Source organism: Ostrea edulis, chromosome 7, assembly GCF_947568905.1.
Source record: "Ostrea edulis chromosome 7, xbOstEdul1.1, whole genome shotgun sequence".
In the NCBI taxonomy this organism is placed as follows: domain Eukaryota; kingdom Metazoa; phylum Mollusca; class Bivalvia; order Ostreida; family Ostreidae; genus Ostrea; species Ostrea edulis.
Window position 1 is genome coordinate 47,728,887 of NC_079170.1, and position 144,179 is coordinate 47,873,065.

General features: G+C 33.2%; 7 protein-coding genes across 11 annotated transcripts in view; all 7 read right to left on the reverse strand.

Annotated features, from left to right (window-relative positions):
- LOC125649576 (uncharacterized) overlaps positions 1-13,717 on the reverse strand; it is a 16,717-nt gene extending 3,000 nt beyond the window's left edge. For 2 of the 5 annotated variants that reach the window (XM_056144591.1, XM_056144590.1), the window contains exons 1-7: positions 13,660-13,717; positions 13,376-13,510; positions 9,413-9,508; positions 8,230-8,367; positions 4,496-4,528; positions 2,108-2,140; positions 1,278-1,337 (exon numbers count right to left, since the gene is read on the reverse strand). In XM_056144591.1, coding sequence (XP_056000566.1) covers positions 1,278-1,337; positions 2,108-2,140; positions 4,496-4,528; positions 8,230-8,367; positions 9,413-9,491 — 343 coding nt within the window. In that variant the 5' untranslated portion in view covers positions 9,492-9,508; positions 13,376-13,510; positions 13,660-13,717. Of the gene's footprint in view, positions 2,141-4,495; positions 4,529-8,229; positions 8,368-9,412; positions 9,509-13,375; positions 13,511-13,659 lie in introns of all 5 variants that reach the window. The other 3 variants (XM_056144592.1, XR_008797049.1, XR_008797050.1) reach the window with 3 other exon arrangements.
- A 9,889-nt stretch (positions 13,718-23,606) lies between these two features.
- Positions 23,607-31,112, reverse strand: LOC125649619 (multiple epidermal growth factor-like domains protein 10). The gene is made up of 5 exons (XM_048877282.2): positions 31,012-31,112; positions 30,868-30,923; positions 28,521-28,658; positions 26,768-26,797; positions 23,607-24,629 (listed from the first exon to the last, which is right to left on the reverse strand). Exons 1-5 carry the CDS (start codon positions 31,083-31,085, stop codon positions 24,319-24,321), a joined length of 609 nt encoding a protein of 202 aa, XP_048733239.2. The 5' UTR covers positions 31,086-31,112; the 3' UTR covers positions 23,607-24,318.
- Positions 31,113-37,553: 6,441 nt separating this feature from the next.
- Positions 37,554-62,400, reverse strand: LOC125649598 (uncharacterized). The gene is made up of 5 exons (XM_056145728.1): positions 62,236-62,400; positions 61,468-61,625; positions 54,417-54,481; positions 54,206-54,340; positions 37,554-39,859 (listed from the first exon to the last, which is right to left on the reverse strand). The coding sequence occupies exons 1-5, from the start codon at positions 62,398-62,400 to the stop codon at positions 39,384-39,386; spliced, it is 999 nt and encodes a 332-aa protein (XP_056001703.1). The 3' UTR covers positions 37,554-39,383.
- An 11,195-nt stretch (positions 62,401-73,595) lies between these two features.
- Positions 73,596-81,173, reverse strand: LOC130048199 (uncharacterized). The gene is made up of 4 exons (XM_056144595.1): positions 81,048-81,173; positions 80,365-80,429; positions 77,557-77,688; positions 73,596-74,403 (listed from the first exon to the last, which is right to left on the reverse strand). Exons 1-4 carry the CDS (start codon positions 81,128-81,130, stop codon positions 73,769-73,771), a joined length of 915 nt encoding a protein of 304 aa, XP_056000570.1. The 5' UTR covers positions 81,131-81,173; the 3' UTR covers positions 73,596-73,768.
- A 12,620-nt stretch (positions 81,174-93,793) lies between these two features.
- LOC125649562 (uncharacterized) lies at positions 93,794-102,313 on the reverse strand. The gene is made up of 4 exons (XM_056145729.1): positions 102,222-102,313; positions 98,017-98,081; positions 97,618-97,749; positions 93,794-94,432 (listed from the first exon to the last, which is right to left on the reverse strand). The coding sequence occupies exons 1-4, from the start codon at positions 102,311-102,313 to the stop codon at positions 94,158-94,160; spliced, it is 564 nt and encodes a 187-aa protein (XP_056001704.1). The 3' UTR covers positions 93,794-94,157.
- A 19,247-nt stretch (positions 102,314-121,560) lies between these two features.
- Positions 121,561-131,119, reverse strand: LOC125656126 (uncharacterized). The gene is made up of 4 exons (XM_056145730.1): positions 131,107-131,119; positions 129,581-129,712; positions 127,838-127,921; positions 121,561-122,452 (listed from the first exon to the last, which is right to left on the reverse strand). Exons 1-4 carry the CDS (start codon positions 131,117-131,119, stop codon positions 121,749-121,751), a joined length of 933 nt encoding a protein of 310 aa, XP_056001705.1. The 3' UTR covers positions 121,561-121,748.
- Positions 131,120-142,179: 11,060 nt separating this feature from the next.
- The window catches only part of LOC125660398 (uncharacterized), a 2,676-nt gene continuing 676 nt past the window's right edge, over positions 142,180-144,179 (reverse strand). Inside the window, exons 3-4 of the mRNA XM_056144596.1 lie at positions 143,851-143,982; positions 142,180-142,845 (exon numbers count right to left, since the gene is read on the reverse strand). Coding sequence (XP_056000571.1) covers positions 142,211-142,845; positions 143,851-143,982 — 767 coding nt within the window. The 3' untranslated portion in view covers positions 142,180-142,210. The remainder of the gene's footprint in view (positions 142,846-143,850; positions 143,983-144,179) is intronic.

Here is a 144,179-nt window from a genome sequence, read left to right on the forward strand (position 1 = left end):
GTGTAAACGACCATTTTCACTCTGAGGGTCTGCCAAAACAGCACTAGGTTTATGTCATAAATCTTCGCTATACGCCTATTTTACAAAAAGAAATTCAACGGATCAAAGATTAAAATAAGAGCACTGGTTGTAATGATAAACCAGAAGTAAGCATTTTTAATTATTTTTAGTTAATAAATTCAATATATAATAATAGATCAGGAATACGAATTACCATCAGAAAACAAAGTATCGAAAGGATGTAAATTGAATACACGAAAACAACCAAATAAAAGTGTTACATATCAAAGTCTTTGACGTGTATTTTACAACATGAGCTGTATCTAACGATTCATTTTCCCAACAATAATCTTTAGACGACATCCAATCATCAATATTGCAATGCAATCTTTATGGGCCTGTCAATTTCTTTGTTACCACCAAATGTAGGATTCTGTGCCAAAGTACTATTATAGCATTGTGTATGAGTATAAGAAAAACATTTATAGCTTTGATATTGTTAAAAACTACTTGAAAAAGAATTTTATGCATATATGTACATGTAGGTACATAGCAGTGTCAGCTAAACCCAACATACTTATAGTTTTAAAAAGTGATAAAACAGAATGATAAAACGCCTAGAGTTCGTTTGATTATTTTAGGATTCTGTGATATTGTATACAAGAACTTTCTACCAACAATGTTAGCAGGTGTATTAAAGAACATGATAGAGCCACTCTGTATGGTCACTTTCGAAACCAGAACTGTGATATTAACCGCATTTATGCAAATCAATCATCGATCTCTGATAAATAATTGATTTTTACTTGAATTGTAAATGCCGTTATGATCTGGATTTCAACAACCGAAAAGATTGGGCGAAAAAGTTCGTTAAAAGTAAGGGTTGTGTTAAAGTGTGAAAAATGAAGATTAACCATTTTTACTCAATTTTATAAAGTAATTTGACAAGTATTAAATGGTTATTTGGGATTTTAAAAAAACATGACGTTTTAGAGCCCAGTTTCAAGGAACATATTTTTCTAACCTTGATTAAATGAGTTGAAATTAAGAACAATTGATTAATTAACACTGGTATTAAAGTCAATAATCAATTACGAATGGATTCTATTTTGCATTAAAAACTCATTAACAAAATTGCGAGGCTTTTTGAAACATACGAGCTGAAAATGTAGGCGGTAATCCAGAGATAGCGTGCGTAGTTCTTTTAATCACCTCCTTTTTCCAAACAAACGTATCCAACATAAGAGGAGGTCGTCCTTACAATGAAAAATAGTTACCTTCAATTAACTGGTACTGACTCATCACACCATCGAAATTCCTCCGCATAGTTTGAGCAGCTTGAACATCACAAAATGTCTTCGTAATGAAAAATGGTCGTTCCATCAATTAGATGGATGGTTTTCAGCGTAATTTTATCTCTTTCTTAGAGCATTTGAATATCCATCACCAGTACACAAAAAGCATTAGAGAGAATATCACGAAGAAGTGTGTGAAATACAAAATGAGAAGAACGATTAAAATGAAATCACCTATACATACCTATTTTTCGAAAAATGCAAGCCGCGATGAAATAAAATGGATTTGCCCTGATCGAGTTTCATGCTTCATAGAACAATCATATATTACATAGAACTTTTTAATCTTCGTGTTTTGCGCATCTTTCTACCGTTTTCTGCAGTTTTCCTAAATGATTATCCCTCATGGAATTCAGTTAGAGGGGATAGACAGAAAGAGCGATTTTTTGTCAAATTATCATCCAACCATGGACATTACATTTTATTATATACCCATCAATAATCCGTATTTTGATACCATAGGTTTCCGGATCACTACACTGATTCCAGATAATGTCTCTCTGAAACTGATGATGTCACAATGCATCAATACACAGTTTTTGTGGAAAATGATCGACTGCGTCACAAACAAAACTATGTACACAAATATTAGATAAAATAAGGGGAAAAACGTCTCCCCTCATACTGCACCTAAACATTTACGAATGTCGAACATCATCACGACAAATTGCCGAAACAGAAATTTTATATTAAAAGAGACATATACGATGGATTTGAAGAACTATAGACAGGCATGGTAAATGTATTCTCACTTTCATTGACATCTGTTGACTGCGATGTGGACACTGAAATGAAAACAACGGCTTTAGTTGTTAAGTACGTGGAGTCTTTGTTCTGTTACAATAATTTATTTCCGTCAATCGAAATCATAGGCTTAAACTTCAAACAGAGATTTTGCTATTTGATATATTTTCTTCAGATATATAACTGATCTAATAGCTCAAGCGATTATGTTGTTAGAAAACAGAAGATTCCATAATCATTATTTGTTTTTATATTCTATTTAGTAAATCATTTTCTTTACTTTTAGCAGTATATCTTGCTATCTCCAAGCATATAATGTCATGGACTTGTTGCTTTTACTCCTTTTGTTACCATTCTTATTTTCTTTTTATTATTACTCTTCTTTAGTGAGAAATTTGTCCGCGCTATTTTATAAAATTCCCTCAACAGATCCATTTCAAACTTTGTGGGCTCATAGAGAGTTCTAAGGAGGGGTGCAATCAACTTTCAAACTTTTCGAAATAGCTGCCAGAAAGTAAAAACAAAATCAAGTTGTTGGATTTCAAACAAATTCTATTTCTAGGGTAAATTGATGACACTGAATCAATTTCCAAGATAGATAATTTAAACTATTTTTAAAATGGCCGACATATACCGAACAAATGTTGAAACTCCTGCATCATCAAATTGTTTGTCAGTAGCCTGCCTCGATTTAAAAACTGAATACACGCAGAACAACTCTTGTGTATTGACTCAGTTGAAATATATAAACAACATATGTTATATAATATGGCATCAAGGTAGGGGTAAGCAGCCAAGAAATTCACAAGTAAAATGAAAAAGACAAACTTTTTCAGAAAAGCCGCCAACACTCTCACTCACTATTTAGGTGTTATCCATCACAATTTTGCAACAATCAGCCAGTGTATTTCTAAACCATAACGCTTGAACCGAGTATTTTTCAATTTGTATTGATGTTGCTCTCCTAACGTTACAGTGATTAAGATGACGTATAAAATACAAATAAACAGGTTCTGCAGAGAACTTATCAAGATTTTGAGGTAGCGTACGCATAAAAAAATTGTCAGTATTCCTAAATTTTTACGATGGATACTGCTTGAGCAATGCATTATTTTACACTGGCAATATATCTAAACTCAATAAATATGAAATTATAATGATGTATCCTTAAAGGGAATGGTTAACATTTTGTTTGAAAATATATTTCAATTTTGATGTAATTATTCTAATGTTGATAACAAAAGTTGGACATTCTGAATGCAAGGATAAGATGAATATTTATATGTATACATGTATGTGTTATGTAAACAAATATTCGAGTATTTTTATGGTTACAAACAAACCAGTAAATTATTTTGTGTAATTTAAAGCATCGTAACTTTGTACGATAACTTTTGAATGACACATTTTACTATGTAATAATTGAAATGTGATATATATATATATTTCTGGATTTTAACATCCATCCTCAGGTGAATACAAATTAATAATCTTATTAATTATTAATTTATATTCACCTGAGGATGGATGCTAAAATCCAGAAAGCGCTAGTGATTTAAATATATTTTGGAACTGTATATTTCCCGGCTATTTTATTGAATTATATATATTATATGTACATATAATAAACATATATCGATATCCATTTATTTTGAAAACTTATAATGAAACTCATTAATTTTTCTTTACAAAACAAATAATAAATCTCTATAATGAGCTTCTATAATCACATTTATAATCATATCTAGTCTTGATATTTTGTGAAACCTTTTCAACACATTAGACAATATATTTTGATCATTACACACGAAAAATAAAATTTGGGGGAGGGGGTCGTGAATCTGCAAACAAAGAATGTTTCAAAAATCTACAGTTCTGCAGCTAAAAGAAAACATAATGGCATAGACTCAGGATTCCAGATGTAATTTTTTTTCAATATGTTAATTTGCTTGCTGAATAATTATTTGCTTTGGACCTATTCTATTGCGTTGTATCAGGAATGAATTGGATATGATTTTTATATGATAATACATTTCTTTCCATATTTCACGTTTCATTCTATACGTCTTTTCATATACTGTAATAGATGTACGATTTCCAATGATGTTGTGACTATGATTGCCCATCACTTATCTAAAATGAATACCTATCTATCACTGATATTGGTTCTGCATGATACTAAGCTAGATATTCAGACCTTCTTAATTTAGAATTTGTCATCAGGTAATCTTGTTAACAAGTAATCATTATCTTGGCAACAAACCATTCGGTTCTTTCTTCGGTTCTGTCTCCATGGTTTCCAAACATTTTGGGATCCCAAAAATGTGTATATTGCAAATGAAATTACCGTTTTCGATATATCTAGAAATGATGCGTATATGTTAAATCATCCTCACCTTCATTTATATATACTGTCTGCAATGTTGATGCTGAAATAAAAAAAAAGCATTGTTAACTTACATGTTTGTGCTTTTGATTGGTATACTTATCGACAGGGATGCTTACTCCTCCCAGGCACCTGATCCCACCTCTGGCATATCCAAGGGTCCGTGTTTGTCTAACTCTGTATTTTGTATTCCTTAAAGGATTTATTATAATACTCACTGTTTGATGTCTTCACCTAATTACATTATTTGTTAAAACTTGAATTACTTTAGAAAACAAGCTACTACTTTTTACAAATACTTAGTAATTAATAATAGTTATGCAATTGGACAAGTAATTCGGACTAACTTTTTAATGAAAAGTATTCTTTATGTTTATACCATTTCGTGGTTATTGAAAGAAATATTTCAGCATCTTTATTGCAACGTGAGAGAAAAAGGATAATGACTTTTTCATGTCAATGTAACAATGGGTCCAATCTGGAATTTTACAAACTATTAAAACAATATGCTAAAAATACCAAATATACTGATAAACTTACAAATTAACCCCCCCCCCCCCCTTAATGTCCTTTGTGTAAGTGAATAACAGCAATTATCTTTTCATTCCTGAGAAATGTTCTCAATGTAAATAATATAGAGTATTGTTATTTTGCATTGATTTATTTGCTTCGGGTGTGGAAACAGGACTTTGTTGTGTATTGACATAGCTAAATTTCATTTTATTGCTAAGATATGCATACTTTCTTTACCTCAATATCTTCGTTTATTGATATGATGAGGTCAAAAGAGTTTGAGTATAATCACAGTTCATTATCTTCACTTATGATTGATTTTCATTCATCTTTCAAGTGCAAATGTATTCAAAAGTATATGTACACAAAAGAAAACGCTATTTACTTGAAATGTAGACTCAGTAGCATCACCGACGTTGTCATATCAACATCTAACTAATTAATTGATTGAATATTGTTTAACTTCCCTCTCGAGAATATTTCACTCATATGGAGATGTCACCATTGCCGGTGAAGTGCTGCAAAATTTCGGCCTTTGAGCAGTGAGGGATTATCGTGTCACACATGTTGGACACAGGACCTCGGTTTTTGGGGTCTCATACGAAGGACTGTCCTATTTAGTCGCCTCTTACGACAAGTAAGGGGTACTGAGGACCCATTCTAACCCGGATCCCCAAGGGATACAAATACGTTGATGTTACAAGGAAAATCATCATTTCATCAAATTATATGGTCGTTAGAACGATCCAATTCATGAATATAACATGACTTTAAGTCGAATTATGTCTGATGTGCTTCATAATATTTTATTGAATTTAAAAATGTTCTTGTACCTATTATTCACAAATTGTTTAATCGCATTTTTTCATCAGGTTTCTTCCCTCAAATATCGTCAAAGTCGGTCATTGTTCCAATACTAAAGAAGGGGATGTATTAGACCCAAATAATTATAGAGGTATTAGCTTAGTTAGTTGTTTCTGTAAATTATTTACTTCTAGTTTGAACCAGAGATTATTGTTATGGTCAAATTCCAATGATGTTATTACCGATGCGCTGTTTGGTTTTCAGACAAAGCGGGGCACAGCTGAGGCTATATTTAGCCTGAGTTCAATTATTGATATGACATTATGTAAGAAAAAAAGTTGTACTGTTGTTTTATAGATTTTAAAAAGGCGTTCGATTCAATTGAAAGAATTCAATTATGGAAAAAAACTTAGCACTGTTGACATAAAGGGGAAACTACTCGGTATGATTCGTGTGATGTATGAAAATATGAAGTCTTGTGTCAGATCAGCAGGAATGTTGTCTGGGTTTTCAAAAATGATATCGGTTTATTACAGGGGGAAGTATTGTCACCCATACTTTTTTCATTATATGTTAATGATTTTGAGATCGAATTCTTAACAAAAGGGATGATCCCTGTACAAATACAAACATTAAATCTGTTTGTCTTGATGTATGCAGACGACATGGTTATTTTTTTCCGAAAGTGCTAATGATTTGCAGAGCATGCTGGATACACTTTTTACCTTACCACAAAGTGGGATCTTTCACTGAATGTAGAAAAAACAAAAATAGTTATTTTCAGAAATGGGAGTAAAATTAGCAGTGATGAAAGGTGGCATCTGAATGGGGAGCCTATAGAAATTGTTGATAAATTCACATACCTGGGTGTTTTAATGAATTACAATGGAAAGTTTAGCACCTCACAAAAGCAATTGGCCAGCCAGGGCAGAAAAGCAATGTTTTCCTTGAAATCTAAAGTCATCCAAATGTATTTAAACACAGAAACAATGTTATCCTTATTTGATACATATGTTGCAAGTATACTTAATTACAGTTGTGAAGTTTGGGGTAGCCATAGTGCAAAAGATGTTGAAAAAGTGCACTTGGAATATTTGAAGTCTGTACTGGGTGTCAAGAAAAATACAAATAATGCTATGGTGTATATAGAAACAGGCAGACTGCCCATGAACATTGTATGCTGGTTTAGAATTTTTAAATTTTGGTTTAAATTATTACAAAGGGAAAATTGTATTTTGAAAACATGTTACAAAAGTTTACGTGAAGAAGCAGACAAGGGTGGCAATCGTGTGCTTAATTGGGCTATTCATATAAAAAACAAACTATTTGATATAGGTTTGGGTCATATTTGGTGTAATCAAGAATATAATGGCGTATATTGTAATACTTATTTCCCAATAATTAAGCAGAGAATTTCTGATATTTTTGTGCAGAGTATTGTTGAACAAATCAACTCCTCACCAAGATGTAAAATTTATATGTACATTTATGACTATTTTTCATTCCAATTTTACTTGATGAAGGCTATACCACATGTTTATAAAAAAAACATATTAGTAGAATTAGAATGTCTTCGCATAATCTTGCCATTGAGAGTGGACGTCATTTTAATGTAGCAAGAAATAACCGCTATTGTAAACTTTGTAATTTAGATATTGAGGATGAATTTCATTTCATTTTAAAATGCCCTTACTTTATTGAATTACGCAGGAAATATATCAAGAAGTATTATTGGAAAAACCCATCTGTTTTTAAACTTATACAATTATTAAGTGTAAACAATTTCAAAGAGTTGTGTAATTTGGGGAAATATCTTTACTGTGCCTTTAATTTACGTAATGATTTACTTATGTAGCATTCTCTGTCTATAAATTCACATCAGTATTGTGTAACATACCATATAATGTCATGCCATGCAATACTATACGATTGTTAACTTGTTTATTATTTTTGTAAACATGTATGTCATAAGACGTATGTCCTCAGCAATAAAGAATAATAATCTGTTAGACTGTTCTTAACTTACCAATTTGCTAAGAATCACGCCGTTTATTTCATCAAGATATACATGTAGGGTTCACGGCGGATGTGACCCTTTTACAGAGGATGCTTACTCCTCATCTGATGTCTAGGGCTCCGTGTTCACCATACACTTAATTTTTACAGGATAAGATTGATCACCATTCATTATATTTATTGTTTCGGGTATTTGTGTACTCAGTAAACAGCAATTATGTCTCGACATTGTAAATCGAAAATAGCTGACAGTAAGGTACAGTGATCAATCTCAAAAGTCCCATGAAGAAGAAACGTTTGAAAGTAGACAAACACTGACTCCTAAAGACATTGGGTAGCAGGACTGTGCGTGGAAAAGAGAATATCAGTCTTTCTATTTTTTGGACAATAAAACACTAAATTGGCATTTACCTTCAGAATTCGTACATCCGACTTCATGATTACATTCTTCAGGTGAACAATCACACGTCCCACCACAAGATACCCCATATGTCTTTTCAGGACATGGTTTAGAGCAACCCTCTTCATAATAACCTGGGGGACACGCTACTTAAAATGAACAAAATGGTTATTATTACAAGGAGCGAGTTGTTATTGTATACCAAACTATTCTCGATTTACGGATACATCATGTTTTACAACATTTTTTTTTACTGTTATTTAGGTTCGCTTTGGTGATAAAGTAAAGGGCGTATTCAAATAAAAACTTCCATGTACAAAGCGCGGACTTCCTTCGATGTTGTAATCTTGTAAATTTCTGGTCTAGTATTATGTAAATGCATTATATTTGCATGTGTACGGAATGGGCTCAAATCAATGTACTGCACAAACGAGAGTTGTGAAAGAAAAATCGTATGATCGATATCCAGATGTGCTGTATACCCCACCCCCACCCCAAATCCAGTTGCGTCCGAGTTAAGATCACCCATGCAAAATAAATTTAATCTTAAATCGAAAAATTAAGAATGTGATGTTCTATCCAGTTTAAATTCCAATGAGTTTATCGTACGCAATACACCCTGATAGCTCATTTGACGTTTGAATTCTTTTTGACGCGAGATTCGGTAGCGCATTTTCACCGATCAAGTTCATTATAAGAGTACATTTTAGCATTGGGTTAAATAGTACGGGAAAAGTTTAGTATGGTATGAATGTGGAAAGCAATAAATATGAATACTTTATTAAACTAAGATATGTAGCATTTTATTCAGGTTTATATTTCTGAATAGTTTTTCTTTGGTTTCACATACTTTTTCTGCTGTATCTTTGTAGGAATTTTAAATTCAAAATAAAAGTAAAATTGGATGAATATCTAATGTTTTGGTACAATTCGCATGTGTTCCCTTTTTTGGGCATAATGGTATTCATGTACTCAGTCATTCCCATTTTAAAATTTTATAAACACAACGTTAAACATAGAAAAGAAGAGGAAACTATTTTAATCAAAAAATCAAAAGATTAAAACCAGTTTGACATAATCTAATATTAATTGTTATTTTATGCGTATGTGTGTATTTTATAGCATACGTTCACTAATTAATTTTGTTTTATCTACATATTGTAATTTCGAAATTAACAGCTGAAAATAACTTACGTTTGACAGAAGGTATGCAATCCATTCCATTGTAAATATATATTATAATTATGAGTTTGTGGTACATATTCGGCATCATGTTCTGTTGGAACCATGCTATAAGTGTGTAAACAGCATATGGAAGTATCTATATATAATCGATATATATATATATATATATATATATATATATATATATATATATATATATGCTAAGGTAATGTTGGTTACTAAGAACAAAAATAGTTGCCGTGTTCAACTTTATCAGCAAAAAATACCAAATGAGAAACGTCCATTCAGATATTTCAATGAGCTTTCATCTTTTAAGAAAATTCTGTCGATTGGACATACAGTGTATAACTCGAATTAAAGACACCACAAACACTGGATATTTCATTGAACATAGATTTTAACACAAAACTAACAACTCAACGGTATGACAATCGGGATGATTTCAGCTTTTCCATTGACTAGTTCCTATATTTGTGCAGCAATATTCCATTACCACCTCATATAGTGTGTTTATGTCTCTGTACTAATTGGATACACAAGATAATATTATGCGTATCATGAGTTTTTTAATAATGACGTGCTACTGACAAAGAAGTTAATTTTACGGGATTTAAATAATGTCGTTTAAATTAAGCATTTCGTAGATTCTGTTGTCGTTATAACAATATAATTTTAAATGCCATCTGACGTGTTTGTTAGGGTGTTCTCTCCATATTTACTTTTAGCTGCCCTATTCGATCTTTTAATGTTTTCGGAATACGGCTACAATTCCATAGGATCTCCATAATGATGCAAAATAATTTTATAAATGAAAGGTGAATAACCGATAATAAGCTCAATGTATTAGTCCCAAATGTTGTTTATACCAAACGGAGTACCAACTTTGTTCTCGGACATTCTCGGACATGTCTAATAAAGGTTTTTTTTATTAAATATCATGTACAGCATGCAAAATTAAACAATGGTCTGCTTCGCCATGTTTGTTATCGCGAGATCTCGAAGTTGGATCTACTGGAAAATCTCAACATTGACAACCAGCGCGAATATGTAGTTGCTCAAGCCATTTCGAGAAAGGAAGGAAGATCATATGATTGCAGGAAGAATTTACACTCTGCTCTTTGTTCTTTTTTTCAACTTGATATTAAATTTAAACCCTGTCAAATACCGACGAAATAGCTTTCTCCTCCGTATTCGTCCATTGATGTACATGTAAATACTACCTTATATGGCACATGCATACAACTTGACAATCGGAAGTTTCAGTGAATTTCAGTACACCAAACAAGGCGCACACATATGAATCGAGAAATTGGTATATATCAAAATTGTTGAAAACGGTAGAATAGAGTCTCATAAAGTCAGCAAATGGTTAGAATGATCCGAAATGTTTACAGGAGTGAATCACCATTACGGAGATCCTAAACAGCTGTAGTCCTCTCCCTAAAAATCGGAGAGGACTACATTATTGCAGCTAACCTACTTTCACTTCGGATTACTATTTTTACCTGAATACGATATAGGGCACACCGTACACAGTATGCGTAACTTGATGTTGTCTGTGTACATACTGCATATATAGCTTACGTGTAGTGCCACGTGCACATACACGAGCTCTTTACTATTTAGATGAAAGGTGAAGATAACGAACAGTGATCAATCGCATAACTCCAATAAGAAATACAAAATAAAGATTTGGACAAACACAAATCTATGGATATACCAGAGGTAGAATCAGGTACCTAGGAGGAGTAAGCATCCCCTGTCGAGCGGTCACACCCGCCGTGAGCCCTATAACTTGATCAGGTAAACGTCATGTCTTTTTTAATGTAAAAATGCTGATCAAAATGGGATAGGTCTCTTTGAACATTTGATTTCATTGGTGACCTAATTACTAGTTTGAAATTATATATATCACATTATTTATGGGCTTCATTATTGACATCCGTGCATGGTTTGGTAGAAGAGCGCATTGCAATAAGAAAACGGGGAAGCATTTGAGCATGGTTGTTAAATAAAACAGTTCAAAAATATGTTCTTGATCGCCTTAATGTTCATACGAAAGATTATAACTCGTATGAATGTGAAGCGTTTGAATTATATATCATACTGTTCACTGGAAGGTTAAATAATTATGTCAACTATTTGTCAGAGAATCATGCCGACTAGTCATGTCCTAATTTTCATAACAAGGACCTAGGTATCTTGCCATTGAGGAGCAGTATCGTCATTTACCTACTTCCACTTGTCAACATAATTTTGAATTAGAGAACAGATCTGACAAATCGATAAATATATGGAGATAATCATGTTGGCTATAGATTCCGAATTATGACATCAGATTCGGCACTCTCGGTGAATAACTCTGGAAATTATTTCAACAACATGAGAAGATTAACGTTTATGCCTTATTGGATATATTACACTCGATACTGCCCCTTTAAATAATTACTACTACAAAATACTACAATTAGCTGTAGTTAAATATGTTATTTTAAGTTTTAATGTTAATGCTAGTTTTGTTGAATCATACACATATAAAGGCATTTTGTTTAGGTAAAAAGTAGCAAATAACCACCAACTCTTTATCAAGAAAATGATTTTATAAACGTTTCTGCGATAAGTAATATTCATCCCGCCAACATTCTTGCCTTTCGAATCATTGAGCATTAAAAAGTTCCCGTACAAGCATCTTCTCATCTATTTGAAATTATATGAAATGTTTTTCAGTTTTGAATAATTTATTCTTACAAAATTTTCTGTTGAATAATTTTATATTGAAAACATTGTTATAAGTTCCCTTTAATTGCATAATTGCTTCTTCGCTATCATTCGCTATATGAGGCCGACTTGTTGTATTTTATCAGGATAATGGGCTCACGGCGGGTGTGGCCGGTCAACAGGGGATGCTTACTCCTCCTAGGCACCTGATCCCACCTCTGGTGTGTCCAGGGGTCCGTGTTTGCCCAACTATCTATTTTGTATTGCTTGTAGGAGTTATGAGATTGATCACTGTTTGTTATCTTCACCTTGCATGCTATCTGTTTTGAATCTTTACAAAACTTTTGATTATCTCAGGAAAAAGAACCATGATATCACTTTGCCATTAAAAACATATTCTTGATTGGAAGTCTAGTTGAGTGAGATTTTAACTTTATATCCTGATTTTGACTACGGATTAATATGTTTACTTGATGAAGATATGGATTTTGCATTGCAGCTGATTTAGTTTTGTATTGTACCAATACCTACAGTAAAACAGTACCTCACTTTCTGAGGTCATGGTAAAAATACTCATTTAATACCCGGTCGCCTATTGCCCGAATGTCACTTAATAAGAAGTTTATGTTTAATTGAACAACAGATGGAGGCTATTAGGCCATTCAGCATGTTTAAGGTTTAAATTGTCAATGATTATGAAGCGTCAAAAAAAAAAACTATGCTGTGTCACTATTTCTTGTATATTCGTTCCTTTCAGTTATGTGTAGGTACAGGAAATATCTTGAATGCAACGCAGATTCAAGGGACACACTGCAATTTACCACCGAGATTTTTATAACTATTGTATTGAGGAGGTTTTAATATTGGTGTATTTTAAGCTTTAGAAGAATATTTCCCTGACTTTATCAAGTAACAAACAAAGGCTACTTGGCAAGTCATATTAACTAAGGAACATCGATTCAATGTCATCGAATCTCATCTAGAGGAATGGTAGATGTTGATCAACAACGGCTGTGACTAGTCAGAAAGAGATCCAACTTCTCTTAGGCACCTGCTTCCACCCCATCTATGTGCCTGCGTCCTTGTTTGCTCAGTTTCTTCATTTATCAATATGAGATTGATCACTGTTCGTCATCATTCATAGATGCAATTTGTAAAAGTGGTGTGTAGCTAAACCCACTATCATCGTAGTAAACTGTATAAGAAAGATTCAAAGATTTATCATCAACCAAGACATTATTAAATACTTTGTACCTGATGAAATTGAACATCCATCCTTTGGGTCACATTCCTCTGGTGAACAGTGACATTTTTTAGAACACAATGAACCATAAGTCTTCTCATCACATATTCTGGAACAATTTCACCCAAAGTACCCAGGAAGACATTCTACTCAAAATGTAAGCGATGTTAATGACATTATATATGAAGATGTAATTAACAATTCGCTATTTTAGAAAACAAAATGAAATAGTATTTTCTGATGTTTGAACATTTCATCGTAGGTTAAAGGTTAAGTTAAGGGAAATTAGTATTACCGTGGCATGCGTTCCCAACTTTGTACTCATTATATCGGTATTCATTTGAGGCATTTCTAGAAAAAAAACCAAACATTATAAATGTTCATCAACAGATGTCAAAATCGCATCTTACAAACTAAAACTTATGTTGTATCAACAGTAAAAAAAATCGGTGATCATGGTGGTACACGACATAGGGATAACAAGCTGATGAGTGTCCATGTAATCCGATCAAATAGACATCCAAATAAAGTACATAAATGAAAACGCAATACGGAAGTCGATTTTCGATTTACAAGGGAGAACGTTCGTCCTGAACTCCAATTACTTGAATCATAGCAATTATTTTCCTTTTTGATTTTAAGTTCTCTACACATACATTCCAATGATATGTTTGAAAAAATTAGTAATATATTGTGATGCGATTATATATATATATATATATATATATATATGTGTGTGTGTGTGTGTGTGTGTGTGTGTGTGTGTGTGTGTGTATGTGTGTGTTTTGTTATCAAGACATGTGCCCGAATGTCTTGAACATTGTAGGGGCACTTTGAAATATGATAAACTAATAAAATCGAAATAAAAAATGTTAAGTTCTTTATCAAACATTATCTTCTTTTGAAAATGGTTCTCCATATACAAACCTTGTGGTAGCTCAATGGTAGAGCATTCGCTTCGTAATCGGTAGGTCGTGATTTCGACTCCCGCTCGTGGCGTGACCGCTTCAAACCTAAGACGTAAACATTTGCATTCATTGCTCCTTCGCCAAACAATCGACTATTAGAAGTAAGAATCACGGGTCTATTTAGTCATAAAAACGAGAACTCGTGTCGCGACATGAGTTGGTACGTTAAAAAACCCTCACTTCCTACTCTCCTGACCCTTAAGCATAGGTCTAAATGTGTGGTACTTCACCAACAGCTGGTGAAGTCTCCACATGGGTGAAAAATTGTTCATGGGCATAAAGACAATAAACGAACAACCAATATTCATACTGGGAAAATTGAATTGCTTCAAATGCAAAAATCAAATAAGAAAAATGTTCATCAAGTTTACTCGAAGTTTACCTGGGCCCTAACATTAATAGAATTTGTATCATTACATATCGTTTTTAAGTAATAGACCCAATCGACCGAAAATTGTAAAACTGTCTGCACTTTCAGTTTTCACATCCATTTTTACCGATGCTACTAATTAATGAAAAGTACTTTATTATCATGGAACGTCAAATACCTATTTCATATGGTTTGTGTGATAAGAAACAAAAGACGTGTATAACTTTTAAAAAAAAACGTTATTAGCAGGATTTATTTACATCTTATTGAAAGTAGACATTAAAAGCAAACTGACAACTTAACTGTATGACAAACCGGATGATTTCAGTTTCTCCATCGTCAACTTCCTATATTGATGTAGCAATATTTCATTATCATTTACATATGGTGTTTATATCTCTCAACTGATTCGATACGCAAGAGCGTGTTCTGTGTATAGTAAATTCTAAAATCGAGGCACGCTATTGACAAACAAGTTAATGGTACAGGGGTTTCAACAGTCTGAATTAAAGTCAGCATTTCGCAAATTCTTTGGTTGTTATAACGATCTAGTTCATCAATAAACCTACCATTGGGTCAAATGCTGTTTCAAGTGTTTCAAACATGTACCAATTGTTAGGCTGTTCTTGGCACATATTTTGACTACTGATAACTCCGCCCATGTACATGGAAGGTGAAGATAACAAACAGTGGTCAATCTCATAACTCCTATAAACAATATAACGTTTGGTAAACACGGACCCCTGAATATACCAGAGATGAGATCAGGTGCCTAGGATGAGTCCCTATGGACCGGTCACACCCGCCGTGAGCCCTACATCTTGATCAGGTAAACGGAGTCAAAATCAGTGTGCCAAGAATATACTATATTACATTAGTAATCAATCCATTCAATTCAATATGGTCGTTATATTCTCATTTCAATCGTTTTGGTCGAATTAAAAAACAGGTCAAAATGACATGTTTACAACTTTCAGTCACCACCTAAAGTGCCCCTTCTTTGCGTGGCTACATATATCTAGCTAAGTTTATTTCCTGTGATGTTTGAGATTGAGATTGAGAGAGAGAGAGAGAGAGAGAGAGAGAGAGAGAGAGAGAGAGAGATGATTGATATAATCATTTCAATACATAAAAGTGTAGTTTCCTTGTAACATGTACATGACATTTAAGTGCAATAAGATCAAACTGTCAAAGCCTTATTGTTAAATCAGAATGACTATATGCAAAAAGGTTGGAGTAGTCATGGACTATATGTTTATGGAATCACTTGTCATTAATGAAAGGTGAAAATAACGAGCAGTGATGACCTATAAGCAATACAAAATGGAACGTTGGGCGAACACGAACTTATTGATATAACAGATATGGGATCAAGTGCCTAAGGGAAAGTATTACCTGTCGACCTGTCACACCCGCCGTGAGCCTTATATATTGATCAAGTAAACGGAGTTATCCTTAGTCAAAATCAGTGTGCCGAGAACAGTCTAACAATCCATATAAAACAAGTCAGACAGCATTTGACCAAATGATAGATTGTATTGGCGAACTGGATTGTTATGAAGACAATAGAAGTTGCGAAATGATCACTTTAAACGAGGCTGTTGAAACCCATGTGAGGTGAAGATAACGAACAGTGATCAATTTCCTTTCTGATCAATCTCACCACAAGTTATTTCGTAGTAGTCTGCGTCTATTTAAAAACTGATCATATTCAGAACGAGCCCGTGCGTACCAAATCAATTGAGATATATAAACACCATATGTAGGTGATATTTACAATTGTTATACACACCTTTTAAATGAATCTAACGTAGGTTGCGGTTTTAAAAACCTTTTGTCATTCGAAAACCCCATTTGAAAATTTGACAGAGGTATCTCGTCAATGTATACAACACTATGTGAAATGTTTTATTTTTATAATGTCGTTTCTCCAAGCTCAAATAACATTCTGTTGGCTTCTCCCCTTCTTCAATCCACTTTATTTCTGCTCTTACAAATATACCTTTATTAACTCCTTCTCGTATATCTTCTATTTTTTCGTTTTGATTGTTCCAATATTTCTATATTTTCAGTTGAGCTGTCATTATTTCTTGCAATTCCTAATAGAGATATTTCATCTTATATTTTTACTTGCACATCCTTTTAATTTTTCTTCTTCTTGAACAGTAGCTTATTGTAACACCTCTTATACTTAACAACATTTATGAGATTGGTTACTGTTCGTTATCTTCTTCTTTCATAGATAACATCACACGAATGAGTGGAAAACAATTACAAATTGACAATTAGTGTATAATGTGGTTAATTAGAATAACTATTGCAATATCACTGACTCTCCTTCCGATTGTATCTATCTCAAATTTACTGAAACTTCTTAAAACGTTTTAGAAGCAATATTTGATTTACACCACTTCTGGCATATGTTCTGGCACAATACGTTTGAAGTTTCTTTATCACACATGTTAATATGTTCATGAGAAGCAAAAACGAGGGCTTGCTAGAACACAGCAGCTAGGAGAATCGCTGTCTTCCATCAAAGAGGGGAGCAATGTCGACGATCTGCTGTCATATTTCGATTCCAAAGCAAAGGAGGTTCTGGGCAGTATACCACCCCTTCTTACCATTACCATCAAAGGCGACTCCCTAAAACCGTGGTACAATGACTCAATCTATGAAGTCATACAACGGAAAAGACAGTTGGGGCGTAAAGTCATGTGCTCAGGCCTGGAGGTGCATAGACAGATGCTTGCGGAGCAGACCCGAGCTGTGGTACATATGATCAACACCTCCAAGTCTGGCTATTATCAGGAAAAGCTCATCACAGCGGACAGTAAAGAGACGTTTAGAGTTATTAGCAGTCAGGTGAATTATAATGCAGGGACTCCCTTACCACCGGCTACCAGTGACCACACCCTTGCCGACGATTTTGTGCAGTTTTTCTACAGCAAAGTTGAAAAGATCAGACAGGGTATCGATGCCTCAGATCTCGATGACAATAAAGCTTCTCCAGACCTGGACAGACCAGAGCCTCATCTCGGTTCCTTAAAGATCTAGACGCAGGAAGAAGTGGACAAGGTCATCATGAGCTGTACTAATAAGACCCGCTCACTGGATGTCATCCCCACTTCGCTCTTGAAGAACAGCACTCTTCTCTATGTGGTGCTACCGACCATTACTGAGCTTGTGAATACATCACTTTCAACCGGGATCTTTCCAAATGAGCTGAAACGTGCACTTCTTACACCACGTCTAAAAAAGAATGGACTTGATATAAGAACTTTTAGTAACTATAGACCAGTATCAAATACCTCATTCATCAGCTAGGTCATCGAGCGTGTTGTTGCACAGCAGCTTCATAGCCATCTCACCAGGAATGGTATACATGATGATCTCCAGTCAGCTTATGAGACCGGTACCAGCACTGAGACAGCCATCCTGCAAATAAAAGCAGACATAGAAGCAGTACTGGATGAAGGTGACGCTATGCTCCTTGTCCTTCTTGACGTAAGTGCGGCATTTGATACCATCGATCATACCCTCTTGCTGGAGAGACCACGTGAGGAAGCTGGATTAACGGACCCCTCACTCCGTTGGGTACAGTCTTATTTGAGTGGCCGCATCCAGGCGGTGAAGATCAACACCAGTGTGTTCTCAGACGTACCACTGTCCACCGGAGCGCCCGAGGGTCTGTTCTCGGCCCCTTCTGTTCCTGGTGTACCTTCTCCCACTCAGGAGAATTATCAACCGATATGCCATAAACTGTCATGGGTTAGCAGATAACACTCAGCTTTACAGCCGTTTGAGTGTAAAAAAAAACCCACTGCCATGCGGACCTATCAAGTCAACATTATGGAGTAATGCATAGCGAGTGTCTGAACATGGATGACTTTGTACAAACTTAAACTAAATGATGAGAAAACTGAGATAATGGTGGTTGCTAGTGCCCACCACCAGTGCCGTGTGAAAGATATCCGTCTGAAGATTGGTGAGGCAATATTGACATTTAAGTCTACTGTTAAAAACCTCTGTGCTGTCATCAATTGAAATACAAGTCAGCTCCGTGGTAAGAAGACGTACGTCAACATCAGGGGGATATCCAAGGTGAAACACCAACGCACACAGGAAGCGTGTGCGAAGGTCATCAATGCAACAGTCATACCCCACCTTGATTATCACAATACCCTCCATGGCATGACCGATCGCCCCATGCACCGAGTACAAGTTGCTCAGAACAACGCTTCACGTTGTCTCACAAGAACATGCTACACACAACATATTTCGCCGGTACTTCAACAACTACATGTACACTGGCTGCCTGTAAAGCAACGTAATGTGTTTAAACACCAGACACCAACTAACGTACTACCATTTTGTAAAGAACTGTCGTCCTTGAATTATAAGGCAAAACATATTTTCGAAAGTTTGTGCTTTTGTTTTTCTCCATAACTTTGAAAATCCATTTGTTTAAAACACGTTTACAGCGCCATTTTTCTGTAAAGAAATTGACTGTTGTAAATTGTTAGTTGTCATAGCACTAATTTACCCTACAGAGTTCGATTGAACTTTTCTATATTAACCTAATTTTCATAGTACTTATGTACAGAGGTTTCAACAGTCTCGTTTAAAGTCAACATTGTGCAAATTTTACGATCGTTATGATGATCTAATTTGCCTATACAACCTATCATTGGGTCAAATGCTGTCTGTTTTTTACCAACTGTTGGGTCGTTCTCGGCACACTCATTTTGGTTTGTTTACATGCAGGAGTCCGACAAATATTCACCACAGCATATGTGAATGCGCTCAGTATTTTTTCTCATACACAATTTCATTCCCTGAATTTGACTGATACACAAACTAAGTAAGAGATAAATATTCGGGGAGTAAGTAAATATTTTGGACTTATTATCATATCACGTTGTTCCAATGGTCTTGTGTGTCATATCCAGGATATTACTTGCAAATATGACATTTTTTATGTTTCCACTTCTGTAAAGCATTGATTTGAATAGTAATTTGTATTTCCTACATTTATATTCTTAAACATAAGCCGCTTTCAATACTCTTTATCGTTTTCCTAATTGACTGTGGGTCTACTCAGACCCACTTAGGCATTCAAAGTTCCACTAAATACACTTTATACACTGAAGAGCCCTGATATCGAAATCGGAGTATTAGCATGAAACACGTCAGACTGCAGTCGATTCATTGATAGTATGTATTTGCATATTAAATCGTTATAGCGGTCATAGAAATGCTGATTCTAAACGACACTGTTTAAACCACTATAACATCAAATGATTTGTCAGTACCCTGCCTCGATTTTGTTAGTAATTATACACAGGGGAACATATGTATTTGCGCATCAAGTCAGTTGAAAGACATAGACACTATATATGCAAGTGATAATAGAATATTGCTACACAAATATGGAAAGTTGACGATATAAAGTCTCAAAAATCGATGTCCTGTCGTGGGTTTGAGTGTCAAGTAGTAAACAAATTTAAAGTTAAACAAGATAAGAAAAGCTTGGATATTCATTTGAAATTTGATCCTGGTGGTTCTCAAAACATATAAAGCTTTTGTTTACTTATTATAATGTAAAGTCTTACACTGTGATAAGTCCAATTAATATTACGAATATTTGATCAAAACTACTTTCGAATAAGCATCATCATCATATCGAAATCATTATTTCAATTTCCATTACTATATTTGGATGTTTTTATTGAAGATAACTGTTAATGGAAAATTAATAACTATTTTTTTGCCAGACTGGATGACTTCAGCTTTTCCATCATCAACTTCCCATAATATGTAGCAAGCTGTCATTATCGCCAGCGCATCGTGTTTATGTTTCTCAACTGATTCGACGCAAGAGAGGGTTCTGCGTATGATCAGTTTTAAATCAAGGCAATCTACTTACAAAGAAGATGTTACATAAGTAACAAACGGCATCGTTTTAATTCAGTATTTCACCAATCCCATGGTCGGTATAGTGATATCAGAGAACAATACATTCTGTTGTAATAATGAATGTTGTCTGAAGTGTCTCACATCAATTGTTAGGCCGTTTTATGCATATTGACTTTGACTCCGGATTACTCGGTTTACCTGGTCGATCAATATAAAGTCCCTGGTCAACAGAATACATACTCCGACGAGAACCATCATCTCATCTCTGTCGTATTCAAGGACCTGTGTTTGCCCTACTCTTAACTTTGCATTCTTTGTTGGATCTACGAGATTACTCACTGTTTGGCTCTTTATATTCATTTCTCATTATAAGATTATTATTTTCACTATGTCGTCCAATATTTAGGAATGAACGTTACTAATTGTACAGTGAATGCAAGACCTTGGTAAGGTGAAGATATAAATTTCTACTTTTCCATTCCTAAAATGAAAATGCAAATTACAAAAAACATGTTCAAAGACACAAAGGTTCTTAAAATATTATGACTATTCGGATTTTTTCAGGTTTTCAGTTCTAAAGTTTCCAGCAAACATATTCAAGTCTGTAGTGAAAGTTGAATATAACAAACAATGATCAATCTCGCAACTCTCACAAGCAATACAAAATAGAGAGCTGGGCAAACACGGTCCCTGGACACACCAGAGGTGGGATCAGGTGCCTAGGGGAAGTAACATTTTATGACATGATATTTGCCTCAAAATTCCCCATTAGTTATGTTCCCTTGGGCTTTAAAAGGTGTGTAAACGTTGTAGTAATAAGGACCGCTATTTCTCAGATTGTCGTGGATTAACATGATTGCAGTGGGTGATACAGAAGAGTAATTTCATTCAATTCTCTAAAAACATTAAGAAAACGCATGCACTGCATTTGGCATTCAATCAGGAATCAATGCTATATGAAAAATACTACCAGATATTCCACCTTATAACTCAATGGAGTAACATGAACATAACTGCACATAGAAAATATTTGTAATTTTGCGCTTTATAATAATAAAAATATAATGAAACAGTATTTACTTCTTTGAGTGACATTGATTTTCTGAAATAAAGGGGTAAAAAATAACTTCATTTTCTTTAGTCATGATATTTGCCTCAAAATATCTCATTATTCACGATATGGTCAAGAATGTAATAAATTTGATAAGAATCGTACATTACATATGTCAATTTATTCTTAAACATCGATTAGTCTAAATGTCATGTCTTCCAGATTGTAATATCTTTTTCAAAAGGAATTTCTTCAGCGTCAGACCCCTGTGTGTAGAGACAAACATTAGTCAGTTCAAAAGTTACCTGTTCCTTAAGGGAGCTCACTGCATTAAGAATTAAACTCTTATTGACTCTACATCACAAGATACGATTCAATTGTTTTTGTGAAATTATTCGTATCGACCGATTTGTCAGTAAATCATCGTAGGTCTGTGGTAAAAGCATCGGAGTTGTGAATGGCAGATCCAGAGTTCAAATCCACCAGTCTTTTGTTCAAACATACTGATTTTTATTTGAAATAATGTTTTTGATCCAAAATTACATATTTTTTGTCTTTTCTACATACATACTTATCATATGCATGTATTATCATATCGTTTATAATTAAATCAGTTGTGCTGATCTGAGAAACTATTTCAAAGTGCAGTAAACCACACTCCGGTAAACAATTATTGATATATTGAGCATCAACATGACTGACAGTTCTGAAATTGACCCAGACTAATAATTGTTTTTCTACACAAGTTACCTATAAATGTAACAAGTCCAACAACCTGCTGAAGCTGGTACAACTATGCGTAGTTGTGTCGATTTAAGTGAGATTTGGATATGGCGATGCCCTCAGAGTGATTGAAACACCCCTAGACGTGTTTTAGCGGCCATTTCTAGAATTTTTGTGTGTGAGAGAGAACGATATATCATGTTTATTTACGCTGAATTTGGGTGCAAGACTCTAACCGAAAAGTAGAGGAAAGGTGGTAGAAAATTATGAATATTAGAAAAAATAGCAGAATATTTAAGTGAATCTGCAATACAAGTAAACATAACTAAAGTTTTAAACCGCATTGATGTTTAGGAGTTGTAATATGGTTATGTGTCGGAGAGGGGGGGGGGTATTTAGATAAGCATATAGTGTTCAATAGAAATAACTTTAATTGTTTTGTTTTTTTAAGTTAAAAATATTATGACATGATTGAACTATATGACATTAAAGTTGAATTAATCAATTAAATTATTTCTGGTTTTAACCTTTCAACCTTTGTTTTGATACTTTATTTTATTCTGTTTGGGTGTTAACGTGTCGACCTGTCAACCCTTTTCAATATATGAACTTTTTTCATAATGCATTTATTTCATGTGAAAAGGTACATCATAGGTTCGTTATAAAAAGGGAACTATTTCTTATACATCTTGCGATTCAGAAGACGTAGAACAGTTAGAAGGAACTACGTATCCGGATATTCTAGGGTATAGTGATAAGTAGTTCTGACTTATCATTTTCACACGATAAATTAATGCGCAATATCCATTCAGTGATTGGCTTACAAAAAACAGCGATTATATAACTTAAGTTATAGAACTTTGTGTTGTGCTAGTGTTCCGCCCTCATGAGGAGGTTGGTGTTTTGTCGTTTAGTGGGAAAATCAGTTCTTTGCGAGGGGTCTCAGTTACATTTGAGATTTTCACTAATTTGTTAACACAAGTATCGCATGGCTTTTTAGAAAAGAAAACTTAAAAAGTATTGACTGAAAATACATGAATAGCATAAATTTGGTGTGCATAATAGTATGATTCATAAAAACAAAAATGCTTAAATATTATGAAGTACTGTTTTCCCAAATTGTACAGAAATCACCTAACACCTTTCATAATTCAACATATCTTTTATGCCACTGTCTATGTGTTTATTTTCCGTTTAAAACAAGAACAAGTAAGTTGTGTTATATTGCATTTATTACATACATCAATGACACAATGAACACACCTCACATAACTGCTATACATTATATCCCTCTGTCAGTTTAGTTGAATGACAATACAAGGTTACATTATCTTACACTTCAGTTTTACTTAATCCCATCAAACCATCACAGATTCATGATTACTTCATAAGATTATAGACGAAAAGTAATGTTGGTAAAAATAAAACTACAGAGATTTAAAGTATAAACTATAGACACCATCGCGTTTATTAATCAATTAAGGCTGCAATATTCAGTTCGAGGTGTATGTTCGAAGGGAAGAGCTAGTATCTCTTAAATTCCAACAAAGGTATCTATATTTGAAAAGTAAACCTCCCAACAAAACACCAAACCCCATCGAATCTGACATCAACCGAAAACATCTTTTTTTCTAAATACGTGTATAGGGAAATGCAAACGCTAAGTCTTCCCACCGAAACAACAAAACCCATCAAAACTGACATGAACGGAAAACATCTCTTTCTAAATATAGAGATGCAAAAGTGGAATAAGTGGATGTATGTTTCCTTCCTTATTTGTGCATATGACATGTCCTACCATCACAGCTAAATAAATACACACAGTTTGGATGTTCTGTTCTTTTGGGGTTATGTCTCGTGAAACCCATCATCACAAATGTCAACTCTCAAAACTAATTTCATTAACCCTCAGTTTTGTCTTCTCTTCTACGCCTTTCCATTATTACTATTGGCAGAGAACTTTATTATTCCCTCATTTTCAATTACAACTGAATTTACTTCATTTATTTCTGCATAAACACATTCAGTAGTAGTGCTGCTTTGTGGAAATGAGTATGACAAACAAGCGTATCGATATTTTCTGAACTCGTAAATTATAAGGTACACAAGCACGCTGCATATAATGGAAGCAACTAATACAATGATTGTCCTCGTGTTGACTTGATGACTCGTGAATTTGAAAGGTGGACAATCATGATCATCCACTTCTGTTTCATCAGTTGTGTGGTTTGTCCCTTCTAAAACAAACTCCAGAAAATCAAAACAAAATATTATGTGTAACAGTAGAAAAAAAAAGTTGCCTGAACACCTATTTCAAATTTCAAATTGTTATAAGCAAAAATACAACATGGTGTTACCAGTTTTCACGGAATGCTTACTACTAGGCACCTGTCCCCTGCCTCCTCCCTTCCTCTGGTGTTTCCAAGGTTCGTGTTTGCCCTATTCTCAATTTCGAATTTCTTGATAGGATTTGAGATTCACCACAGGTCGTTATCTCACTTATTTCAAGGGTTTTAGTAAAGTGTAGTATGATGATCCTATATTTCTGTAGCAATTTTCAATTTTCACCTGCATCATGATGTTTATGTTTCTAAACGGATCCACTAATCAAGAGCATGATCTAGGTATGATCAGTTTTTAAATCTAGACAGACTATTGACAAATAAATTGATGTTACAGGGAAATCAAAAGTCAGCATTTCACAAATCACATGGTCATTATACCGATGCAATTTGACAATGCGGCATGTCATTAAGTTTGATGCTGTCTGTCGTTTTTCATGTCGATTTTTGTTCATTTCTTTACACACTTATTGTTAATACGAATTTCTCCGTTTCCCAGATCATATTGTCGAATTCGAGGCGGGTGATGCTTCATCGTCTTGGGGACTTGGTCTCACCTCTGGTGTATCCAGGGTTTCGTGTTTGCCATACTTTTAATTGTGTTCTCTATGGAAAATGGGAGGCTGATCACTGTTCGTAACTTTCATTTTTTATCGACTTGCATGCGTTGATGTCTGGGAGGATATAATCGATGTTTAACAATGATGTTATATGATGAAAAAGTTAATATAAAGAATACAAATAAAAGAATAGGGCAAACACGGATCCCTTGGACAAACCGGAGATGGGATCAGGTGCTTAGTTGTCTGTGTTTGATATACCAGATTTTAATATATTTTTTTTTCTAGACGCTATGATGGAGTTTGTCATCATGCGGGATTGGTCACTGTTCGTTGTCTTTACCTTTTGTCACGTATTACATAATGGTTCAATATGGAATGTCAAGTGAAAATATTAACCTACCTGCACAAAAAAACTTACCTGTATATTACCTTTACTATTTTTATGGTCTATAAACATTTTGAAAGAATGATTGCCGCATTTGGAACTAACAATGCATTCGAATATTCGCTATTCTTTCAAACGGTCTCTACATATTTATCTACATATTTCATTCATTCTATTTGAATGAATATAAATTTGAGTACGTCAATCAATTCGTGGAAGAATTTATAATGATATGGGCATATAATTCCTTAAATGAATATTTTCATATCTAAGTGTTAATTCGTCTGCTTAATGAGTATTTAGTTTGAAATTAAAAATTAATTGGGCACATTTTATAAAATGACAAGGTTTTTTCCTTATTGCACAGACCCGTCCATACTTTTTGATGTGGAAATAGGTATTATGTTATCCATTCATATACTGGATTTCCAATGTTATTGTGACTATGATTACCCAGAATATGGATATTTTAACTGTTCTGATTTTGCGAATAACTTATCTCGAAAGATTATTCATCTCTTGCTGAGGTTGTTTCTGCACGATACTAAGACTGGGGGGGGGGGGGGGGGTGTAGTTTTCTATCAATGAGGAATCGATAGCATGACAAAAATCTGGTTTTATTTGGTTTCTAAACATTTTGCGTATATGCAGTATCACAACAAAAAATATATTTCAGCTAAAAGTGCTGTTTATTATAACTAAATGATGTAAATATATTAAATATGCCGTTTGTTCAGTTGATGGTTTTTAATCTAGTATTGTAGAAATTTTTTTTTTATACTGGAATTACTTCAGATGGGATTCTATCAATTATTACAATTCCGTTAGATGTCTGAGTGGACCAGTAACTCAGATTGACTCTTTCTTTTAAAGGGAAGTATCATGTGTGTTTATATCATTTCTAGTAGCTCCATATGTATAGGAAAACAAGTTCTAGCAAAAGTCCTCTCGGATGACAGAAAATGGGGTTGTGAGTTAATATAGCAATGCGTCATCAGTGATACATTAATGTTACCAAAGACTGCAATACATGTAACCTCATTTCAATGCCCTCGATGTTGAGAGGTTATCAATAACATTCTTACCTTCAATTACAGTTGTGTGCAATGTCGATACTGGAATACAAAGATTTTTGGTTAGTTTGTACATGCGTGGATTTCTTTTTCTTCTGTCATATTAGATTATATTTGCGGATAGAATTCATATGCTTGAACTGGAATTCAAAGCAAATATAGAATAGAACTGCATCCTCAAGAGATTGATATAAAATTGATATTGCACCCCTTCTCTGATAATTATGGTTGTTATATTTCACCCCTTTAAATTCCCGTTAATCATCGACCTTTGTCATGAACAAATTGGCATGCGTCTTACATTTCCAATTTCTGAGTATGGAATAATATTTTGACATTTTCATAGCTTTGAATGTAAACAACTGGCAAAAAGTGTCAGAATGGAAAAGCGAATAAGTTATACCAAGTTATTAGATCAGCAATTTGATATATAAGGATTTTTAAGATGTCTGTACATCACTGCAAATCGAATCATAACATTGTGAATTATATGTATATGTTCCTTTCAGGTACATATGTTTTTAGTGAGGGATATGCAAAGAAATTGACTGAAACCATGAAGATATTTCATATTCCTCAATCGCCCGATCGGTTTGGGTGATCAAAGGGACGAAAATCAATTGGTGCAATCTTGCATCTTTACTTGCATTTTAATAATGTCATGAAAGGTGAATAAAACGAACAGTGATCAATCTCATAACTTCTACAAGCAATGCAAAATAGAGAGTTGTGCAAACATGGACCCCTGGACATACCAGAAGTGGGGTCAGGTGCGTAGGAGGCGTAAGCATTCCATGTCGACCCGTCACACCCGCCGTGAGCCCTATATATTGAGCAGGAAAATGGAATTATCCGTGTGCTAAGAACGGCCTAACAATTGGTATGAAACAAGTCAGAAATCATTTGATCCAATGATAGGTTGTATTGGCAAGCTAGTATGTTATAACGATCACAGAATTTGCAAATTGCTTACTTTAAACGGTACTGCTGGAACCCATGTATCATCAACGTGTTTGTTAGTAGCCTGACTCAATTTAAAAACTGAGCACACGCAGAACAAGCTGTTGTGTATGTTTTCAGTTGAGAGATATAAACACCATATCTCATATAATATAAAATCGGGATGGCGTAAACGGCCAAGAAAATCAGAAGAAAAATAAAAAAGTCAAACTTTTTCATAAAGACACCCACACCCTCACTGATTGTACTTGCCTGGTTCGGTATATTGTATGTTTTTACTGCGTATGTAATCATATACAACTGATTCCTCTCCCATGAATGAACACTACATTTTTATATAAAGTACACGAATAATGACTGTGAAATACTTCTACTGAGTGTGATAGGATACATGTAACTTTTCATATTTCAATATCTGCTCAGCGATTTTTTTGTTAGCTGCCGCATTAAAATAAAGATATTTTATGAACAGAATATCTCGATTTTCTGCTGTCAATAATACCATCTTTCCCCCTGTTCCCCTACGTACGTGTTTCTATGCAACTCTTATCAATCGCATCATTTGTGTTGTATTTATAGCAATAATATTTTTTTCAAACTGTACATATACAGATATCTAGATATAGTTTAATTAAACCTAAAGAGTAATGTTATTTTCCTACAATTAAATGAGCTGTTTATAAACTTCACAATGTATATCGTAAATAAAAGTAGGACGGATATATACGTAACCATTTATTATTAAATGCAAAGTAGAATATCACTCTTTTTATTTTAGGACGATAACAGTTCATAAATTCTATACCTTGAAATGTTGTACATCCCACTACATGATTGCATGCTTCAGGTAAACAATCACATTTTCCACCACACTCTTTCCCATACGACCTGACAGGACAGAGTTCAGAGCAATCATCTCCAAAATAGCCAGAGGGACAAGATTCTTTAAATGAATAAATTAGTGTACTGGTATATTTACGAGGAGCTAAACATGTAATTTGCAGTGTATACCAAACCATTCTCTTTTCACACATGTATCATGCTTTCGAAAGGTCTTTTTGTGATTTGTATCGTACGTTTGGCATTATTCTAGTCATGTTGTGTCGAATTTCAAAAGGACGTATTTAAGTAAAATTATACATATAGAAAAACCTGAACACCTTCGAGATTTTGATCGTCTGGAACAGCATAATGTAAATGTATTATATGTGGCGTGTTTGGAGAATGTTCATTTATTTTACTATTTTAGCTTGCATTTGATTTGGCCTGATTGTAACCATACATAAGCTAAAATACACACATAACAATACATATTTTAAGTTTGCGATTTAACGCAACATGATTGCCACCACAGGCGCTAAAAAGATTACGTATGTTATGAGATTGATCACTGTTCCTTATCTTCACCTTTCATAGATGTGTATGCGGTTACAAAAATGCTAAAATGTACATTTCCTTTTCATAAGTACTCTTGAGTTTTTCCCCTTTAAATGTACGTTTTCAGCATCACAACTATTTTTGTGCTATATATCCTAATTTTAAAATAAGCCGCCAGTGAGTTTGAAAACCTTTGGGCTTGAACACACTTTCATTGAGTGGCATATCCTTTTGAAAGAGTATTTTTCAACTTGTATCAATATTTTCCTTACGTCAATGTTTTTAAGATGATGTATAAAATACAAATGAACAGGTTCTGAGGAGAAAATACCAAGGTTGTGTGGTAGCGTACGCATACAAGAAATTATCAATACATGTTTTTTAAGGACGGAATACTGTTTAAATATTTTAGATACGATGTTGCTTAAACGTATATACCCATACACAACAGATTAGATGTACGCGAACAATGCATTCATTATTTTACAGTGGCAATATATCTAAAAGTAATAGATATGAAATCATAATGATGTATCCTTAAAGGGAATGGTTCAATTTTTATTGTTTTAAAATATTTTTCAATTCAAATTTTTACATTTTTTTTAAATATATTTTTTTTTCAATTTTGATGTTAATCATTAGAAATATGATTAATTTAATGTTGAGAACAAAGGTTTGGATCTTCTGAATGCAAGAATAAAAGCAATATTTTAATCTTCACTATATGTTTTGTGAACAAATACTCAAGTATTTTTATGTTCACAAAAAAATCAGTAAATTTTGTGTATTATTTGGAAGCATCCTAAATTTGTGAAAGGCGACGATAACGAACAGTGATCAATCTCATAACTCCTATCAGCAATAAAAAATCGATAGTTCGGCAAACACGGACCCCTGGACACACCAGAGGTGGGATCAGGTTCCTAAGAGGGATAAGCATTCCTTGTTGACCAGTCACACCCGTCGTGAGCCCTATATCCTGATCAGGTAAACGGAATTTTCCGTAGTCAAAATCAGTGCCCCAAAAACGGCCTAAAATGGGATGGAACACGTCATACAGCATTTGACACAATGCTATTTTGTATTTACGAACTAGAGCGTTATAACAACCATATAATTTGCGAAATGCTGACTTTAATCAAGATTTTTTGAAACCCCTGTACCATCAACTTGGATGTCAGTAGCTTGCCTCGATTTAAAAATTGACTATACGGAAAACAAGCTCTTGCATATCGAATACGTTGAGAGATATAAACACCATGAACAGGTGATAATGGAATATTGCTACATAAATATGGGAAGTTGAGGATAGAAACTGAAATCATCCTGTTTGTCATACAGTATAGTTGTTAATTTGACGTTAATGTCTACTTTCAATAAGATATCTAAGTATGAAGCAGACGTACACGGCTCTATTGTGTCTTTTATTTGGAGTTTACTTAAGATATATCGAATCGACATATGAATGAAAGTTGTTATTGTGAATAGACAAAACGTTGTAGATATATCTAAATGTCAAATTGAAGGCCACAGCAAGATAATTTTTCTTCTCACGTTCATACGAATATAAGAACAGGTCAGTACAGAAACTTTTAATTGACACATGTTACCATATAATATTTGAAATCTGATATATATATATATATATATATATATATATATATATATATATATATATATAAATTTAAATTGATGTCCATTTATTTTGAAAACTTCATAAACAATTATGTCAAACGTTATCACAATGGGCAGTAGTATATTAAATGACAAATTACCAATACATGTATTTCCAGATCTCTTAGAACCCGCTGGGCATTTCGTCAATGAATTCCTGAAAGTGAAGTATACGTGTATATCGTATGTGTAACGCATTCAAGATAGGATCTAATTGCAAAAGTATTCTAGTGAAAATAACTTACGTCTGAGCGAAATTATAAATTCCATTATAAATATAGGTTAGAATTAAGAGTTGTTTGTACATGTACGGTATCATGTTTTGTAACTGAACTAGTTGACAATTGTGCACCCACACGGAAATATTTCTATATTTTCGACAATCTAAATTCTGATACAAAGTAACTTGTATTTCTACTTGCACTACATGTGATTTTCTAGTCAGTCTCAAAGGGGGATCATATTTTAACTAACACCTGTGTAGATGTTTCAGCAGGTATTGTTGATTCTGGTGATGCCCCTTAATGGTTTGTTATACATTTTACTTAAAAATTTACCTTATAACATTCAATAAATGATATATTCGACACAACTGCATTACAGTGTTAAGTTATTTTTCTCTGCTTGGACGGATTCTTCTCATAGGAGGCATAAAGTAAATTGTCCTTTTCAGGTTTATAAAAACAAAATCAAAGTATATTAGTATTTTGTTCTTTATAACTTTTGTAACAATACTAGAGTTTATCCCCAACAGGTTTTGTAATTACCACTACAGAATGCAAAACCGTAACACATTAGGATGCATGATATTCGTATCAAAATAATACTTGGTTTACAATTGTTAGAAATGTTAGTGAAAGATTAAACAGTTGTCAAATCATCATATTGTCTAGTGGTATCTTAATCTCGATAATCAGGATTTAGGTACACGTATTTTGCAAATGAGGCGCACATACATGTATGACCTTTACTGTCTTCCTCTTGTCGGTATGATTTTCCCTTAAAGCACCGATCTGAGAAGTCTACAAAGAAATAATAAGTCAACATAATCATTGGGTCAAATAGTTACGAATTTCAATATCAAATTTTGAACTTCCAGGGAAGAAATCTGGAGATTGATTCGATAACGCATGAGTATTAAATTCACGGTGCGATGAATTACACTAAATGTTTTTATTGATAATCTCATCAAAGTATCATAATTGACTCTGGTCAATTATGCTAATTAACTTAAGAGTTAATGTTGCTGTCATTTTCTTTAAGTATGTTCGAGGCAGGCTACTGACAAACACGTTGATATTATAGGGGTCTCTATAGTCTCGTTTAAAATTAGCATTTCGCAAATTATATGGTCGTTATAATGATCTAGTTTGCCACTCAAAGGAAATATTGATAATAAATTTACAATAAAATCGGCATATTGGGAGAATCTGATTTCACGTGGCCCAATGAAAAACTTTGCTAAATCCAAATTAGTGTCATCAATTATAAAAATTGTTTAATTTATTCGATCAACCAATCTGATCCCCGATGTAGATTCTGGTTTTCTTTAACTTTAAATTTGCGTCTCTCTTTCGTCTTTTTCTGGCACAATTCGTTTCAATTCTCGTATGTTTACAGATATTACACTAGCACAGTTCCTTGTGTCTGCTTTTTCCACACTGGTGACCTCTGAAGTCAATGCATATTGAAGATCAAAAACAGAATTGATTGATTGATATTGTTTAACGTTACTCTCGGTAATCTTTCGCTCATGCATTGACGTCACCATGGCTGATGGAGGGGTGTACTATTTAGTCCTATGCTCGGCGCTGGTGTCATTAAGCAGGGAGGAATCTTTATCGTGCCACACCTGCTATAACACCGGACCTCCGTTTTGCGGTCTCATCGGAAGGACCGCCCCATTTAGTCGCCTCGTACGACAAGCAACTGGTCCTGAAACAGGAATTATTGTCAGGGAGACAGTAATTCCTCAATCGACTTTTTCTTCTGATTTGACGAGTCTGTTACTTCAGATTCACTCTGAATTAATGCGAATGTATCTATGTATACACAATCACAAAAATGTTAGTCTATTTGTTCTTTGATTTTTTCAATATATCACCGTCAGTTATATCTTACTTTAGCTCCTAATACCAAGTAGCTTGACAAAAGAATTTTCACCAAATATGCATATCAAATTTGACATGGCAATCGGAATCTTGAAGGGGTTGAATTTGTCTAATTATAACACACTACTTTGATTATTACTTTTAGCAAAATTACACATAAGAAGTACGTTAGGGTTTAACAAGATGCACCACATGTATTCACTGCTAGTCTGTTCAACTGGACAAATGTTGTAAGATGAACATGTAAGATGTTTAGCCTACTCTTAATTGTGTATTCTTTTTTTAGATTTATGAAATTGATCACTGTTCGTTATTTCCACTTTTTGTGATTTTGTTTAGTCGTGGTGATCTATATGTAAGGAGTGTTAGACGTGTTTGTAATTGAAAGCTTCGGATTCAATAGCAGAAGCATAGTTGTAGGAAATATAGACTATTAACATGGACTTGAAATATGACGGAATACAAGATTGGACATCCTAATGAGAAAGAATGTTGCTTATATTGCTAAGTCGGTAAATATCATTTGATGGTACAGAGCGCATGATTCCGAAGACTTATCATATGTTATCCTCTGTGGCTAAAGAAGTCTGTGATGGGCAACATCCATAATCACATAATCCTTTATCTGTAGTCCCGTGTTTATAACTTGAAAGGGAACAGAATATAATTCTCTGCGATCTGTTATAGACTTTCCTTTTTGTCTAAGTAAAGCAAAAATTATTTGAGGAAGAGTGTGTATATTTTGAGAGGTTTCGTATAAAGGGTTTAATTCCTTGTCCAGTGATCTATGCTTTGTCTAGGAAAGAGGGTACTTTAAATGTGACTGTTAGAATGATGACATTTTCACCAGAATCCTTGCACTAATAGACAAGATGGAATGATACAGGAAATCAAAATGCTGATATGGACGTTTACTACCTCCATTCATGATTTGAAATATATACTCCAGTATTCTTTTACTTATTGATCTCTTAGCTTCCCGACAAAAATCAGTACATATTTTAAAAGCAATTGTTACTCTTCAATGCATTATTATTTAGCTCAACTTCCTGTTTCAAAACATGATCCTGTTTCTCGAAAAACAATGTCCTCTATATTATAATAGTAGACGTTTCCTCTTCGTATAGTAATTCCCCCTGTTGGTCACGTAGCAACGTTGATGGAATATTATCACATTTCTGAACGGATGCGCTAAAAATATCGAATGTCCTTTTGACTTATAAAAGTATTTTCCTAAAACCATTGGATATAACTTTAACACAAGGAGATATCAGATACTTCCTTATAGTCCATTCTATTTGTGGTACACTCCATATTCATTCAGCAATATTTGTCATTTTTATCTATTGTGTAGGGTGTTCTACATGTATCTAAAGCTCTTTGCAAAAATGTTCTGAGCAAAACATTACACTTTATTGAATGCATTTCATTTTACAGGAACTCAGAAAATATCTCTGTGTGTAATGCTACATTGTAGTGCCTTAGACGAAGAACGGTATTGTTAAATCAATGGTTTAGATTTACCAAAATTAGGGCTTGAGCACCACTGAAGAGACATTATCTATCGAAATGCGCATCTGGTGCATCAAAATTGGTACCGTATAAGTTTTATATTGATAGCATATGATTTCAAAGGTGACCTTCACTTCATTTTTTTATGACGGAGGTTATTTCAAATCCTGGTGAATATGCGGTACACATCACATTGAAATTTATTTTCTGTTTAGGAATTAGGTAATATGCATATGTGCATTACATCTATCATAGATATGAACATGTGATATATTGATTAATGCTATAACTTTCAAAGCTAAGCAAGGAAATGACATTATGACATTGATTATTGAACATGGAATTATTTTCTCCATAATCAATGAGTTCATATATTCCTTAGATTTGATGATCGTATATTTTTCGTTCAATGCTTATATAAAAGATACCGCATGTTTTATTTTGCCTACACATTTAACCAAATGTTGATATATTAACAATGATAATCACGTATGTGATAAAAGCATGCACTCACATTTACGATTATATGTAGATAATTTAGACAAAATACATTCGAAATCAACTATAATAGAAATAACTTTAAAATTAGCTTTTTAGCAAAATACAAAAGACGTTTTTGAAAATATATAGGATGAACAAAATAAATCACTCATAAAAATCAATAAAACTTCACGAGACAAATCATAAAATTTGAAAATAAAGAACAGTGATCAATCTCATAACTCCTATAAGCAATACAAAATAGAGAGTTGGGCAAACACGTGCCCCAGGATACACCAGAGGTGGGATCAGGTGCCTGGGAGGAGTAAGCATCCCCTGTAAACGTTGATAAAAATCGTATATAAAAAGTATGTTTTCAATTGTTTTAAAACAAATGCACACCAGAAGACCGTTCCATAACTGAGCTGCAAAAAAGAAAGAAAAAAAACTGCAACAAAACTAATTTGTCTTTCATGATACGTTCTGGTAAATAAAGTAGCAACTGTCCACTGTATTGTGGGGTTTTGATTGTTTTATGAGAATTGGTCAGTTTCTGTAGATAATCCAATGAAGAATATGCATGCAATGTTCAGCTGGTTTGACCTGTCGACAGGAAATTTTCACTCCTCCATCTGATACTACCTCTGGTGAGTATGTGTTTGCCCAACTCTTAATTTTGTATTCCTTATAGGAGTTGCGGTTGATCGCTGTTCGTTATGTTCACCTTTTCGTAGACTGGAATTTGGAAGCCAGTTAAAGGCATTGAGCATTCGAGAGGTGTGATATCTTTTTTTTTATTTGATTTGGAAATCGTGAGTTGGCTGCGATATTTTTGGATTCATTGCATTTCGTCTGAGGAAATTTAATTAATGCCAAAACAAAAAGAAAACAAATAATGTTTTCTAGTCTTGAAGTTTCCAAGGAGTTCATGAATTTCTTGCAAACATCTCTTGAGATGGAACATTTGATTCGCCAAATGCTGTAAATATGGTGATTACACCATATTATGATGAAAAAAGACTTGTTTTTGTCTGATGACACACTTGTAGTAAACGTCAAAGTGACTTTTGATAATACTTTATACGACTCTGTTATTAGATTGTCACATATCTACGAGCGGTATAATGATCTTATTTGGAAATATAACTTATCATTAGGTCGAATGTTGTCTGACTTCTTTCATACCAAGTTTTAGGCTGTTCTTTGCGTAATTATTTTAACTACGAGTTTAAGATATAGGGATTAAGGCGGCTATGAATGGTCAATCGAGATGGTTACATTTCCTTTACAGCTAACCCAAACTCTGTTTTTTAGAGATCCCAGTTTGCATTGTTCTCGATTTTTAGATTGATGTAATCGACTACAATTCGACATGTTTGGCTTACCTGTTTTTCGTATTCCTATAAAGGAATATCAATTTAAAAGCTTCTACATGAAAAACCTGTTGTACTGTGGCGTACAATTCCACATTTATATATAGTATCGACGTTTCACCTACTCCAAATTCCCATTTTCATTTATAGATCCATTCAATGAAAGATGAAGATGACGAACAGTGATCAATCTCATAACTCCTATACGCAATACAAAATAGAGAGTTGGACAAACACAGTTCCCTGGATATAGCAGAGGTGGAATCAGTTCCGTAGGAGGCGTAAGTATCCCCTGTTGGCTGACCTATATCCTGATCAGGTAAATGGAGTAATCCGTAGTCAAAATCAGTGTGTCAAGAACAGCCTAACTCTCGGTATGAAACACGTCAGACAGCATCTGACCCAATGATATATTTTATTGACAAACAAGACAATTATAACGATCATAGAATTTCTGAAATACTTTAAATGAGTCTATTGAAAGATAATATAACGAGAACAAAAATAAAGAACTTAAATCATAAATATTGTGGTGCCGATATCATCAAACTAATATTGTTTTATATCTACATTCACTTAATATTTTCTCGTAGTTTTTTTTTAATTGACTTCACTTTCAACCGCAACAATGAATACATGTTAGGTGCAAACTAGTTCGATCCGGTTTTTAGTACGACCTTATTACGTAATTATTACCAAATATGAAGCGTTATCAAGGTCAAAGGCTGCATTGGCTGTTCCGTTTAAAGTAACGGATGCAAGGTGAAGATAACGAACAGTGATCAATCTCATAACTCCTATAAGCATTACAAAATAGATAGTTGAGCAAACACGGACCCCTGCACACACTAGAGGTGGAATCAGGTGCCTAGGAGGAGTAAGCATCCCCTGTCGCGATATGATATTTTAGTGCTTAGATCTAGAAAATATTTTTAAAAATTCATCAACATATGCATATGAAAAATAAATGTCTTTCTTTGTTGTTTTATCCGGTAATGAAGGTAGCAATCAGTGCAGAAAACATTACATGTTATTGGTATTTGTAAAATTCAGGCAGGGAGTAATTCATGACCTCCGATTTTCATGAAATTCGAATATGTAGTTTCATGGAACACTGTACCATAATTGGAAATTAGGATTTCTTGGTCAACCTTTGTTATCATAGCAACGAAGCACCATGTGAATGTATCTGGAGAAATATTTTGTGAATTTAACTACTGTCTAATGATTAAGGAAAGCTTCTCAGATGCAATTAACAAATATAAAAACTGTTTTTCTGGAAATTACACAAAAAATACTTAACGCTTATCATGATGATAATATTATTCATGATTTTCTATAAATTGTTTATTACAATTCATTGTACACTGTACATTGTTTCAACAAATACATCATTTACATTTTTCTAACAATTTTAGGGGCATGCTTTGAATATATTCTACATATGCCAGAATTTTGAGGACAGAAGATGAAAAGTGCACATCCCTAACATAACACAATTAAGAGTAAACCCATGTTTTGATACAATATTTTACTACATTTATGTAGTATAACGAAATAACATGAACATTGCTTTTTGACAAAAATAGCATAAATCATGATATTTCTGTGCATATTGAGGGGAAAATAACAAGCGTTCAAAACTTTTGGGTATACATGTATAAGATAGAAAATACGCATACTAAACAATACAGAATTATAATACACCAGTTAGGTTTTAGTAGTATTCTGTTATTATAGCAACAAAATACCCCAGCGATTCATTATCGACCGAAGTCAACATAAATTGTCAAATTTCGTAGGAAATTACCAAAAAAGAACACATATTCAAAACGTCTGGGTATATAAGATATAAAATACACATCCTAAACATTAAAAACTTAAGAGAAATCAGTGTGGTTTTTGAATTACTAAGTACTGATGGCAACACATCTTCCAACAATTCATTTTCGACAAAAATTGAATAAATCATTATATTTTGCATTGATATTGCCAAAAAGAACACATGTTCAAAACTTGTGGTTATCTGAGATAGAAAGTACACATCCTAAACTTTACAAAATTAAGATAAAATCAGTAGAATGTTTACTACTACCCCGTTGCCATAGCAACAACATATCCAAAGAATTCATTTTCAATAAAAACAACATAAATCGAATGTTTTGAATCTATGTTAGGAAATGCTTATCTTAAACATTACAACATTTAGATCAATTTCACTACTATTATGTTATCATGGTTTCCAAATATCCAAGAAAAAATATTTTTGATAGTCTAAAGCCATAATTTTCGTTGCGTAAATTCATCCAATTCAGTACTTATCGCTTTGATTTGCATTGTTTTGCCCTACACAATCTGAACATGCGCGAAATCAGGAGTCAAATTTTAAAACCAAAAGGCGGCTAATAAGAGTTCTATGTAATTTAGTATATGATATATAATTCCCCGGGTTCTAATCCCAACAGATCTAAGTTGTTAAAACAGGTAGTGGCAGTTCAAGCGCCAAACGCTCGGCATCAGGTGTCAAGGGTTCTCGGAGATAACTTTAAAAACGGATGTCCCTTGTCACAGTAGGTGTGGCATGCTTAAGAGCCATCACTGCTCCATGGCCGTAAACGCCGAAAATAAGCCTAAATTTGAAGTATATGAACGAAAAATTATCGAGATTGACGTGAAACAAGATACAATCAATAATTTTTTTTTTATTTATTTGTCAGTATGATTTTCGTTGTATAGATTAGCAATAAAATATTAAGTATGCATCTTTAAGAATATCAAATATTTACTAAACCCATAAATGATGTGGTCTACACACTTTGAATACGTAGTGATCCAGTTTATATATTTTTCGGATCAAGCTATGAGTATATGAGCTGGTTCCGTTTGCATTATGTTAGCGTAATTTCATCATACTGTATTATTACAGAAAAGATGAGTAAGTCTTGTCATCAAAATAAAGACTATTAAAACATCGACCTTCACCATTCACTTCAAACTAGTTTATAGTGGTTAATGTCATGTTGATTTTTAAGTCAAAAGCTGGCTCCAATTTCTTCTCATTAATAGTTTGACCGATATCCACATTATCATGTCCAAGGATGTTTTCAATGTTTATCGATGAAATAATCTTTCTTTTACATCTTAACCATCCCCCATTTCAAATGCGATAATTGTTGTTGGTGTCATATCAGTTTTTTCATCATCTTTGGCTTCATCATTAGATAAAGTATACTTTTTACACACAGTACTATAAACATTTTCTTCACATCTATCTTCTTCCATCTCAGTGAAAGGTGGTACATGCCCGTTATTTATACATTCTTTTGAACCTGTAATCTCACTATCTTCAAGGAAAGCTACTTTAACCATGGCTTCATCAATTTCTGTGTAAATGTCGTTCACTTCATGCATTTCGTATGATGTACCATTTATCGTACTAAGACCTGTCAATCGCCAATATCTGCATTTCTCCCATATGATTCGTAGTATCAGAAACACCGATATCAGTGTCCCGGATGTTGTTATTATCACCAGATGTACATTCTTGTTCCAAAATCCTTCTTGTGGTGTATTTACTTTTACATTCACTGTAGACGTCGAATCCACTGTAATTGCCTCTAAAAAAATCATTCAAACAATATGTTGATATGAAACAACAAAATGCTCTTTGATAATCAATATTATGCAGTACAAGAGTTAGCTGCAGTAATGTAGTCCTGTCCTAATTTGTTGCATTCTGACATTTCTGGGAAGTTGAAAGGTCTTAACTTTGGTGCAAATAACAGTTGAAAATAACGGACAGTAATCAATCTTATAACTCCTATATCGAAAGTTGGGCAAACATGGACCCTTGGATATACCAGACATGGGTTCACGACTAAGACCAAACTTTTCAACGCTTAATTTCTTATTTTTCATTTCTTGTAGATTTTCTTAATATTATGTAAAGTACATCCATGGCTTATAAAACTTGAATACATACTTATGTATTTGTGATTTGTATTTCATTATCAGACAGAATTATTTTTCTCGCTTAATTGTAAAATATTTTGTAAATAATGCCCTGGTGCCTAATAAACACCCCCTGTCGACCGCTCACAACCACCGTGAGCCCTATGTCTTGACCAGGTAAACGGAGTAATCCATAGTCAAATAGGTGTGCCTAGAACGACCTAACATTTGGTATGAAACATGTCTGAAAGCATTTGACTCAATGATAGGTTGTATTGGCATACTAGATGGTATAACGATCATATAATTTGCGAAATGCTGGCTTTAAGGTGGGTCCTTAGTTCTGGATTTTTGGGGTTTAGGTAGCATTTTTTTTGTTTGGAATCAATAAATTAGCATTCAGAGTAATGAGAAAATGCAAATTAGTTAAGGATTTCCATATTAATTTTCATTACAGACACTACTGAAGTCATGTACCCCAATGTAGATTTTTATGAAATTCATTGAAAACAGTTATTAGTCGTTATTTTAAAATAAAAACATTACGAATTTTATTTAATTGCATATAATTATCAGGAAACGTGTTAATAACTAAAACACATGTCATTTTCAATATGTTCATCAAGTTTTAGAATAATTAGTGCAAAATTATTGAATTAGCGTTATTCTCCAAAATGTTAAAAAACGAACAAATGTGGACACAATTTCCTTATACCATGGTTTGCATATCATTTTTTCTGTTTATATTAGTAGATGTACATCTATTATAGTTATTTATGAAAAAAAAATCCATACCTTTCCTTAATAATTTCAAATTTATAGCTTCTAGAGTATGTATACCCCTATAAGAAACCGAAGTCTGGCACCATACAGCTGAGCTATTCAAAATCACTCGTGGATTAAAAGTTTATGTAATTTCACGAAACGACACAGATAATGATTCCTTATCACCTTGGTAAAATGTTTTTGAAAAATAGAGGAAATCTATCTCATAATGGACTTGATAAATAATTTATTGAAAACAGAGTTATTGTCCTTGAATTCAATATTTTGAAACATATCATTGACTATTCAAATATTACTAAGACTTTTAAAATATTTTATGGCTGACAAATGTTTTTAAAATAACTATTGAAAAAGACTCCAACAAAATTTATGTTCCAGTCATTATATCATTTACTTTGCAAAATATTATGACGTCACAGGAGTGTGGAACTATGTTAAACGAGACTGTTGAAACCCCTATAACATCAACCTTTTTGGCAGTAGCCAATGATCCATGCAGTTGCGTTAGAAACATTAGACGAAAACAACACGATTTTCATTCACAATAAACCTAGCTAAGGTAAAACATTGATTCTAAAGCACAGACCAATGTTTAATGTCACAGATGTTCTCACTAATATATACATTCAGTCATAAGAGTTATCATGAGGTTGGCTGAGAAGTACGTTTGAAAACCAAATGCGTTTGAATATATTGCGACAATGGGATACCTATATTTCATCTGAATTGTTAAACATATGTATAATGGAATGGTTATTCGCTTTTAACATATGTTATTGTCCAGATGTTATTACAAAATAATATGACAATAATTCTTAAAACTTTGAAGGCCCTCTCTTAAAAAAAATGGTAAATAGTTACTTCATGAGTTGTAGCCAAAATCACATTGTATGCGGTGATATTCCTTTCATGAGGTTAGTCCTTTGCAAGTCATTTTAGTATCGTTCCTTGGTAAATGTTCTACTATTCGATTACATATTGCAGAATTTATCAAATGAAAACTGAGACTATTTTATATAAATCATGAAAGATTTGTACTACTGAAGGCAATGAATATGAATTGTGAAGATATCATTTTTATTTGTTTGGTTTTCGTGGTCATATAATGTCTAAGGAGTCTTGCTCAATTTAGTTTGCTAGCGTAGTGATTGTCGAGGCACTAGGTTGTATATTTCCGAACTAGAGAAAACACAGTGAACAACAAAGGAACTGTCATTTTGAAAGGGCTGTGCACCCATTCTTTTTAACTTGTTCTTTGAACGTAACTGTACGAGTATACCGATCATTGGGGTCTCTTTGCACAAAATGAACAACCAAATAAAAAATTTGCTATTTCTAAATATTTTAGGGCAAGAGTTAATTACTTGTTGATATGTAGCTCTCTGGGAAAACATTAGGACTGATCAGAGAACTATCAATTTACTCTCTACAAAAACCTTTGATTTACAGCGCAGAAAAACTGAAGCGAAGAACATTTATGTTAAGTTTATGATTAAAATATTCGGAGTTTACACATCGATAAATTCTTCAAAAAGAATTTTGATTCTCATAATTCCAATTCATTCACTTTAACAACAATTTCAAACATTTGAATATTTTTTTTTCTATTTTCAGGCGCCTATGAATGCATCGTGTTTTCGGATTTATTGATGTGTAAATTCTTGTTCAGCTTTATTTTTGTCCAATCAAAACAACTGTAATGAATAAAATTAGAATTGCATGTATAGTAGATACGATCACGTATCAAGTTCATATCATATCCCAATAACACTTTTCCTATATCTGTTTTCTATTTGATGTGTGTCCTTGCCGTGTTTCTATGAATATGTAGGCCTAACAGATGACGGAATAACGATTGTACAACACAAAATTCGTAAGAATTTGATCGAATAAATAATCAGGAACAATAGCGAAGAGGATATAAGACACAGATATCCTTTCTATAAGTTTTCAAAAGATAAAACAGGTGTTATATAAAGAAAATTTAGAGAATGAAGTCAACCAATTTAAAGCATGAAGTCAACCGGAAGTTGAATATGCAATTGTTGAACACAGATCCCGACAGAAATTCAAAACATCTGAGAAAATTGACGGATGATATATCGATCATTTTAACGTTAAGCTGCTTTGTTTTGAAAGGGAAAATCGTTATAACTCATGGTTGTACCAATGTAGGACATATTTAGACGAAGTGCAGGTACTGAGGTAGGTTGCTTTTTTAACCCCAGAGTGTGTAAGAGAAAATAAATACGAACCGACAGAAAGTTTTTGTTTACTTGAGATGTTTATCTTGTAGGATTTTAATGAAGACTCGCTGCGATGCCCTCACATGACATCATGTTTCTGATTTATTAATTGACGAAATTTTGTTTTTGTACAAAATAAGCTCTTTATAAATATTCTGTGGTTTTTAAAATTTATTTTTGCTATGATGTCATTGAAGTTGCGGATCCGGGATTTCCGGAAGAAGGGGGCATGTGAAAGTAGAGTATTGGCCAAAATACTCAGACATTTTGGATACCAATTTCGATTTTTACTCGCACGGTTTCTGTTTTTAAATTTGTGTGAAAAAGGGGTAGGTCCTCTAAATCCACAACTGCATTGTGTAAGCAAGAAGTCAGATGAAAGTACTTGACTTTTGAAGCGATGGTTGTATTCATACGCAAGAAAAGACTGATCACGTGTCCGAAGTTTTGTTATACGAAAATGAATTTCAATTTCATTAGTATTGTCATATAAGGAAATATATTAGCAAATGTAAATATATGCGATTAATCACTGTTCTTTATTTTCATGTTTCATCCATTCCTAAAGACATTAATTATCTCAATTCTACTTCATGTATTAGTGTCTTATGGTATTTTTCTATGTAGAGATACTACATAGTACATTTCTACTGTTTTTACTTACACAAAACAAAATTAGTGTACATTGTTGACTTTTCATCGTTCCACATATCCTTACAGTTAGAGTACCATTGGGTGATCAAACATAAGGCGACTCAGAGAAATAAAATCGGATTGTTGAAGGACAACACGATCACATATTTTGTCTATACAATGCACGTTATTCCATTACCCATACAACGTGCTTAATTGAGGTAATTGTTTCGTAACATGAAGCGTAAAAATTACTTTGACCACTTTCTTACTACATGAAATGAACATCATGTGACTTCAAAAAATAGAATTATCTAGATCGACAGATATACCGAAAATAAATATCAATCTGTAAATTAAAACTGCGCCACACCGACACTATAGGGGGTTATACTGCTGAATGGAAACGGAAAGGCTATACGTTTTATTAATGTGTCCAGGTGTCCGTGTTTGTCCAACTGTCTATTTTGTATTGCTTATAGGAGTTATGAGATTGATCACTGTTCGTTATATTCACTTTGTATTATACAATTTGTTTTATGAAAGGTAAAGACGCACTTCTGGATATACCAGAGGTTGGATACGGTGCCTAAGAGGATTAAGCATCCCCTGTCCACTGGTCACACACACCGTGACCCCTATACCTGTACCATGGATTTGTCAGTTGCCTGCTTTGATTTAAAACCTGACCATAAGCAGAGGTGTCTTTTGTTTCGAGTTTACTGGGATATATCGAATCGACATATAAATGAAAAGTATTATTGTTAATAGATAATGCGTCGTTGTTATTTATAAATGTCGAATTGAAGGCCACATCAAGAGATTTTTTCTTCTCGCGTAGAAGTTTTTGAATAAATTCTGCTTCATGGGAATATAGAAACTGGTCAGCTAACAAAGATGCACAATTCGTTCCCATGGAGATTCCAACAGACTGTTGGAAGACCTGATCACCAAAGACCACGAAGATATTGTCTATGATGGACTTCAGCATATTTTTTATTTCATCTTCAGAGTACGTGTGCGTGGAATCAGAGTGGCGTTTTACGAAGTAATTTTTTGGATCACTGATCACTAGATATGAATATTTATGTTTTTCATTTTTGTTGAAGAAGCAACTGCCTATGATATCAAGAGGTCTATACTTTAATTTATGATGAGGAATGGTCGTGTAAAGTGTTCAAAAGTCATACGCTTTGATAGTGTTGATATGAGAAAAGTTTTGCGATTTCACGTTTACTAAACATTCTTTAAAATGTTCTAGAATCACATTTCATTTACACCCCGTCCCGCATATGTAGTTGCACAGTACGTTTGAAGTTTCTCCTTCACAACTGTTAATATTCCCGTGAGGAGAACATTTACTGGATCCAGCAATATATCTTTATTTGTACGGGTTTTTATGACGTTTAGGAATACAATATAGGTACGGTAACTCATATTCATCCGACCCATTGACCGAGATACTAAATATGTCTAAAACTGAAGCATGATTTTGAAGAATTTCGTCGTTTTTACTTTGTTGCTGGTAAAAGGCAAATAGTCGTGTGCATTGTTCTTGTTTTCGACAATACTTGTGCTGTTTTCCATGAATACCTTTCGCAAATGTAAACAATGGCAGTCAATTAGTTTACTAAAGAAAATACGCGCATGGCAAGATTTACAATTTGTGGTGATGATCAGGAAATTTAGCATATGCAAAGCCTCAAAGTTCTTAAAAAGTAATCAAAACAGCAGGATTCAAAATTTAAAACACTAAAGAATAGAAAAATATTCTGCACTTACATTGTAACAACTTTCCCCTTTTCCAAAAAATAGATGCATGCATGCCACAAATACGGGTTTTGGACATTACCACAGTGCTATTACTATTAATGTAGTCTCCAAATCTTTGACTGAGAAAACTGATCAATTTGTTAGTCTGAAGTGTCAATATTTTACACATTATTTTGAATACTATATTGGGTAGGCTAGAAATCTCCAATGAACACCAAATCTAACCCATCACAATCAAAATTTACCTTAACATATCCATAAGTTTAAACGCAGGTTCATAAAGTAAAATGAGAATGTAAACCTTTAGAGCATCTGCTATGGTTTCAGGGTCATGGAATGGATTGAATCTTCATATGAAATACTTTGGCCTTGCGTATGCAAAAATTTACAAAAATGGTTTAAACCATCTTGAATACACTGTATAAAAATGATTGCATATTAAATTCTAAAACAATTCTTATCTCTTAAACCTACAATTTTAGTGGAGTGATATTTTGTGCTTTTCATACATTCTGACTCCTTTCAAAAATCCGGAATCCGTCACTGAAAATATTATAAAAAATCAATTACATGAACTAGATTAGACTTTAAAAATCATTGCCTATTTTTGGTCATTGCTACTGTAATCTTAATGAATCTAAAGTATAAGCACAAAACAACTTTTGGTTTAGCAATGCACAAAATTCATTCAATAAACATGCATCACAGTGACAAATGTACAAATACTGTTGTCATTTACCTGCTAGGTAGATATACACATTTCCTGAACGTTCAGAAAACTGGGTCCGTTTTTGTTTCAGCGAAACATTTAAACTTGAGATCAAACTTTAGTGTGCTTTATGCAATCCAGTGTCCTGCCTGGGTTCACAAGTACATTATTGATCATGATTCTATCCAAGTCCTGAATCGTGCATTATTATTTGAATTTCTGGGATAAAATATGTGTAACTTGATCAAACATTTTCAAATACGTCATTTTTTTTCAGGGGAAGGGGTAAGTCATCATCACTGTAAATGATGTATCTGTAATTATGGAAACTACTAAAGATTTTCTTTACAAATTATATTGTTAAAATGAGAAAGTTTTCCTTTAATATCTTTCGCTGATTTTCCATCCAGTCTTTGTTGTACCTGTTGATTTGAGACTTATTCAAGCCTGCACTGGTCCTATGGATGGTACCTAGAAGAGAGATCATCATAATAGATGTGTGTACAATTAATAATAATTTATCATACTGGGTCATACTATACGATATTTTGAATTGTGCGTCTCAAGAAGTAAACGATAGTGTCCTTTACGATATTGACGATTGTAAATTATATATTGTAGTAGAAGAGGGGGGATATACAGTATATTATTTCATAATGAAACTGCCATTCAGTACTATCAAAGCATTACAACACTAGTCTGTTTTCTTTATCCAGTGTGGATCAAGAGGAGTATATCCATATTTTTATTACATACTATTCGTATATCAACTATTTCTAAGTACTTACAGGTGTAAACATCCCAATTTTGAGCCTCTAGAGTTAGTGATAACTATCACTCCATCCCGGGAAAACATTACGAAATATGGACACGCGTTGGGAAAAAGAAGATACATTAGGGGGTCAAATTTCGCCCATGTTATCAAGTTAATGATTTTATGTCCCAACACTCTATAGGGTATGTACTTTTTATACATAGTAATAATATCCATATATCACGTATATTGTTTGTGATATGGAACACCAAGGTGGTATGTTTTGCGAGTTCAAGATTTAACGTTGCGTCTTGGATCTCAATATATCATGGTGTTTTCTAGTTTTATATAGAATACTATTAGTTTGATATATCTTGTAATTAAAATGCTTTGTTATTTTCAAAACGTTATCGTTAGACGTTTCGCGTTTTAAATACAATGAACTTATCGGCAATCATAAGAACCGTGGGATAATGAGAAGAAAACTACACCAAACTTTTCATGCATCTGTAATAGGAAGACACACAAACTTTCTTTTCAATAACATCGTAAGATTATCATAATTAAAATATACTCACAAATAGCGTGTATCTAAATCAATCAAAGTAATGTATTGTTCAAATTTTTGAAAAACTTTATTTAAATGCTTTAATTGAAACAGAAAAAGAATGGAAAAGATTAGAAATATTCATTTCTAAAACACAGCAGCAAAATAGGCATTTTGGATAAATATTCAGAACTTTTAGATTTAGATCTTAACACAATTATTAAAAAAAAATCTAATGTTGGACAAAAATATTTCAGAGTCTTTAGATTGAACAATCTCTGAAAAAGAAGTGTTTGAAGTATCAAAAAATAGGAAAAGTAATAAATTTCCAGGTAATGGTCGATATAGTGTAGAGTTTTCCATTTTTTTTTTTTTTGGACAGATCTGCAAGAACTCATATTAAAATCTATCAACTGTATTTTCTCCAAAAAAAGAGCTTCCCATCTTTCAGCAATTGGGGATTACTCCGTGTTTGTCTAAAGGTGATAAGCCAAGACCATGTTTTAAAACTGGCGACCTATTGGATTTGTTAAATGTCTTATATAAACTTATTTCAGGTTGTCGTGGTAACATAATCAAATTTACTTTAGATCATCTTATTTCAGACACCCAGTCATGATTCGTAAAGGAACGATACATTGGAGAAAATACCAGATTTATCTATGATCTTATGCATTATACAAAAAGTAAAAATATACCAGGACTATCGGTTTTAATTGATTTTGAAAAAGCTTTTGACTCCATTTCATGGTCATTTAAATATAAAGTATTGACATATTTCGGTTTTGGTGAATACATTATTGAATGGGTCAATATTTTCAATACAAATTTTAGGGCTGCAGTGTTACAGAGTGGGTTTTTATCTACTAAATTCAATATTGAGAGAGGTTGTAGACAAGGAGATACTGTTGCACCTTATTTGTTCCTCCTTTGTGCAGAAATTCTTGCAATCCTAATTAAACAAAATAAGGATACAAAAGGTATTGTGATATATGATATGGAACACAAATGCAGATGATACATCACTTGCCATTGATGGGAAATTACATACAAAATCACACATCAATTATGAGTTGTGTGTTTAAAGCTATAAACGTTACTATAAATGCAAGTTATGAAAATGACAGTGGATATGTGAGCTGAACACAAATCATTGTATTTTTAATTACCAAACGTAATTTTATGATACTGTTGTAGATGTCGTATCCATCTTCGGAATTCCTCTTCTCAAAAGAAAATATGTTTAGACTCTCAACAGCACAGTCTTCAAACTTGCAGCATTCAGACAGCACAACGTTTGAAAATTTTCGTTTGCGTGGTCGAGCTATGCTTGGCGGTCGTTTACAGTTTGCATAATGAAAGGTAATACAGGAATGAAACAAATGACTTCATTATATCTACCTTTTATACCATAGATGTAAATTATGCCACTAATTTTCTCAACAACCCAAATTTCTTGAGTCAAAGCCAGAACGCATTTTCGTGACACCTATTTCTTTTTCAACCAATGTGTAACGGCGTGAGGAATTAAAAAAATATATCTGAATCCAAAATTTGTATATTGTAGAATCGTGAAGGTTTTTATACAGTGGGAGAGAGAGGATCTTCTTGGCGCAGGTACACTAGTGCGATCTCGAATCCATCTGGTGAGGAATCACAGACGGCAACTGATTCCATCTAATAACTCAATTCACAAAACCTTCTTTCGTGTTATGGTGACCTGCTGCCCGATATCATTAAACACTTTAAGTTATTTCTAGCCCGTAATAAACTATTTTTTCTTTAAAAAAGATGAAATGTCCGAATGTTTTAAGTTTAATGTTCCGTTTATTTCGTTTTGTTAACAAACATTTTCAGCTGGTAAAGCCGATGCTTCAATCACTTGTAGATATCGTTGCTGACCTAAGTAGTGACATGCATGCATTTTTTCTGCAGCGTTTTAAAACATTCCCTAGGTCTTTAAAAAACGACGGTGGTGTATGAATATGTTGGAAATGTTGGCATCCCTCCGGTTTTTTGGGGTAAGGACAAGGGACGTTATTGGCCAAAATTGGCCGCGTTTCAAAAACCGATCACATTTTGCAGGTAGAAAGGTGATAATTTTCTCGTTTCATTCATATATAACATGTACCATTTACTTGTTGCTGATATTGAGAATATAACGTTACAATATTGCATTGTTAACTCAGACGTTGTCTTCCTACGGTCGCTTTTTCGGAACGACGTCATCGACGTTATAGGATTTACAGTCCCCTGATTCTTCTAGAATATTTTTCTAAAAGTTACAATTTTAACTTTTTATATCAAAATACTCATTGATATCAAAGACTATTGAAAACTGGCATGCTATTGAAAATACATTATTCATTTACATGTAACTTAATCGTGGTCATAGACATTTTGCGGAAGAATCTTGTGTTAATTAGAGTGAGGAAAATAATGCGTGTAAATATATTTGTTAAACGTTGTTGAGTAGAATGCAATCATATTTTCGAAGGTGCTGTTCGATATCCTCCTATTCAAATGAAATATGGACAATAAATTGGCTCTTGAATTTTCTTTTTCCTTTTTTAAACGTTGATTGAGTCGGATAAAATTACTTGTTATGCTATGTACACCAAGGACTATATAACAGGTCTGCTTACATGTGTATGCAATATACATGTTACAGTACATGATACGAATAAAATATATCTGCCTGCTGTGGGTATTTACAAAACATATTGAATAAAATGTGGAAAATGTACATGTACTAAACGATACAAATTTATGTTGCATGAATGGGATATCATTTTCTTGGGTACAGCAAAACACGTCAAGTAATATATACATTAACTTCAGATGGTATATTTCATATAGCAAATGTATTTAAAATCCCTCACAAAAATGCGTCATGTTTATATCTTTACATTCCCCTAAATGGTCAACAAAGAGTAATTCTCTCTCTCTCTCTCTCTCTCTCTCTCTCTCTCCATATAGTGTTCATCTTTGATAAATGAAAATTACATCAGTCAGTGGGCATGTCATTGTATGCACCGACATTCAGTCTAAATCTAGAACAGACTCTGAGAAGTTGTTTGAGTACATGTATAGACAATGTAGTATATTTAAATGCTTTTCCCAGGCACTTATTTTCATATGTGAATAAGGAAATATTGAGTGAAACCCCCCCCCCCCATTTTTGATAGTAGTATTGAATGAGAAAAAATAGGCTTAAAATTATGAATTGAACCCATGTAGCAAAGAATATCCCCCCTCCCTGCGATTTATGAATTCGAAGATCAGGCAGAAAGGTTTTTTTTCATTTCCTAGTTAACTACCAACTTATCTTTCGACTCCACCCCCAATAAATGATGCCACGTGTCTGTTTCCAAGAGACAGTATATGTAACTACAACAGACCTTTTTTAAAAACGAATTTAATAAACATCATGCATCATTTTTCAATGTGCGGGCCAGGCCTATCCAGAACACCTTGACGAGAGAGAGAGAGAGAGAGAGAGAGAGAGAGAGAGAGAGAGAGAGAGAAAAGCGTCTACATATGTACATAACCTTACGGTTATACTCCAGTTTTCCTAATCATGGAGGGGCATACATCAATACTATTAATATAAACTTTTAATAAAAATCACCACAACACATATATTATATATTTTATAAGATTGATAAAAGTTGAAGTGTCATTAGACTGGTCAAGTTGTTCCCATAGCAAGGAAATGGTCGACATCACCCCCCCCCCCCCTCCCCAAAAGTGGAGGGGCAACCCCTCTTCGATACTACGGTGTTTGAATATTTATATCTATACATGTATATATACACATGTGCATCCTACCCAATTACCTTTGTTATATAAGTGCACCTGTAAATGTGAATCTATTATATATATATATATATATATATGACCCCGTGGGGATCCAGGTTTGAGTAGGTCCTCAGTACTCCTTGCTTGTCGTAAGAGGCGACTAAATGGGGTGGTCTTCGGATGAGACCGCAAAAAACTGAGGTCCCGTGTCACAGCAGGTGTGGCACGATAAAGATCCCTCCCTGCTCAATGGCCATAAGCGCCGAACATAGGCCTAAATTGTGCAGCCCTTCACCGGCAGTGGTGAGGTTTCCATGAGTGAAATATTCTCAAGAGGGGCGTTAAGCAATATTCAATCAATCAATATGCGATATAGAGAAAAAGCTGCCACAACAATGGTCGAAGTTTCAAATCGATCACAGGTTTTCGACGTTTTAAAGAAACCACATCTCGCTGGAAGATATAAATAATGATTTGCTGTTAATTTATTTTTAATTTAAACCGTTTTAAGAACCTTTGGAATCAATATCTAATTACTAATGTAGTAACATCTAATTTCAACATGCATCATATATATACATGCATGCATGTACGTTAAAATTGATGTAAGAAAACTGCTTTAAAGAAAAACCCGCACAAACACGTCAATATTATTAGCAACAAGTTTTATGCATTATATTTGATATATTTGTATCAAAGATAGTTTAAAAAGCGAAAAAAGTAACATACATCCCAACTATCTAGCTCTTGAGATGTAACGTATTTTTTGCCGAAAATGAACGAATTTTGGTCCGATTTTTGTAAAAAGAAAATAAATTCGAGTTATTACAGGTCTATGCGTGTCTTTGATTATATTTTTTTTTTAAATTCAATTTATTCTTAAATAATCTTATTTTGAAAAGACATGTTCCCGTGACCTTTGAAAACGAAAGTAGAATAATTTCCATTCATCATGCGGTGGATTTTTGATCCGCCTCCGTGACTCGAAAGGCAGACATCTGCATTTATTAGGTGCAGATATTTATGGCAAACTAGGTAAAGCATTAATTGTTTGACAGGACATACATGTATTTATTAAATCGCAGAGTAAGTAAACGTTTATGAGGTTAAATGATGGAACAGTTTGCTCCAGTTCTATAACATGCAAAATATTGACTTTGCGTAACGAAAACGGCCGATTTACGTATTCATTCTTTTTTAAAATTCATATTGTTTGCAGCCAACAACCGACACCATATTGATAATGAAAGAAGAATATTAATGGATAATTAAGCATGCAAAATATAAATCTGGTTGTTGCATGCAAAAGTTTTTTTTTCTTCAGTTCTATAACATGCAAAATATTGACTTTGCGTATCAAAAACAGCCGATTTCGCATTCATTCTTTTTTTAAAAATTCATATTGTTTGCAGCCAACAACCGACACCATATTGATAATGAAAGAAGAATATTAATGGATAATCAAACATGCAAAATATAAATCTGGTTGTTGCATGCAAAAGTATTATTATTTTTCAGTTCTATAACATGCAAAATATTGACTTTGCGTATCGAAAATAGCCGATTTCGCATTCATTCTTTTTTAAAATTCATATTGTTTGCAGCCAACAACCGACACCATATTGATAATGAAAGAAGAATATTAATGGATAATTAAACATGCAAAATATAAATCTGGTTGTTGCATGCAAAAGTATTTGTTTTTGCTAAAGTTTATTCATAATTTATTTCAAATCAACAGATTCCGCTAAACAGCTCAACTTTAGCGTATATTCATGACGTCATAATAAAATATTACGTCATTTTCATGCAAGTGGGATTAGAAGAACATCCTAGTTGTGTAAATAAAAAGAATAATTAAGCATAGTATGAAAGTTGAAAAAATGAAAAAATTCTCGGCGGTATATAGCCAATAACGTCCCTTGTCCTTTTCGAGAGTCAGTAGATTTTTTTTAGAAGGAACAACGTAGAATACAAACTTTTTTATTGATTACGTTGTTGTTATCCGTCTCTACCTTCATGAAAACTTTTAAACATATATTTTGTGAAACAAAAATTATTCAAACAATGCAGGCGAATTGAACATTTTATAATCCATATGTGTAAAATTTTGAGATTCCGTTAGATACGCAATTAAGAACCGATAACACATTCTTTGTGAAATGTGATTTCATTTAAATTTAGAAAGAATGTGATTTTCAATATGAAACAAAAGCAAGGAATGATTATAAACTGACTATCAATAAATATTCAAAACAAATATTTATCAAAATTAAATTTGGTATGCGCATTCATTCAACGAAAGGGTAATATAATACATGAAATTTTTTCTAGACTTGCTATTATCACATAAATTCTTACCGATTCACTCATGCTCTGCATTGGGTTTTTAAGATAGCTTTCGTTAAGTTTCCTTTTTTTAGAAATCGTTTTTTATGAAATTAACATTATCTCATGATAATTCATTACCTAAGAATCGAAATATATCGAAACAAAATGTACAAATAGTGGAAGTGAAGTAAATACTTAAAGAAATTATCATTCTACAACATTCGAAAATAGATTTTGTTTCTTTGCTGGGCTGTTCAATTTCTTGATGATATACGTACCATTTCGAAAAAGGTTATTTGTAGATGTTGCTTCGTGCTGTGTTGTATACGTTTCCGTATCTATATAGTAGTTATTAAGATGCACGAGGAACACATTTGATATTTTTAGATGGCCATCATAAGAATATCAACGCGATTGTAATGAAGTCTATACCTGTGGTAATTGGACAGCCATCTACATAATCACAGTCCAGAGCTGAACAGTCACATTTCAAACTGCAGAGGTATCCGTAAACGAGACCGGAACATCTCTCTGTACAATTCACTCCAATATAGCCAGTGGGACACCCTACCAGGTAAATGACATGTCAACCTAAATTGGTTCGTTTTCTTTATCATCAATAGACGATATTTATAAAACTTACGTTCACAAACGCCGTTCACCTCCACAAAATTATAACAGCATCGTATGCTTCCATTGGAATAGGATCTAAATAGAAATACCCATGAAATTTGTATCTTAACATCATTATCATACATAATACACCCTGATTCATCTAACAGAGTAATACAAATAACTTACTTGGCAACGCATTAATCCATAGTTTTAATCCTAGACATGATTACTGCAATTGTCCAATACATTGTTGAATAAGCAAAGAAAGAAGACCAGCACTTCATTGTGGTTCCTCAGGATAGCTCTACTATGTTCTACTGCAATATATTTCTGAACATTTACACGACATTCAAGGGATTGGTAACTCAAATCCTGCTTTCGAAATATGTTACGTCAACTAGATTTGCAGATCTAGGATGATTCTTTTGGGTTTCCAATCGAAAGTTGGCTTCACGAGCAAAATGAGGAAGGTCTTTACAGATATATCCTTTATTGCGAATCAATTATCTTAAAACAAAAAGTAAACACTTGCAACATAAGTGAAAAGTTAAAGTACGTATAAATAATTATATAAATCATATCCGATGTATAACGCAAACAATTTTGAAGAGGAGTACACACTTTCACATAAATAGGAAGAAAATATTAGCATTGCACATGTTGCAAATCCCACTCATGTTCTCATACATAAATTATTGTTTGAAATGAATGATATCTTCACTTCAAAGGCCTCCCAATGCAAAAAACGTACTTCAAAAGCAAACACAACAAGTGCAAGGATTGACTTGCTAGCAGTAGCTCAACAATCAATCTACAACAACTATTAACAGCTATGAACATTGATATGTACGCAAGTCTTCACAAAACAAGCTGCACAATTACATGATTTTCATTCAATTTTAAAATCCTCTTATTGCCTTACCAGGGTCCTGGTTTGAAGAAAAAACAATGTCACGCCCACCTTGTATATTTATTGGAAAATATGTGGTTTTAAATAAAGAAGATTAATGGTAATGGTACTAATTCTAAAGAGGGCGCACAAGTTTCTCCTTCAAAGTAGCTAATTCGTTCGTCACTTCTGGTTTACTATACAAAAATACATTGTATGCACGAGCTCTTGGTTTTCCTCTTTTTTATCCACTCTCGCAAGGTGTCAAGTTCTTGAAAGATCGGGGTTCCCTGATCAAGAATGTCGTACCTTTTGAAATATGTGACTCCGGGTCGTCGATTTCAACTATATCGACATCACTAGTGATGATATGTAAAGCTGGACTATAGTTGAAAGAACAACATGTAGAAGGGATTTGTAAAAGATGGCCTGTATCTAGGACCTGTAATTCGTTTGTAATTAAAATGTTTGGATTCAATATTACAGATATATAATTATGGGATACGAAACTGAAATTTTTTGACAAACAACTCGCTTATTATGTTGATGGCATTTATTCTTTTTTTAAGTAAATTTAAGTTAAAGGAACTGACCGGCGATTCACGGAATTGATTGGGCATTTTTGTGTTGAAAACTCCAAATATGGGTTAGCTTTGGATTCGTCCAATAGCGTATTCAAATTTTTAAATGGAACAGAGTAAAGTTTTGTATGTAATGCAAACCTTCAAGATTTACGTTATTAACCTTACGCAATGTTAAATTGAATTAAATGAAACATCATGCATATTATACTTTAATGTTAATGAAGCAGTTGTACAACATATAATAGATGCATCTATATCACACAACATCCATTTCATATCGAATACATTGCTTTAATATTCAAGCTCATTGTCTAATTTATATGGCTGCGGCATATTTGATATATTTTGTCAGATTGTCTGCGTTTGGCTTGTAATTCGAGTGTTTACCATTGACCAGATTTCAGATGACAGTTGCTACATAACCACAGCATACAATTGCACGTGTTCCAGTTTTACATTAGCAATACCAGCCAACGACAAGGACTGTATGGCGAATCTAGATTAGTTTTATTCCATAGATTTAGACTTGCTCAAGTCTATGTTTAATAATCAGTGCTCTCTTTAATACTTTTTAATAATGCCAAACATAGATACTTGTAAACCCTGCAAAATCACAGATCAGAGTACGGTCGTTAAATTGAATATTACAATACTGCAGAGTGATGCTGCAGAATCGCTGATAAGTTGACAGGTGACGTATGGGTATGGGGATTTCCAAAATGTTGCAAAGTTCAACAATTAAAGTTTCTCTGATTTAAAATGAACACGGAAATATATAATCTTCTAAAGCCATATCACATTAATTAAATCAGTTGTCAATAAGTGACTTAAAATTCAACCAGAAACTAATCTCTTAGAGGTTCCATGTCCATAGGTATATTCTGGTTCTCCGGCTCTTGGTTCTGAGTCTCCTGTTCCAGTTATTGACGGTGGGAAATGCAGGTCTCAATTCTTTTCTGTATTTCGGCCATAATTTTTTCAGTAATTAATGACACCATCGATTCCACACATAACTGTCCATTATTGCCGTCATCCTCTTGCTTGAGTATTATGCTCCCCGCTCTTCTCCTTTTGCTCGATATTCCTGGTAATCTAGCTTTCCCTTCAAATTCCGTCTATCTTTTCCTCCACTCTATTCTGTCGAATGTGAGTTCTGCCTAGGCTGTATATCTTTTAAGAACGAACTTCACCAGTACTTGTTTAGTTCAGGCTGTCGCTGATAGTAAATCTATAAAACCGTTGATAATTTGACGTCAGCATATACTTTTTTGACGTCACAATATAGAACAAATAGTTTGGATTTTCCCGCAAAATAGGGGGGGGGGGGGCTGATCAAAAAGGAATAAAGAGAATGTTCATGTACATATAGCACCATTTCTATGATAATCAGATTTATTTTGTAAAATATATAATGCAATAAGCCCTATACTATGTATCCCAAGTATAATTCAGAATGTAATGTGTAGAAGTAGTAATACGGAATGTATATATGCAGGAAAATGCGCAGTGGATTATGCATATGTAGTTAATACAGATTGAATTGTGTATATGCGCTAAAATGCTTTAAAGTGAAGTACATAAAAGTATGCAGCTCACGCTATGTGTACGTGTTTGTGTATGCATGTGTGTGCAGCAAAATGCAGTGTGTGTTTAAGAAGTTTATTTGTACAGCAACAGTACATCTGTATCTAAACTGTTTTTTAAAAGATATCCTCACAGATCCTTTCTTCATTTTCTTCCATTTTTATCATAAAAAAGACTACGTTCTGACAAACATTTCAATTGTAATGAAACACGATTAAACATGAAGTATCATTAGTGTCTCACTGTCTGGTGGCAGTTCCTGTGACAGCAATTGATGTTTGAAACATTTATTCTAAATATCAACGAATGTCATACTAGAAATGATTTGTCTCCATGAGGCAAAATTTACTTACATTTCAGTAAATATGAAAATGATTAAGAACTGATAATGGTTAATTGCATTATACATTTTATGAGAGCTTTAATAAATCCAATAATCACTTTATATAAAAGGAACACTGCCGGGTTGTCCTCAGTTAATGTTATGATTGTATTTGGTTATAAGAAGTGATACTCTTCTGACTATTGATTTGTTATAGAGAGATACACTTTAGTGGTCATCTGCACCGTATTGGATACTGCGTGTACTTAACAAAGTTGATTTTCTGGTTACATGACGTTCAAAAGAAAATGACATCAATGACTAATACTGTGTTTGGACTTTATCGATAGACGTTAGAAACATATCAAAGCTCCCAAATTAATTATGACTAGAAAAATAAGTCAAGAAGACCTGGGACATGATTAAATGAATTTCACTGTACATTACGCAACCAGTGTAGTTAATGGCCTACATTTTGCCTAACGCTAATCGAGTTATTTTCCCCTGATTAATGAGGGCGCACAGTACATTGAGGTCCTCAGTTGACGGTGTAATATAAGGAATAAATAGAAAATTTACAATTTTTGATTGCAATCAATTGTCAGCTAAGGAATTTTTCTAAGAATTAAGTGCAATGACTTGGAATTAGTATAATTGAACAAAATAGTTCAGTCACTAATTACATTTATAATGTATGGTCATGATGTAATAAAGTATGTAAATATTACCTAGTCCTCCATTTCTTTAGATCAAAATCATGATGTCCTTAGTATATCAGCGATTCTTCGTTCTTAATTTTTATCAATATTTTCGACAACCAAAACACACACAAAAAACAACAACATGCATTACAATATGCCTAAACACACATGTAAAACCAAAGCATACATGTATATTATCAATTTATCGTTTCACACAAAACAAAACTACTTGTTGCTAAATGATGATTATCTTGAATTGGTATCTCTAGTGCAATATTTTTATTGAATTTTTTTCCTCACTCTTTCGAAAGTTAGATTTTGTGTGCATTAACCTGCATCTTTTCTTGCACTTCAATTACTCAAATTAGCAACAACGGGTCTGCCTCTCCTTATTATTATATACAAACTTTTTTTACGTGCAGAGATAGATGTATTGTCGGATAGGCTGCCCCTCTTAAAAAACAGCAGTGTCGTGAATGGTAGTGGAAATGTAAAATTTACCCGATGAATGAAAATGAAAGATCAACACTTGCCGCCTTCCTTCTCTAGCTTTGGATAGTTTGTTGTTGTTTTTTCTAATTTACTTGTCGAGAAATTTTAGGCAATATTATGAAGTCAACACTCCCCTTTATAAACGATGCCACGTGCCCGCATGATTGTATCACATCCTTTTATTGTGCTTTTAATTCTTTTAAAAACAGATTACTTTTGAAATCCTCGGTATTGATTGCATAATTTGGACAAAAGTAAACACCAAATACACCTTTAACTCTCACTCTCCCTTCCCCAACTCTACAATTTGACGAAGTACATACTTTGAAAAAATCTTCTCCATAAAATCGAAGAAATTAAACCTTCTTTTTGTCAGAGATATATAACAACCTGTTAAAACTTAGTATACTAAAGAATTTGGTAACGTAAGCTTCATTTTACACTATTTGTTATTAGTATTTGTGTGGGGCTTAGAACTACAATCGTCAGCGTAACCCCAAATTCCGCTGTAAGGGAAGTAACTGCAAAAATGTAGGCCATTGTAGATGTATAAAAGCATTCATATCAATGCTTTGATATATAAGAAAACTCCCTATAGAAAACATTTATCATACATAATTTGAACAAAAGTACATTAATATCGGGAACTAAGATATCCAGCGTGGAATGCAACAGAGTAATGAAAATAGAATTATCTTTGTTAAGAAACCAAATCAAAATGATCAGATAATGAGAATTTCAATGGGAATGGATTTGTAAGAAGCACCCTGAAATTACATATACAAATATAGTAAAGACAGTTGAAATTAAATTTTGCTTCGTATACAGGTACTGAATTATCCCTTTAGAATGCTGTGCTAAGTAAATAAAACAATCCGCTCCAAACATGTATCTGAAATGAAAATGCCATTTGTAAATTGTTAAGTATAGAGATAAACAGACGAGTAAATAAAATGCGAAATTCTGAAGCGCGACAGGAAAATAAATGTATATGATCCCAAGCAAAATCGGAGTAATTATACATTTACAATGACTAGCCCTCTTCAGCTCCCTATATTTATATACCAATATTCCTTTATTAACTGCTTAGCTGACTCTTAACTGATTTGATACCCAACAGTATTTTCTACGAATTATCAATCTTTAAAAGGACGTGGGATATTGACAAATAGGTTTATGAATTGTGAAGATAACGAACAGTCACCAATCTCATAACTCCTACAAGAAATACAACATAGCGAGTTGGGCAAACACGAACCCCTGGACACACCAGAGGTGGGATCAGATGCCAATGTAACAGGGATTTCAATAATACCCTTTAAAGCTAGCATTTCGCACATTATATGCGTGTTATGGTGATGCAACTTACATTACAGCTTTACCTACGTAGTACTTGGTTTATCTGATGAAGATATAGTGCTCAAGGCGGATGTAACCAGTCAACAGGGGATGTTTACTCCTCGTAGGAATCCGATCCTACCTCTGGTGTATTCAGGGGTCGAAGTTTGCTCTAGTCTCAATGTTGCATTCTTTATGGGAAGTATGAGATTGATCACTGATCCTTATCTTCGTTTCTTTTAAATTTAAAACTAGTTTCATATTTAACTTAACAAACATATGTATAGTGTAATGACGTTGCTGAATATCATTATTGATATCTATTTCATCTTCCTTTCTTTCAGAACTCTAGATTACAGGACTGTTCGAGTTCATGACTTCTCATCATTAACACATTCTATAAGCCAAGTGAAACCACAGAGCTTTCGATGAATATAAAGATCTTGTTGATTCAGGTGACTGCTGATTGTAAGAACTTTTTGACTTAGGCAAAATTTTAATTGAAAACAAACCATTTTCATAAAATGCAAAATAATTTAAATCATCCTATCATTATAAAAGCATCTAAAACAGAGATATTAGATATGCGATTATAAACTTCAAAATAACAAACATACCATGTACTATTAGAAAGAAAGAATGTAAACATTTCACTCGTTTTTCATTAGTCCTCGCCTGGGACATGGCATTGCACATTGGTTGATTTATTCATGGCGTCCTCATGCAAACTACCTTGCCACAATGTTCCCTCAAAACGTTTGTATAACGCCGAAATTTTAAAACCCACTTTAGATTTTAAGTACTCCAGCCTCTCCATACTAAATGCACATGAATAAAAATATGATAATAATAATGTGCGGCATTTATATAGCGCATTATATAATTTGTAATTAATCTAAGCGCTTTAACAATGTAAAATGTAAAACATGATAAGATTAATCAGAACATAAAATATAACATCCAAATAAAATTAAACAATTTGAAAATTACGAGTTCATGCGACAAACCAGCCTTTACTTTAAAAAAGAATATATTACAAAATATGGTTACATGTATCAGATTTCCTAAAAAGATATATTTTAAGGTTTGTCTTAAAACTTTTGACAGTGCCACACGAACGGATGTCTATCGGTAAACTGTTCCATAGTGTGACAACTGTTACATCAAACCTTCGATCTCCATAGGTCTTTGTACGAACGCGGGGTTTTTCTAGCAATCGTGAATTGCATGAACGCAGAAATCGTTTTGGTTCGTACACAGTGATGAGGTCGCTGATATAGCCCGGTCCCAATCCGTTTAGTAATAATGTCTCGTCTCCCTGTATGAACTGTGTATCGAATATGAATAAAGTACTCGAGATATCACAAAAAGCAGTGATTCTTGGATCCACACATGCTCCTCACATTGATCGAGGTGAACGGATCCATAACTGAACCTCCGCTACTGCATAATAACTTTCTATTATTTTTAGTTTTCCTTATAAAAGACCATCATTATTGCATTGATATGAATATGTTGAGATTAAACATGAACCTTCATTAATAGGAAATTTGCAACTAATTTGATAGGCATGGTGTCTGTGAGTACATACCCTTTAAGAAGTGAAGATTCTGAAAACAGAACTACCTTAGTTTGTACGTCCCATATGCTCTATAGTTTCAATCATTTTATGAACTGGTTAAGATATTTAAACATAATTTACTTCTCATGTAATATCAGCAATGGGTGGATTCAGTTTTTTCATTTGCATAAACATCAACTGCATAAAGGATATCAAAACTGTCACTCAAATCCTTCAATCCAAAACAGTTCACAGTGCTTGTGTTGCTTTGTAAGCCGACATCCGATTCCTTTTTGTTCTTCTCTTTGCTATTTTGAACACTGTTTATATTAACCTGTCTGGTTTTATCCTTTGAAAGAGCTTTCTCCTTTCATACAGTGCTATAAACATATTCTTCACATCCGGTTTCCTCTATCTCAGTGAAAGGTGGATGTTCATTACTGATACGTTCTATGGAACCTGTGATCTCATTATCCTCGGGTAAAACTACATTAGCCACGAACTCATTAATTTCTGTGTAAATGTCGTCTACTACATGCATTCTACACGACACTTTATTTGCATTCCGAAGACCTGAACATTTCTTGTGTTGTATAATTTTCCTATAACTATTAGTAGTATCACCAAGGATATTAGTGTCCCGGATGTTATTACTATTGATTTGAAAATAACATTAAAGTGAAACACAGACGTCTTGTTACCATTTCCTTCACGCGTTGCATTTTCTGTAACTTTCACCGTAGACTTTGGGGACATGATATAGTCCACTGTATTTGTCTCCGTCTCTAAAGAAAACAATTTTCTTTCTTCAATGTGAGAGTATGACACATCGCAGTACATTAATATAGTAGTTTAAAACAGATGTAATAATGTAGGTTTTTCCATTTCAGACAAAATCTGCCATTTCCGGCAGAGTACCACTATTTCTAAAAGGTATACCATTTTAGCAAAAGATACCCAGATTAAAAAAAACACGTTTATGCAGGTGGAATAAACTAAATAATGATGATATATGAATACCAATTCAACATGCAAAACCTGAAAGATTTTTACCACTATTTTTATTGCTTTTGAATGTATAATGAAAATGGGGTATTTTAAATCATACAAGTATTATTTTTTTCTACACAAAGCCTGTTTTAGTGATTATTTTCTATCGAATTTGCTAAAAGCCAGATATGCATATTTTCCTTGGAGATTTTTGCGCTATCAGTATGTGACGCCATACCTGTCAATCATGGTGAAGCAAGAAAGCATGAAACATTGAAACAAATTGTGAACAGCACATACAGCAGGCTATTGATACGGATTCTAGAAATTCAACAGTTATAAGTCTCATTATATTATGTTGTACAATATATAGCTGTAATAACCGTACCAAGAAATCTTTACTTTTACCAACGAGGCAAGTCGGGGAATCTTTTTTAAACTTAGAACTATTTCAAACCAACGGAAAAACATCTTCAAAGACGAGCCTATATATTGCATTCTAGCCCATTTAATTCATTGTATCGATATTTCTGTTTACAAATCGATAGGCTCATTGTCCTTCAGATAATCATAGAGAATGACTTCAAGAACCCGTATAGCCTACCAGGTATTGTATTGAGGTAATCAAAGTCGCCGCGGGTCTGGAAACCACAGGAATTTCTTTGTAGGTTACACTTTTTTATATCATATATACCTTTAATTTCATATGTAACGATATATTGGTTCACTGCTCCCATGCTTGAAGTTATGAGTATTGGCACTATGTGTAAAATGACTATATCACCTACCCCCGATAGAAAAAAAGTCGAAAAAATCCTAGTTAATAATTGTCAACAATTTTAAAATACAGCGGCTTTATTTAAAATGATGCTTCTTGCCAACGTAGTAAAATAAATGCAATATATAATGGGTGTTCCTCGCTCTTTCTTTAGAGTAGGGAGTGGGGCGATTATAAGGTAGAGGTCATATCCAAAAAATTACTTTTCAGCAAACCATATCAATAATGAAATCTTACAATGACATTCGCTCCTAAAATCTGATTGGTTCACCATAATCTCTCTCTCTCTCTCTCTCTCTCTCTCTCTCTCTCTCTCAATATCAAAATTTTGACTAACATAGCATGTTTAAAGAGATAAGGGAAGCATAACAGTAAACTGAAGCATAAAAAAGTTTGGTCAAAATTGATTTTAAATCAAAATATAATCAAGTATGTAATATGATATAGATTGCCGGAAAAGTTGTGAATTTCAATGATTTTGGTTTTATAATTGTTGTGTACTACTTGCACTCAATTGATACCTAGAACTTTAAATTGTTCTAGACCTCGATGGTTACTTCTTGTTGTATAGTACTTGCATTCAGTTACCTAGATTGTTCTAGAGTTCAATATCTTCTTCTTTAGTAGAAAAAAATTACGTAATGATTGCATCATTTCTTTCAACATTGTACTAGAAAATTCATTCTGACTATAAATACACTGGGAATTTTTATGATAGAAAAGCCCTGATTAGACAAGTTCTTTAGACTGTTTTATAACTGTGTACTATGAGTTTGAAATTAACTATTTTGTGTGTATAGATTCAGTTCGGCACGGATTTTTCATATTTATTGTTCTTTGAATTATTAAATGTAAATAAATGTTATTAATTGTTTAATTTTCTGTTTGTTAGTAATTTTTTTCTGCCAATCAAGGGTTTGTTCTGACCAAAAACAATGTAATTTTACCGTTAAGATTACAAATACATTGTCTTTGTATCTTTGATTTTAAGTTTTAAATGATTTACTAAGTATTCGTATCTTAGATATTTTGCTCTTAATTTCATTTATATCGCACAACAATTTTGTGGATTTCATAACGTAGCGTTTCGTGATTTGTTTCCTTTAAATATTCACCTGTAGTTTTCCCACATTCATATATGTGATTACAGTTTGAACACTTTTCACAGTTCAGATTGCATCTAAATCCATATTGTGGTGGTGGATATGGACTGGAACAATTATATCCGTAATACCCAAGGGGACACTCTACAATTCACACATACTAAACATAAATGACATAACATTTTTTAGATTAGACACTATCTTACGTACGTACATGCACATAAATAAAGATATACAGAATAATTACACCACCAATGAAATTTCACGGAAATATTCAATTCGTAGCCATATCATGCAAAGCGCTATTACAACTCCACACAATTGAGCTATATAGAAGTTATGAGATTGATGACTGTTTGATATCTTCACATTTCATAAAACACATTTATGTAAATGAAACAAAGAATTTACCTCTACACTCGTTTCCAACTTTGTAGAAGTTTACGCAGCATTCTGGTGGACCGTCTACATTGATTCTGAAATATTATCATCTCACTGAACTAGGTCACAGAAATTATTTAAAGTAAGTCCACCTTCATGTGACCACAAAAGAGTTGGCAAAAGTATTGATTTATTTAGATTGATGTATGATATATGTGCATTTTTCGAAAGTCTAAATTATATATGAATACTCAATCATAGCTTTCAGAACATTGAATCCAAAGACAATAACTCTGTGTTCATTGATTTTTTTATCAAGTGGATTCTGCGATTTATTTCCTTAAGTTTTAGCAGACATTTTGTATATTTTTTTGAAAAAGTGTCATCAAATTGTTATTGATACTACACTACAATGCATTATATCGTTATATCCATTTTTGTGAAATTAAAGTAAAATTGCAGACGTTGATACATGATTCTGTTTATCTATATCTTGCATCTCAAAAAGTGCAATGGCCTATCTCATTTATTTAACGATTTACTTCTTTTAACGCTAATAAACAAATACACTTTCTGTACTTTTATCAGATAATATTGCGAATATGATGTTACCTTGAATACATATATTTGCACTTCTACACATTTCTTACCCCTTTAAACAAATTCCGTCACCAGTCGCCCGTATCAAAAGAAAGATGTTACACCAAACATAGTCAGAAATAAGATTAATTATACTCGTTGTTTATAAACGACAAAAACATCTAAGTCCAAATTATATATTTCAGTATAACTCGGCTTGCATGAAAAGCGGATATATTTAACAGAGAATGATTTAAATGAAAACTTCCTGTATGTAAAAGCTAAAATTAAAGTTCATACTTTAGGGGCGCCAGCATATATTTGCATTTGCAATACACAATTTCCAAGTTGCCCTATAATTGTTAACCCCTCTCTAACTCTTACGCACGATGAGACACAAAATGTTTCTTACCACATGCGATGGGTACAAACACCTATCGATGTGTTCATATATTGCCTAAAGAAATTGTAGTAGGTTTATGAGTATTTGAATGTCACTAATATCGAAGAGGGAAAGGTAATTTCATATTTACAGTCCCTAGATATGTCCCACTTTAAAGTTAATCGATTTACATCTTTTTGTTCTTCGTCTTCTTTCAACTATAGTCCAACTGGACATGTCATTACAGGTGATGTTGATATAGTTGAAAATGAGGGTCTGAACTCGCTTTTTTCCAAAAGATCCTAAACTCAAAGAACATCGGTCTTTCATTTTAGTAAAGAACTTCATATCTGATATGAAATATGTTGACGATTATGTCAGACGATGCGGTAAATATGAAAAAGAACATAATACTATCTTTGAAAGGATTATTATTAAAACAGGAATATTAAAATTTCGTATTAGATACATTAAAACAAAAATGCGCACCACCTATTCTTCTGTGTTATGTAAATCAGAAGTGATAACATAATTAGATAGGTGTTTAAAACGAACTAACAGTACTTTTACTCCAACTGCCCTTTCAAAAGATGGAATTCATTAATACCATGCTTCAGTTTTAGACACATTTCATGTCCCAGTCAATGGGATGGATGATTATGAGCTACTGTACGTATACTGGATTCCTAAACTTCATAGAAACCCTTACAAAAAGATGCATTGCTGGATCCAGTAACTCTTCTACCAATCCCGATCTTTCCTCCTCACGAAAATATTAACTACTGTCAATGAAAACATTCAGACGTATTTTGCCACAACATATGACAGAAGTGGTGTAAATCAAATGTAGATTATATATTCTAAAGAACATTTAGTAAATTTGAAAACATAAAACTTTTCTGAAATCAACAACATTAAAACGTGTTCAACACTTTATACGAAAGCTTCTTCAACAAACATGGAAAAGGGATGGATTCATATCTAGTGATCAGTCATCCAAAAATTACTTTGTTAAACGCCACTCTGATTTCACGCACAAATACTCTGAAGTTGAAACAAAAAATAAAATGTCCTTCTTCATTGACAATATCTTCGTAGTTGTTGGTGATCTGGTCTTCCAGTAGTCTGTTGGAATTACCATGGTTACGAATTCTGCTCCTTTGTTAGCTAACCTGGTTTTTCTTTTATTCTTATCAGGCAGAATTTATTCAAACGCTTCAACATGAAACGAAAAAATATGTGCCGGTAGCCTTCAACTCCATATTTAGATATATTGAGGAAGATTTATTTATCAATGATGCTCATTTCCATACCTATATCGGTTCGATATATATACTTTGTATTTATATTTTGTATTGCTTAAAGACGTTATGAGATTGATCACTGTTCGTTATCTTCACCTTTCATACAAGTGAACTCGAACTAAAATACAAAACAATATTTTCACATCTACTTTATATATGGACATTTTATTAAAATCATATGTTAACAACAAACTAACAACACAACAGTATGCCAAACTTGATTATTTAGCTTTTCCATCGTCATCTTCTAATATTTATGTAGTATTATTACATTATCACCCGTATATGCCATTTATGAACGGTGAAGATAACGAACTGTGATCAATCTCATAACGCCTATAAGCAATACAAAATAGAAAGTTTGGCAAACACGGACTCCTGGATATACCAAAAGTGGGATCAGGTGTCTAGGAGAAGTAAGCATCCCCTGTCGACCGGTCACCCCTGCTGTGAGCCTTATATTTTGATCAGGTAAACGTCGATATTTGTAGTCAAAATCACTAAGCCAAGAATGGTTTAACAATCGGTATGGAACAAGTCAGACATCATTTTACCCAATGGTATGATACATTGACAAAATAGATCATTATAATGACTGTAGAATTTGCGAAATGCTGACTTTAAATGAGACTGTTAAAACCCTTGCAACCCTTATATCTCTTAACTGATTCAATATGCAAGATAATTTTCTGCGTTTGAACAGGTTTTTTTTTCGAGACAGGCTACTGAAAATTATTGATGTTAAAGGAGTATCAACGGTTTCGCTTAAAATCAGCATTTCGCAAAATGTATGGTCATCATAACGATCTAATTACCAACACAACCAGCATTTGGTCAAATGCTGTCTGACATGTTTCATGCCAATTCTAAGGTTGCTCACACATATTGGTTTTGACTAAGGGTTATTATTTATGGGGATTATAAGATTAAGAACTGTTCATTATTTTCATCTTTTCATCAATGAATAAATTACAAACGTTCTGTAGGCGTCACATAAATTGTATCATGTTTGTCTCGGTTGTCTATGGTCGTTATAACGATCTCATTAACCAATACAACCAGTCATTTGGTCAAATTCTGTCTGACGTGTTTCTTACAAATTCTTCGATCGTTTTTCATACACTGATTGTGTCTAGAGATTATCATTCATAGGAATTATGTTACTGATCACTTTTTAAACAATGCATACATTTCTAATTTTCTGTAAGTGTTGCTAACACTGTACAATGATTGTTGAACACAGGAGAATATTCGGTTGTCATTTAATCAGCTGTGTGACTTCACTGTTACAGAGCACCTACCTTTTCCTATTTAGCCCATGCTCACGATTACTCTTTGACGGCATCCATGATACAGGTGACGTTATGTCGCCAATCAAAGTATCGAGTGAACATAAACTCAAACAAATTAAGCAAATTAATATTTTACCATAGTAAATGTTTTCTTATTCAATAATCGATGTGGTCCATACTTTGAAGATGTGATGATCCAGTACATGCACACATTATATTTTTCAATTGATAAACATATAATGTATAAATACATAAAAATGTTTCTTTAACGTTATCTAGGCGTGCTTCCATTATTGTGTAACGTTAAAGATAAGTTGATTAAGTCTTGTCATTCACATAAATATTATCAGAACATTCATCTTCATCATCCACATCTGAACAATTGAATGTGGTTGATTTCATACAGTTTTGCAGGTCAAAAGATGGGCACTGGTTCTTCCCTTTGAAATTTTGAACGATGTCCACAAATACGCGTCCATAAAGATTTTCATTGTTTACTGTCTCTCTTTTATCTTTTGAAGTCCCGTCCATTTTAAAGTTGATGTTTCTTCTTGATGCCATTTCCTGTTTTCCATCGTCTTTGACGTTATCCTTACATAGATTGTTCTCTTTACACACTGTCCTATAAACACCTTCTTCACATCTGTCTTCCCCCATCTCACTTAAAGGTGTATGTCCGTTCCCGACGCATTCTTTTGAACCTGTATTATCATTATCCTCGGGGAAACTTTCGATAACGATCACCTCATTAATTTCTGTGTAAATGTTGTTTACTTCATGAATTCTGAACGATTCATCGAGTGAATACCTAAACATCTGCGATACCTGCATACTTCCCATGTGATCATTAGTATTAAACCTAGACTTTTCAGAGTCCTGAATGTTTTTATTATTGTTATAGGATGCATATCTAATTCAGAAGAAGTATCGTTGCAAAAAAACTTTTCTTTGACTTTCACTGTGGACGCCGAAGACGTGAAACTTGCCTTTAAAACAAATTCCAATAACTTTAGTGTGTGGGTATAAAACAACGCAATTCTTTAAAAGTCGATATTACGCAATACTCTGGATCAGCTGTAATAATATAGCCCTCTCTCATTTCTGGGGGTGTCACACTTCTTTAATAGCTCTAAAACTTGATAGTTATTTCGGATTTCAAACATTTCGGTGGAGCATCACTGAAGATATATAATTTGTCGAATTGCGCATCTCGTGCATCAAAATTGGTACCGTATACGTTTTACATTACTTCTAAAAGGTGTTTGTTTTGGTTGAAATATGGCTCATACAGTTAATTTTTAAGAAATTGGAAAAAAAAAATGTTGATCCTCCAATTACGTTATACTTATGTATGTGGAATATCCATTCACATTCACAGACCAATATTCAATATCCTATAGGAAAATTTGCAAGATGTTTTCAAATATCAGTATTTTCAATCAGATCACTTATCACATAACCTAGATATTTCATATGAAGTATAACTGTTCAAAACACCATCCCTGTTGCATTGAAATATTCGCAAAGTGAATGAATGAAAAGGTGAGGATAACTAACAGTGATCAATCTCACATTTCCTATAAAGAATACGAAATTGATATTAAGGCAAACACGGACCTTGGATACACCAGAGGTGGGACATCATGGTTAGAAGTAAGCATTGCCAGTTGAATAATGAAAGGGTTCATCCATTTAGCGTCCGAAATCGAGATCCGATAATTTACGTAAAAAAATATTTGCTATATCATCTTACTTATCCTTTCCTTCAACATCTTATATTCAATTTTACTTTAAATTCCACACCATAATTAAGCAGTCGTCTGAATAATATACATATGTAGCAGAATATGTTATTTACATTGACTTTAGGTCAAACCTCTGTTTTACAAGCCTGTACAACATATGACTTCGTTGTTTCAATTTTTCGTAGATGTTGTCACTAAAATTGTTTATCATAATCATTCACAGTCATGAAAGGTGAAGATAACTAAAGAACAACGATCAATCCCATAACTCCTATAAGCAATACAAATTAGAGAGTTGGCCAAACACGGACCCTTGGATATACCAAAGGTGGAATCAGGTGCCTGGAGGAGTAAGCATCCACTTTCGTTCAGTCACCTGACAGAAATTGAAACAATGGGATTATTTGTTGATCAACATTGACAAAATCTTGGGTACCTATCTTCATTGTGTAAGTATACTTTGTTTACGAATTTCCATCTGTCTTTGATCTCATGAATAATAAAGCAATCAAACCGTAAATTTCCTCAGACTTTCACTGAGTACGCCTATTGCCATCGTGGTTAGTGTCTTCAAGATATCGCAAGATGAATATATTGGTATAGGGTAAAAATATATGAGAAGACTACACCGATTTTTATTTGAAATCAAATTATGATGCATCTGTAATACACATGTAGAGCAAAACTCTTCTTTGAATCATCTAATATTTTTCGAAACAATCCGATTTTGCAAAATCATTTAGACGACCATTCCTCACGATAAATTAAAGACTAGACTTTTTGACATCATAGAAAGTTGTTTCTTCAACAAAAATGGAAAACGGAAATATTCATATCTAGTGATCAGTCATTCAAAAACTTACTTTGTTAAACACCACTCTGATTTCACGCACAAGTACTCTAAAGTTGAAATAAAAAATATGCTAGAGTTCCTCATTGACAATATCTTCGTGGTCTTTTGGTGACCAGGTCTTCCAACAGTCTGTTGGAATTCCCATGGACACGAATTTTGCTCCTTTGTTAGCTGACCTGTGTCTATATTCATATGAAGCAGAATTTATTCAAAAACTTCTACGCGAGAAGAAAAAAATATCTCGATGTAGCCTTCAATTCGACATTTAGATAGATCGATGACGTTTTGTCTATTACCAATAATAGCTTTCATTCATATGTCGATTTGATATATCCCTGTGAGCTCGAAATAAAGGATACCACAGAGTCGTCCACTTCTGCTTCATACTTGGATATTTTATTGAAAGTAGACATTAACGGCAAACTGACAACTCAACTGTATGACAACCGGGATGATTTCAGCTTCTCCATTCAGCATTTTGCAAGTTCTATGGTCGTTATAACGATCTAGTTCGTCAGTACAACCTATCATTGGGTTAAATGCTGTCTGACGTGTTTCATACCGATTGGTAAGCCGTTCTTGGCACAATGATTCTGACTGCGGATAACTCCGTTTACCTGATCAGGATATAGGGCTCAATGTGAAAAATAAAGTACAACTTTTAGACTTACCGAGACGCCTTGCACATATTTCATTCTCATATGTTCATTTTGTAGATCATGTATAATATAAAACTTATACGTTACCAATTAATGTATATATTTCAATTTAAAGACTTCCAATAAATCATTTTAATGGTAGCTTGTAAATCAAGCTTTAAACAAAACTTTGATCTGCCAAAATATTAAGATGCATGTGATTTTTGTCGGTCCTAAGCCCGAAAAAGGTTAAGAGGTTTTAGATTGCCTATTGGTTAGTAAGATGGGAGTAATGATCACTGTTCTTTATCTTCACCTTTCATAAGATGGTTCATAACACGGACATTTCGTTGAATAAGTTTGCACATTTCAAGGAAGTAATAACTCACGTTCTGCTTTCGAAATACCACTAGTTTTCTAAACTTGTAGAACAAGGATGATTTTTAGTTCAAATTTAGCCAATTGAGGAAGGTCGTTATGGCCTATATCATGACTCCAATGGATATAAAAACTTAAACATACATGTGCAAAACAAGTGTAAAATTCACGTATATATAAATTATGTTCAAGATATGATCATTCTTTCACCAGAGGGCGCATTATGCAAGCTTCACTTACACCACAGACAACGCTAGGAATCACATGACAATGTAATCACATTCATTCTCATATCCTTTCCCTTGGACGACTCTGTGCTGTCTTTTTGACCTCACAGGAATATATCGAATCGACATATGACACCACAGAGTCATCCACTTCTGCTTCATACTGAGATATTTTATTGGAAGTGGACATTAACGGCAAATTGACAACTCAACTGTATGACAAACGGGATGATTTCAGCTTCTCCATCGTCAGCTTCCCATATTTATGTAGCAATATTCCATTATCACCTGCATATGCTGTTTATATATCTCAATTCATTCGATATGCAAGAGCTTGTTCTGAGTATAGTCAGTTTTTAAATCGAAGTAAGCTACTGACAAACAATTTGATGGTATGGGGTTTCAACAGTCTCGATTGAAGTCAACATTTCGCAAATTCTATGGTCGTTATAGCGATCTAGTTCGTCAATACAACCTATCATTGGGTCAAATGCTGTGTGACGTGTTTCATACCGATTGTTAAGCCGTTCTTGGCACACTGATTTTGACTGCGGATAACTCCGTTTACCTGAACAAGATATAGGGCTCACTTCGGGGGTGACCTGATCTCACCTCTGGTGTGCCCAGGGGTCCGTGTTTGCCCAAGTATCTATTTTGTATTGCTTGTAGGAGGTATGAGATTGATCAGTGTTCGTTATCTTCACCTTTAATGAAGGAAAGTTTTTATTGTTAATAGACAAAACGTCGTCGATATATCTAAATGTCGAATTGAAGGCCACAGCAAGAGAGTTTTTCTTCTCACGTAGAAGGTTTTGAATAAATTCTGCTTCATACGATTATAGAAACATGTTAGCTAACAAAGGAGCACAATTCGTGCCAATGGGAAATCCAACACACTCTTGATAGACCTGATCACCAAAGACCATGCAGATATTCTCAATGATGAACTCTAGCATACTTCTTCAACTTAAGAGTGCTTGTGCGTGGAATCATAATAATTTCTGTTATATTTAGTTTTCTTTATAAAAATTCATCAGTATTAAACTAATTTGAATATGCCGAGATTATACATAGACCGTCATCAATGGGGAGAATATACCTAATTGGATACGTAGGGTGGTAATGATTGAATACATATTAAGAAGTGGAGATCCTGAAAACAAAACTACATCAGTTTGTATTTCCCATGTGCGCTAAAGTTTAAATCATTTTCATTAACTTGTTAAGATATTCAAACAAGGTTTAATTCCCATGCAATATCAGAAATACGTCGATTCAGTTTTCTCATTTACAAAAACATCATCAGCATAAAGGATATCAAAACTGTCACTCAAATACTTCAATCCAAAACAGTTCACAGAGCTTGTGTTGCTTTGTAAGTCAAAATCCGATTCCTGGTTGTTCTTCTCTTTGCTATTTTGAACACTGTTTACATTAAATTGTGGTCTGATTTTATCCTCTGAAAGAATTTTTTCTTTACATACAGTGCTATAAACATATTCTTCACATGCTGTTTCCTCTATCTCAGTGAAAGGTGGATGTCCGTTACTGATACATTTGTTTGAACCTGTACTCTCATTATCCTCGGGTAAAGCTACATTAACCATGAACTCATTAATTTCTGTGTAAGTTTCGTCTACTTCATGTGTTCTACATGACACTTTATTTGCATCCCTAAGACCTGAAGATCTCTTGTATCTACATATTTCACCTATAACTATTAGCAGTATCACCAAGGATATTAGTGTCCCGGATGTTATTACGATTGCTGTATAAATAACATTGATGTGAAACTCAGACGTCTCGTTACCATTTCCTTCATACGTTGCATTTTCTGTAACTTTCACCGTAGACCCTGGGGACATGAAATGATCCACTGTATTTGTCTCCGCCTCTAAAACAACAATTGTCTTTCCTTCAAATTGTGGGAATGACACACCGCTATAACATTAATATATTAGTCTAAAACAGATGTAATAATGTAAGCTTTTCCATTTTAGACAAAATCTGCTATTTCCGGTAGAGTACTACTATTTCTAAAAGTTATGTCATTTTAGCAATTGATATCCAGATAAAATACCCACATTTATGCAGGTGGAATAAAATTTTAAAAAATTTGATATATGTATACCAATTCAACATGCAAAATTTAAAAGATTTTTACCACTATTTTTATTGCTTTTGAATATATATGAAAATGTGGTATTTTAAATCGTGCAAGTATTATTTCATCTATACAAAGCGTGTATCGAAATTGCAGAAAGCCAGATATGAATATTCTCGTTGGAGATTTTCGCGCCATTCGTATGTGACATCATACGTGTCAGTCGTAGTGAAGCGAGAAAGCATGAAAACATTGAAAAAGTTATGAACAGCACATAACGCAGTCTATTGATACAAATTGGAAAAATTCAACAGTTATAAGTCTTGTTTAATTGTGTTGTACAATATATATATATATGTGCTAATCAGCACAAAAATAATATTTACTCTCACCAACGAGACAAATCAGAGAAATCTTTTTAAACTTGGAACTATTTCAAACCAATAGAAAATCATCTTCAATCACAGGCCTACATCTTGTATTCTACCCCATTTAGTTCATAGAATCGACATTTCTGTTTACAAATCAATAGGTCCATTGTCATTCATATAGTCATAAAGAATGACTTCGACAACCCTTATAGCCTACCAGGTATTGTGTTGAGGTAATCAAAGTCGCCGCAGTTCTGGCAAACACAGAAATTTCTCTGTAGCATATATTTTTTATATGATATGCACCTTTAATTTCATATGTAACGGTATATTTGTTTACTCCCCCATACTTGGTTTGATTGATTGAGTGACTGTTTCTTACTTAACACGTCTCACTTGAGAATTTTTCACTCATATGGAGACGTCACAAAGACCGATGAAGGTTCCAAATTTAGGCCTATACTCGGCGCTTACGGCCATTGAGCAGTGAGGGTTATTTAGCGTACCACACTTACTTTGACACGGGACATCCGTGTTTAAGGTCATCTTGGAGGACCCGTGACATTCACAGCCTATGCCGAGCGGTTGGCGATGGAACTTTCACTACTTGTTTTAACGACTTAGGTTTGTCCTGGCTGGGATTTGAACCCCGGACCTTCCGTAAACGGGGCTAACGCTCTAACCCCTCGGCCATACTTGGCGTTCTGAGTTGGAGTTCTGAGTATTGATACCATGTGTGAAATGACTACAACCCCTACCCCCCGATTGAAAGAAGAGTTGAAAAATGCTCGTTATCAATTGCAGAGAATTTTCAAATACAGCGGCTTTATTAAAATGATGCTGCTTGTTAACGTAGTAAAATAAATGCAATATATAAGCCCCCCCCCCCCCCCCACCCAACATTTCTTTACAGTAGTGAGTGGGATGATTATAAGGTAGAGGTTATGACTATAGGCCCTATGTATTAATTGACAAGTCGTGTCTCTCTCTCTCTCTCTCTCTCATGATATCATTTTTCAACACAGGAAAAATACTGTTAATGTACGAATTTCAAACATTTCGGTTGAGCATCACTGAAGAGACATTGTTTGTCGAAATGCGCATCTGGTGCATCAAAATTGGTACCGTATAAGTTTTACATGATTTTCAATTTTTGCAGCAAATTGGATCTCAACACTAATGAAAACGATATGAAATTGAGTTATATAGATAGGTAGTCCCAAATTTCTAAATTATGGTCAACAAAGCAACAGTTGCAAATCACTTTCACAATTAGTGCAAACAATAAATTTTGACTAGTATAGCATGTTTATAGAGATGGGAGAGGAATAACAGTAAATTGAAGCATAAACATTTTTTGTTAAAATGTATTTTAAATCAAAATATAACCGAGTATGCAATATGATATATATTGCCGGAAACGTCTTTGCAATGATTTCTGTTTTAGAATTGTTGTGTGCTACTTGCACCCAGTTGACACCTCTGACCTAGATTGTTCTAGAGCTTGATTTTTGCTTCTTTAGTAGAAACATGACGTAATGATTGCATAATTGTCTTTCAAGATTGTACTAGAAAATTCATTCTTACTATAAATACACTGTGATTTTTTATGATAGAAAAGCCCTGATTAGACAAGTTCTTTATATATAATTTTAGAATTGGGAACTAGAATTTTGGAATTAACTATTTGGTGTGTGTAGATTCAGCTCGGCACGGATTTTTCATATTTATTGTTCACCTACCGTAAGTTATTATTTTGCCAATGTTCCAATTTTCTTTGAATTATTAAATGTAAATAAATATTACTTTTTGTTTAAAACGCAATTTTCGAGCTTCCCAATAGTTCTTTCCCTTTGTTAAACTCTTTTCACAGTGAGACGGAAAACATACTTTCACCCAGACGCGGTGGGTACAAATGATCATCGCTGCCTCCATATATTGCCTAAAGGATGATTATCAGACATCTTGCAACCACCCAAACTCCTGGGACACACAATTTTAGTAAGTTTAAGATTATTTGATAATAAAATGGCTCAAACAAAAATCGATAATTGCCATCTTTCTTTGATTAAAGCATCACTTCTACAGAAGAGAAAATAAAAAATGAAATTCATTAGATTTTATAGCCTAGTTCAAACAAATATTCTTCTTCATATGACCAGTTCAGTGTATACCAACGGTTGATATAAACACGATTTACGTTCTCCTAACTTTCATCCTTATTTACACAGCTAGTCTATAATACATGTATACATCTTGTACCCACCCAAGTAATCAACAAAATACTGAACGTACCTCCATCACAGAAGAGCTGATATCTCGAAACTTGCGTATTGCCATTTATTTTATTAGTAAATTTTTCAGCGCTATCAAGAGTTTGTTCTGACCCAAAACAATATGATTTTACCATGAAGATCACTACTATATTTTCTTTGTATCTTTGGTTTTAAGTTTTAGATAATTTACTAAGTATTCGTATCGAACATATGTTGTTCTTCATTTCATTTATATCGAACAATTTGATGGATTTCATTACGTAGTGTTTGTTGATTTGTTTCCTTTATATATTCACCTGTAGCGTCTCCACATCCATATATGTGATTACAGTTTGAACAATTGTCACAGCGATAATTGCAACTCATTCCATATTCTGGTGTCGGACATGGATTGGAACAGTTCTTTCCGTAATACCCAGGAGGACACTCTAAAATTAATGCATACTAAAAGCATTACTAATATCAATTTTTTTTTAAATTAGACAATATCTTACTACGTTTATGTACGTAAATAAAAATATACAGAATAGCCCAGATAGCATGACTACGTTGGGCCAACATTGGTAAATGGTTGTGTGGTGGGCGTGGGGTAGACAACGTCGGACCAACATTGGGCCAATGTTACCATGCCAATCGTCTCAACCATGTTGGGATTTCTATGTTGGCCCAACGCTGGTCCAACTTAAATTAACTTTATTTTCCGAGAATGTTGGGATTCTGAAGTTGGCCCAATGTTGAAATGCATCTTTAACAAAGATGTTTAATTAAGTTTGTAATAGTACGTTGGCCCAGAGTTGGCATGCGTTCTTTTATATATTAAGTGTTTCAAGTTGGGGTTATTACATTGGTCCAATGTTGGCCCAATAGCTGTACTGCGAACTAAATGCAAGATCAGTGGGGAACATTACATGTACGTTAGGCCAACGTTGGTTCCACGTTTGTAAACTTTTTATCTTGATGTTGTGATTGCATAACGTTAAAGAATGCTGCATTGAAGAGGCAGATTCTGATATAGTTAGAGGACATTCCTTGTTCATGCATGCAATTGGATGACTACATCCATTTATATTTGTTTTTTAAGAACTTAAGAAAGTGACCAACACATTGAATATTCGTTGTTGTTTTTTTTCTATTCTTTGAAGCGGGTACATGATTATTTATTTAGATTTGAAATCCTAAGCTCAAAATTTTAACCCAATCTATGAATGAATGACTTACATTGTTTCATGAGTGTTGCATTAGAAAACTGAATAAAAGTTTTCTTATAACAGTATAAGTTCCCTGGGACAGGATGTAAATAAATACATAAATCAAGACACTCCAACCAGTTTTAAAATTACATTGAAACAAAGCCCAGGCGAGTTGTTAAAACTGGGGAGTCGCATCGATTAAAACACCAAACTGTGGGGTGAGCCGTCACATTCAATTACTCACAGGTGGTTGATAAACTCAATATGCAGAGCAAGTGAGAAGTGGGAGTTTAAAAGTTTGGATTATTCAACTGTTACATGCAGCTGCTTTTTAAAAAAGATGTAAGTATGAATATATTTATAATCATCTTTAATATATTTCAAATGTACTGTGTAAATTGTTCCCAGTCTTATCATGTTTATGTTCAAAGGCACTTGAAGTTAATATAGACATTCAGTGCCTCGTGCTAGGTGCCTGTATTTGGTTGTTGCTCTGCTGGGTTCACTTCAATACTGTACAATACATTGTTTTGTACATTTTTAATAAATACTACACTGTACATTTATTATTTTGTACATGTATCTAAAGGTCGTTTCATTTAACTAATATAAATATATGTTTGTGATTTAAAGCTTGGACAACTTGTATGCATTGGAGGCGACAGTGTTCAAACATGTGGTCAGGGATACTGTCCTTTTTGATGACGACGACCTTAGCATTGCAATTAAATTGGAGTGGGAAAGGAACAAAAAGAGGGCTGTCAAATCTAGAATTAAGAGACATAATCAGTAAGTAGTAGAGCATTGAACATTTTTTCTCTAAAATCGTCTCCAACTAATATTATTGTATACATGATCATGTTTTTGATAGAGATACTAAGGTTTATAGACCAATATGCACCTGTAATATACATGTACGTTATTGTCTTTAAAATACTTAATTATATTATTTATATGTTGGATTCTGTACCAGTATTTGATTTGTTTTCAGTAGCAAATTATTTGTATTTTCAATCAGAGGCTGTCAGGATAAAACAAATCTGAAAGAGCGGCAAAGGCAACAAAAGGACAGTGAGGAAGTGAGCCAGGATTAAAAACTTTTAAATCATTATTTTCCAGAAATGTCTACCATCATCTATTTCAAACCTATTATGTAACTTTTGACAATTTAATTCATATAAAAAATCATTTTACAGAGAATCATTTGTAATGTTTTCTTTCTAAATTTATGCATTATGAATGCAGGTCAAAATGTGTATTGTACGTTTTCAAACAATCATGGGAAAAGGTCAATATAAGTATAATTTACAAATGTATTTTCAACAGGTATTCATTCAATTTGTTTTCATAGATGTAAGTTACTAGTATAGCCAACAATTGACCAACAAAAAAGAAGCTTTAGATCAATAACCGTCAATATCCGACCTATCCTTTCAACCAATGAAGGGCCAACATATAACCAACCAGTCTATTTGTCGGCTTACAATATTATCTACGTTGGCCCAACATTAATGCCATCATTTCAACAAAGGGCCAACATTGGGCTAACCAAAACAACCAACTACCAATATTGGCTGTAAGTTGGCTTACAATTATACCTACATTGGCCCAACAGTATGCCAACATGTTGGACCAACGTTGGGCCGATGAGCAAAATGACCGTGGGCCAACATAGGACTACCAACAACGTTGCTGTAAAAAACAAATTGGGTCAACGTTAGCCCGACGTTGTCTTGCTATCTGGGAATTACATCATCAATAAAAATTCACAGAAATATTCAATCCGTAGCCATATTTTGATATACGATATTATACTCCACACAATTAAGCTATATAGAAGTTATGAGATTGATGACTGTTCGTTATCTTCACTTTCTTAAAACACATATATGCAAATGAAACAAAGAAAATTACCTCTACACCCATTCCCCACATTGTAGAAGTTTGCACAACATTCTGGTGGACCGTCTACATTGATTCTGAAATATTATCATCTCACTGAGCTAGGCCACAAAAATTATTTAAAGTGAGTTCACATTCATGTGACCACATAAGAGTTGGCAAAATCATTCATTTATTTACATTGATGTATGATAGGAATAATATTTGTTGAAGTCGCTCCCAATACTTATTGTAAAAATCTTGTTAAACATAACATCTATCAAAAATTTAAGTTATATGTGAACAATCAATCATAGCTTTCAAAATATTGAATCCAAGGACAATAACTCTGTCTTCATTGATATATTTTTATCACGTCCAAATGCGATTTATTTCCTTCCTTTTCACAGACATTTTGTATAATTTTTGAAACAGTTTAATGACATTAATCTTGATATTATAATGTATTATATCGTTATAACCATTTTTTTGGGCGAAATTAAGGACATTTGCAAATTTCTGACGTTGATACGTCATTCTGTTAATTTATATCTTGCATCTTAAAAAGCGCAATGACCTATATCATTTATTTAACGATTTACTTGTTTTAACGCTAATAAATAAATACACTTTCTGTACTTTTATCAGATAATAATGCGAACATGAAGTTACCTTAAATACATGTAAATGTATGTGGACTGCTACAAATTTCTTACCCTTTTGAACAAATTCCGTCACCACTCGCCCCGATCAAAAGAAATGTGCTACACCAAACATACGCAGAAATAAGATGAATCATACTCGTTGTTTATAAACGAAAAAAAAAATCTAAGTTCAAATTATATATTTCAGTACAACTCAGCTTGCATAAAAAGCGGATATATTTAACAGAACATGATTTGTATTAAAACTTCCTGTATGTAAGAGCTAAAATCAAAGTTCCTACTTTAGGGACGCCAGCATACAGTACACGACACGAGTTTTATACACCCCACCGTGGAAAGACCACGGTGGAAAATCCACGGAGATACACCGTGTCCTCTGTGTTCCACGGTGTGTGTTATTTGCGAATACACACAGCTGCTAAGAGCTTTGTTCTGGCCACGGGCGCCTTGCGGGAAATGGAAAAATGTGCCGCAGGCCAAATAATCAAGATAAGGGTGGAATTTTAAGAATAGAAAAAAATGTCAATATTTCCCCCCATGATACTTATATTGTTTTTCAGCATTTTGAACCAATTCCAACGATACCAAACACTATATATTATGTTTTTAAGAAAACCTGGTTTTGAATTTTTTTTCTTTTAGTCTTCTTTCTTCATTAAAATACTCTTAAATTTTATGTTTAAATAATGTATACTTGCAGGCAATTCCTGTTTTGAATGCGAATTAGTATATTCAGTAAATGAAAAACATACATGTACAACATGTGATAGGGATATTTAATAATTACTGTTGTGCTCTCGCTCTCTCTCTCTCTCTCTCTCTCTCTCTCTCTCTCTCTCTCTCTCTCTCTCTGACAAATGCGTTGTTTAACATAATTACTTCCATCATATTGTGTCAATATGCATCTTGCCAAAGATAACTTGATCCAATATAGAAATTAGAGCATTGTCGATGATTAACAAATTGGAATTAATTTATTACGTAATTAATAGAGGCAAAAATACAAACCATCGAATGATTCATTTTTTAAAATCCCGAGTTAATTACATTTGACCGAGACTTATGTTCGATGTACTTTGATAAAGGTTTTCATAAAAAAAATGTTCATCGGGAGTGTCTGGATAATGCAATGATTTTTGCATGATAAGTATATACCATGCAAATTCCTAGGGTCTTTGTCACAGTATAACTAAATTACGGTTAGCTAGTCTGGGTTTTGACTTTTCATGAAAAGTGTGAAATGAATTGGGTCGGCGCGATATCATATCTAGTCTAAGATCACGGGTATCTTGCGCCGACCCAATATATTTCACACTTTCCGCAAGAAGCTAAGCACTTCTGTTGATTTCAAATACACGGATTAGCTGTCCCCATTGTTCTAGTGAGGCGAAAACCCCTACGAATTTGCATGGAATGTACAAGTTATACACAGGTCATTGTTATAGTCATACATCATAGTACCGCTAACCCGACAAACTTTTTTTTTATTTTGAATAAGTTATTGAATGACGAAGTATGACCAAACTGCAGATTGAACTTTATGGAGCCCCGTGCTAACATTACTTATATTTTTCAATGTATCAGAAGGGGAATCTTGTCGGTTAAGTTGTGTAAATTTCTTGACAAGCAATAAAATAACTTAAATGGTGCTTAAATTGTCCGATTACGAAAACCTTAAATTGGGACCATGTGTGTGTGTGGTGGTGGTGGTGGTGGTGGGGGGGGGGGGGGGGGTAGTAGTCTGAAACTGTCTCAATTTCCCCTTCCGACTTCAATTTCTTAAATCGTGCAGTAGGTAGGTCGCTATAAGCTACACGGCTAAATCCTTAACTTTCAAGTTTTCAAAGTACACTCTCTCCGATTCTATGTGCTTGTAATCAATATTTAAGGATGTAAATCCTCGGTGTCAAATGCAACTAGTTCATGAAAAAAAACTAATATCAATATAAGCAGAAATGACTTAACGATTATTTGCTTTTATTCAAATACCCTATCGATTATTAAAATCTTTAATTTAATCTTTAGATTCATTAGATAATGAAAGCAAGAGAGAGAGAGAGAGAGAGAGAGAGAGAGAGAGAGAGAGAGAGAGAGAGAGAGAATTCAAGTGGTAATCATTGATTATAATATTCATGAATGTATGCAGATACGGGAAGTTTAATACGTTCAGTATAAATCTTGAAAGTATAATTTCTTTCTGATTAATTATTCATCCTCTTTCATTCTGATATATTTTTTTTAATTTCCCATTTGTTTTCTTTTACATGTTAAATTTTTCGGCTGGTCCGGGTTAGGACTAATGAATGAGCCCCCCCCCCCCCCCCCCCCCCGTATTCAAAAAGACATCACTTTGTTAAAAGCCACTCTGCTTTCACACAGAAAAAAGGAAGATGTCCTTCATCATTGATAATATCTTCGTAGTCTTTAGTGAGCAGCTCTTCCAACAATCTGTTGGAATTGTCATGGCTATGAATTCTGCTCCTTTTTAGCTGGCTTGTTGTTGTTTTGTTTTTGTTTTTTTTTTTGTTATTCTGATGAGGTAGAATTGATTCAAAAGTTTCTACTTGAAAAGAAAAAAATATCTTTGTGATGTTTTTTGTATTTTTATAAGTGTATGTACTTCCCCATGAAGTACTTTCTTACTTTTGTTGAAGCGATCACACAATGCAATGTACATAGATTTAAACTATTAAATACAGCTCTGTAGATTATAACCTATTGAATGTAGCTAGCATATAACAGGGGATGCTTGCTCCTCTTAGGCACCTGGTCCCACATCTGGTGTGTCCAGGGGTCCGTGTTTGCCCAGCTATCTATTTTGTGTTGCTTGTAGAAGTTATGAGATTGATCACTGTTCGTTATCTTCACCTTGCATTTACGAGATGTTTCTAGTGATATATTAAGCATATTCATAATAATGCGTTTTTGTGTGTACATATCAACATCATGCAGTTTGACAGATCGTATGTTAGAATTAACGTATGTCCATTATAGAAATTACTGCAAGTTAACGAAGACACACTCGCTTCTACGCGAATTCCATATTACACATGTATTATTACAAATGAATTACCTTGCTTTATTCATGTATACGATTGTGAAATAGTGTATTGGGTTGCAGATCTCATTTTTTGCGTCATGTGTATCTCTACTTTCTCTTTTGCTTGACGTTGTACGGCGCACGTTACATATGTTATTTCCGGTGACGTTTTACCTATCTTTTAAGGATCCGCCAAGAAAATATTCTTGCTCCAGTAAATTTTGGCATTAATACCAGAACTATTGCTTTGGAGGTAATTAATTAGATTAGACTGAATTAAACAAGTGTTATTTTCCACTTTATTAATAGTTCAATATTAATTTTAGTTATGTGTGAACTATTTTCCAGTCACAATTTTGGTTGAATTTCCAACCAAAATGTTACGTTGGAACAGAATCGTTGCACGTGGGTATAAAAGGGAGATCGCTCGTCCCCAAGGGGACTCAAACTTTTTCTACTTTATTAGATAGACGTAGGTATTATTCTAAGTTAGAAATCATTAGGTTTTGGTAAGAAGGGGGGATGAAGTAAATTGTATTGTTATTTTATGTGACTTTTAGTGAGTCATAATATTTATTGATAGGAATAGTTTATTTCTATTAGGATTATAGACGACTGCAGCCTTGCGCTATATTTTTTAGATTGTGTTCAGCGCCATAATTTATTAAATTCTATTTGTTATTTTGTTGAATAAACCTTGCAAAATTTGATTATTCTCTTTATTACTTGTCAGTAAATTATTTGGAGTCCATTGCGAACGATTATCCGACATATTCTTATAAACTCGACATTAAACAATTGTTTTTGTTCAGTCTGTTAAATTATATTTACAACAACAGTAATCGCATAAAATAAATTCACGGTCCAGTGATCGAACCACTAGATTGTTACATTTTGCTTTGGCCTTCAACTCGACATTTATATCTATCGAAGAAGTTTTATCTATTAATGATACCCATATGTTTACAAGCAAATGTTTGAAAATACAATTCATCAGAACACCGTAAAGCTATCCTTAGGAACCGCATTGAAATGTTGGTCTTCTTTATTTTATTGGTCAACCATTTATTGGACAATTACAGTAATTATGTGTAGCATCAAAACTGAGAATTCCTTCAATAACAAGTAAGTTATTTGTATTACTCTGAGTCTGAGAACGTGATTTATTACTTCCTTGAAATGTGCACAAGGTAGAAATACTTATTGCAACTACATATTATCATTTATAGGAATTACGATGCTGATCACTATTCGTTATTTTCCCCTTTTCATCAATGAATAATACACTAACTTTCTTTAGGCGTTGTAAAAACTGTAAATTGTTAGTTGCACACATGAAAATATTCGGTTATCATTTAATCAGATGTTTTATTTCACTGTCACAAAGTATTTACTTTTTCTTATCTAGCCATGAAACAGAGGACGTTATTTTGCCAACGACCTTCATTTTTGCAGCCACTGCCCTTACACCAGAAGTAGGGAGCGTGCTTACTGATGGGATCCTAAGCGTCAGATCAAATATTAGTAATAAATACGTTATTGTAAAGCTTACAGTATCAAAATATTCATTATGGGCTGAGTTTTAAGAGACTGTATCATATTTCTTATAATAACAAAGTTTAGTTTATCCGATTTTATGAGAATCCTTTTTAGAATAAACATTTCGTTAAATTGAACGGATGAGAAGGGGTAGGAGTATAGACCTAGGTCTAGTATTTGGTACTTAATTATGTCCAAGTACTGTTACTATTCATACCAAAACGTTCATTAGTAGGCCCGGTCTGTAACAAAAATAATAAATAACAGACACCTAAGAACTAAATCATGATGAAACCATACGATAATATAAATATAATCGGGTATGTAACATTGTTTTCAAAACAGGGGGGGGGGGGGGCAAGGTAATGTTTAATTCACAATTATTGTTTGAAAATTCCTGGAAAGCAAAAACAAACAAACAAATATAAACAAACCCAAAATTTCCAAATCCTAAATCGTCGAAGGGGAAATCAGGGCAAGAGGTTACTCCTGAAATTCAATTAATTGGTAATTAAATTTTATACTTCCACTATAATGCAATACTACTATATAAAAAGGTGACAACTTATACATCAAACTCTATTAGAATAATGAACTTAGCATGTACAGAAATACTATATTGTCTGACTAAATAGGGCAGTCCATTTCTTTCTCTCTTAATTGCTACGTGCTTGATAACTTTTGTGTGTACTTTTGGTTAAGTTGATTTATATAACCATTGATTTTAAAAAGATTGAATCATTCGCGGATGTTAAAAAACATATTTCAAGAAAACAATACAGCAGGGATACGGATTCGATATACGTAATATACTTCGTTTATTTACAACCGATGTACAAAAGTGTAGGTATTTTGTCCACAGCGTTGAAAGGATTACAAGTCAATGATTGCATGCGTTGGTTGGAATTTAATTTCTCGCATATTCCTTGTGGTTATTTGGTTGTCGATAATATTAATAAAAAGTGATAAAGAAGAATTACCCATCCTTATTCTTTTTATCTAAACTGAGATACAGTGGACTGCAAAAAATCACACAAAAATATAATAAGAGACCAAGAATTTTGTACAATTATATCATTTGTCAGTAATTACACTTCATTTCTACAAAGATTTCTTAACTGACACTTAATTACAATCAAAAATAATAAAGTCTCTATTGATTCCTTGATGACGCAATCACTTGAGGACCCCATCGTGTTGTGCACCCCCTGCATTCAGGGGGAAATAATTCGTGCTGCACTGTGAACAATGCATCCCATTGATGCATCGGATGAACACAAATCAAACAAATTAAGCATTGATCTTTTACAATAGTAAATAATTTCTGATTCAATATACGATGTCGTCCTCGCTTTGAGGATGTGTTGATCCAGTGCATGCACACACTATGTTTTTTTTTTTTCAATTGTTCAAGCTATGATTCAAACTATAAATACATAAAAGGGTTTCTTTAACGTTATCTACACGTGCTCTGATTATAGTGTAACGTTAAAAATAAGTTGATTCAGTCTTGTCATTTACATAAAGATTATCAGAACATTCATCTTCATTATCCACATCAATACAATTTACTCTCGCTAATTTCTGGGGAATGTTGCCCTTCTATAAGGTGTCTCCTTTTTCCAAATATGGCTCATGCAGTTGATTTTGGGAACTTTGGAAAACGTCGATCCCCCAATTACAATATACATAGATATGTGGAATGTTCATTCAAATTCACAAAACAATATTCAATATCCTACAGCATCGCAAAATCCGCAAGATGTATCTTCAATCAGACTTGCATAACCTATATATTTCATATGAATCATTAACTCCTCAAAATAATATCCCTGTTGCATTATTATATTCACAAAGCGTACAGATGAAAAGGTAAGATAACGAGCATTGATCAATCCCAAATTTCCTATAACGAATTCGAAATTGAAATTCAGGCAAACACGGTCCCTGGACACACCAGAAATGGGACCAGGTGGTTAAAAGAAGTAAGCGTTCTTTGTTGAACGATGAAGAAATGCATCCGTTGAACGTCCGAAATTGAGATCTGATAATTTACGTAAATTACTTCCGATATCGTTTTGCCTTATCCCTTCCTTTAATATATTACATTCAATTTAAGGTTGGATTCTACACCATAATTAGGCATTCGTATAGTTAATATCACAGGATATATTAATTACATCGACTTTAGGTCAAACCCCTATTTCACAAGCCTGTACAATATACATTGTATGATCGAATTGTTTCATTTGTCTTAGATATTGACACTAAAATTGATCACAATAGTAATGATTATTCACATTCATGACAGCAATTGAAACAACAATGCGATTATTTGTTGATAAAAAGTGGGTAAGTTGGTACCGCTCTTTATTGTATAAGTTTACTCTGTTTGCGAATTTCAATTTGTCTTTGACTTCATGAATAACAAAACAAGGAAAACTTGAAATTCAATAGCATTCCAATGAGTACTCACGTCTATACAACATCGTGTCTGCGAGCTATCGCAAGTTGAATATAATTTAAGAGTTCATTGCTATTTTTGTGCTTTATATTAAATATTAGCAATGTGTATCATGTATGATCCTCTTTAATGTACGTTAAATAACAGTATGCCATTTCCATTCTCAATTACCGTGTAGCGTGTGACAGCGTGGCGAGAATTTCATCGTCATTGAAAGCGACTCTTTTGACTTGCCTAGATGGTCGAACGGTGTAGTAGCGCGCTGGTTATTTAACATTTTTACTTTCATGGGAGCTAATTGTAAATTATTTCAGGGGATTTCCAATATACAAGGTGAAGATAACGAACAGTGATCAATCCCATAACTCCTATAAGCAATACAAAATAGATAGTTGGCCAAACACGGAAACCTGGACACACCAGAGGTGGGATCAGGTGCCTAGGAGGAGTAAATATCCCCTGTTGACCGGTCACACCCGCCGTGAGCCCAATATCCCGATCAGGTAAACGGAGTTATCCGCAGTCGAAATTAATGTGCCAAGAACAACTTAACAATCGGTATGAAACACGTCAGATAGCGTTTGACCCAATGCGAGGTTGTATTGACGAACTAGATCCTTATAACGACCATATAATTTGCGAAATATTGACTTCAATCGAGACTGTTGAAACATAGGAAGTCAAAACAGTTCCAAGTGATTCCTGTTAACTAATTGTCAATAACTATCGATTGATTTCATTCGCCAATATAAATCACATTTACAACAATTAATTTACGCCAACATTTTCATCTTAAGTGGTTTTAAGGGGTAATCCTGAATCTAGCAGGTATTACTCAAAGAAGAATAGGAGTAGAATGACAATACTAGTTAACATGTTTTGTGTATTGTAATGCCGTCAAATTTTGGTTGTCTATTCAATTAGAGCAAATACTATAAATTATATTTTGATCCCATAATTGTTTTAAGTTATTCACTTCCAACCTCGTTTGAATTTAGAACTGATATGCTACTAAGCCAAAGATTTTTAAATCCTCCTCATTTTTCTGTTTTTCTATTTTTAAATAAATTATATCAACATTTTCTTATGATAATTCATTCATTCTAGAAATGTATCAAATAATTGAAGAATATGGAATAACAAATGAAACCGTAGAAATTAATCAAACAATCCTTTGGATATCAGTTGTATTCTTGTTTGTTTGTCGAGCATTTTTCACTCATATTGAGACATCACCAGATGTAGGGGAAATACCCACACTTTAAGCATATGCATAGAGTTCAGGGCCGTCGCAGTAGGGTTTACTCCTCCCAATTTCCTCATCCACTTCCGATGCGTCCAGGGGTCTGTGTTTGACCTACTATTCCTTTTGTTTTTTTTATAAGATTTATCAGATTGATAACTGTTCGCTATCCTTTCCTTTTCATTCTGTAACGAGCCAACACCAATAGAGACACGAGATCTCCGTTTTTAAACGCATATTTGAAAGATTCTAACTTCTAAATGTAAAGTTTTTGACGAAGTAGTAGTGGCTACATTTGTACTAGAATTATTCTTGTACCATAGTGAAACGTAGATGTTGCGTCTGATGAGCTGTTCCATATGTTGATGAAATACGTGCTGTTGAGAAAGGGATAATTTCTAGATTCTGTTCCGTGTCGTGTTGCATACGCTTCCTTATCTGCAATAAGAACACATAAACACATTTAATTTAGTCAGTCACCATGATAACATGAAAGAGAATGTAATGAAGCCTATCCCTGTGCTATTTGGACAACCATATACATAATCATAAGGAAGTAACAGTTCACATTCTGCTTTCGAAGTATTACTAGTATTCTAAACTTGCAGATCCAGGATGAATTTTATTGGGTTCCAATTAACGTTGGATTTTAAAGAAGATCTTTATGGTATCTCTTATATCATGAATCCAATGTATATAAAAACTTAAACATGTGAAACATTCAAATATATATACAAATCATGGTCGAGGTCAGATATCTATGATCAGTTTATGAAAACGATTTTAAAAGGGACTATGCACTTTCAAATAGAAATGAGGAAAACCTGAAATTGGAATAACACCTGCTGCATATCCTATACATGTTTTGATAAAATGAATCAATATCTTTTAATTCAGAATTACTTCAGGAAGAAATCCAACGGCCACAACAAATGCAAGGAATATTTTTTCACGAAGAACTACTAGTGGCTCAACGATAAATCTGCTATCACATTACTAAATCAATATACATGTATGTGATTGATTCTTAAGAAAAAAGAATTATAAGATTTTCATTCAACTTTAAATCCTAGTGTGAAATTCTTGATCATAGTTTGAAAAATCAATCTCAAATTTATCTTGCATGCATGTAGTTAGTAAAATGTTTACAGGATAATTTGTAAATTTGCAATTTGTGGTTCTAATTAAAGAAGATTGATAATAACAATGATGATATGTAATGTGTATATAAAGTGAAAATGTATGCATTAAAGTACAGAAAAGCATGCAGTAAACAAAAATTTATAATGTGTTTCTGCGGCAAAATATAGTTTGTGTTAATTTTTCATGTAAAGCGAAGCAAGATGTACATCTCTGTGTAATGTAACTTGATATCTGAATCTAAAATGCTTTTGATATGATATCATTACATACCTTTCTTCTTTGTGACTCCTTTATAATCACTAAAAAGTACAAAAGTCCGACAAACAATTCTGATAAAATAGGAATGAACGTGAAATAACTTTTGTGTTTTACTGTCTGAAAACAATAAATACTTTAAAAATTTACCTTATATATCAATAAAGGACATGTTAGATTTTTTTCTCCATGAAGTAAATTGAATGTTTATTGTAGCAAAAATAAAAAAAAATGAGTGAAAGTTCCTAATGGTTACATTCAATATACATTTTTGCTAACTGCAATAGACTGAATAATTGCTTCGTGCTATACATATAGAAGGACGATTGTTAAGCCGTTCTTGGCACACTGATTTTGACTGCGGATAACTCCGTTTACCTGATCAGGATATAGGGCTCACGGCGGGTGTGACCGATCAACAGGAGATGTTTACTCCTCCTAGGAACCTGATCCCACCTCTGATGTGTCCAGGGGTCCGTGTTTGCCCAACTATCTATTTTGTATTGCTTATAGGAGTTATGAGATTGATCACTGTTCGTTATCTTCACATTGCATAGAAAGTGATCCTCTCCAGAGTTTTGGCTACTTTACCATGGCTACTTATATGTTCATATTATTGATGACAGTTCCTCTTTAGTAGTTGTCATCCAAAAAAAAAAATTAAAAATCTCAAACATAAGTTTAATTTTCTTTTATTTAAGCAATCAGAATTGTAAGTACATGGTCAATTGTTTTATGCACTGTATAATTTTGACTATGACGTCGCATTGTTTGTTACTGAGAAAAAAAAACTATCTCTACAAAACGACCTCGGTACACAAAGAACACAAAATTTATTGGTAAATTTTAGTATGAGAATAAACAAAATTCTCTACTCCATTTTTTATCGCTATTTATGCGATAAAGTGACATCATTTGGAGAGTAACAAAAATATTGAGCAGATAATTATGTTTATTCTCATAACAATATTTTCTCAATATATTTTGTATTCTTTTCACGATGGTGTCTTAAGCTTTTCATTGGCATAGTTTGTTTCTCTCCGTAGTAAGCAATACACAATGTCATAATATGCCGTCATAGTCAAAATTACGCCGTGTGTGTCACATATCAGAATGTACTTATATGCACTTAAGCAGAACATGCACACGGGCAGTTTGAATGTAAATAATGCATTTCGGTAATGCTTACCTCTTCTAGGCACCTCATCCCACCTCTGGTATATCCAGGGGTCCATTTATTTGCCCATCTCTCTATTTTGTGTTGCTTACAGGAGTTATGAGATTGATTACTGTCCGTTGTCTTCCTTTTTTCACTATACCTGACAAACATGTTATGATGAGAAGAATAAGTTAAGGATAACTGAAATAAAATTAAATGAATTTTACTGTATATAACGCAATCGGTATAGGTGCATGTATATGAATGAACAATTCAAGCAAATGAACAGTGATCAATTTCATAAATCCGATACAATATACAAAATTAAGAGAATGGCCAACATAGATGGGATTGGGTGTCTAGGAGAAGAGAACATCTCTGGACCGGTAACACCCACCGTAAGTATCTATCTTGGTCAGATAAACGGAGTAATCCGTAGTCAAAATCAGTATGCAGTTAGTAACTTATTTACAATACTTGTGAATTAATGCCGTCTGATGTGAGAATGGCCAACACATATGGGAGAAGAGAACATCTCTGGACCGGTAACACCCACCGTAAGTATCTGCCTTGGTCAGTAATCCGTGGTCAAAATCAGTATGCAGTTAGTAACTGATTTATAATACTTGTCAATGAATGCCGTCTGATCTGTTTCATAATAATTATTAAACCCTTCGTCACATACTTTGACTACCGATTACTACGTTTATCTGATGAAGATATAAGTTTACGGTGGATATCACCTGTCAACAGAGCAAGTTTACCCCTCACAAACACCTGATCCCATCTCTGCTGTTTCAACAGGTCAGTGCGTACCCTACTTTCAATTTTGTATTATTTATGGGAATTATCATATTGATCATTGTTTGTTACCTTCACTTTTTCCTGTTAAATTTGTTTCCCAATAAATTCAATATATCTAGAATTCCATGAATTGGCCAATTGACATTTTACAAACTTTTTATCGCTTTAGAACTCTACATTGCGGAGCTGACAGAAAACATTATTTTCTATCATCCACATATTTTAGATGCAAAGTGAAAATACAGAGGTATTGAAAGGTATTAAGATTTCCTCATTACATGTAAATCAGGTGAACAATATTTGAAAGATGATTTTAACGAAAAACAAAGTATTGCTTCGAAACAAACTATTGTATTCACAAAATGCGAAAAATAAGGATATCTGGTCTAAATCATATTGTCATTATAATAGTATTTATAACGGACATCGGGATATGAAATAAAAATACTTTGATATAGCAAATATAACATGTGCAATGTATATATACAATCGTATTGAAAACATGTAATCCGAAGTTTTACCTGCTTAAGTAGTCCTCTACTGATTCAGTGCATCACACATCGTTTAATTATCCATGGCGTCTTTCCGTAAACTACTTAACCACAGTAATCACACGACAGTTCCCTCAAAACGTTTGTGTGACACCGATATATCCAAACCTACTCCAAATTTTATAAACTTCAGCGTCTGCTGAGAAACTGAAGCAAGCAACTTAATGCACAACAAAAAAACACTTCATTCCCGCGTATGAACGGCATATCAAGTATGTATATGGATATATCTTGCTGTACCACAAATAAAGCAGTAATTCTGACAGCAGTATAGAGAAATTCTTAGATCTACACATACTCCTTACATTGATGTAAGCGGATCTATAACTGAACTGCAACTACTACATAATAATGTCTGCTATATTTCGTTTTCCTTATAAATATTAATCAGTATTAAATTGATATGAATATGCTGAGATTATACATTGATCGTCACCAACGGGGAAAGTACACCTGATTGGATACATAGAGTGGTAATGAATGCACATCTTTTATGAAGTAGAGATGCTGAAAACAAAAAACTATATTAACTTGTATTTTCCCTGTGCGCTAAAGTATAAATCAGTTCATAGACTTGTTAAGATATGATTTAATTCCCATGTAATATTAAAAATACGTGGTTTTAGTTTTGTCATTTACATAAACATCAGCAGCATAAAGGATATCAAACTGTTATTCATATCCTTCAGTCCAAAACAGTTCACAGTGCTTGTGATACTTTGTACGTCAAAATACGATTCCTGCTTGTTCCTCTCTTTGCTATTGTAAACACTGTTTACATTAACCTGTCTGGTTTTATCCTTTGAAAGAACTTTCTCTTTGCCCACAGTGCTATAAAACATATTCTTCACATCCGGTTTCTTCTATCTCAGGGAAAGATGGATGTCCATTACTGATACATTGATTTGAACCTGTAATCTCGTTATCCTCGGGTAAAACTACAATATCCATGAACTCATTAATTTATGCGTAAGTGTCGTCTACTTCATGCGTTCTGCACGGCACTTTATTTGCATTCCTAAGACCTGAAAATTTCTTGTGTCTGTATAATTCTCTTATAACTATTAGTATCAGCACCAAGGATATTAGTGTCCCGGATGTTATTACGATTCCTGTAAAAATAACATCGAAGTGAAATTCAGACGTATTGTTACCATTTCCTTCACGCGTTGCATTTTCTGTAACTTTCACCGTAGACTCTGGGGACATGAAATGGTCCACTGTATTTGTCTCCGACTCTAAAAAAAAAAAACGATTGTCTTTCCTTCAATGTGAGGGTATGACACACCGCAGAACATTAATATAGTAGTTTAAAACAGATGTAATAATGTAGTCTTCTCCATTTTCGTCAAAATCTGCTATTTCCGGTAGAGTACCACTATTTCTAAAAGGTATGTCATTTTAGCGATGGATATCCAGATTTAAAAGAATGATGATACATGAATACCAATTCAGCTTGCAAAACTTGAAAGATTTTTACCACTATTTTTATTGCTTTTGAATATATATGAAAATGGAGTATTTTAAGTATTATTTTTTCTATGCAAAGCGTGCTTTGGGGATTATTTTCTATCGAAATTGCAAACAGCCAGATATGCATGTTCTCCTGGGAGATTTTTGCGATATTAGTATGTGACGCCATACGTGTCAATCATGGTGAAGCAAGCAAACATGGAAACATTGAAACAAGTTGTGAACATCACATACAGCAGGCTAATGATACACATTGTAGAAATTCAACAGTTATAAGTATCGTTTTATTGTGTTGTACAATATATAGCTGTAATAATCAATATAAAAAACTTTACTTTTACCAACGAGGCAAATCGGAGAATCTTTTTTAAACTTAAAACTATTTCAAACCAACGGAAAACCATCTTCAATGACGAGCCTATATATTACATTCTAACACATTTAATTCATTGTATCGACATTTGTTTACAAATCAATACGATCATTGTCCTTCAGAAAGTCATAGAGAATGACTTCGAGAACCCTTATAGCCTACCAGGTATTGTATTGAGGTAATCAAAGTCGCCGCGGGTCTGGTAGCCACAGGAACTTCTGTATATCATACATTTTTTATATCATATGTACCTTTAATTTCATATCTAACGATATATTCGTTTACTGACCACATGATTGAAATTATGAGTATTAACACCATGTGTAAAATGACTACATCATCTAACCCCGACTGAAAAAAAGTCGAAAAAACCTAGTTAATAATTGTCAAGAATTTTAAGATACAGCGGTTTTATTTAAAATAATGCTGCTTGTCAACGTAGTAAAATAAATGGAATATATAATGGGTGCCCCCTCCCCCCTTATTTCTTTATAGTAGCGAGAGAGACGATTATCAGGTTTAGGTTAAGACAAGAGGCCCCTTGTATTAAATGACAACTCCCCTCTCTCTCTCTCTCTCTCTCTCTCTCTCTCTCTCTCTCTCTCTCTCTCTCTCTCTCTTTCTTTTATAAATCTACTTTTGAGAAATCGATAGATTTTCAGATTGTTAGCAAGGATTTTAAAATCCAGTAGCGCCCCCTCCCCTCCTTGCAATAAAAATCATAAATTAAATCAATATCGGTAAATTGGCTGTTTTCTTCGGCACGTTGTAGGTTTATGCGCCTTCTCCAGTGTAACTGTTAGAGAATAATTGATTTTAATTACATCGGCTAATGCATGTTACACTCTATACAGTCCTCTAATGCTAAAAAAAAGAATATTATGAGTTACATTGGAACTCAAAATGTTTGCGAACGAAACATGTCATTCTATGATCAGAAATATATTTACATAAAATGTTCCACCCTTTCTGTGACCGGGATCTCCGTGTCCGTCAATGTCGTTGTAATATTGATCTTTTATGACGGAATTTCTCTTAGATTTAGTATGTCTGAATCTTGAATACTAGTTGTATTGGTGTCATCGATATCGAAATATTGACTATCCATCCTGTATAATTCATGACTAGAATATATTCACACACATACAAGTAGGCTATAGCTGTTGCACCAATTGACATGTATGACGTCATGATGAATCACGTGAATAGATAGCTCATTGGTGACGATTTGTGAAGAGGAATAATTGAATAATGCAGATAAAAAGCATGTTTGTATAAATTATTGGGAGTAATGAAACAGTAGAACAACAGAAACGTGCTTTATTAAGGTTACTCCCTCTGATTTTATTGCCTGTGCAGAATGTCATATCTAAAACATTACTTTTCAGCAAACCATATCAATAATGAATTTGACACTGAGCTCCCAATAAGTGATTGGTTCTCTCTCTCTCTCTCTCTCTCTCTCTCTCTCTCTCTCTCTCTCTCTCTCTCTCTCTATATATATATATATATATATATATATATATATATATATATATATATATCTCAATATCATAATCTGAAACTTGACTAAGCAAAGATACTGTTAATGTACAGCATATACTTTTTTAAGTTTACAATTAATTGGATCTCAACACTAGTGAAAATAATATGAAATTGAATTATATAGATAGATTGTTAAAGATTTCAAGATTATGGTCAATAAAGCAACAGTTGCAAATCACATTAAGAATTAGTGCATAGAATGGATGTTGACTAGCATAGCATATTTATAGAGATGAGGAAGGAATATTAGTAAACTGAAGCATAAACAATTTTGGTTCAAATCGATTTTAAATCAAAATAAAATCAAGTATGTAATATGATATTGATTGCCGGAAAATTTGTGAATTTCAATGATTTTTGTTTTATTAGTGTTGTGTATTATTTGCACTCATTGACATCTAGGACTTAGATTGTTCTAGACATCGATGGTTACTTCTTGTTGTATAGTACTTGCATGCAGTCACCTAGATTGTTCTAGAGCTTCATTTCATCTTCTTTAGTAGAAAAAATGACGTAATGGTTGCATCATTGTCTTTCAAGATTGTACTAGAAAATTCATTCTTACTATAAATACACTGTGAATTTTTATGATAGGAAAGCCCTGATTAGACAAGTTTTTTAGATTATTTTTATAACTGGGTACAATAATTTTAAAATTAACTATTTTGTGTGTGTAAATTCAGTTCGGCACAGATTTTCCATATCTATTGTTCAGCTACCGTAAGTTACCATTTTGCCATTCTTACAATTTTCTTTCAATTCTCAAATGTAAATAAATGCTATTAATTGTGTATTTGTCTTTTTGTCAGTAAAATTTTCTGCCCAATCAAGAGTTTGTTCTGACCAAAAAACAATGTCATTTTACCGTGAAGATCACTAATAGATTTTCTTTGTATCTTTCATTTTAAGTTTAAAATGACTTACTAAGTATTCGTATCTTAGATATTTTGCTCCTCGTTTCATTTATATCGCAAACAATTTGATGGATTTCATAACGTAACGTTTGTTGATTTGTTTCCTTTAAATATTCACCTGTAGCATCTCCACATCCATATATGTGATTACAGTTTGAACAATTGTCACAGTTCAGAGTGCATCTAATTCCATATCGTGGTGGCGGACATGGTCTGGAACAGTTCTTTCCGTAATACCCAGGGGGACACTCTACAATTCACGCATACTAAATATGACTAATATAACCTTTTTGAAATTAGACACTGCCTTATGTACGTACATCCACATGAATAAAAATATACATAATAATTACACCACCAATGAACATTCACGGAAATATTCATTCCGTAGCCACGTCATGCAAAACGCTATTTTACTCCACACAATTGAGCTATATAGAAGTTATGAGATTGATGACTTTTCAATATCTTCACATTTCATAAAACAAATTTATATAAATTAAACAAAGCAAATTACCTCTACACTCGTTCCCAACATTGTAGAAGTCTACGCAGTATTCTAGTGAACCGTCTACATTGACTCTGAAATATCACTATCTCACTAAACTAGGCCACAGAAATTATTTAAAACAATTCTACATTCATGTGACCAGATAGGAGTTGGCAAAATCATTGATTTATTTAGATTGATGTATGATATATATACATATTTCGAAAGTCTAAATTATATATGAACTCTCAATCACAGTTTTCAAAATAACTCTGTGTTCATTGATTTTTTTTATCAAGTGGATTGTGCGATTTATTTCCTTAATTTTTCACACACATTTTGTATATTTTTTAAAAAGTTTCATCACATCCTCATTAATACTACAATGTATTATATCGTTATAACTATTTTTTGTGTAATTAAAGTAAATTGCAATTTTCTGACGTTGATACATGATTCTGTTTATTTATATATTGCATCTTAAAAAGTCCAATGACCTCTATAACTTATTTGATCATTTACTAGCTTTAAAGCTAATAAATAAATACACTTTCTGTACTTTTATCAGATAATAATGTGAATATGAAGTTACCTTAAATACATGTATGTGCACTGTTAAAACTTTCTTACCCCTTTGAACAAATTCCGTCACCAGTCGCCCATATCAAAAGAAATGTGCTACACCAAACATACGCAGAAATAAGATTAATCATACTCGTTGTTTATAAACGACAAAAAAAAAAGGATTTAAAGTCCAAATTATATATTTCAGTATAACTCAGCTTGCAGAAAAAGCGTATATTTTTAACAGAACAATATTTGTATTAAAACTTCCTGTATGTAAAAGCTAAAATCAAAGTTCCTGCTTAAGGGGCGCCAGCATATATGAACCTTTGCAATTTCCAAATTGCCCTATAGTTGTTAATCCTTCTCTAACTCTTACACACGCTGACACACAAAATGTGTCTAACTACATGCGATGGGTGCAAATGCCTATCGGTGTGTTCATATATTGCCTAAGGAAATTTTATTAGATTTATGAGTTTTTGAGTTTCACTCGTATCGAAGAGGGAAATGTCATTTCATATTTGCAGTGCCTAGATATGTACCACGTTAAAGTTAATCCATTTACGTCTTCTTGTTCTTCGTCTTCTTTCAAATATAGTCCAACTGGATATATCATTACATGTGATGTTGATATAGTTGAAAATGAGGGTCTGAACTCGCTTATTCTAAAAGAACCTTAACTTAAAGAACACCGGTCCTTCATTTTAGTAAGATAACTTCATCTCTAATATGAAATGTGTTGAAGATTATGTCAGACGATGCGATGAATATGAAAAAGAACTTGATACTATCTTTGAAAGGATTGATATTATAACAGGAATATTAACATTCCGTATTAGATACATTAAAACAAAAATATGTACCACCTATCCTTCTGTGTTTACTAAACCAGAATAGATAGATTGCAGGAGGAATATGGTTTGGTTCCAGTGGACAAAGCCTCCAACAATATTGTCTTTGTAAGTCTCATTATTTCAACTGTATTTTAAACGAACTAACAGTACTTTTGCTATAACTGCCCTTTCAAAAGATGGAATTCTTTAATTCCATGCTTCAGTTTTAGATACATTTAATACCCCAGTCAATGGGATGGGTGATAATGCGTTACCATACCTATACTGGATTCCTAAACTTCACAAAAAACTAAGAAAAAGATACATTGCTGGATCAAGTAACTGTTCTACCAATCCCGATCTTTCCTCCTCACGAAAATATTAACTACTGTCAATGAGAAAATCCAGACGTATTGTGCCACAACATATAACAGAAGTGGTGTAAATCAAATGTAAATTATATATTCTAAAGAACAGTTAGTAAATTTGAAAGCACAAAACTTTTCTGAAATCAACAACATTAAAACGTATGACTTTTCAACGCTTTATACAAAGCTTCTTCAACAAACATGGATAGAGGCATGATTCATATCTAGTGATCAGTCATCCAAAAATTACTTTGTTAAACGCCACTCTGATTTCAAGCACAAATACTCTGAAGTTGAAACAAAAAATAAGATGTCCTTCATTGACAATATCTTCGTAGTATGTGGTGATCTGGTCTGTCAACAGTCTGTTGAAATTACCAAGGTTACGAATTCTGCTCCTTTCTTAGCTGACCTGGTTTTTCTTTTATTCTTATCAGGTAGAATTTATTCAAACCCTTCAACATGAAAAGAAAAAAAAAATCTGGCGGTGTTCTTCAACTCCACATTTAGATATCTCGGATAAGTTTTCTATATCAATAATGCTCATTTTCATACCTACGTCTGTTCGATATATACAAGTGAACTTGAACTAAAATACAAAGCAACATTTCCACATTTCCTTCATACTTGGATATTTTAATAAAGTTATATACTAAAAACTAACAACACAACATTATGACAAACTGGAGGATTTACATTTTCCATTGTCATCTTCCAATATTTATATAGAATATTACATTATCACCTGCATATGCCGTTTATGAGCGGTGGAGATAACGAACAGTAATCAATCTCATAACACCTATAAGCAATACAAAATAGAAAGTTGGGCAAACACGGACTTCTGGATATACCAGAGGTGGGATCAGGTGCCTAGGAGGAGTAAGCATCCCCTGTCGTCCGGTCACAACCGCTGTGTGCTTTACATCTTGATCAGGTAAACGGTGTTATCCATAGTCAAAATCACTTAGCCAAGAACAATCGGTATGAAGCAAGTCAGACAGCATTTAACCCAATGATAGGTTGTATTAACAAACTAGATCGTTATAACGACTTTAGAATTTGCGAAATGCAAACTTTAAATTAGAATGTTTAAACCCTTGCATCCCTTATATTTCTTAACTGATTCGATATGCAAGATAAGTTTCTACGTATAATCAGTTTTTAAACGAGACAGGCTACTGAAAATTATTAATGTTAAAGGAGTTTTAACGGTTTCGTTTAAAGTTGGCATTTCGAAAAATGTATGGTCATAATTAGATTTAATTACCAATATAACCTGAATTTGGTCAAATGCTGTCTGACATGTTTCATGTAAAACTTATACGGTACCAATTTTGATGCACCAGATGCACATTTCGACAAATAATTTCTCTTCAGTGATGCTCAACCGAAATGTTTGAAATCCGAAATAACTATGAAGTTCTAGAGTTATATATAGCCAAAAACAGCGTACCAAAAAGTGGAGCCAAATTCGTCCAAGATAGGAGCTCTGCATAAGGGAGATAATCCTTAATTTTGAAATGAATTTCTAAATTTTATAACAGCAATTAAGAGGGTGTCCATTATGATATCAGGCAGAGGTCGGCACATGCTATCTCTCAGATTTTCATGAAACTTTGTGCACAGGTTCTTACTGACCCCAATATGAAATTTGCCAAATAAAAATTTTCTATCATGTTTAGTATGGGTTCGACATGGAAAAACAACTTTGAGATAATTTTCGGTGCAAAAAGGTCACGAAATATTGGAAAAAAGTACTATGTTTGAACAGCTCTAAAATGTCATATAACTAAGAAATAGAGAAAAGCAATATTTTATATGTTAGATATACACTATATGCAATAACTAAGAGGGTTTTTGTGTGTATATTCATCCAATGAATGAATTTATTAATTGTTAAAATTGCACATATTTCACACCAATATATTTTACAAAATAATGATCAAAATTTAAGATCTCATAAAACCCAATACAATGTCTCAAAAGAAACAAATTATGTATAACCAGAAACTTGAAGAGGTGTATTTCAAGTTACAAAAATAAATTCAGTGGGAAAAGTAAGGTTTGATGGTGAAAAGTTGAACTGAAATCTCAAAATTTTCAATAAGTGCAAAAAGGTCAACTACTTAAATGAAGATTGTTGAACTTTATAAATAGAAATAAATATGAAGTAGATATAACCAATCAATGATTAAATGATTAAAATTCATGAAAAATTACTAGAACATATGAACATTCAGAAATAAATTTCATGTCTTTGTATACATTCTATATAATAAAGGCAAAAAAATGCCTATGTAATTCATTATATAACATTTTACAATGTTGATTTTTAGAGGTCATTTTCTGACACAGGATTTGAGATAATAGTCAATTAACACACATATATGAAGTTAAAATTATCAGTAAATCAAATTTTAATCAATTGCCTATCATGAAGAATCTTAATTCATTCACTCACATTACAAACTTGACATTGGCAGATCCCGAGGGGAGGGGGTTAAGAACACACCCTCTCCTTTTCTCTGGGCCATCTAGATACTTATTTAGCATTAACCAGAAATTTTTTGACTCTCTTGTAAAGCATTTCCCTTTGCATTCATGAAATAACATGCCATATTCCATTTTCTGCCTACACCAGATTGGCAGACTTGCTTTAATGCATGTTTACTCTGATGTTGAAATGTATACTGACCACTTCCAGATACACAAAATGTTTGTTGAATTTTACCCAGTGACGGAAAATGTTCATAAAGTATCTTTAACTGATGCATAAAAGGTTACATGTAACTAGCAATCAATAATAAATATATTTACTTTATCAATTCATCGGATATGACTTAATGCAGATTTCAGATCATTTTTCTGGGACCCCCCCCCCCTTTCAAATCACTGGATATGTCTCTGTTTAACAAATGACAATAAACAAATCATGTCTTAATGCCTGGTACTTAGTAGCATGGTTTGCAAAGAAAGAGCTAGTGCATATTTCTGACATTTGTTACAAACAAACTTTTGCCCTAGAAATTATGAAAATTGGCACTGAATTTATATTGATACATGTATATTAACAATTGATACATTTCGCAGTATGGAATCTGTATTTTGTCACCCCACCACTCTCTTCTAATTTATGTCTAATGCCATAGCAGTGTTTCTTTTGAATATTGGTTCACAAACAGGAATAAAATTTGTCACTTCAAAAATTGAAATATGCTGCAACCATAGAGTTTAAGTAGTGGTCATCATTTGATTATCTTTGTCAGCTGCAAAGTGTTTCTGTGAAATAACTGTCAACAGATCTAGATTGAAGTGGAGCTATGAGTTCTGCAATTCCCCTTATAACTTCACAAGTCTTTTGTCTGTAGTAATTCTGTGTTATCTCCAAAACCTCTCCCTATCTTGGACTCAGCTGAGATCTAAATAACAACAGTTGTGTAAATTAATGGAAATAAAATGATGAACATGTTTAAATAGCACTGTAAGCAATGCACTAAGAAAGTCAAGATCATATGTTTGATATAGTCACAAGGTCATAGGTCATGATATAAAATAAATTCTGGTCATTAGGCATTTCATGTGAAACAAACTAACCCAATACCTTATCACTCAAGATATAACAGATCTGGTAATAATGAATGTTTTTCAAAAGTAGGTCAACATGGTCAAAGTCAGAAGTTCAAAGGTAAAGCTCTTTTCATTAGTAATCTATAATATGTGAAATCTATATTAAAGCCCAATCCAAAGTGGCTGAGAAACTATATACCAATTTAAAGTTTTTGAAAATCATGCTATTTTAAAGACTAAGGTCATGTACTAAATTAAAAGTCTGGTAATAAAGAATATACACATTTTGTATATCTTTATGTAAAATATCAATATAATAAAATCTGGGTTAAACTTCAAAACCAAGGTCACATTATCAAACAGCATGGTATCAAATGAAAGTTCTTGCCATAAGATATCTAAATACTAAACATGAAAGGCTAGACTACCTTATATATAGTTCAGGAGAATTGCCTACTGTAGGTTATATTTTGTTAAAAGTAGGCCAAACACAAAAGTAAAAAAAAAATCAATATCAAAAGAAATGTCTTATTATAAGGAATAAAAATATGAAATATGAGAGCCTTATTACTAACATGAGCAAGTTCCAGACAGACATTGGTTCTGGAGAAGATGAAAATGGGAAAAATTATTACCACAATGATGACAACAGAATCCAGACAAATGTTTATGAGAAAAGCTCTCTTGAGCCTTCAGCTCAGGTGAGCTAAAAAAAAATAAAACTATATATTCATTGATTCAAAAATTAAACCACATTCTGATTTCAAAACATCACCTCTGACTTATATATATATACAAGCTAGTATTTGAAATTATCTAAACAAGAATTGTCTGAAGAGAGTTTAAAACTTGTCAAGTGGGTTAAAATCTTTGATAACAGTCATGAATTAAAAATGCATGTATGTGTTGTGTGTGGCATGGTGTCATCACATAAAACTTCAATATGAAGGTCAAGGTCGTAAGGTAAAAATGTTACTATCATATGACATAAGGAACACACATTTCTGAAATATCCAACCCCCATCTCTAACCATTCTTATGTTATTGTCAAAGTTAAAGTTTTTATATTCTACATGTATGTCTGTCAAGTGAGTTAAAACAAAAGGATTGTGACATCATAACATTGGATGCCTTTGGTCAGGATTTGTCTCAAGAAATATACATGTCAAATGTGGAATTAAGCTCTTATCTGTAATAGTTCTAAACTTACATAATTTATGAATTATGACAATATGACAAGGTCATATGTACCATGTTCTGAATTTAAAATCTTTTGATTGAAATAAATAAATATACTCACTGATAGTATGATAATTGGCTTGCAGTAGGGGTGATTTGACTGTAATTATTTTCCAAATCTGTAATGAAATGGGCGTCGTATTCATTATCAAGCTTTGGTAATTGGTATATACATGTATGTCACACTAATACACTTTAGTACCTGTGTGCATGCAAATAAATTACCAGATTTTGTGTCATGTTAAACCATCTGAATTTTATAATCCATTCAGCTTAAATTTAGAGAAATTAATGATATACATCAACCTTTAACACACACCCCCACCCCCATAATGGTTCTTATAGTTGCATAATTACATGAATAAATATATATCATTATTTTCTTAATATTTATTATTCGGTTTTTGTCACATACATACATGTACATATACTACCCTTTCACACTGATTCATTCATCTTTTAATAGTTATTAAATCTAGGAATCCAAAAAACAAACACATGTGAAAAGTAGCTAGTAAAAAAAAATCAGTCAAAAATAATCTGATGTAATTTTAATATATATTATTTCTTATGCATGCATGCTGATATGTACATAGCTTGCAGGACAATAAACATTTTTATAAACACTGATTGAACTTTTCACCACTTTCATCTTGTTTTTGTGTGATTCTATTGTTTCTTAATTCAATGATTTGTGGATAAACATTGTGTTGTAGTACATATTTTAAAAATCCCTACATTAACCCCCCCCTTCCAGATTGATTTACTGTTTTTTTTACTGTGGGGATTTATCATTTTAATCATTATTATTTTAAAAAGAATCATTTCATCAAATGAATTGTTTGCATTGACACATCATGAGAACTTGCATCAAAATTGTCTAGCAATCAAAGACAGTTTTCAAAGAAAAATAACAGAGAAAATTCGACATTTATACTTACCACTTCCAGCGGGAACAAATATTTCCCTTGAAACATTGAATTTTACTGCTCTGTCTGCTTTACACTTTCCTTTGTGTAGTAGATAACCATAGGCGTAACTTGGGTTCGAATATTACCGAGGCAGGGAGTCTGGGGGGCGCCGCCCCCCAGAAGCTATCGACATTTTAACAACGTAAAAGGTGGGTTTTTTTTACCGAGGCAGGTGCCTCGGTTGTCTCAATGGAAGCTACGCCACTGATAACTACATTTGGTGGTGTTTGCCTCCAGTAAATCCCCCAAAAATAGCAATGACCTCGGCATACTAGTAAGCATCTGCACCGTGCACGATAGTTTAAACAGTTAAACTTTTACGTCGAATTCGAAGTACCCCGATCTGTACAGCAGGGGGTCAATCTCGGTTGAATATTACACGCAGTTCCAACTTTAAAATATCTTGAATATCCACTTATGTATTTTGAACAATTATTAAGGGTTGACAAGTCCCTAAAATAAGGACCACTCCTAGAAAAACTTCACGTTTCTATCACTTGTCAGCCGTATCTGTTTACCCACGAAACTTTGATAAGGTCCGGGCTGAATATTTATTTTTCACCATCAAATTAAAAAAGAAATTAATTCCACGTTTACACTTGATAAAAAATATCGAGATAAGTGAAAAATGTTCTAAATAAATACTGTTTTCTTCGAAAATTACAATTTATACAAGTTTCGGATCATTTAACATTTTTTACGCCAAGGAAGGTAACTCAAATTACTGGCTTTTTGGCTACTTCTGTCAGTAAATGCTCAACAACAGCATTGTTTCCCAGCAATTTTATTGTTTCATCTTAATTATTAAGGGATTTCCTTCAAATATTGTTTATACTTTCTGGACCAATTTTATTGTATTGGGTATTATTTAACTTTACAAAATGATCATTTTCTATAGATTATATAGTGTCCTCGAATTTATGAAATAGGCCAAGTTTTGGCATCTAACAATGTTTTTTGTGAAATTCACTTTACATACGATAAAATTGGCGTATGACCTTAACGTTTATTGGGTATGAATAAAATTTTGGGGAATTGCATGTGCCAGCAGTATTATAGCTACTGCCTGATATCTCCGTGGACGGCCTTTTAAATATACATCCGTATTTTCAAGCTAGTAACGAAGTACTTAGCTACTGGGCTATAGAGACCCTCGGGAACTAACAGTCCACCAGCAGAGGAGTCGACCCAATGGTCATAATGTAAAACTTATACGGTACCAATTTTGATGCACCAGATGCGCATTTCGACAAATAATGTCTCTTCAGTGATGCTCATGTCAATTCTTAAGTTATTCACACATACTGATTTTGACTAAGGGTTATTATCTATGGGGATTATAAGATTGAAAAATGTTCGTTATTTTCACCTTTTCATCAATGAATGAATTACAAACGTTCTGTAGGCGTCAAAGAAACTGTATCATGTTTGTTTCGGTTGTCTATGGTCGTTATAACGATTTCATTAACCAAATACAACCAGTCATTAGGTCAAATCCTGTCTGACGTGTTTCTTACAACTTGTTCGATCGTTTTTCATATGCTGATTTTGTCTAGAGATTATCATTTATAGGAATTATGTTACTGATCACTGTTCGTTATTTTAACTTTTTGACAAATGAATAAATTTCTAACTTTCTGTATGTGTTGCAAAACCTGTACAATGATTGTTCAACGCATGCGAATATTCGGTTCTCATTTAATCAGCTGTTTGATTCCACTGTCCAGAGTATCTACCTTTTCATATTTAGCCCATGGTCAGGAAGACTCTTTGACAGAATTAAAGCATCGAGTGAACATCAACTCAAACAAAATAAGCAAATTAATCTTTTACCATAGTCAATGTTTTCTTATTCAATAAACGATGTGGTCCATACTTTGCAGATGTGATGATCCAGTACAAGCACACATTATATTTTTCATTTCATAAAGATATAATGTGTAAATACATAAAACTGTTTCTTTAACGTTATCTACACGTGCTATCATTATAGTGTAACGTTAACGATAAGTTGATTCAGTCTTGTCATTTACATAAATATTGTCAAAACATTCATCTTCATCATCTACATCTGAACAATTCAGTGTGGTTGATTTCAGGTAATTTTGCAGGTCAAAAGATGGGCAGTGAGTCTTCCCATTGCAGTTTTGAACGATGTCCACCAATGCATGTCCATAAAGATTTTCATTGTTTACTGTCTCTCTTTTTTCTTTTGAAGTCCCGTCCATTTGAAATTTGATGCTTCTTTTAGATGCCATTTCCTGTTTTCCATCGTCTTTGACTTTATCTTTACATAGATATTTCTCTTTACACACAATCCTATAAACATCTTCTCCATATCTGTCTTCCCCCATCTCAGTTAAAGGTGTATGTCCGTTCCCGATGCATTCTTTTGAACCTGTGATATCATCATCCTCGGTGAAACCTTCGATAACGATAACTTCGTTAATTTCTGTGTAAATGTATTTCATGAGTTCTGCACGATACATCATTCATAGAGTGAAGTCCTAAACATTTGCGATACCTGCATACTTCCCGTATGATCATTAGTATTAAACCCAGACTTATCAGAGCCCGAATGTTTTTACTATTGTTATAGGATGCATATCGACTCCAGAAGAAGCATCGTTACAAAATCCCTTTTGCGTTGTCTTTTCTTTGACTTTCACTATGGACGCTGAGGACGTGAACCTTGCCTCTAAAACAGATTCCAATAACTTTATTGTGTGGGTAAAAACAACACAATACTTTAAATGTCGATATTATGCAGTACTTTGGATTAGGTGTAATAATATAGCCCTCTCTCATTTTTAGGGGTGTCACACTATCATCAGGTGGGGGGGGGGGGTGGTAAAATATGGCTCGTACAGTTATGTTTTAAGAAATTTGAAAAAAGGTCGATCCTCCAATTACATTATACCTAGGTAGGTGGAATATTCATTCACATTCATAGACCAATATTTAATATCCATAGCAAAATTTGCAAGATGTTTTCAAATATCTGTACCTTCAATCAGATTGAGATTGATGACTTATCGCATAATCTAGATATTTCATATGAAGTATGAACTTCAAAATACCATCCCTGTTGCATTGACATATCTGCAAAGCGAATGAATGAAAAGGTGAAGATAACGAACAGTGATCAATCTCACATTTCCTATAAAGAATACGAAATTAAAATTAAGGCAAACACGGACCTTGGACACACCAGAAGTTGGACGATATAGCTAGAAGTAAGCATTACCAGTTTAATAATGAAAGGATGCATCCATTTAACGTCCGAAATCAAGATCCGATAATTTACATAAAAAATATTTGCTATATCATTTTGCCTTATCATTTCCTTCAACACCTGATATTCAAATTTAGGTTTAATCCCATACCAAAATTAAGTATTCGTCTGATTAATATACATATGTAGCAAAATATGTTATTTACATAGACTTTAGGGCAAACACCTGTTTTACAAGCCTGTACAACATATGACTTCATTGTTTCAATTTGTCGTAGATGTTGTCACTAAAATTGGTTATCATAATCATCCACATTCATAAAAGGTGAAGGTAACTAACGAACAGTTATCAATCTCATAACTCCTCTAAGCAATACAAATAAGACGGGTAAACGCGGACCCCTGGACATACCAAGGATCCGTGTTTGCCTAGCTCTCTATTTTGTATTGCTTATAAGAGTTATGATATTGATCACTGTTTGTTATCTTTACCTTTCATGATGTTACTATGCTGATGTATTCATATTGATCAGATGTTCGATGGTAGACTTCTCCTTTAAATAATACAATGAAATACTGGCGGGAAGGGATTTTGCACTGAAGAATACGTTCTATATTAAATATTCCATAATACGTATATAATGAGGATCTCTTTTAACAACAACTACTAGCTTTTAACTAAGACATGACGGTGATCGGATTTAAAAGGGGCGAAATTGAGAATTAAAAATGACACTTTAGGAAAATTAATCTGTATAAGCTTTTACTATGGGGTCTACGCAGGTTGAAGAGTTTGTGTGATTGAAGAAAATAAATACGGTGATAATATTGTTCATTCCTTTAATTTTCCTGACAGTGGAGTGGCTTTGAATTCTTAGTATAGTTTGCTAAGTTTGAATTTATAAACCTCAAAACCAGAGGAAGCATAATGTCAAACCATGTCTTTGAACACGTGAAAATCGGAAATACCGTCCCCACATCGATGATCCAACATTATTTTACAACAGTATAACTATACCAAAAAGAACGTAATGAAGCCTCTACCTGTGTTATTTGAACAACCATATACATAATCACAGTCTAGAACTGAACAGTCACAAGTTAAACTGCAAAGGGATCCGTAGGAGAGACCGGAACATCTGGTCTTACAATTTAATCCAAAATAGCCTGGGAGACAATATATCAGATAAATGGCATAGGTTTACGCAAGTCAACATGTTTACGCAAGTCAACCTAAATGGATTCGTTTTCTTTATCATCAATACACAAAGTACATGAAACTTACTTTCACAAACGCCGCTCACTTCAACAAAGTTATAACAGCATTGTATGCTTCCATTAGTATCAGATCTAAATGGAAATAGTCGTGAAATATAAAAGTCATTAACGTTCATCATCATAGGTAAAAGGTTCTGATATTTCTAACAGAGTGATACAAATAACTTGCCCCACAACACAGGAATTCAGTGTTTTAATCATAGACATGATTACTACAATTCTCCCATAAATTGATAAATACTTAAATAAATAAAGCCAGAACTTCATTGTGGTTCTGAAGGATAGCTTTACTGTTTTCTAATGAATTATTTTTTCCCCCAACTTTTGCACATTTCAGGGAAGTAATTACTTACGTCCTGCTTTCGAAATGTCACTAGTTTTCTAAACTTGCAGATTCAGGATGATATTTTTAGTTCGAATTTAGTTATCGCTTCACGAGCAAATTGAGGAAGGTCCTTATGGCATCTCCTATATACCGACTCCAATGTATATAAAAACATGTGAAAAACAAGTGTAAAATTCAAGTATATTTAAATTATGTTCGAGGTTTGGTCATTCTCTCACCAGAGGTCGCATTATGCAATCATTTACACCACAGACAAGCTTGGAATCACATGGCAATATAATCACATGATATAAACAGTCATTCTCGTTTCCATTTCCTTTAAAATCTCTAGAAACATGTGATACATCAGGATTTTTTCTTAGCCCATTGGAACTTTTTACAGTACATCTTTACCATTTAGGTGTTTGTCTCTTGTTTTAAAAGTGTTGATCCTATTTTTACGGCCTTTTTTACTTTGGATTCCATGTTTACATCAAATATCCACCACACGAATGTCCTACATTCATACGCATAATACGAAGTAGTTTCTAAAGGATAAAAAAAGCGATTTCAAACAATTCCTAGTAAGCATCAATTTAATTGCACCAAAGCATTTCATCATATGACTAAGTATTTAGTCCAAAACATAAATGTTGGATATTAGAAACTTTTACAAGGTTTCTGTAAATTGAGCATTGAGAGAGGTATAGTGCTAGTATCGCACGCAATTCTGGGTAGAGAATGAGGCATGATATCTATGATGATTACCATTCAATCATCAGTTTATGAAAACGATTTTAAAAGGGACTACGTACTTTCAAATAGAAACGAGGGAAACCTGAAATTGAGATAGCACCTGCAGCATTTCCTATTTATGAAATGAATCAATATCCTCTAATTTCAAGACGAAATGAAACGGTCACAACAAATGCAAGGATTAATTTTCTCATGAAGAGCTCCTAGTGGCTCATCGATCAATCTGCAACCACTATCACATCACTACATGAATATACATGTATGTGATTGATTCTTAAGAAAAAGAGATTATAAGAATTTCACTCAACTTTAAATCCTAATGTGAAATTCCCGATGATAGTTTCGACTTAAGAATTTTCAAGAAATCCAGGCTAGTTGCATTGCACTGGATACATGTTCTATGTGTGCTAAATACGACGAGCTTAATCAGATTGGCTTTCCCGCAACATGACACGCAACAAAAATGACATTGGCATCAACGACTGATACTGTGTTTCCACTTATTAAAGAACTATATCTTGTTGTGGCCTTCAATTCAACATTTAGATACATCGACGACGTTTTATCTATTACCAATAATAATTTGCATTCATGTGTCGATTCGATATATCCCAGTAAACTCGAAATAAACTACACCACAGAGTCCTCCAAATCTGCTTGGTACTTAGATATTTTGTTTATTTTATTCAAAATAAATATCAACGGCATACTAACAAAGCAACTTTATGACAAACGGGATGCTTTCAACTTCTCCATCGTCAACTTTCCATATCTATGTAACAATAATTCATTATCACCTTCAAATAGTATGTATAGATAGTGTTTTTATCTCTCACATGATTCGATACACAAGAGCTTGTTCTGCATATGGTCAGTTTTTAAATCGTGGCTCGGATTGTGAGAAATAAGTTGATAGTGCAGGGGTTTCAACAGTCTCGTTTAAAGCCAGCATTTTGCAAATTATATGGTCGTTATAACGATCTAGTTTGCCAATACAACCAACCTTGCGATCAAATGCTGCTTTTATTTTGATCTGATAAACGGAGTAATCTGATTTACAATGTCTGTTAATGAATACCGTCTGATGTGTTTCATAATAATTATTAAACCGTTCGTTACATACTTTGACTACCAATTACTCCGTTTATCTAATGACGATATACGTGTACGGTTGATGTCACCTCCCAACGGAACAAGTTTACTCCTGTTAAGCACCAGATCCCATATCTGTTGTTTCAAGAGGTCCCTGTTTACACTACTTTCAGTTTTGTATTCTTTAATATCGGAATTATAATATTGATCATTGTTTGTTATCTTCACTTTTTCATCTAAAACTAGTTTCATAATAAATTGAATATATCTAGAATTCCATGAATTGGCCGATTGTCATTCTCCCCATTAAAAACTTTTTATATTATTAGAACTTTAGATTACGGAGCTCATAAAATACATTACTTTCTATCATCCACTCGTTTTATACGCAAAGTGAAAATGCAGAGAATTTGAAAAATTATTAAAATGTCCTCGCCATATGTGATTCAAGTGGGAACTATTTGAAAGATTATTTTGACTAAAAACAAAGTATGGGTTCAAAACAAACCATTGTATTCATAAATGCGAAAAAATGAAGACATTTGGTCTAAATCATCCTGTCACTGTAATATTATTTAGGACGGAGAGAGGGATATGAAATCAAATGCTTTGAAATCACAAATATGCCATATGCAATGTATGTGTACAATAGTACTAAAAAGATGGAACGAAAAGTTTTACATGCTTAAAACGTCCTCTTCTGAGACAGTGCATCACGCATTGTTAATTCATTCATGACGTCCTTCTGTAGAATACGTAAACACAGTAATCACACGACAGTTACATGAAAACGTTTGTATGGCACCGAGGTATCCAAACCTACTCTAAATTTTATAAACTTCAGTTTCCTTATAAAACCTGAAGTCATCGACTAAATGCGCAAGACGTAAACACGTCGTTTCCCTGTATGAACCACTTGTCAAATAAGCATATGAATGAATATACTGAGGTACCACAAACAGAGCAGTAACGGCGTAATAATCGGTATCAAACAAGTCAGACAGCATTTGACCCAATGATAGGTTGTATTGACGAACTAAATCGTTATAACGACCATAGAATTTGCGAAATCCTGATTTCTATCGAGACTGTTGAAACCCCCTACCATCAACTTCTTTGTTAGATGCTTGCCTTGATTTAAAAATTCAATATACTCAGAACAAGCTCTTGTGTATCAAATCAGTTGAGATATATAAACACCATAATTTATGCAGGTGATAGTGGAATATTGCTACATAAATATGGGAAGTTGACAATGGAGAAGCTGAAATCATCCCGTTTGTCATATAGTTCAGTTGTCATTTTGTCGTTAATGTCTACTTTCAATAAAATGTCTAAGTATGAAGCAGAAGTGGACGACTCTGTGGTGTGTTGTTTTTCCGAACTCACAGGGATATATCGAATCGATGTATGAATGAAGGGTATTATTGCTGATAGACAAATGTCGTCGATATTTCTAAATGTCGAATTAAACGTCACAGCAAGATATTTTTTCTTCTCACGTAAACGTTTTTCAATAAATTCTGCTTCATATGAATATAGTAACAGCTCAGCTAACAAAGGAGCACAATTTGTGTCCATAGGACTTCAAACAGAATGTTGGAAGATCTTATCACCAAAGACCACAAAGATATTCTCAATGAGGAACGCTAGCATAGTTTTTATTTCAACTTCAGAGTACTTGTGGGTCGAATCATAATACTTTCTGTTATACTTAGTTTTCCTTATAAAATTCCATCAGTATTGAACTGATATTAATATGCTGAGATAATACATAGACCGTCATCAATGGAAAAAATACACCTAATTGGATATGTAGGGTGGTAATAAATACATACCTTTTAAGAAGTGGAGATCCTGAAAACAAAACTACATTAGTTTGTATTTCCGTGTGCGCTAAAGTTTAAATCATATAATCCCCATGCAATATTAAAAATGCGTCGTTTCAGTTTTGTCATTTACATAAACATCAGCAGCATAAAGGATATCAAAAGTGTCACTCAAATCCTTCAGTCCAAAACAGTTCACAGTGCTTGTGATGCTTTCGAAGTCAAACTCCGATTCCTGCTTGTTCTTTTCTTTGCTATTTTGAACACTGTTCACATTCACTTGTCTGGTTTTATCCTTTGAAAGAACTTTCTCTTTACACATAGTGCTATACACATATTCTTCGCATCCGATTTTCTCTATCTCATTGAAAGGTGGATGTCCATTACTGATACATTCCTTTGAACCTGTAATCTCATTATCCTCGGGTAAAACTACATTAGACATCAACTCATTAATTTCTGTGTAAATGTCGTCTACTACATGCGTTCTACACGACACATTATTTGTATTTCTAAGACCTGAAAATTTCTTGTATCTGCATATTTCCCCTATAACCATTAGTATTATCACCTGGGATATTAGTGTCCCGGATGTTATTACTATTGGGGTAAGAATAACATTGAGGTGAAATTTAGATGTCTCGTTACCATTTCCTTCTGGTGTTACATCTTCTGTAACTTTCGCTGTAGTCTCTGAGGATATGAAAAAATCCATGGTAATTGTACCCGCCTCTACAAAAAACAAAACAATGTTCCTCTTTTCAATGTGAGGGTATCAGTCTGGAAATAGATGCAATAATCTACCCTTCCCCATTTTTAATAACATCTGCTATTTCAGGTAGAGTACCACTATTTCCAAAATGTATGTCATTTTAGCAAAGTAAACCCAAACAAAAACTCATGTTTCTCCAGGAAGAATGAAGTTAAATACGTTGATATATGGATAACTAATTCAACATGCAAGGCTTTTAATTAATATGACAACTGCTTATTGGAAGATGTTTTCCACTCATTTACATCTACACACAAGGACGCATCTCTCTGATCTACGCGTGATATCCAAGTGAACGGAAAATATTTTTGATATAATTTAATTACTTTTATAAGAATTGTTTTTTATGCAAAAGGTCATCCCCAAAAAACATTACTTGTCAGCAAACCATATCAATAATGAAATATGACACTGATCCGCTTCCAATATCTGAATGGTTCTCCCAAAGACACTGCCTCTCAATAGTTATATTAAAAAATTGTAAACTTGACATAAGAAAAATACGCTTACTGTACAATATCTGTTTTTGATTTTCGACTGATGTGAATCTCAACACTAGGGAAAATTATCAAATCAAATTATATGGATGGATAGTCAAATATTTCAAGATCATAGCCAATAAAGCAGCGGTTGTGAAGCACATTCATAATTCCTGCGACGAATAAATGATTTTTGAGTAGTATTACATGTTTAGAGAGTTGGGGGAGAAATGACATAAAATTCAAGTATAAACAACTCTTTTGCAAAATTGATTTTAAATCAAACTATTGTATACGTATGTAATATGATAGGATAATGTTCCTTATCTTCACCTTTTTTGAATTTCAATCAATTCATTTAATTTTACTTTACCATGAAGATTACTAATACATTTTCTTTGTATCTTACGTTTTAATTTTTGAAATGCCTTACTAAGTATTCGTATCTAAGATATTTTGCTTTTAATTTCATTTATATCGCACAACAATTTGTGTTCGTTATATATTCACCTCTAGCGTCTCCACATCCAGTTTGAACAATTGTCACAGTTCAGAGTGCATCTCATTCCATATCGTGGTGGCGGACATGGAGTGGAACAGTTGTTTCCGTAATACCCAGGAGAACACTCTACAATTCAGGCATACTAAAATCATGACTAATATACCATGTTTTGAAATTTAGGCATTGACTTCCGTACATACATGCACATAAATAAAGATATACAGAATAATTACACTACCAATGAACATTCACGGAAATAATCAATTCATGGCCATGGTATGTTATGTGCTTTTATTTTACGCACGATTAAACTCCATCATGCAAATGAAGCAAAATAAACTACCTCTACATACGTTCCCCACATTGTAAAATTTTTCGCAGCATTCTGGTGAACCGTCTACATTGATTCTGAAAAATGCCCATTCCATTGAATTTAGCCACGGAAATGATTTAAAGTAAGTCAACTTTCATGTGACGTCATAAGATTTGGATAAATCATTGACTTATATAGATTGATGAACGATAGGAACAACAACTTTGTTAAGTCTTTTCTGATAATTACTTTTCAGACTCTTATTAAACATAACATATCTCGAAACTCTAAGTTATATATCAAGAATCAACCATAGCTTTCAAAATATTGAATTTGGGGACAATACCTCTGTTTCTATTGATTTCTTTATCAAGATCATTATACGATATCTTTCCTTTATTTTTCTCAGACATTTCGTATATGTTTCAAATTGATCCTTATAATCATTTTTTGTGTGAAATTTTCTGACGTTGATACTTGATTCTGTTGATGTTTATCAAGCATCTTAAATAAAGCGATGATTTATGTAATTAATTTGATGATTGACTAGTTTCAACCCTAAATAAATACTTTCTATATCTTTGTCAGATAATAATGCGAACAGGAGTTACCTTAAATAAATGCATTGCCACAAATTTCTTACCCCTTTGAACAACTTTCAGCACCAGTTACCGGTATCAAAAGAAATGTTTTACACCAAACATACGCAAAAATAAGATTCATCATACTCGTAGTCTATAAAGAGCAAAAAAGGATTTCAAGTCCATATTAGATATTTCAGCATAACCCAGCCTGCATGAAAAACGGATATTCCTAACAGATCGTAATTTATATTAAAACTTCCTGTATGCAAAGGTTAAAGTCAATGTGCCTGGTTTAGTGACACTAGCATGTGTGCCTTTTCAATACACAATTTCTGATTTCCCCAATAGTTATTTCCCTTTGTCTAATTTTTCCGCACGATGAGACTCAAAATTTGTTCAAAATACTTGATGGGTTCAAATGGTGGTGTTGATAAAGCTGAAATTGAGGACGTCAAATAATTTATTCTAAAAGTTGAATTAAAATATAAACTGGGGTTCCACACTGACAATATCTCCGTATTCTTTGGTGACCAGATCTTCCAACAGTTTGTTGAAATCACCATCGGTATGAATTGTGCTCCTTTGTTAACTGACGTATTCTATATTCTTATGAGGCAAATTATAGTCAAAGGATTCTACATGAAAAGAAAACATATTTGGCGATAGCCTTCGACTCGACATTTAGATCTATCGAAGAAGTTTTATCTATTGATAATAATCATTCCCATTCATATGCCGGTTCGATATATTCAAGTGAATTCTAAATAAAATATGAAACAGTGTTTCAACATCTGCGTAGAACTTCAATATTTCATTGACATATATGTTAACAACAAACTAACAACACAACATGAAGACAAACTGATCAGTTTTAAGTCGAGACAGGCTACTGAAAATTACTATTATTGCAGTGAAATTAACAGTGCCCTTTAAAATCAGCATTTTGCAATTTCAATGGTCGTTATAACGATCTAATTAACCAATACAAACTTTTTTGCGTCAAATGCTGTATGACGTGTTTTATAACAACTGTTCGGTCGTTATTGATATAGTAATTTTGACTACGGATTACTATCTATAGGAATTATGGGATTGATCACTGCTCGTTATTTTCATATTTCCATCGATGACCAAAATTGTTAATTTTTTGTAGGCATCACAGAGACTCTACAATGTTTTTTCTCGATTGCCTGTGGTCGCTATAACGATCTAATTAACTAATACAACCTGTCATTAGGTCAAATGCTCTCAGATGTGTGTTACCAATTGTTAAGTCCTTTTTTATATATACTGACTTCGACTACAGGTTATCATTTATAGGAATTATGATATTAATTACTGTTCGTTATTTTCATCTTTTATCAATGAATAAATTACTAACTGTATGTAGGTGTAGCGAGAGTTGTACAATGTTTGTTTCACAAAGGGAAATATTCAGTTGTCATTAATCAGTTTAATCCCACTGTTACAAATTTGAAAGAATTCATAATACAGGTGAAGTTATGTCGCCAATTGAAGAATCAGGTTAACATAAACTCAAACAAATTAATCTTTAACAATATCAGATATTTTCTTATGCAATAGAGAATGTGGTCCACACTTTTAATATGTGATGATGCAGTGCATACACACATTTTTCAATTGATCAAGATATCATTAAAAGTAAAAACAGATAAATTAGTTTCATGTTATAATGTTATATAGACTTGCTCTGATTATAGTGTAACATTAAAGATAAGTTGATTCAGCTTGCAAAAAAGCGTATATATTTAACAGAACAGTATTTGTATTAAAACTTCCTGTATGTAAAAGCTAAAATCAAAGTTCCTGCTATAGGGGCGCGAGCATATATGCGCCTTTGCAATTTCCCATTTTCCCTATAGTTGTTTACCCTTCTCTAACTCTTACACACGATGTGACACAAAATGTGTCTTACTACATGCGATGGGTGCAAATGCCTATCGATGTTTTCATATATTGCCTAAGGAAACTTTATTAGGTTTATTAGTATTGGAGTTTCACTCGTATCGAATAGGGAAAAGTAATTTATATTTACAGTGCCTAGATAAATACAACGTTAAAGTTAATCTATTTATATCTTCTTGTTCTTCGTCTTCTTTCAACTATAGTCCAACTGGATATATCATTACATGTGATGTTGATATAGTTAAAAATGAGGGTCTGAACTCGCTCATTCTAAACGATCCTAAACTCAAAGAATATCGATCTTTCATTTTAGTAAGAGAACTTCATCTCTAATATAAAATATGTTGAAGATTATGCCAAACGATGCGATAAATATGAAAAAGAACTCGATACTATCTTTGAAAGGATTACTATTATAATAGGAATATTAACATTCCGTATTAGATACATTAAAACAAAAATATGTACCACCTATTCTTTCTGTGTTTACTAAACCAGAAGTGATAATAGATAGGTTGCAGGAGTAATATGGTTTGGTTCCAGTGGACAAAACCTGCAACACTATTGTCTCTGTAAGGCTCATTATTTCAACTGTATTTTAAACGACCTAATAGTACTTTTACTCCAACTGCCCTTTTAAAAGATGGAATTCTTTAATTCCATGCTTCAGTCTTAGATGCATTTAATATCCCAGTCAATGGGATGGGTGATAATGAGTTACCGTACCCATACTGGATTCCTAAACTTCACAAAAAACTAACAAAAAGATACATTGCTGGATCCAGTAAAAGCCCAATCTTTCCTCCCCACGAAAATATTAACTACTGTCAAGAATAAAATTCAGACGTATTGTGCCACAACATATGACAGAAGTGGTGTAAATCAAATGTGGATCCTATATTCTAATGAACATTCAGTAAATTTGAAATCCAAAACTTTTCTGAAATCAACAACATTAAAACGTATGACTTTTCAACACTTTATACGAAAGCTGCTTCAACAAACATGGAAAAGCAAATGATTCATATCTAGTAATCAGTCATTCAGAAATTGCTTTCTTAAACACCACTCTGATTTCACGCACAACTACTCTGAAGTTGAAACAAAAAATAAGCTGCCCTTCCTCATTGACACTATCTTCGTAGTCTGGTCTCCCAGCAGTCTACTAAAATTTCCATGGTCACGAATTCTGCACCCTTCTTAGCTGACCTGGTTTTTCTTTTATTCTCATAGGGAATAATTTATTCAAACGCTTCAACATGAAACGAAAAAAATATCTGGCTGTGGCCTTTAACATATTTAGATATTTCGAGGAAGTTTCATATATCAATGATGCTCATTTCCATACCCATGTCGGTTCGATATATACTTTGTATTTATATTTTGTATTGCTTAAAGGAGTTATGAGATTGATCACTGTTCGTTATCTTCACCTTTCATACAAGTGAACTCGAACTAAAATACAAAACAATATTTTCACATCTGCTTTATACTAGAACATTTTATCAAATGTATATGTTAACAAAAAACTAACCACACAACATTATGACAAACTGGATTATTTAGCTTTCCCATCAAAGATAACGAACTGTGATCAATCTCATAACACCTATAAGCAGTACAAAATAGAAATTTGGCAAACAGGGACTCCTGGATACACCAGAAGTGGGATCAGGTGGGATCAGGTGTCTAGGAGGAGTAAGCAGCCCCTGCCGACCGGTCAACCCCGCTGTGAGCCTTATATCTTGATCAGGTAAACGTCGTTATCCGTAGTCAAAATCGCAAAGCCAAGAACGGCCTAACATCGGTATGTAACAAGACAGACATCATTTTACCCAATGATAGGTTGTATTGACAAAATAGATTATTATAACGACTATAGAATTTGCGAAATGCTGACTTTAAATGAGACTGTTAAAATCCTTGCACCCCTTAACTCTTAACTGATTCAATATGCAAGATAATGTTTTGCATATGAACAGTTTTTAATCGAGACAGGCTGCTCAAAATTATTAATGTTAAGGAGTTTCAACGGTTTCGCTTAAAATCCGCATTTCGCAAAATGTATGGTCATCATAACTACCTAATTACCAATACAACCTGCATTTGGTCAAATTCTGTCTGACATGTTTCATGCCAATTCTAAGGTTGTTCACACATAATTGTTTTAACTAAGGGTTATTATTTATGGGGATTATAAGATTGATTCATTATTTTCATCTTTTCATCAATTAATAAATTAAAAACGTTCTGTAGGCGTCACAGAAATGCATCATGTTCGTTTCGGTTACCTATGGTCGTCATAACGATCTCATTAACCAATACAACCAGTCATTAGGTCAACTCCTGTCTGACGTGTTTCTTACAACTTCTTCTATCGTTATTCATATACTAATTGTGTCTAGAGATTACCATTCATAAGAATTATGTTACTATAATAATAATAATAATATTAAAAGTACACTTATATAGCGCCTTATCTAAAAAATACTCTAAAGCGCTGTACAACATACTAAAATTTACAATTGATAATTAAAAGAAAAACCATAGAATACACAACGAATAATCCTTACACATATAAGCATGAATGCAACATTATGTCAAAATGGATAAAAAGTACAAATCAAGACAATTTAAAGTAGAAAATATGATGCAAGCATACGTCCTAGATATATGAAAAACACGTTACTGATCACTTTTTGAACAATGCATACATTTCTAACTTTCTGTAAGCGTTGCTAACACTGTACAATGATTGTTGCACACAGGAGAATATTCGGTTGTCATTGAATGAGCTGTGTGACTTCACTGTCACAGAGTACCTACTTTTTCTTATTTAGTCCATGCTCAGGATGACTCTTTGACGGCATTCATGATACAGGTGACGTTATGTCTCCAATTAAAGCCCCGGGTGAACATAAAATCAAACAAATTAAGCAAATTAATCTTTTACAATAGTTAATGTTTTCTTATTCAATAAACGATGTGGTCCATACTTTTAGGATTTGATGATCCAGTACATGTACACATTATATTTTTCAATTGATAAAGATATAATGTATAAATACATAAAAAGGTTTCTTTAACGTTATCTAGACGTACTTCCATTATAGTGTAACGTTAAAGATAAGTTGATTCAGTCTTGTCATTTACATAAATATTGTCAGAACATTCACCTTCATCATCCACATCTGAACAATTCAGTGTGGTTGATTTCATGTAGTTTTGCAGGTCAGATGATGGCCACTGAGTCTTCCCTTTGCAATTTTGAACGATGTCCACAAATGCATGTTCATAAATATTTTCATTGTTTACTGTCTCTCTTTCATCTTTTGAAGTCCCGTTCATTTCAAATTCCATGCTTCTTATTGATGCCATTTCATGTTTTCCATCGTCTTTGACTTTATCCTTACATAGATATTCCTCTTTGCACACAGTGCTATAAACATCTTCTCCATATCTGTCTTCCCCCATCTCAGTTAAAGGTGTATGTCCGTTCCCGACGCATTCTTTTGAACCTGTATTATCATTATCCTCGGGGAAACCTTCGATAACGATGACTTCATTAATTTCTGTGTAAATGTCGTCTACTGCATGGATTCTGCACGATACATCATTCATCGAGTGAAGTCCTAAACATTTGCGATATTTGCATACTTCCCGTATGATCATTAGTATTAAAACCAGACTTATCAGAGTCCCGAATGTTTTTATTATTGTTATAGGATGCATATCGAATCCAGAAGAAGTATCGTTACAAAATCCCTTTTGCGTTGTCTTTTCTTTGACTTTCACTGTGGAGGCTGAGGACCTGAACATTGCCTCTAAAACAGATCCCAATAACTTTAGTGTGTGTAAAAAAAGCAACACAATACTTTAAAAGTCGATATTATGCAGTACTCTGCATTAGCTGTAATAATATAGCCCTCTCTCGTTTTTAGGGGTGTCACACTTCTATAAGGTGATTGTTTTAGGTGAAATATGGCTCATACAGTTAATTTTTAAGAAATTGGAGAAAAAGGTCGATCCTCCAATTACTTTATACTTAAGTATGTGGAATATCCATTCACATTCAGAGACCAATATTCAATATCCTATAGGAAAATTTGCAAGATGTTTTCAAATATCAGTGTTTTCAATCAGATCACTTATCGCATAACCTAGATATTTCATTTGAAGTATAACTGTTCAAAATACCATCCCTGTTGCATTGAAATATTCGCAAAGCGAATGAATGAAAAGATGGGGATAACGAACAGTGATCAATCCCTCCTATCCTATAAATAATACGGGATTGGAATTAAGGTAAACACGGACCTTGGACACACCAGAGGTGGGACAACATGGCTAGAAGTCAGTATTGCATGTTCAATAATGAAAGGATTCACCCATTTAGCATCCGAAATTGAGATCCGATAATTTACGTAAAAACTATTTGCTATATCATCTTACCTTATCCTTTCCTTCAACATCTTATATTCAATTTTAGTTTAAATTCCACACCATAATTAAGAAGTCGTCTGATTAATATAGCAGAATATGTTATTTACATCGACTTCAGGCCAAGCCCCTGCTTTACAACGCTGTATAACATATGACTTCTTTGTTTCAATTTTCCGAAGATGTTGTCACTAAAATTGGTTATCATAATCATTCACATTTATGAAAGGTGAAGATAACTAGAGAACAGTGATCAAACTCATAACTCATATAAGCAATACAAAATAGAGAATTGGACAAACACAGACCCTTGGATATACCAGAGGTGGGACTAACTGCCTATGAGGAGTAAGCATCCGATTTCGTCCAGTCACCAGACAGAAATAGAAACAATGGGATTATTTGTTGATAAACACTGACAAAATCGCGGGTACCTACATGTATCTTCATTGTGTAAGTGTACTTTGTTTGCGAATTTTCATCTGTCTTTGATCTCATGAATAATAAAGCAATCAAACAATAAATTTCTTCAGACTTCCACTGAGTACACCTATTCAACATCGTGGTTAGTGTCTTCGAGATATCGCAAGTTGAATATATTGGTATAGGGTAAAAACATATGAGAAGACTACACCGATCTTTATTTGAAATCAAATTATGATGTATCTCTAATACATATGTAGAGCCAAAACTCTTCTATGAATCATCTAATATTTTTTTCGGAACGATCCGATTTTGCACAATCATATACTAGAAAATACGTTCACATACCCATGAGCATGTTATGCGTATTATCAACATTTAATTAAAGACAGACTACTGACAAATAATTTGATGTTCCTGGGATTTTAACAGTTTTGTTTCAAGGCAGCATTTCGCACATTGTATGGTCGTTATAACGATATATATGTAATTACATCCTGTGATCAAGTCAAATGCTGTCTGAAGTGTTTCACATCAAATGTTAATCTGTTTTTAACATACATTTTATCTACGTATTCCTCTGTTCACCTATTAAGATAGAAGACTCATTCCTTGTGTGCCTAGTCATCAAGGGATACTTACTCCTCTTGAATATTTAATCCTGTCTTTGATATATCCAGGGGTATGGGATTACCCTGCTTCCAATCTAAATTTTTAATAGAAATTATGCGATTGGTCTCTGTTCGCTGTATATGTGTTTTGGTGTAAATGTGTTCAGCTAAAAATATGTGAATCACGTTAATCTGGTTATTTTTGCATTTTTCGAATTTATTTAGATTCGCAAAATCATTTAATAGAAAGAAATCTACACGATGCTTCTTCATAACTAATCACTAGTGCGTAACTAAATAGATAGTTTATCGATGATCAGTTTTTAACACAATTTTATAGCATCAAGATGTCAATTTTAAAATATTTTACCTAAGGGAGTGGCCTGTGAATTTAGATAATATAGTGAGAAATTATTCAATGTCGAGTTTCGAAAGTCTGTACAATTCACCTAGTCCTAAGTATTTACGAATTTGCACTATTTTAGCAGAAGGAATGAAAGCCAAAGTAGTCAGATATGCATCTGAAAACGGGACACCGAAAGCATTAGGACAATTCAGTTATTCTAACGTGACGGAGTCTACTGTTCGTCTAGCTTTGAATAATTTAGTTTTTATATGCAACCACGCCATGTGAGGGCCTTTGTCAGCATTACAGGCTAAGTTAACAGTTATGTGATGCCTCCCGAGCTGACGACACAGAATTATCATTATTTGAATTAGAAGGCGGCTAGTTTACTACGAGTCGAGCATCCAATCAATATGACTATATCAGCATAGTAACATCATACTTGAAGTCTTTATATGAGACGCTTTAACAAGTTATTCAAGAAAATGTTGGTGTAATGAGCAACCTTATCAGTGAGCAATCTAACCCCCTCGACTCACCAATTTCGGGCTTATGGAAATTTTCTGTCGATTTATTTTTGCAAATTTGAGTAAAAAGCTTATAGATCCATTTCAGCATTCCTTAATTTTGCGAATCTATCCTTGTACTCAAAATCAATCGATACAAACATTTCCAAATTTACCCTATCTCTTGAAATGTGAAAAATAATGTACACCTTTTTAGACTTACCGAGACACCTTACACATATTCCATTCTCATATGTTTATTTTTTAGATCATGTATAATGTATGTCTTCCAATAAATCATTTTAACGGTAACTTGTAAATCAAGCTTGAAACAAAAGTTTCATCTGCCGAAATATTAAGATGTATATGATTTTTGTCGGTCATAAACCCGAAAAAGATTAAAGGGTTTTATATTGCCTATTGATTAGTAAGATGGGAGTAATGATCAATGTTCTTTATCTTCACCTTTCATAAAATGGCTAATAACACGGACATTTTGTTGAATACTTTGCACATTTCAAGGAAGTATTAACTCTCTGCTTTCGAAATACAACTAGCTTTCTAAACTTGTAGATCCAGGAGGATGTTTAGTTCAAATTAAGCCAATTAAGGAAGGTCGTTATGGCCTATATCATTACCCCATTGTATATAAAAAAAACCATTAAACATATAAGTGCAAAACAAGTGTAGAATACAAGTATATATAAATTATGTTCAAGGTATGATCATTCTTTCACCAGAGGGCGCATTACGCAATCTTCACTTACACCTCAGACAACGCTAGGAATCACATGACAATGTAATCACATTCATTCTCGTCTCCTTTCCCTTTTAAAGTTCTGGAAACAGGTGATACGTGAGCCTCTTTTCATAACCCACTGGAACTTTTTAAAGGACATCTTTACCATTGAGCTGTTTGTCTCTTATTTTACAAGTTTCAATCGTATTTTCTATTGCTTTTCTTACTTTTGATTCCATGTTTACATTAAATATCCATAAAGTGGATGTCCTGCATTCATGCGCATAGTTCGAAATCGTTCCAAAACAGCGATTTTAAACAATTTACAGTAAGCATCAATTTAATTACACCAAAAGCATGACTAACTATTTAGTCCAAAACATAAATGTTGGATATTAGAAACTTTTACAAGGTTTCTGTGCATTGAGCGTTGATAGAGGTATACTGCGAGCAGCGCAAGGAATTCTGGGTAGAGAATGAGGTATGATATCTATGATGATTATCGCTCAATCATCAGTTTATGCAACGATTTTAAAAGGGACTACGTACTTTCAAATAGAAATGAGGAAAATCTTCAATTGGGATAGCACATCCCATTTCCTATACATGTATTCATGAATTGAATCAACATCCTCTAATACAGAATTACCTCAAGAAGAAACCCAACGGTCACAACGAATGCAAGGATAATTTTTTCTCATGAAGAGCTACTAGTGGCTCAACAATCAATCTTCAACCACTCTATGAATATACATGTATGTGAATGATTCTTAAAACAAAAGAGATTATAAGAATTTCATTCAACTTTAAATCCTATTGTTAAATTCTCGATCATAGTTTGGACTTGAGAATTATCAAGAAATTCAGGCTAGTTTCATTGCTTAATCAGATTAGATTTCTCACAACATGACACGCAACAGAAAATGACATCGCCACTAATGACTAATACTGAATTTCCACTTATTAAAGAGCTATATCTATATCTTATGTCCTTCCATAAAATACTTAACCACATTAATCACACGACAGTTCCCTCAACACGTTTGTGTGACCCCAAGATATCTAAACCTACTCCAAATTTTATAAACTTCAGCATCCTTAAAGAAACTGAAGACATCGACTCAATGCACAAGACGAAAACACATCGTTCCCCGTATGAACCACTTGTCAAATAAGCATATGAATGAATATACTGAGGTATCACAAATAAAGCAGATCTATAACTGCCAATGAGAAATCCAACACACTGTTGGAAGACCTGATCACCAAAGACCATGACGATATTCTCAATGATGAACTCAACCATATTTCTTCAATTTAAGAGTGCTTGTGCGTGACATCATAATAATTTCTGTTATATTTAGTTTTCCCTATTAAAAATTCATCAGTATTCACTGATATGAATATGCTGAGATTATACATAGACCGTCATCAATGGGAAAAAATACACCTAATTGGATATGTAGGGTGGTAATGATTGAATACATGTACCTTTTTAAGAAGTGGAGATCCTGAAAACAAAACTACATTAGTTTATAGTTTCCATGTGTGCTAAAGTTTAAATCATGAACTTGTTAAGATATTTAAACAAGGTTTAATTACCATGCAATATCAGAAATACGTCGATTCGGGTTTTTTTTTCATTTAAGAAAACATCAGCAGCATAAAGGATATCAAAACTGTCACTCATATCCTTCAATCCAAAAGAGTTCACAGTGCTTGTGGTGTTTTGTAAGTCAAAATGCTTGTTCTTCTCTTTGCAATTTACATTGAATTGTCTGGGTTTATCCTTTGAAATAGCTTTCACTTTACACACAGCGCTATAAACATACTTCTCGCATCCGGTTTCCCCTATCTCAGTGAAAGGTGGATGTTTATTACTATGACATTCTTTTGAACCTGTAATCTCATCATCCTCGGGTAAAACTACATTAGCCATGAACTTATTAATTTCTGTGTAAATGTTGTCTACTACATGCATTCTACACGACAATTTATTTGCATTCCTAAGACCTGAAAATTTCTTGTGTGTGTGTATAATTCTCCTCTAACTATTAGTATTATCACCAGGGATATTAGTGTCCCGGATGTTATTACTGTTGATGTAAAAATAACATTGATGTGAAACGCAGACGTCTCGTTACCATTTCCTTCACGCGTTCCATTTTCTGTAACTTTCACCGTATACTCTGGGGACATGAAATGATCCACTGTATTTGTCTCCGCCTCTACAAAAAACAATTTCTTGCCTTCAACTGGAGGGTACGACACACCGTAGAACATTAATATAGTAGTTTAAAACAGATGTAATAATGTAGACAAAATCTACTATTTCCGGCAGAGTACCACTATTTCTAAAAAGTATGTCATTTTAGCAAAGAATATCCAGATTTATAAAAATGATGATATATGAATACCAATTCAATATGCAAAACTTGAAAGAGTTTTACCACTATTTTCATTGCTTTTGTATATATATGAAAATGGGGTATTTTAAATTAATTACATTGGCTAATGCATGTTACATTCTATACAGTCCTCTAATGCTTAAAAAAGAATATTATGAGCTACAACGGAAATGTTTGCGAACGAAACGTGTCATTCTATGATCAGATAGATATTTCCGTAAAATGTTCCACCCTTTTTGTGACCGGGTTCTCAGTGTCCGTCAATGTCGCTGTAATATTGATCTTTTATAACGGAATTTCTCTTAGATTTGGCACAGCAACAGGTATGTCTGAATCTTGAATACTAGTTGTATGGGTGTCATCGATATAGAAATATTGACTATCCATCCTGTATAATTCATGACTAGAATATATTCAAACACACATACAAGTAGGCTATAGTTGCTGCAGCAATTGACACGTATGACGTCATGATGAATCACGTGACTAGATAGTTCATTAGTGACGATTTGTGAAGCGGAAGATTTGAATTTATGCAGATAAAAATAATATGAAATTGAATTATATAGATAGATTGTCAAATATTTCAAGACTATGGTCAATAAAGCAGCAGTTGCAAATCACATTAAGAATTAGTGCATAGAATGGATTTTGACTAGCATAGCATGTTTAAAGAGATGAGGGGGGAATAACAGTAAATTAAAGAATAAACAATTTTGGTTAAAATCGATTTTAAATCAAAATATAATCAATTATGTAATATGATATAGATTGCCGGAAAATTTGTGAATTTCAATGATTTTTGTTTTATAATTGTTGTGTACTACTTGCACTCAATTGACACCTAGGACTTAGATTGTACTAGACCTCGATGGTTACTCCTTGTTGTATAGTACTTGCATTATGTTACCTAGATTGTTCTAGAGCTCGATGTCTTCGTCTTTAGTAGAAAAAAATCACGTAATGGTTGCATCATCGTCTTTCAAGATTGTACTAGAAAATTCATTCTTACTATAAATACACTGTTAATTTTTATGATAGAAAAGCCCTGATTAGACAAGTTCTTTAGATTATTTTTATAACTGGGTACTATAATTTTGAAATTAACTATTTTGTGTGTGTAGATTCAGTTCGGCACGGATTTTTCATATCTATTGTTCAGCTACCGTAAGTTACTATTTTGCCATTGTTACAATTTTCTTTCAATTATTAAATGTAAATAAATGTTATTAATTGTGTATTTGTCTTTTTGTCAGTAAAATTTTCTGCCCAATCAAGGGTTTGTTCTGACCAAAATCAATGTCATTTTACAGTGAAGATCACTAATATATTTTCTTTGTATTTTTCATTTTAAGTTTTAAATGACTTACTAAGTATTCGTATCTTAGATATTTTGCTCTTCATTTCATTTATATCGCACAACAATTTGATGGATTTCATAATGTAGTGTTTGTTGATTTGTTTCCGTTATATATTCACCTGTAGCGTCTCCACACCCATATATGTGATTACAGTTTGAGCAATTGTCACAGTTCAGAGTGCATCCAATTCCATATCGTGGTGTCGGACATGGACTGGAACAATTATATCCGTAATACCCAGGGAGACACTCTACAATTCACGCATATTAAACATGACTAATATACCTGTTTGAAATTAGACACTGCCTTACGTACGTATATCCACATAAATAAAAATATACAAAATAATTACACTACCAATGAACATTCACGGAAATATTCACTCCGTAGCCATATCATGCAAATTAAGCGATATTTTACTCCACACAATTGACCTATATAGAATTTATGAGATTGATGACTGTTCAATATCTTCACATTTCATAAAACACATTTATGTAAATTAAACAAAGAAAATTACCTTTACACTCATTCCCCACATTATAGAAGTTTACGCAGCATTTTGGTGAACCGTCTACATTGATTCTGAAATATTATCATCTCAATGAGCTAGGCCACATAAATTATTTAGAGTAAGTCCACCCTCATGTCACCACATAAGAGTTGACAAAACCATTCATTTATTTACATTGATGTATGATAGGGAAAAAAACTTTGTTGAAGTTGTTCCCAATACTTATTGTAAAAATCTTGTTAAACATAACATATTTCAAAATTCTAAGTTATATATCAACAATCAATCATAGCTTTCAAAATATTGAATCCAAGGACAATAACTCTGTGTGCATTGATATTTTTTTATCACGTCCAATATGCGATTTATTTCCTTCATTTTCACAGACATTTTGTATATTTTTGGAAACAGTTTAATGAAATCGTTCTTGATATTATAATGTATTATATCGTTATAACCATTATTTGTGAAATTAAGGAAAATTGTAAATTTCTGACGTTGATACACCATTCTGTTTAAGTATCTTGCATCTTAAAAAGCGCAATGACCTATATCATTTATTTAACGATTTACTTGTTTTAACGCTAATAAATAAATACACTTTCTGTACTTTTATCAGATAATAATGCGAATATGAATTTACCTTATATACATGTATGTGCACTGCTACAAATTTCTTACCCCTTTGAACAACTCCCTTCACCAGTCGCCCGTATCAAAAGAAATGTGCTACACCAAACATACGCAGAGATAAGATAAATCATACTTGTTGTTTATAAACGACAAAAAAAGATTTTAAGTCCAAATCATAATATTTCAGTATAACTCAGCTTGCATAAAAAGCGGATATATTTAACAGAACATGATTTGTATAAAAATTTCCTGTATGTAAGAGCTAAAATCAATGTTCGTACTTTAGGGGCGCCATCATATATGTGCATTTGCAATACGAGTTTTCCAAGTTGCCCTCTAGTTATTTCTCTTCTCTGACTCTTATACGTGATGGGTTCAGATGCATATCGATGCGTTTATATATTGCCTAAAGAAATTTTAGAACGTTTATAAGTATTTGAGTATCATTAGTATCGAAGAGGAAAACAATTTCATATTTCCAGTGCCTAGATATATACCATCATATGCCATCTTATAGTTCATCCACCTATGTCTTTTTCTTCTCCGTCATCTTTCAACTATAGTCCAGCTGGACATATCCATACAAGTGATGCTGACATCGTTGAAAATGAGGGCCTGAAAAAACTTATTTTAAAAGGTCCTAAACTTAACGAACTTCGGTCTTTCATTTGACGACAGAAATATTTTAAAGATTAAACCAGATGATGGGCTAAAGATGAAAAAGAACTTAATACCTTCTTTGAATGGATTATAATTATAACAGGAATATCAAAATTTCGTATTAAACACATTAAAACAAAAGTTTGTACCACCTATCGCTCTGTGTTTAGTATATCAGAAGTGATAAAAGACTTAGAGCGGTTACATCAGGAATATGTTCGGTTCTAGTAGATACAGCTTGTAAGAACGTTGTCTATATTTCTTACGCTCATTACTACAAATATATTTCGAACTTGACATTAATTCCACATCTGCTAATCGTACTTATACTCAAACTTCCCTTTCAAAAGACGAAATTCTTTGATATTCAGTTTAAGACACATTTATTATCCCAGTCAATGGGATGGATCAATATGAGTTTCCATACTTATACTGGATTCCTATGCTTCACAAAAACCCTTACAAAACATACCTTGCTCGATCCAGTAAGTGTTCTACCAAGTATCATCTTTGCTCCTTATGAAAATATTAACTGATGTCAAGTTGAACATTCAAACGTATTGTGCCACAATATATGCCAGAAGTGGTGTAAACCAGATGTGGATTTTATATTATAAAGAACATTTATTAAATCCAAAACGCAAGACTTTTCTTAAATCAATAACATCAAATATGTTAGCCCGTTCTTGGCACACTCATTTTGACTACGGATAACTCCGTTTACCTGATGAAGATACAGGGCTCACAACAGGTATGGCCGGTCGACATGGGATGTGTACCCCTTCTAAACACCTGATCCCACATCTGGTATATCCAGGCATATTGTAAAACAGTTGAAAAGGCAGTTGAAAAACTGTAGGTACATCGAACAATTGTGAAGATTACGGAACTGGCGAAATATCTTATCTATAGATAGACAAGGAACAACAGACCGATATTTCACACATTAAATCAAACATTTCTTTTAATTAAAAATGCGTGTTGGTTTTAATCTCATTGTTTTTTCCTAGATATGAAAATATCGAAACTTAATCTGACACGAGGTTAAGTACGTTTACTGTAGTAACAATGCGAATGAAAAGGCAAAGATAACGAACAGTGATCAGTGTCATAAATCTTATAAACAATCAAAGATTAAGAGTAGACAAAAACACCAGAGGAAATGAGGATTTAATATTTATACTTTCATGGGAACTAATTATAAATTATTTCAGGGGATTTACAATGTGCATAAGACGTCAAAACAATTTCAAATGATTTCTGTTAACTAATTGTCAATAACTATCGACTGATTTCATTCGTCAATATAAATCACATTCACGACAATTAATGTACGCGATTCCGCCAACATTTTCATCTTAAGTGATCTTAAGTGGTAATCTTGAATCGAGCATTGTTACTCGAAGAAGAATAGGAGTAGAATTACAATATCAGTTAACGTGTTTTGTGCATTGTAATGTCATCAAATTTTGGTTACCTGTCCAATAAGACCAAATCTAAGACTATAAATGATATTTTGATTCCATAATTATTTTAAATGATTCACTTCCAACCTCGTTTGATTTTAGGACTGCTATGCTAGTAAGCCAAAGAGTTTTAAATCCTCCTCATTTTTCTGTTTTTTCTATTTCTAAATAAATTATATCGACATTTTCTTATGATAATTCATTCCTTCTAGAAATGTATCAAAAAATCGAAGAATATGGAATCACAAATGAAACCGTAAAAATGAATTAAACACTCCTTTGGATATCGATTGTATTTTTGTTTGTTTGTCGAGAATTTTTCAATCATATTGAGACATCACCAGATGTAGGGAAAATACCGGAACTTTAAGCATATGCATATACTTCAGGGTCGTCGCAGTAGGATTTAATCCTCCCAATTTACTTATCCCACCTCTGATGTGTCCAGGGGTCCGTGTTCTAGTCTTCATTTTGTTTTCTTTATAAGAGTTATTGGATTGATCACTGTTCGCTATCATTACCTTTTCATTCTTTAACGAGCCAACGCCAGCCGCGACGCGAGATCTCCATTTTTAAAGTCATATTTGAAAGATTCGAACTTCTAAATGTCGATTTGTTTGGCGCAGGAGCAGTCACTACCTATACATTTGTACTAAAATTATTATTGTACCATAGTGAAACGTAGATGTTGTGTCTGATGAGCTGTTCCATATGTTGATGAAATACGTGCTTTTGAGAAGGGGTCATTTGTAGATTCTGTTTCGTGTCGTGTTGCATACGTTTCCGTATCTGCAGTTAATAAGAACACAACAAACACATTTAATTTAGCCAGTCACAATAATAACATGAAGAGAATGCAATAAAGCATATACCTGTGGTATTTGGACAACCATATACATAATAATAAGGAAGTCATAGCTCACTTCCTGCTTTCGAAATATCACTAGTATTCTAAACTTGCAGATCCAGGATGAATTTTGTTGGGTTCCAATTTAACGTTGGATTCACACGGAAATTATGGAAGATCTTCATGGCATCTCTTATATCATGACTGCAATGTATATAAACACTTAAACATGTGAAACATTCAAATATATATACAAATCATGTTCGAGGTCAGATATCTATGATCAGTTTATGAAAACGATTTTAAAAGGGACTATGCACTTTCAAATAGAAATGAGAAAAACCTGAAATTGGAATAACACCTGCTGCATATCCTATACATATATTGATAAAATGAATCAATATTTTTTAATACAGAATTACTTCAAGAAGAAATCCAACGGCCACAACAAATGTAAGGATTATTTTTCTCACGAAGAACTACTAGTGGCTCAACGATCAAACTGCTATCGCAATACTAAATGAATGTGCATGTATGTGAATGATTCTTAAGAAAAAGGGATTATAAGATTTTTATTCAACTTTAAATCCTAATGTGAAATTCTTGCATGCATGTACATGTAGTTAATAAAATGTTTACAGGTAATTTGTAAGTTTTGCAATTTTGTAGTTCTAATTAAAGAAGATTTATAATAACAATGATGATGATGGTGATGATGATGATGATGATGATGATGATGATGATGATGACGATGATGATAATGATGATGTTTAATGTGTATATAAAGTGACAATGTATGCAATGAAGTACAGAAAAACATGCAGTAAACACGAAGCGTAATTTATAATGTGTTTCTGTGGCAAAATATGGTTTGTGTTAAATTTTTTAAGTAAAGCGTAGCACGATAGACATTTAAGTTGATATCTGAATGTAAAATGCTTTTAATATGATATCAGTACATACCTTTCTTCTTTGTGACTCCTTTTTAATCACTAAAATGGACAAAAGTCCGACAAACAATTCAGATAAAATAGAAATAAACATGAAATAACTTTTGTGTTTTACTGTCTGACAACAATGAATACTTAAAAGAATTACCTTATATATCAATAAAGGACATGCTATTTTTTTTTCATGAAGTAAATTGAATGTTTATTGTAGCAAAAATGAGGAAATGATTGAAAGCTCCTAATGGTTACATTATATATACGTATATGAGAACTTCAACACACTTATTAATTGCTTCATAATGCTGTCCTCAGTTGATGTTACATGTATCATATGCTTGGTGTTATACATATAGAAAGTGACACTCTCCAGATTTTTTTGGCTACTTTACCATGGCTACCTATATGTTCATATCATTGATGACAGTTCCTCTTTAGTAGTTGTCATCCAAACAAATCCAAAAAATCTCAAACATAAGTTTAATTTTCTTTTATTTAAGCAGTCAGAATTTGAGTAAAATCTCAGACTTCCGTCTAAGTTTTGACTTAAGAATTTTTGAGAAATTCAGGTCAGTTGCATTGCACTGCATACATTTACTACGTATGTTAAATTCACCAAGCTTAATCAGATTGACTTTCTCGCAACAGAAAATGACATTGGCATCATTGACTGATACTATGTTTTCACTTATTAAAGAATTATTTGTTGTGGCCTTCAATACGAAATTTAGATACATCGATACAGGGGATACTCACTCCTCCTAGTCATCCGATCCCACCTCTGCGCATGCGAGTTAAGGCTAGTTATAGGGGTTTTATTCAAATGACATTACCGAAATGCATTATTGACATTCAAACCCTTGTACACATTCTGATCATGTCCATGCATGTACATTGTGATATGTTATATGCACTTCCTAATTTTGACTATGACGTCACATTGCTTATTAAGGAGAAAAAAAAAACTATCTCTACAAAACGACCTCGGCGCACAAAGAACACAAAATGTATTGGTAAACTTTTTGTATGAGAATAAACAGAATTCTCTACTCAATATTTTATTGCTGTCTTAATTCAATTCATTGACCTGTTCGACCGTTATTTTCTAGAAACACACTGGTCCATGCACTTTGTCAATTGCTTCACTTGAAATTTTGAATCGCTATTTATGCGATAAAGTGATAGTATTTGGACAGTAACAAAAATATTGAGCAAATAATTATGTTTATTCTCATAACAATATTTTCCCAATACATTTTGTATTCTTTTCACGACGACGTCTTCTTATTGGCATAGTTTGTTTCTCTCCATAGTAAGCAATACACAATGTCATAATATGCAGTCATAGTCAAAATCACGCCGTGTGTGTCACATATCACAATGTACTTATATGAACATGAGCAGAACGTGTACAAGGGAAATTTGAATGTAAATAATGCATTTCGGTTATATCATTGCATAAATCCCTGTAACTAGCCTAAAGTCACGCGTATGGTATATCCTGGGATCCGTGTTGGCCCAACTTTCTATTTTATATTGCTTATATGAGTTATGAGATTGATCTTTGTTCGTTATCTTCACGTTCCATCGACGACGTTTTATCTATTAACAATAATAACTTTCATTCATATATCGACTGGATATATCCCTGTGAACTCGAAATAAAAGACACGACAGAGTCCTCCACATCTGCTTCGTACGTAGATATTTTGTTTATTTTATTCAAAATGAATAATAACGGCAAACTAACAACTCAGTTTTATGACAAACGGGATGATTTCAACTTCTCCATCTTTAAATTCCCATATTTATGTAGCAATAATCTATTATCACCTGCGGATATTACGTATAGTGTTTATATTTCTCAAGTGGTTCGGTACGCAAGAGCTTGTTCTGCGTATGGTCAGTTTGTTTAAATCGAGGCACACCATCAACAAATAAATTGATAATCTCTTTTAAAGTCAGCATTTCGCAAATTATATGGTCGTTATAACGATCTAGTTCGCCAATACAACCAATCATTCGGTCAAATGCTGTCGAGCGTGTTTCATACCGATTCTAAGGTAGTTCTTGGCACACTGATAACTCGGTTTATCTGAGCATGATATAGGGCTCACGACGGGTGTGACCGGTCGACAGGGAATGCTTACCCCTTCTAGGCACCTATTCCCACCTCTAGTTTATCCAGGAGTCCGTTTGTTTACCCACTTCTCTATTTTGTATTGCTTATAGGAGTTATGAGATTGATTACTGTCCGTTGTCTTGATGAGCAAAGGATAACTGAAATATGATTAAATGAATTTTACTGTATATGACACAGTCAGTATAAGTGCATGTATATAAATGAACAATTCAAGCAAAGATCAATTTCATAAATCCGATAGAAAATACAAAATTAAGAGAATGGCCAACATAGATGGGATTGGGTGTCAAGGAGAAGAGAACATCTCTGGACCAGTAAAACCCACCGTAAATCTCTATCTTGATCAGATAAACGGAGTAATCCGTAGTCGAAATCAGTATGCAGTTAGTAACTGATTTACAATACTTGTCAATGAATGCCGTCTGATGTGTTTCATAATAATTGTTAAACCGTTCATTACTTACTTTGACTATCGATTACTCCGTTTATCTGATGAAAATATAAGTTTACGGTGGATGTCACCTGTCAATAGAGCAAGTTTACCCCTTACAGACACCTGATCCCATCTCTGCTGTTTCAAGATATCAGTGTTTACCCTACTTTCAATTTTGCATTATTTATGGGAATTATCATATTGATCATTGTTTGTTACCTTCACCTTTTCCTGTAAAACTTGTTTCCCAATAAATTGAATATATCTAGAATTAAATGAATTGGCCAATTGTCATTTTACCTATTAAAAGCCGTATCTTTTTAGAACTCTAGATTACGGAGCGATATAATACATTACTTTCTATCATCCACAAATTTTATACGCAAAGTGAAAAAGCAGAGGCATTGAAAGATATTAAGATTTCCTCGTTACATGTAAATCAGGTGGACACTATTTGAAAGATGATTTTGATCAAAAACAAAGTATTGGTTCGAAACAAACCATTGTATTCACAAAATGCGAAATAATAAGGATATCTGGTCTAAATTATTTTGTCACTATAATATTATTGATAACGGACATCGGGGTATGAAATCAAATACTTTGAAATAACAAATATACCATGTGCAATGCATATGTACAATAGTATTAAAAAGAAGGAATTCAAAGTTTTACCTGCTTAATTAGTCCTCTTCTGATACAGTGCATCACACATCGTTTAATTATCCATGACATCTGTCTGTTTGATATTCGTAGGATTGGTTAACTATATATCGTTAACCGATTGGTGACTGTATTATCTGCCATAATACTATCCATCTCATTGCGATCCAGCCTCACCCTCCAACACCTCCCAAATGCACCAACATAGTGAAGTTGAAGTGTGTTGTAGTAACATACATATGCTCCGTATGGGACGTATGGGTTGTCCCATGGTTTTAAAAATAAATAAATATAAATAAATAAGGACCATCGTGTACCAACACGTCTGATGACTGCGGTACTGTCTTTTGATGGCCGGACACATACATGTGGTCGTATGTCATAAATCATAATGAAATAAAGAAGTAACTTATATTTTACAAAACTAAATAAAAAGTAAGAAATTAATTATATTTTTTATTTATATAATAAATTTAATAACTTTTTTTAATTTATTCAATAAATTAGAATTTAAAAAAAAAAAATTAAGTAAATTAAAATTAAATAATTAAAATAGTTTTTATTTATAATAAATTATATTTTTTATTTATATATTTAATTTATTCAATAAGTAAATTAAAATTTAAAATTTTTGTATAAGTAAATATAAAATTAAATATTGAAAATATATTTTTTAATTTATTTGGATTCTAATAGAAGGTAATAATTAGTAATCGCACGAGTCTCCGTCCTTCGCCCAAATAAATCAAGATACACCGAAATAAATATACCAGAATTATTACATAATTAGTAATATTAGTAACAGGTAATAGTAATAGGGATGTAGGTATGTATATACATGTGAAATAACTAAAATATATACAGAAAAGAATTAGGGTAGGGTCGCCAAAGAAAATTTTGATAATAGAGTGCTACTAGTTATTAGTTATTAATTATAAATTTTGCCATACAACAATTTTGAGATCGTCATTAGGCAAGAATTTTGAGGTCGTCATCAGGTGCTACACCTCATACCCTGTACCATGTTTCTGTAGCTAGATCCAGCTTATAGCACGACGTGGCTCCATAATTCTTATTCGATAGTATGTATTATGTGTATAAAACTGAAGATGCATAATGTAATAATTGGTGAGTTAGTAATGTTAAAATTGTATGACAGATAAAATATTAACCATAAGAAGTGGTATACTTAATTACAAAACATATAGATTTAATTAATTAATGAAAATACAGAGTAGATGCAAAATCACAAATCGCATACATCCAACAAGCTTACATATATTAAATATAATAGTATGTAGCAGGCCTGCATACATACAAACTGCGACATTGCATCTAAATGTTTGTCATAAAAAGAGAAGTTTACAAAATACATACGTATAATAACATACCTGAATTTTATGTATATTTGCATATACATGTACTTATAATATACCTGGATTTGATGTATAGCTGCATTTATACTTTAACATACATGTTTATATAAACTAAAACGATAAAAACGCAAAGTTTATATTCCTAATATTAATATGCTACGATATTTATATATGTAATTGTTTACATACTGATCAACATATAGATATAGATATACACGATAGAAAACCCGAATTATATGTTTAGTTGTTTATATAAGTATAACACATGTAGTTGTTTATATATTAGTAAGCATATAAAAATTCAACAGTAGAATAATGATGCTTAGTGGTTTCCATACTTATAAACATGCGAAATTGTTTACATATTTGTAAACATGCATATAAACATACGAAATTGTTTACATATTTGTAAACATGCATGATAAAACCTTAGTTATACATATAAGTAAAACTTTTTACTCACCAACCGGAAGGAAACTTACGAATGATATTGGAAGCTATAAATCATGCAAATTGAAGATGGCGAATGAATAGATTAGTTACGTGGCAGCCGCTGTGAAGACGCTCATACAACGTAATTTGTGACGTAATTTGTGACATTGTGACGTTTCATCCACTGAAACCGCTCATACAACGTAATTTGTGTTATTGTGACGTTTCACCCGCTGAAACCACGGTACGATGGCCTATTATATCAATAATAAGCAAAACAGAAGGTTAAGTTAATGAATGCATTGAATATTGAATAAGCATAAATTATCAATGGAATTATAAGGACATGTTAATAATTAAGATTTTAATAGTAAAGTAATTTAACATAATGATATTTAGATTGGAAAAAAATATTTATATTTAATTTAATAATAATTTTAAGATGTAAATTATATGTATAAATAACAGTAACTCAACTCGTTTAAAAGTACTGTCAAGAGTGTAGAGTAACTGTCGCTATTCGATGGACCACCTTGGAAGTAATGCTTTGTTTGTTTGATATTCGGAGGATTGGTTAACTATATATCGTTAACCGATTGGTGACTGTATTATCTGCCATAATACTATCCATCTCATTGCGATCCAGCCTCACCCTCCAACACCTCCCAAATGCACCAACATAGTGAAGTTGAAGTGTGTTGTAGTAACATACATATGCTCCGTATGGGACGTATGGGTTGTCCCATGGTTTTAAAAATAAATAAATATAAATAAATAAGGACCATCGTGTACCAACACGTCTGATGACTGCGGTACTGTCTTTTGATGGCCGGACACATACATGTGGTCGTATGTCATAAATCATAATGAAATAAAGAAGTAACTTATATTTTACAAAACTAAATAAAAAGTAAGAAATTAATTATATTTTTTATTTATATAATAAATTTAATAACTTTTTTTAATTTATTCAATAAATTAGAATTTAAAAAAAAAAATTAAGTAAATTAAAATTAAATAATTAAAATAGTTTTTATTTATAATAAATTATATTTTTTATTTATATATTTAATTTATTCAATAAGTAAATTAAAATTTAAAATTTTTGTATAAGTAAATATAAAATTAAATATTGAAAATATATTTTTTAATTTATTTGGATTCTAATAGAAGGTAATAATTAGTAATCGCACGAGTCTCCGTCCTTCGCCCAAATAAATCAAGATACACCGAAATAAATATACCAGAATTATTACATAATTAGTAATATTAGTAACAGGTAATAGTAATAGGGATGTAGGTATGTATATACATGTGAAATAACTAAAATATATACAGAAAAGAATTAGGGTAGGGTCGCCAAAGAAAATTTTGATAATAGAGTGCTACTAGTTATTAGTTATTAATTATAAATTTTGCCATACAACAATTTTGAGATCGTCATTAGGCAAGATATCAGTGTTTACCCTACTTTCAATTTTGCATTATTTATGGGAATTATCATATTGATCATTGTTTGTTACCTTCACCTTTTCCTGTAAAACTTGTTTCCCAATAAATTGAATATATCTAGAATTAAATGAATTGGCCAATTGTCATTTTACCTATTAAAAGCCGTATCTTTTTAGAACTCTAGATTACGGAGCGATATAATACATTACTTTCTATCATCCACAGATTTTATACGCAAAGTGAAAAAGCAGAGGTATTGAAAGATATTAAGATTTCCTCGTTACATGTAAATCAGGTGGACACTATTTGAAAGATGATTTTGATCAAAAACAAAGTATTGGTTCGAAACAAACCATTGTATTCACAAAATGCGAAATAATAAGGATATCTGGTCTAAATTATTTTGTCACTATAATATTATTGATAACGGACATCGGGGTATGAAATCAAATACTTTGAAATAACAAATATACCATGTGCAATGCATATGTACAATAGTATTAAAAAGAAGGAATTCAAAGTTTTACCTGCTTAATTAGTCCTCTTCTGATACAGTGCATCACACATCGTTTAATCATCCATGACATATGTTCGTAAAATACTTAACTACAGTAATCACACAACAGTTCCCTTAAAACGTCTGTGTGACAACGAGATATCCAAACCTACTCCAAATTTTATAAACTTTACCGTCTTCAGAGAAACTGAAGCAAGCGACATAACGCAAAACAAAAAACACCTGGTTCCCGTGTATGAACAGCATATCAACTATGCATAGGATATATATATATATATATATATATATATATTGCGGTACCACATATAAAGCAGTAATCCTGACAGCATTATAGAAAAATTCTGGGATCCACACATGTTCCTCACATTAATCGATGTAAGCGGATCTATAACTGAACTGCAACTACTACATAATGTTTTCTGTTATATTTAGTTTTCCTTATAAAAATTCCTCAGTATGGAATTGATATGAATATCCTGATATTAAACATTGATCGTCACCAACGGGGAATTGGATACGTAGAGTGGTAATAAATACACACCTTTTAAGAAGTGGAGATCCTGAAAACAAAACTACATTAGCTTGTATTTTCCATGTGCGCTAAAGTTGAAATTATTTCATAGAGCTGTTAAGATATTAAAACATGATTTAATTCCCATGCAATATTAAAAATACGTCGATTCAGTTTTGTCATTTACATAAACATCAGCAGCATAAAGGATATCAAAACTGTCACTCAAATCCTTCAATCCAAAACAGTTCACAGTGCTTGTGTTGCTTTGTAAGTCAAAATCCGATTCGTGCTTGTTCTTCTCTTTGCTATTTTGAACACTGTTCACATTAAGTTGTGGTCTGATTTTATCTTTTGGAAGAACTTTCTCTTTACATACAGTGCTATACACATATTCTTCACATCCGGTTTCCTCCATCTCAGTGAAAGGTGGATGTCCATTACTGATATATTCTTTTGAACCTGTAATCTCATCATCCTCGGGTAAAACTACATTAGACATCAACTCATTAATTTCTGTGTAAATGTCGTCTACTTCATGCGTTCTACACGACACTTTATTTGTATTCCTAAGACCTGAACATAGCTTGTATCTACATATTTCCGCTATAACTATTAGTATTATGACCAGGAATATTAGTGTCCCGGATGTTATTACTATTGACGTAAGAATAACATTGAGGTGAAATTTAGATGTCTCGTTACCATTTCCTTCTGTTGTTACATCTTCTGTAACTTTCGCTGTAGACTCTGGGGATATGAAATAATCCATGGTATTTGTACCCGTCTCTACAAAAAACAATGTTCTTCTCTTCAATGTGAGGGCATGGCACAACGCAGTAGATTTTTATAGTAGTCTGGAAACAGATGCAATAATCTACCTTTCCCCATTTTTGACAAAATCTGCTATTTCCGGTAGAGTACCACTATTTCCAAAAGGTATGTCAGTTTAGAAAAGAAAACCCAGATAAAACCCCTTGTTTCTCCATGAAGAATGAAGTTAGATACGCTGATAGATGGATAACAAATTCAACATGCTAAAGTTTTAATTACACATGATATCCAAGTGAACGGAAAATATTTTTGATATCATTTAATTACTTTTATAAGAATTGTATTTATGCAAAAGGTCATCCCCAAAAAACATTACTTGTCAGCAAACCATATCAATAATGAAATATGACACTGGTCCGCTTCCAACATCTGAATGGTTCTCTCAAAGATACTGCCTCTCAATAGTTATATTAAAACTTTTAAACTTGACATAAGAAAAATACACTTACTGTACATTATCTAATTTTTAGATTTTCGACTGATTTGGATCTCAACACTAATGAAAATATGAAATTAAATTATATGGATGAATAGCCAAATATTTCAAGATCATGGTCAATAAAGCAGCCCTTGTGAAGCAAATTCACAATTCCTGTGAAGAATAAAGGATTTTGAGTAGTATTGCATGTTTTAAAGAGTGGTGGGGGGTGACATAAAATCCAAATATAAACAACTATGTTGCAAAATTGATTTTAAATCAAACTATTATATACGTATGTAATATGACATGATAATGTTCCTTATCTTCATCTTTTTTTAATTTCAATCATTTGTTTTAATTTTGCTTTACCGTGAAAATTACTAAAAAAATTTCTTTATATCTTTGGTCTTAATTTTTGAAATGACTTCCTGAGTATTTGGATCTAAGATATATTGCTCTTCATTTCATTGATGCCGTACAACAATTTGATGAATTTCATAACATAGTGTTTGTTGATTTGTTTCCTTTTGAATATTCACCTGTAATTTCATCACATCCATAAATGTGACTACATTTTGAACAATTTCCACAGCGCATATTGCATTTCATTCCATATAGTGGTGGCGGACATGGACGGGAACAGCTGTTTCCGTAATACCCAGGGGGACACTCTACAATTCATGCATACTAAAATCATGACTAATATACCATTTGTTGAAATTTAGACATTCACTTCCGTACATATATGCACATAAATAAAGATATTAAGAATAATTACACTACCAATGAACATTCACGGAAATATTCATTCCGTAGCCATGATATGTTATGTGCTTTTGTTTTACGCACAATTAAACTCTATCATACA

Coding starts and splice junctions, on each gene's coding strand:
- LOC125649619 (XM_048877282.2), bottom strand. CDS start 31,085: ATGATACCGTACATGTACAAACAACTCTTAATTCTAACCTATATTTAT. Junction 30,924..31,011: donor ATTTATAATTTCGCTCAGAC/GTAAGTTATTTT, acceptor CTTCACTTTCAG/GAATTCATTGACGAAATGCC. Junction 24,630..26,767: donor GCACACAACTGTAATTGAAG/GTAAGAATGTTA, acceptor AGTTTGTTTTAG/AAGGGACAAACCACACAACT.
- LOC125649598 (XM_056145728.1), bottom strand. CDS start 62,400: ATGCATGTAGTAGACGACATTTACACAGAAATTAATGAGTTCGTGGCT. Junction 61,626..62,235: donor AAGAATATGTTTATAGCACT/GTATGAAAGGAG, acceptor TTCGATACACAG/TTCATACAGGGAGACGAGAC. Junction 54,482..61,467: donor AAGACCTATGGAGATCGAAG/GTTTGATGTAAC, acceptor ATTTCTATTTAG/ATCCTATTCCAATGGAAGCA.
- LOC130048199 (XM_056144595.1), bottom strand. CDS start 81,130: ATGATTCATCTTATTTCTGCGTATGTTTGGTGTAGCACATTTCTTTTG. Junction 77,689..80,364: donor TGTGGGGAATGGGTGTAGAG/GTAATTTTCTTT, acceptor CATTAATTTTAG/AGTGTCCTCCTGGGTATTAC. Junction 74,404..77,556: donor TGGATGTGGAGACGCTACAG/GTGAATATATAA, acceptor TTGTTGTTTTAG/AGGCGGAGACAAATACAGTG.
- LOC125649562 (XM_056145729.1), bottom strand. CDS start 102,313: ATGCTAAATAAGTATCTAGATGGCCCAGAGAAAAGGAGAGGGTGTGTT. Junction 98,082..102,221: donor GCCAATGTCAAGTTTGTAAT/GTGAGTGAATGA, acceptor GTGATATTTCAG/AGTCAATGTAGACGGTTCAC. Junction 97,750..98,016: donor TGTTGGGAACGAGTGTAGAG/GTAATTTGCTTT, acceptor CGTGAATTGTAG/AGTGTCCCCCTGGGTATTAC.
- LOC125656126 (XM_056145730.1), bottom strand. Junction 127,922..129,580: donor TGGGTGTGGAGACGCTACAG/GTGAATATATAA, acceptor TGTTTTTTGTAG/AGGCGGAGACAAATACAGTG. Junction 122,453..127,837: donor TGGAACGCGTGAAGGAAATG/GTAACGAGACGT, acceptor GATCTGTTTTAG/AGGCAATGTTCAGGTCCTCA.